This window comes from Sylvia atricapilla, chromosome 2 (assembly GCF_009819655.1).
Source record: "Sylvia atricapilla isolate bSylAtr1 chromosome 2, bSylAtr1.pri, whole genome shotgun sequence".
Classification (NCBI taxonomy): Eukaryota; Metazoa; Chordata; class Aves; order Passeriformes; family Sylviidae; genus Sylvia; species Sylvia atricapilla.
The window spans coordinates 27566005-27710183 of record NC_089141.1 but is presented as its reverse complement, the minus strand read 5'-3'; the positions used below and the strand labels follow the sequence as shown (position 1 = coordinate 27710183).

The 144179-nt window shown below is 43.6% G+C and overlaps 1 protein-coding gene across 1 annotated transcript; it reads right to left on the bottom strand.

The window, feature by feature from the left end:
- Positions 1 to 31608: 31608 nt before the first annotated feature.
- On the bottom strand, positions 31609 to 122087 carry TBX15 (T-box transcription factor 15). The gene is made up of 8 exons (XM_066341187.1): positions 121532 to 122087; positions 68021 to 68234; positions 60150 to 60251; positions 58199 to 58370; positions 57676 to 57843; positions 54169 to 54233; positions 47253 to 47350; positions 31609 to 33781 (listed from the first exon to the last, which is right to left on the bottom strand). Exons 1-8 carry the CDS (start codon positions 121731 to 121733, stop codon positions 32997 to 32999), a joined length of 1806 nt encoding a protein of 601 aa, XP_066197284.1. The 5' UTR covers positions 121734 to 122087; the 3' UTR covers positions 31609 to 32996.
- Between the last annotated feature and the right edge of the window lie 22092 nt (positions 122088 to 144179).

The window sequence follows — 144179 nt, the reverse complement described above, 5'->3', positions numbered from 1 at the left end:
AACTGACCATCATGAGAAGAATCTTGATCAAAGTGGTCACAACAATCATTGCAGACACCATAATGTGAAGACATCCAGAAACTAAAACCAATATCTTCCTCTAAAAGGGATCCAAGGGCCTGTGCAGTTCCTAGAGAACAAAACTTGGAAAGTAGCCCAAAAAAAGATCTATTGCATTGGTGTAGTGTACTGGTATATGGGGCAGAGTGCAATAGTAGCTTAGTCAAACAGTAACTATAAAAGTCTAAATATCTCAAAATTAAATTATCTGACTACTTTTCAGTCAAGGTTTTTTTGAAGCGAATCAGGGAGCTTTCTCAATACTGGATTAATTTCTCAAGTTTTGAAGAATTGGAAGGATTCCAAAGAAATATTAAGAAGCTAGTCTGCTGACATTTTAAAGAGATAAATGGCATAGCAGGGGAAGTTATAGGTCAGTTAGGGTGATATTGATGCTGGGAAAAAACAGCAGTGGGACACAATCAAAAAACAGTTGAAGTACAGGAATTCAATTATTGTTAGTCAGTGAGGTTGTATGGAAAAGAGATTCTACAAAAGTAAATTCACTTTGTTCATCGAAAAGATTGTGTTCCTGGCTGACAAAGCTAATTCTGTTAAGATAGGGCTCCGTTTCTTCCAAATTTGACTTTGAAATATTTTGAATTCTGATTAAAAACTAGTAACCTGCCAGTGTGCTATTCCACATATTAAGGAAATCAGAAATGAGTGAAGTGACTGAAAATTGTATTTACTAGTGGAAATTTTCAGTAAAGGTATGTGTTTCTAATGTGCTCCCACAGTGGTCTGTGTTTGGTCTATCACTGCTGAGTATTTTTGTTGATAGTCTCAAAGTAAGTATTAAAAGCATTTCTAAATAAGGTAGCTAATTGCACAAGATTTATGGCATAGTAAATAAGGATGAAAGCTTCTGATGGATGCAAAGGAAACTGGGTAACTTATTGGGCTGAAAACAGCTGAACATACATGAGTATATCCAAATGTATATACAGCAACAAAAGAAAAGTGTACATGATGACACAATTTGGGGTAGTGCCACTGTGAATCCCAAGAAGAAAACCCATGGTGGGGGCTGGGAAGTGCTCTCAGAGCAGCTGTAGTGGGACTATTTCAGGGAGTGTTTTGGAATTACACCTCTGGGGAAACTGCTAAGCTGGGAAAGTTCCTGTGTTGTACAAGGTCACACAGAAATCTCATGTCCCCAAAATCAGCTGTTCAGTTTGCCTGAGAGCCTCCTGGCAGGCAGGCAAAGGCTCTGCTTAGGTTAGTTGGAGAGGAAGCTGTGAGAATGTCTTCTTTGAAAGAACGCATGCAGTGCAGATAACACTGCTAGATAACTTCTAACTTTAGCAAAAAAGTGGCCTTTGGATGTAGATCACATTTTTAGGGAGTAAGACTGGAAATTCTGGAGGAAGGAAAAGCCAGCATGAGGTGAGCAGGGATAATGGTCAGGTAGAAAGTCTGGAAAGACTTAATTTGTGCCTCTTAGAGCATCAGCATGAAAATGATCTTTGTTGGACCTATACTATATACATACATACATATATATACATATATACATATATACATATATACATATATACATATATATGTATATATGTATATATACACACACACACATATATATATCATGTTCTTTAGAAAGCTGGGGAGTAGGGAGGTGAAAATTCATTGTCAGCCATAAGCCACCTTTCTCATCCTGGTGATAGCCGCTAAAAGGCCAAAAAGAAACAGGCGGGTAGAATATGGGGAAAAACATGTGAGCAATGGTTTTCCTGAGTGTGTGAAGCTGTTTCCTCATCTAGAACAAAGTTGTTGAAGACCCTTGGACCTGGCATTAGATTTGTGTCCCAGTAGGCACCAGATTCTTGAAACAGAAGGGTTCTGCACTGGCAAAGGCAAGGTGATTCCATTTCTGATGGGAGCCTATGTTGTCACGAGCTCTTAGGAAGAAAAATATTATCTTTGGCTGATAGTCTTACATGAAGGGCCATATTTTAAAAGTGACCTTGACCTGCCCTTGAAACTTGCACCTGCTGTTCTGCAAGCACAGAGTTGCTGGGCAGAGATTTACGCTCTTCCATTTATATAATTTGATTTTGCGGGCAGAAATATAGCAAGGCCTTTAATGCAAGCCATTTTAAAATTCACAAACACACAGACTATGCTGCTTGTCTGCACATGAGCTTACTGTGTTTGACTTTAATGGCACTTTGGCTTTTGATTTCAAGATAATGTGTACCCCATACCTGCCCATGGCCGACGTGGGCATTTGAAAATTCACAAGCTATTTTTGAAATATCTTCCAGGGTTTGCATTTCATTCTGTCAAATGAACATATGAGAATTTGCTGGTAAATCGAAATCTGGTCGGATGATTTGATTTGCTTACTGTTAGACTGGTATATGACCACATGGATGGAACTACCCAGGCAAAATTTACTCTGGTTAACTTCTGGCAAATGGTTTGTGTCAGATGACAAAAATGGTTGTAAGCAAGGCAGACTTCCAGATGAGTGAAGAAACCAAATCTGTTCAGTTTAGAAAGAAGAGATGGAGTTGGTGAAATGATAACAAGAGCAAAGGGTGCCCCTGAATTTGAACATCAGCTTCAGATTTGAAGATTAGCTTAAGGACATGTTTTTGTCATGTAGTTCTTAATAAATCTGTAGTGGTCACAAAAACCATCTGAGATTATGCAAATAGTGAAATTAAATTCAAAAGTAGGCGTGCTGAAGGACAACTCTCCCAGGCACATGCTGTGATTCTTGGGGATGGTTTGATGCAGGGCCAGGAGTTCAAATAGAGGATCCTTGTGGGTCCCTTCCAAATGAGCATATTCTGCGATTCTGTGAAGTTATGGCAGAAAATAATGGTTTAAAAAGCAATAGTATTAACTTCTGTTCTACTGGTAGCAATTAGGAAGAAGCTTTGCCCATTATTGCATTTCACAGGCTGGTTTACAGAAGGGACACCAGGGCAGTGTCATTCCCATTTGGTCAGGCGTGAAAATTGTAATGTGCCTCCAGAAGCAACTAGAAAAGCAAGAATTTTAACATTCAGTAGCTAAGCATCATTTTATGGGTCCCCAAGATACTTCTGTCTGAAATATCCATTTGCAAATAAGCAGAATTCTTGCTGCTTCTGCTTTAGTTGTATTGTCATATGGCAGTCTTATCCACAACTTTTAAAAATCAAATGTGATCAAAATAACGATTTTCTATCTTTCCATGTTAAACCTTATAACCTTCTTCCCTTTCAGAGCATTTTTGTGGCATAGCTGCAGATGTTAATACAGTTGCCTAAATTCTTCAGGCCTTCCCTTGGGATGGAGGTCTTGATTTTCCAAAACAGACACAGTGCACACAACACCTCATCAAATAGTCTGCTACGCCTTTAATCTTACAGCAAATAACAAAGCTTTTACTGAAAAACAATCTCATTATATAAACAGTAGCTAAAAGCATATGTAACTATCAAAATCCTTCAGAACTGTCTATTAAAGGAGACTTCTAGTTGCTGAAAGAGCAATACATAGAAATTCTGAGACCTCTAAACCTCTGGTGTGATTTAAACCCATTGCATGATACATACCAGTTCAATGTCTGCTTAATACTGTGGCCTTATCAAGTCTGTTGACCATTCACATTCTCTGGAAGCCTGGGATGATAGCAAAAACATATGTGGGCATCTTTTCTGAGTAGCCTGCCAGATTAAAATGTTGCCGGTACTGATACACACATGTGTCATATGGAAGTTCAGAAAAGATCTTTGAGCAAACTCTTAGAGGTGTCACATCAAGCCTGCAATGATGGGTGTCTCTAAAGGAGAAGGTCTGATAAGGTCTTACTGTAGACACACAGACCCTGGAGAGTGACATGTTTGAAAAGGGAGGAACCAACCTCATCAAGATTGCTAAAGAGCGGTGTAACAAAAATTACAAAAACAGCCCAACCATTCATGGGGTGACAGATCAGAGTGTTGCACAATTGGTTGTGACCAGCAAAGTTATTGCCACAGAGTTGAGCATCTTCATATTTGAAAAGTTAAAATAAATTATGACAAACTTATCACCGTTTAAAATGTAAATGCAAACATGTAGCAGGGACATTTTGCACAATGTATTTTATGTAGTACAGTGTATAACTAGATTTACACTACCTTGATATAAAATGGGGTTTGAAAAATTTCTTGTGTGTAATGCAATTGGATATCAAAAAGGGTTGGATATGTAAAGGGAAGAAAACATGGCAAAGAGTCTTTTACTATGAGATGGAGTAAGACAGAAAGTCACCTGAAAATACTCAGAACTTAAAGCAAGAGGCTGTGGAACAGAGAGGAAAACTAATGTAAAACAAGGAAGAAAATGGCTCACTACAAGGTAGAAAGGAAGCAATTTATTGTACATAACAGCAAAATGTGGAAACAATTTTGAAAAAGTTTCAGAAGAGAATGAAAGAAATTTATGACAAATATTTATCTAGAGTGCCTGTTGCTTGTCTCAAATCTGTTTAGGTATCATAGATTGATTGTAGGTGACATTCTGTGGATGTTAAAAATTGGAGTGGAAAATAAACAGGAAGAACTAGTACCTTCTGATGACCAAGAAAATGGAATATGTAGAATATGTCCACGTGAACCAAAAGGCAGGCATATGCATCTTTTTCTGAGAAGACCTGTATTTGCTGACTGCACAGTTAGTCACACCACGCACCATGAGGGACAGACGAGCTCCTCATGCTCAGTTTCACTCCTGTAAACTTTTTTTCAGGATTGGGTATGTGTGTTTGTGTGCATACCAATCTCTCTAGTTATCTTGTGGACCTGGATAGCATTTGCTGTTGTTGTTCCTGCAACGGCATCTTGGTGTCACTTGTAGTATTAGGCCACTTGTACCTGTAGGGTTAGTGAAACACACACGGCTTCTGGAGGAGAGGGGAAGAGAGTTATTCCTTGGTAATTAACCTAGAGCAGAAAAGAGATTTCTCCCAAGAAGGGAGAAGGAGTTACACAGCAGAGCTGCAGCAAGCCCTGAGATATCGGATTTTTTTCTCACAGACGTCTCTGTTTAAGCAGAGGCTTGGGCTGAAATTTTTGAGTTGTCAGGATTCTGTGATTATGGTCATGGGTCACATCTTTATCAAGGGACACTGATTTACAACTTTCAGGGTTCCAGCTCCTGGGCACACTCTGATTATGACCTGATTGCATGTCTAGATGGGAGCTGGTATTCACCAATCCATATCCAAGCTTGATTTCTTTAGAACAAGGGAGATGTGATGTGCATCAGGAGTTCTCCTCATCTGCATAATGCAGGGGATTTAGGGACACAGGAGCCTTTGGCAGGGCAGAAGCACCCAGGAGTGCTCAGCACCTCAAAAGCTGTTCAGAAAGGCCTCCCAAACACTCTTACTTCAACACTGACTCAAGTAAGGGTCAGTTAAGATTTGCTGAGGCTGAATTTGTCATCCTCACACTCACCAGTCTGCTGGCAGTTCTGCCTGCAAAGGCCCCAAGAAGAAACCTCTATTGGTTCACCAGAGGCATTGCTACTTCTGAGTGCTGGTGAAGATTAGGAAGCCAAGTGGGAACAGACAATGCTCTGTCTTTGGCTCCCAAGGACCCTCTAAGGCATCTGAATCTTATATCTAGCCCATTTTATTCCGCCCCTGAGCCCCCCACCCTGACTACCTCCCATCCTCTGGCTGCTGAGCTCCACTGCTCCCGTGCAAAGCTGCAGCCCATTTAAATCAATTCTGACACCTAACACCTCTCTGTTTTCTCAGCCTGCCTGCCCCAAATATTTCCCTCCAGCCTTGACAGAACGGGTATTCACAGGGCAGCTCCAGAATAACAAGTTTCCATTTTTTGAGAGGGTTGTATGGGGAGCTTTGTGGTGTGGCACCTGGCCAACGGGTGATCATTTAGCTGGGGCAGCTCACTATTGGGTAGTTAATTTGACATGCTGAACAGAGTGGCTGGGCTCTCTCTGAAGCCCAGTCAGACACTTCTGGGTTCCCAGTATTAAATTATGCCTGATGTGCAATGCCAAAATATCTTGCACTTGCGTGCAAACCTTGACTTCAGGGATGTTCATCATCCCAGCAGTGGCTCATTTGCTCCGACACAATTAATTTTCTCCAGCAGTCGCTGTGACCATTACCTGCTTTACAGAGAGATGTGAGTTGCATTAGGCTGTCCACAACCTCTGCATCACTAAGCTGGGAAGAGTAAAAAGGTGAAGACATAGTGGCAACAAAGAGTGGTGATAAACCCATAAATATAAGGCTGGGAAGAGCAGGTCCTTTCTCAGTGGTAACAGCCCAGGACTCTGAATTGACTCCTTTCCCAGGAAATCTATCAAGTGTAGAAATGAGAGCATGGTTGCAGAGATGGATTCCCACTTTACACATGCTTTTTCTCCATCTCGTTTAGGACTTGGACTGAATAATCGTTATCACCACATGGTAGCTATCAGGGACTAGCTGACACATTATAAAAACCTAATGTAGCCAATGCACATTGGAGTCTTTGCCAGCACCTGAATTGTTTGCCAGAACACTTTTGAGATAGACTGTTCTTGTGGTATTTGTATCACTGGCAAGAACCAGAAACAGAGGAAATCTGGAAAACATTTCTCAGGCAATGAAAAAAAGAAAAAAAAAAACAACAGTGGAGTCTAAGATGGTACCAAAACTCTGGTTCCTCATTCAAATGGCCGTAAAGCTTGGGAGTCTTTTGGGACCTCAGAAGAGTATTTCTCACTTTCTGATTGTGTCAGAAATTACAATTGCTTGGTCTTGGTAATTTATTTCCCCTGCAATTTTTGGACCACTCCTCTCCCAAAGCCTGTGCTTTGGCCTTGCTGTCCTTCAACTGAGGAAGCAGGAGAGTTGTGCCTACTGAACTCAGCTGCTTGGAAACCAGGGGAAAATACTGAGACTATTAATAAAAAATCTATTCTTCCATGTCATGTGGCACTGGTCTATCCTGTCTCAGTGCTGTCCCCAAACTGCATGCAACATTCTGAGGTCTCCAGGGAGCATTTGCTATCTGATTAGGCAGTTGCATATTAGGATGACAACTGGAATATAAACCAAAATAGCCACGAAGGAAACAGAACTATCTCTCTGGAATAGATTTCCACTGCCATTCATATCCATCTCTCACACAGAGCTAGTTGTGCAAAGTTCTGTAACAGGACTACTAGAGCCTTGTGATGGTAAACAGAGAAAAAACTGTATCTCAATAAACACAGTTGCGGTCTGTAGCACCCATTCATCAGAAAAGTCTGATATTTAAAAATATTTTTCATGCAATTGAATGGATGACAAAATACAGTTTGCCACTGCACCAGAGGTATTGAGACATCCTGAGTGACTTCTGCCTGATATTTCTTACTGAGATGAATGTTTTTCCTCAGATCAAAACTGTAGCTGTTTTAATAAAAAAAAAAAAAAAAAACTAAGCTGGTATGTTTCCACAGCAAGGGCCAGTTCGGGGGGTTTTTTTTTGTTTGTTTTTATTTTTTTGGTTTTTTGGGTTTTTTTTGCAAGGCCTCAAGAGTTGTGGCAGACCTCTTGGGACCCTCTGTGTCCCCTGCATCATTTGTGGGCGAGGATCTGAGCTGAATTTCCTCTTGCAGTTGCTCTACTCTGACTCTCCTAGGCACTTTCATTTTGGTGAAAAAGCGATTGATTTGAATTGCTTCTCTTACTTTTGGGAATATTTATATTTTCTCCCCTGCCTGGGCAAAGAATATTGTCAAACATCTCAAGCAAATTTTGTGGGAATGCTAATGTAAAATCCCTTCAATCAGTTGTGCAGAAATGGATGTATCTATCCTGTAAAACCCTGTGGTCAGATAACTTTCAATGAGAAATTTGAGCCTGGCATTCCTTTGAGTCGTTCTTGATAGAGTTAAATACATAACTTTTGTTTCTTTAGCTTTTACTCACTTCATTAAAAATTTACAGTAGAAAATTACATCTTTCATGGTAATCCAATGGACCATTGAAGAGTTAGTAAGATTCTTCCTTCAAAAACATCCAAAGAACTGGGAATGGAAGGAATGTCTACTTGGACTGCTACTTATGCCATGTGGGAGAATATAAGGAAGAAAGAGGGAGGAAAATGTTCAGGACTCAAGAGCAGGAGGGTTCCAAGCAAGAATGGTGGTGTATCCAAATAGAAAATACATATCTTTTGCTAGAAGAGTGTCAAATTCCATGCTGAGAATTCTTGTCTCTTGATTCCATGGAGCACATGAATTTTGGCCCCAGGGTACCCAGTGCTTTAGCATGTTTTGCTGTCATCTCCACAAAAAGTGAACCCTGAAGTTTCCATCCTCTGTCCCAGGGCTATGCAGCCACATTTACATCAGAGTTCATGAGAATTACTGGAGCAGACACTCATTCCTTTATGCGAGGATGTATCTGTAGCTCCTTGTACCTATTTTAGGACTTCATAATAATTCTGTGATCACAACTGCATTAGCCCGAGGCCAGTGTTTCTCACCCTTGCAGGGAGGCTGCTTCATAGCTAGTCTTTTCTTCTTGTTTCAGATATTTGAATGACCTCCTTCAGCTTTCTCTGTTCACTTCCACAAAGGATATCCCACCCTTTTGCATCTTCCTGCAGCTAGGAAGCCTCAATGGAACTGGGTTTTCCAGCAGGAAAAAGTCAATACCTCTGGCTGGCAACAGAGCTGTACCTGCAAGGTAAGCAATGAGTGAGAAGGTGATTTTTGGAGGAAGCAACCTTCCTTTGGGAGTGAGCTCAGAAAGTCATCAGAAAGGGCCTCCTTTGTTCTCCTTTTTCTATAACATCCTCCTTTAAGATGTGAATTACATGGTGATGGAGGTAAGAGTTGGGCTCTTGGTTTGCAGGAGAGCTGTTTGTGCTACTGTGTCTTACCAAGCCTGGGGAAAAAGAAAAAAAAAAAAAGTATCGTTCAGAAAACCCAGGAGGAAAACAGAAACTACCTGTGTCCTTAATGACTGACTGCAATTACCACGTGGGTCCCCTGCTGGGTGCTAAGTGACCATGGAAATGCACACCATGGTCACACTGAGTGGGAGCTGAGAAGCTGAGGAGTGCTGTGCTGACATGGCCCTTCCCCTGTGTGGCTGGAGGCATTTGACACCTAATCGTTTTTGATCCAAGCAGATCACCTTTCTGGGGAGTTGCTTTGTCACTGGCAAATATGAGGCCATGTGGTACCAAGGTGTCTGGCAGGCTGTGGGCTGGAGGTGAATGGAAGAGCTGCCGCTCCCATGGAGGTGGAAGAGCTGCCTCTTTCCAGCTGAAGTGCACTTAATGCGAGATTTTTGGAGCTCACTCTTCAGTGTCTCCTGTCACCTCCTGACCTACCACTTCCTTTTTCCTCAGGATTAATTTAATTTGATTATCAGGGTTTGCACCTTAACCTCCCAGTCTGCAGGGAGTGAGGAGAGGACCTGCATTTCAGTAAAATGCTAGCAGTGGCTGACACCATAAATCAGAGGGATTTTAGAATCTGATGACAAACCGAATTCTTGTCAGAAAAGAGCAGAGCTGACCCCTCCCAAACTGTCATTGAAGCCGGGTCATAAAAATCACAGCTGTCACCAAAGCATGCCGGGCCTCTGGGGGACATGCCATCCTGGGGACTCATCTGCTGCTTCCATGGCCAAATTCCAAGCCCTCAGGCACATTCCACTTGACATTTTGTCACATCTCTTGCTGGTGCATCTGTTCGGGGGTATTAACTCTTACTAAATCACTTTATCCCTTTTTTTTTTTTTTCTCAGAAAAAACAGGACTGTGGGAGATGCAGAGTTCTGAGCAGTGGTCTGTGGCACAAAACAGAGCCCAAATGTTTAAAACTTGGCAGCATCTGGAGTAACCAATTCTGTAGGCAATGTTACTACAGCAACAACATCAGAAATACAACCTGTATTCACGAAAACTTCAAAAAACAACTCTAGCTCACATTCGTATGTACAAAGTTACAAGAAATCTCTCCAGTTGTGTCACTTTGAGCTTTGTCCACAGACATCTCTCTCTCTCCAAAGGAATGGGTGAGCATTAAGTCAGACCATGGTGACTGAGGACAGCAGAGATGCCTCTGTGTGTATGAATCAAAGTTTCTCTATCCTGCATGTTCATGATAACCAAGCACAGTCAGTAAAATTCACAGCTACAACTTGTCCAGCAGCGATGGCAGCAGAGAGGCTGTGTCTCCAGGCATCAGAGGGGCTGTAATGTGCTCAAGAGTCACTGTCCCAGAACCACAAAATTTGAATGCGTGTGGGATAAAGGTCAGCTGGTTTCACTAAGGATGGGGAATGACAGCCATCTGGCCTAGGAGAACGTGGAGAGTATTTGCTGGACTTCTCATGTTACTAGTGACAAAACTTCTAAGAGTTTCTAAAAATAATGTATGCTAATTTCTTTACATGCAGGTCCTGCATCCGGGATGAGATAGTCCGGTACCAACTCTTGCGCTGGACTAGAGTTAATAAATAACCTAAAGGTCAATGTTAATAAATAAATACAGTAATAATAATGCCAGTAATAACAATAATAACAATAATTATAACAATAACAATTGAATAATAAAAGCTAATTAATAAACCAATACCCAATACTCCTCCCACAAAGCTTTCCTTGAATATGAGTTTCTTTAACAGCAAAACTGTAAAGTCCAAAGTGTTCAGTGCACATTGTATTCCTTCTAGACAAAATAAAGTATGATGTTATGGATGGAGTAAAAAGTTTGAAGTCTGTAGAAAAAGAAGACATGAGACACAAGGTACTCAAGTTAAACAACAAAGATTTTGGAACTTCCAGAATCATACCTTTTTCACAAAACTAGTTAATCTGGGAAAATTCAAAAGTTTTGGAGAATTCATTTGCTCATGGGGTTAAGAAAGGATAGAGCCATGGGAAAATTTTGAAACTTCCAAATGCCCATTTAGTTTCCAGGATGAGAGCCCACAGCTTGTAAATCAAGGGCTCAGAGAAGGTCACTTGCTTTGAACTTCTCAATAGAAACCTTACCTCCCTTTGCCCTCAGAATGCTGCAAATACCCTCAGTTCTGTATAACTCTCTAAATGAGCAAGAGCTGAAAGCAAATTCTGTTCATCTGGATTTCGCCTCTTTCCCTGCAGGTATCAGAAGGGTGTTTCCCTTTGGTGTTCTGATGACCAGACATGTTCCAATGTGCTTTCAGGCTTTTGGGGTTAAGAAGTAACATTTGTTTACTTGCTTTGTTTTTTCCTGGGGGCTGAGAAACAACAGAAAAACAAGGCAGCTCTTTGAGTGGGAGCTGGTCTGTGCTCCAAAGCACTTCTGCTGCAGGTGCCTGGGGGTGATACCCTGTGCCCCTTTGTTCAGGGTCACAGTCCCTGGCTTACTCGAGGTGCAAATGGGGCTTCCTCAGGCTCATACTGGCACAGTCTCACCTTCTGCAGCACAGGGCACACTTTGTTTGCAGGGCTGTGCTTGTGTTCAGGGAGGCTTCCCATCTGCTGTTGGGATGCAACAACAGGATCTTGTCAGAAGATTCTGCCATGCCCTGTCCTTGGCTTTGTTCAGGCTTTGGCCTTGGAACTGAATATGAAGTGACGTAGACAGCATGTGTACCACAGGTCAGTGATACACAGGAGGTCTCAGCAGACAGCCTGGTGGGCCCTTCTTCCCTGTCAATCTGTGAAAATACTCCCAAGAGTGACTTGAGAAGGTTCTGAACAATTACTAAAATTAAACATTTTAAGGTCCACAGTCTAGGTACATTTTACTACAGAACTTTAAAGTGCCTCCTGAAGAGGGCTCTGAGCTACTCCTCTTGCTATTTCATGGGTCCTGGAAGAGTGAGACAGTTCCAGATAACTGGGGAAAAAAGCTGATTGTTGTTCCTGAATTCAGGGGAATAAATGGGATTGCTCAGGCATAAACAGGCACATTAACGTGGTATCAATCCTAGGGAAAATTATACAAAGACACATAGGAGACATGGCTGGTAAGGAATTCAAGGATACTGATGCAATTAAATACCATTGGTATCATAATATGTACAGCAAATCTTGTTGGAAAAAATTAACATCTCTTTTTAGAGAATGATTATGAAGTGACTGATAGAAGTATGTTTGCTGGCCAGAGGACTTGATTTTGTGTGATAACTTTCAACTTGTACAAATGTGTCTACAGTTGTTGGTAAAGAATCTTCCTCTGAAACTGTGGAGGTTTCTCTCTCTCTGTCTTTGTCTCTTTCTTTAATGGGAGCTTGATTTGTACAGTATTTTCTCATCTGAAGTCTCAAAATCATATGTTTTAGTTTTGGTCTATATCGAAATATTTCAGTTTGCTAAACACAGGCAAAGCCTAACCATAGCTGTGTCTGAAATCCCATTATTTGTGAGGACTCTCAGTGCATACTTGAACAATTTTGAGCTTATCAGTCTGCAACTAAATCATTCAGACAGTGGATTTACTCAGCAGGCCTCTGGAGTTAGAACAGCTCATCTAAAGAAGAGATCAATAGCTTTGAAAGCTCCAGACCTCTGAAGCTGGAACCTAAACCAATCTATACCAAATGGAAAGGGGAAAGACAGAGCTTACCAGGCACTTTCCCCAGTAGCACCTTATCTGCTAAGCCTTGTACTGCAAAACTCTCCCTTGAAAACAGCTGTTTCAGGCAACCAATGCAAACACCAGAATAGTTACCGTAGTGCTCTGGCTTCTGAAAGGAGTGTGCAATGCTCTTGAGGATTAATAGAACTCTCTTTGCTGGCACCAGCGCTCGGTGCTGCCAGAGGCAGCCTCCACCCTGCATTGTCACAGAGGTCTCACCCCCGGCAGCACATGCTGTGTGCTGGGTGGGTTAGAGCACTACAGCCCAACACGGTACAGTGGAAGTGCATCAGTGCTGCTACTCATATCCTCATTAGCTTGAAGTTTGGTCTTTAGGTTCTATAAGTTGCTTTCAGGAGGGAAAATGAGAGCATAAGAGTCCTTGTTCCTCTTCATCCCTGTTCCTTCTCACCCCCACTATCTCCCCATTACCTCTGTGGCTTTTTCAGTCTTCTCCCTATCTTCAGAAACCCCAAATTCCCTAAGGTCCCTCCTTCCTAAACTGTCTTTACCCTTTTTTTCTCTCTCTTCCTTTGGTCCCTTTCATTTTCCTTCCTGACCACCCATTGTCCCCATCCTTTCTACCTCTGAGATTCCCAACTGTGGCAGGTTCCCACATTCCTCATCCTTGCTCCTGCTAGCTGCAGTTTTAACCTCTTGAAAACAATCTCTTACACCCCCCTATCCTTTAACCTGTTGCATCTGGAAGCTGGTGGTGACAAAGCTGCAGTGGCAGAAGGGACCTCCGGGCAACTGCCCACTCCAAGGGCTGCCACTGCAGCCCTACAAGCTCTCACTCTGCTCCTCAGCTGCCAGGTCAAAGGATGGGCTTTTTTTCTTTGTTGGGGATAGCTGTGAGGGTATTTTGAATATTGCATCAATTGCCATTCACTGGTTATTCCTCAACTGCTCTGATCCAAAAGGAAAGGAAATCAAATGCAACTGTGTTGATCCCGGGTTTGCTGCTTTTATCCTTCAAAAGGCATTTAAGAAGTCACGCGCATATGGCAGTGAAGAGCCATCACAGAAAAGGATCGCATGTTGCATAGTAAATATTGACAGATATGCAGCAGATTTCTGTCCCACTCCTTTCTTTTGCTCTCTCTCTCTCTTCCTCTCTTCATTCTTCTATCTCAACAGCCAGCCCTGTTTCTGCTTTCTTCCATCTGGCAGCTCTCACAATAATCTCACCCACCTGTTAAATGAGAGAACGTCAAGTTAAATTTACAACAGGGCCTGGAAACAGGATGCTACAGAAAAGTATTTTAATTAAAATCCTCTAATTGAATGCATGCTTCCTTGTGAAAAGGGAGCTGCCAAGAAGGGCTTGATGTCACCACCTCTACCCCCATTTGCCACAAAAGGAGAGCAATTGAAACCAGCTCTCAAGGTGGAAAGAGGAAAGGGCATTTCCAGGGAGTTTTCCAGGGTCACCCTTGCAAAACTGTCAGATGGTTCATGGGAGGCTTTTGCCCTTTCACCAGAATGAGAAGTGAAGATGGTACAACAGCTGCACTGCTTCTGTCAGGCACTTTGCAGAGTAAGAAGCTGTCACGTGCGTGTAAGGATGGGGGCAATATCTGTGTGAAACCTGAACTCTGGACAGAAATATGACAAATATAATTCCTGTCTGATGCAGAGATCACCATTGCACAAACAATGTTTATGTTCTCCTGGGAACACGGTGCTCTGCTTCGCTAGGCAGTCAGGTGGGATTTTTGCAAAACTGGTTTGCTTCAGTTGCTGGAATAGATGCAAGAATGGAGAGTAAAGGGTTGAGATGAAAAGCAAGATGGCAAGAAACATCAAGAGACAAATGTCTGGGGTTCCCAGCCAGAGAGTCTGGATGACCATACCTGGTGCAGCTGTTGGGTAACTCCAGACACAGCCCAGAGAGAGAGAAATAACAGAGTGGGTAGGTCCAAAGAGCCAAAGGTGGGAAGCAGGAGGAAGTATTTAGGGAGAAGAGGGAATTAGCAAGTGCTGTAGAACTGCGTCACTGCTATGTAACTCTAGCTCTTCTAAATACTATGCAAATCCATCAACACCATATACTTCCTGTAAGCATGAAACCTCTGACTTCTCTTTCCTTGTTAGACAGTGGTTAACTGTTTCAAAAAGCGAGTTACAGAGGATAAAATGCACAGCACATGCCTCTACCTAAAGGCACAGTGATACCAATAACAATTAGCGACATTCTGCAATGTTTACAGGTTTTTCCATTAAGCTGCCCATAACACGTGGAAGGGAAGTTTGGCACCACCTCATTCCTGTGCCTCCAGGCTGGTAAAGGTCATTTCCCGCAGGCCTCAGGTCACAGAGCAAAGAAGTTCCCGGCACCCTCAGGTGTTAGCCAGCCCTCCTTCCTTGACAACAGAGAATCCTTTCATAAAACACATTTATTTTACATTTTGATATTTTAATGCTTCATTGGCCTATTTAGAAATTGGAAAATCTTACATCCCCTCTTGAGAAATCTGGCAGGCACGTTTGGCTCATGCTGGGAAAGCAAAACCACTGGCAAACTCTCCAGCCTTTGCTAAAATTTAAAAAGGACAGTCCAAGCGTTAAAGGCATTTTGAAAAGGCATTCCTTTTGGGAGTGCTGGGGACTCAAAGAATGAAGACTTAGAGAAGAGTAAATTTTTTTTCACAGCAAACTCTGAGTTGCAAGGGTGACTTTCAAGACAAAAATGCAGCTCCACAAAATGTTACACAGGTCAGGGGTCTAGGGTAATGGAGAATAGAGAAGCCAAGACTTTTGCCCTAAGCTTTTTGAGTCTCACCTACGTACTTAACAGCAGCTCTGAGAAAGTGGTGCTGAGTGCAGTAACAATTTGCACACCAGGAGCAGCATTTGCCTATTCTTAATCAACTCACATTACCAAATGTGCTCTGGAACGTGCTCCAGCATTGCTTTGGTAATGAGGAGCAGAGCTGATGGAGCAGGAGGGCAGGGCCAGTACTGCAGATGTGGGCAGGCTAAGAGTAGGCGCAGTGGCTGGAGAGAAGCTCCTCAGGTGGATTGGAAAAGAACTCCTCGCAATAGAGATGACTCTGCCAGGCAGAGCTCAAAATGGATATTTTTATACACATAACGTCCTCTGCAACCCAAGATAATGGCAATGTCCCATAGATGCTTAGCATGTGTTTTAAAGGAACACCCAGTGAAAATGTTCACTGGCTGAAGAACAATTCTAGTCTTAAACTAGCACATGAAAATGGAGAAATGCCCTTGAGAACTAAACAATGCTTTTGTAAAAACATTGCTTTATATCTGTATGAACCACAGTGTGCTACAAAAGGTATTAAATGAGCTTGGAAGCAGGGTTCAGATCCTCAGCTGACAAAATATTTCTGAAGTTTGAAAAACTTTCATTTTGTTTCCTAGGAAATCTCAGGAATTTGCCGGCATAAAATGAAATATTAAAATTCTGCCTAAAATCCTTTGAGTAGCTTACAGCATCATGAGTGTTCAGCTGTTCACCTGATTTGGACCATGTGAACCTTGTAATTTTCAAGCAGTCAGAAGGAAACAGCTCAGGAGCAAGAGACAGCAAAACAGAGCTGGTGCCACACTACAGGCTTTGCACAGTATGGTCAGAGTGCCAGGAATATCCTCTCCTGCCCAGTTGTTATCAGGCTGTTAAGCTGATATATAAAAGAGTGAGTAGTGTTGTCACTTGCAGCTGGGATCAACAAGGCTGACTGAGCTCCAGAGCAGTGGCTAAAAGTAGGAGAGTCAGGGTCATTATAAAGGAAGTTTTAAAAGTGGAATAAAAAATAGAAATGAAAGAAATAAATGGGGGTTCAGAGAGAGCAAGACTTAAAGAAAATTCCCTGCAAACATTTAGGCATTCCCTGATGCTTGTGATGGAGAAAGGGTAAATGTGAGCAGTCTCAGAGACTGTGTAAGAGGTCTGTTGCTGTTCCGATGAAGGAAAAACTCACTTGGGTTTAAGCAGTGCCCAGCTGAAGGACTGACTGCAAGGGGAGGTGAGACAGGTCTGTGGGTGGTTGTTTTGGATCTCTTGGTAAAGCCCAGCCCTGTGCTGCAGCTGACCTAGAGAAGGAGGGCTTCTCTAGGTGCTCATAAGAGGCACCCCTGCCAGCATGCAGGGAGGGCATCTGGCTGCCTTCGTGTGGCTTTTGGCAGCCTCAGTAATTGCAGACAGCATCTGAGAAAGAAGTGGCAACTGAGCTTGCCCTTCACTTCTCGAAGCTGTCACTCTGAGTTGGATGTGACGCCAAGCTGTGTGGCCAGAGCCCTGCGTGGGTGTGAGAAGCTGGCCCTGTCTTTGTCAGCCTGCATCTGCTCTCGGGGGACCCAGCTCCAGTTTCTAATGCTGCCAGGCTGGTGTTCCTTGCTGCTCCACCGACTGCTTCTAAGGAAAATGTTAATCATGGGGATTAGTTACAAAGAAAAGACTGTGAAGCCCAAACCACTCAGGTTTGTAGCATTGCTACTGGCACATTCCCCAGCTTGAAGCATGTCTGAGTCACTACCATCAGATAAATGAGTGTAATGTTTCTGTTGAGGCAGCACTGAATTTTGCAAATATTAAGGTTTTAATGGAAGAACTCATCTAGTGTGAGTGCATCTCTAGGAATACCACATTGTCAAATATGGAGTGGAAGCCAGAGATAAGAGTGCTCTAGAAAACCCTGGAGAGGCCCAGGAAGTCACCCACATTGTGACACCCTCAAAGGGCTCATTTGAAGATACAAATCTCTGGGTTGCATACAGCTGCAGATGGATCTGTGCCCACTGGTAGAATGTATCAAAGTAGTTGAACACTTTGGGGTGCTTGAGGTCTGGAGAGGGCACAAGGACTTCCCGTTGCGTCTCCCAGGAAGTGGGTGCAAGCTCCAGAGGAATGGGCTGGACCCATCATTCCTAACCTGCAGCTCTAACCACTCATCCCTCTGCCTGCCGAGCATCATTTCCTGCAGGGATTAGTTTTGGAAACCTGATAATGCAAGGAAGAATCCCAGGTGCTGTTCAGAGGAAAGATTTGACTCTTCCCCTACCAAAAGAGAGAGAGAGTGTATTGGAACTTTTGTTCCATAGTGTAAGTTCACAGGTTAGTTTGGTGACCAGCTGTCTTGAGCCAATCTGTGTTGCTGGGTTCTGGGAACACCTTCAAATTTTCTCGTGCTTTTGAAAGGTGATGAAGAACTGGGTGCTCTCAATCCCACCAATGACCTCAGTGACTATTTTTCTGAGTTGGTTGTGTGCTCTGTCAAGTTCCTTGCTCTTTGACAATGGTGACAAATAACAGGGAAGCAGCCCCAACCCCTCCAAGGCTCTTCTCTCACCTCTCTCACAATTTTCTCTGATGATGTGCACCCCTCATCTCCTCTGTAGCCATTCACATCCTCATTCTGGACCATTCTCTTCTTGCATTATGCTTCTCTATGCTCCATCAAACTCACCCATGTCGCTGGACTGGTTTTGGCCTCTTCCCTCCTGCACTCTGGATCCTCCTGTGCGCCTCCAAGCTGTGACCTTCGGTAAATATAGCTTCCCATATTGCCCTCTCTCCCTGCCCCTACTCCTCAGGCTCCCCCTAATCCCCTCTCTGGATTTTTAAGAAGCTGCCCTTTCCCTCTGCCTTTTGAGGCTTACTCTCCTCTAGTTCTAAGTGACTGGCTGCCTCTGAGAGCCTTTAATTTCCATCAGTCAGCGGAAGACTATTGACATTTTGGCCAGGGACAGTCTCAGTCCAAAGTTACTGGGAAAATCTGCTCTGTTTGTCAGGAGTCTGATAGCAAATATTGGAAGATGGAGCTGCTTTAGTTACTGTCAATTTGTGTCAGCTGATCCTGAGGGAAAAACATCAAGATTGGATAATTCAAGACTTGTCAGACACAGTCCTCTCTCTTGTTCTTTGCTTGGGCTCCTGCTTTCTCCTGAAGGTGGCTCAGCCTTCCCTCTCTCCTCAATGACTTTTCTTTTTCCTTACCAGTATTTTCTCCCTGGTGTTCAGATTATAATGAGGAGTAAATTATCTAAATTGAAAACAAAAGAAAAATAATGAGTCTCAAAAAACACCCTGAAGAAAATGTCCATTTACAATTATAGGAAAAGCTGATCTTGAGCTGTACAAATCTTGGAGAAAGACTCAAAAACAAACTACATATGAAACTGCAAACAGGGTGGAGGGGGAAGAAAAAGGAAAATGCATGACAAATCCACATGAAGTGTCCCAGACAGCCTTTGTCTGCACAGAAATGGTTTTATGGGATTCTCTGCAGAAAAAGGAACAAAAAAATTAAGGAGTTGGGTTCAAAAGATCAAGTTGCATTTTCATTGATCTCAGACTTGTAAGAGCTGCCTCATCAATCACAGTTGCTTAAAAATTCCTATTAATGGCCTCAAGTGCTGGGGCTGCCCATATGGTTCATCTTTGTAGCATTTGAGCAACTCTCTGGGAGCAGTATGAGATCTGTCAGTGTCAGAGCCAGGCACTCTGTGCTCATCCCTGCATTCCTGCAAGTGGTGTAAGGAGAATAACTATCACTACAAGCCTGAGGAGCTCCATCTGATCCAGGACACAAGTAGCAACAGAAGATGAGAAAAGAATGAAACCCAAATTATGTGGCTTTCAGAGACACTGGGGAACTGCAGGCCTGGGTGAAAGTCCCAGTCTGTGGTCCAGAGGGCGTATGGGACAGCCTCAAGCCCAGGGGCTGCATGGCACTGCACACGAGTGAACACTGCTTGCTCTGAAGGAGCTGAGAAGAACATGGATTGTGGAGGCATTCAGACTGGACAGGAAAATTCAGGGGACGTTCCTCCAACATTGTTCTGAATAATGTGGATTAACCCTGGGGTAGGCTGGAAGATTTGTCAGGTACAGCTGGAGCTTGTGTTGTCGTGAGCAGCAAAGTGAGTGTGGTGTTCAAACAGAGCTCTGCAGGTGTCCAGGAAGGAGCTGGGCTCCTCCCTGCTGCCTCTTGGGCACCTCGTGTGCTTTGACATTGGCTGCCGCCCTTAGCATTGGACATCCATAATAGCATGGGTAGAATACGAGGAATGTTCTTGATGAGCACATTTCCCCTATTCCAGAGAACTATCCCATCCAGCCAAACTGACTTCATGCCCTTAATGCTGCCAGTTTTCCTTGGAGACAATTCAGATCCAAAATTCAACATATCTGTCTCTCTAGTGGGGACAATTTTTTTCTTTGTAGTAAGTTCTCCTTCTTTCTTACATAGGACAATTATCATGAGGATACATTTTTTATCTATACCTTCAACTCAAGTCCACATTGGATTTAAGCGACAACAAAATAACTCAGAAATGTACACTGAAAATAACTGTGCTTAGCTTTGGTAAAAGATAAAGTATTCGTTTTGCCATTGTTGTCCCAGAAGACGAGTTGTGTTTTCAGAGGCATGGAACAACTCTCCTGTGAGGAAAGGTTAAGAGAGCTGGAGCTGTTGATCCTAGAGAAGAGAAGGTTCTAGGAAGACCTTATAGCAGCTTTCCAGCACCTAAAGGGGGCCTACAAGAAAGGTGGGGACAGACATTTTAGTAGGGTCTGTAGCGATATGAAAAGGGGTAATGGTTTTAAACTAAAAGAGGGTAGATATGGACTAGATAAATGGCAGATCTGTTGTTTGGGTTTTTTTTACAGTGAAGGTGATGAAACACTAGAAGAGGTGGCCCAGAGAACTGGTGAATGCCCCATGCCTGGAAATATTCAAGGTTAGGTCTGACAGGTTTCTGAGCACGCTGGTCAAGTTGAAGATGTCCCTGCTTATTACAGAGGGTTGGACTAGATGAATTTTAAAGGTCCCTTCCAACTCAAACCACACTATGATTCTATGACAAGTATAGTTTAACAGTTTTTGGAATCTGATGTCAACACCAGGGACCATCAGATTGCTGCTTTCATATTTTTTAATGTGAGCCATGACTGTTGACATATTTGTTCACCACTCTACTCTTACTGGAATAGAATGAAGCTGCAGTGGGCAAAATTCAGCTTGGATGTCAGGAAAAAGTTCTTCATTGAGAAGATGGTCAGTCACAAGAAGAGGCTCTCCAGGGAAGTGGTCACAGCACCAGGCCTCTAGAAAGAGCATCTGGATAAAGGTCTCAGTAATATTGTTTAGTTTTAGGCATTTCTTAGAGGAGCTGGGTGTTGGAATTGATGATCTTTATGGGTCTCTTCCAAGCTGAGATATTCTACAGTTCTGAGTTGTGGCAGAGCAAGTAGGAGCCATCAATACTGCCAGGAGGTCCTTTGAATTTGCAGGGTCTTGCTGCAGGGAAATCTGCAAGGAGAGAAGAACATTCACAGTGTCTACTCCCCTCGTGCTCTTGGTTAATCCCCAAAGGCATCACAGTTTATTAAAAAAGGTAAATACTTGTAGCTGAATGAAGCCAGTAGAGTGTCAGAGAGTGATCACTTCTTTTTCATATGGGCTGAGAGTTAAACAGGATGCAAAGCTTAGCTCCTGCTCACGCCGTGCCAGGGCTGAGTGAAGGAGCACCTCCTCAGGTCTGAGCACAGATGCCGTAAGAAAAGTCATTTGCCCCAGAAGCAGCAGATCTGACAGGTCAGCAGCATCAACCTCTGCTCTTCAGAGAGCCAGCCTGCCACAGGGAAGTGCCTCCAAGCAGGATTAAACTTGTTGGACTGAGGTCTGCCACATCTCAGGGACATGCATACTCATTCTTTATATGCCCCCTGCACACATGGACACAACACAGCTCCTTTACAATCAAGCTGTTTGCAATGTTGAATTTCCATGCACACCCACTATTTCACACATTTTAACCTCATCTCAAATGCTTAGGCAACAAATTTTTGAGGGACAAAAGTGCCTGCCTTTTCTGGATATCTTTTTCTTGGTGGTTCTGTGAAGTTTCTCTCTTTGTAGCTTCAAATAAACCATTCTGATGATTTTCACTTGGCCAGTTTGATCCTGCATTGTGCTCACAGGAGCAAGAATATTTTTTCTGGTGGCTGCCTCAGGATCCCGGCAAGATGCCATAGTCTGTGAGATGAGAAATGGTGACCTCATGGATAGGGGAAGGGAAAAGAGGAGGCAAGACTGAATTCCTGGTTTTCTACATTTAAATCCCATCAGGCTTTGTGTTTTCATTTCAAATTCTTTCCAAAATACTGTATCTATTTTCTTCCAGGATACTATGACTGAAACGACTTTATGCTTTTCCTCCAATGATTACTTTTCAAACGAAAAGAAATTACTTATTTTCTGAAGGATTTAAAACTTATCTAATAAAAAGTACCTAGAAATAAAGTAGAAAAAAAGGGTAATAACCAAGTGCTGTAGAAATCAGCAAGTCACAAAAGAGTTAAAGTTCCTTCCACGTGGCCAAGTTAAATAAGACCTAGAGGGACACATGGTTCTCCCCCCAGCATCCCCTGAACTCTGGGGTGTGGGTGTGGGCTTGTGAAATGCCTGGGAGGCAAAGTTGGCCCCCAATGTGTCTTGTTTAATTTGGCTACTTGAACTTGAAGTACTTTTTTTTTTTTTTTTTTTTGTAATTTGGCTCTTCCTGCAGCTCTCACACCTTCCTTTAACAGAAATGTCCTTTACATTTTCAACGTGCTTTTCCCAAGCCCTCTGTTCCATATTGTTGGAGCAACTGCCTCTCTTCCTCTGTGCACCTACACGTGACTGCTGGCACAGGGCTCTGTTTATCCCCACACAGAGGGAGAATCAAAACCAAACTGCAGAGCACCATCAGCACAAGTGCTATGTTTTCCAGGGTGCACTTCTCAGCTCCACATTCTCGTCAGGAGCCAGGAGTTGTGTCCAGGAGATTTCTTCTGGCCAGCAGCAGGACTGCTCTGGAGCAGCGTGCAGTGATGAAATTTTCCTGCCTGTGCATTGCAGCCTCAGCTGGAAATTCTTCCCCCATCACCTTGCCATGGGTCGCTGATAAAATACTGAGCTTGGTCCCACTAAGCCTGCATGTCTGGGTTGTGTTGCAACAGCGACAGGAGAAATACTGCTCAGATTTGACACCTGTGCTTGGTGGTGTCAGCCATCACACAGCACACTCTTCCCCCCATCTGAATTAAATATCAAAGCATAAATCTAGCTAAGTTACCTTCATACAGTGCCAAACTGGCAAAGATGGGGACTTTGTCATCGCTTCTGCCAGTGATAACAGTTTTGCAATAATGCAGCAGCTATTGGCACACGTGGCCACAAGGGCAAGTCCTTTTTTCAGTTTACTATCTGTAAAATAAGGATACAATGTAGGGACCAGCGAGGGAGCTACAGGCATTTCACAGTTGTTCTCTAACTGCTCTGGCCATGAAAAGCTGAAGATAGATTTTAAGGTACTATCACAAAGAGGAGGTTACAGGGTTTTTTTCCCTGACTATACAGAGCAAAAAAAGAGGTGTTAAAAATTAAATCAACATAAAGTAGAATTTAATTAAAATTTTGAGATTTTATTTTATTGTTATATAAGTCTGTATTTAGGCATATATGCCCAACAAATTTGGTGAAAAGCAGCCAACTCATTCTCACACTAAAGGAGATGAGTTTCCACTTGCTGCATGAGAAAGGTGTTCACTCTAAAGTGTGTACATGTCTGAAATGGCAATGCCCCAGCTGGGTGAAGGAAATGCAGGAATAGGAGACATTCCAGCTGCTGAGACCTGACACCTTTGGGAGCACATCCACTCATGTCACTGCAGACTCTCTCTCAGGAGCTGCTGGGTCAAGGACACCTTATCCATGTCTCAGGACAATGTCGAGGACAGAATTTCCATTTTACTCTGTATGCTACCAAAATATTCCTGGGAAAAAGACTCCATCTTCAATGTCTCTTTGGGATTTAAAAACAGCAGCCAATAACATTTTTCTTTCCATTATTGCTGTGAAAATAATAATGAAAAAAAAAATGGTCCTGAAGGAAATTTGAAAAAGTGCAATGAGAAACCAGTGAAACCAGGAAAAGGAAATGGATGGCTGGACACTTTGGGATTGCTGCAAGCAGCTCTGGTTCAGTGAGATTTGCTGGGTTGCTGTTTTGCTGGCCTGGGAGATACATTAGAAGATGATATTTAGAAATCATAAATAATCTCATTATTATTGTAGCTGCCAGCATTCTATGAGACATGGGTAAAAGTAGAGGAGAAATGAGTTAAGGAACCTCCCAGTGGCACAATTGTGGCAACAGATGAAGGGAGAAAAAAAGTAGACATTATGCATGGATGAACATAGAGAATTTTAAAGTTTGGATTCAAGCTCAGTTGAATTTGAGCTTGCCTGTTTGCCTTGTAAGGGCAGATCATGGATGCCGTCACTCCTTCTGTTGTAGGACTGTTGGGCTTAGAAATGGAAAATAGCATTAGCACTGGGCATCCAATCCACCCAGGTCCACAGCACACCCAGGACTGCCTGACCCCAGAGACTTCTCCCAAGTCTACAGCTGCAACTCTGTTCCACAGCTAAATTCAGTTTTAAAAGCCACTTCATTCATTATTCCCATTCCCTTCTATTGTTCTATCTTCTCTTCACAACTTGTGTAAGGTGAAAAGTAAATCACTGCTGAAACAGAGTGTCAAGGGATGCCCTGAACATGGGTCACAAGGATTTGTTTGAGGCTGTGATTGTATTTCTTATTTCTTGGAGCCAATACAATGAACATGGAATAGCTGACCAGGTTAGACCTGAAAGAGATGGACATCAAAGGATCCCTTCACATCAGGTATCATGGCCCACTCAGACACTCACAGGGTGAATATGGCTCAGATACTAGAAAGGAGAAGCTAAATAACCAAGGCCATATGACAACTAAGCTGTGCTCCACCTCTCTGCCTCTTTCACTTTGTGCTATTTATAAGCCTGAGTTGACAGCCTGAACTGTGTCATGTTAGGCAGATATTTCCAGCCTTACATTTCTGTTATGGCATTACAAGACCTCTCCACCATGTCCTGTGGAGTGGAAAACACAGGTTCCAGAATTATTTAGCTCCCCAGTTTGGATTTTTGCATGAGTAGACCTGCAACAGGAGTCAGGGTCTTCATTTTTTGACAGAAACCAAGCATATAAATCAAGAATGACTATGAAATAGATTTTTATCTCCACAAGTTCTTTGGATCAGATTGTTTCCTTCCCTGATCGTGGCAGTGATGGAAAAAATCTTTCCAAGTTACAGGGGCTGACAGCTGAGATAACTCCTAACATTTCATGGTGTTTTTGTCACCCTAAATAAAAAAAAAGAACAATTAGGCTTTGCCTTAAAGGATTTATGTTGGTGTATAGGCAATGTAAGTAGTTTTATGTAGTTTCAATTGTGTTTAATGATAAATACTGCCTGAAAACTGTTGTGTAAACAACAAATTTAATACAGCAAATTTCATATTGAAGCAGTGATTATGTTCCCTTTCAAGAGTTCATTTTTCTGTAAATATGATTTTTTTCTGTGTGGTCAGAAGCTAGAGCATCTCAAGCTCCTTTAGATAAGTTCAAATTATCCATTCTAGAAGGAAAGCAGCTTATTATTCATTATCTAAAAGTAACTGAGCTATTCACAGACTATCTTTTCAGACTATGCTGTTCCTTTTGTTACATGACCATAGCCAATTCTCTCTTGTTTCGGATGCATGCATTTTATATTTCTCTTTTTTTATACAGGTTTCTTCATGTTAGATCAACCTTCTTTGATATAATTTTTAGCTTTTTTTTTCTTTTCTTTCCTCAGTTCACCAAATGTTTGTATTGGTTTCCTCTGTTTTTCTGTAATACTTAACTTTATAAAGTTTACAGAGTTAGGAGTTGGAGTATTTTATGGATAACACGACAGCTCTAGGAACTCACCTAAAAAAGTGCAGCACTGTATAGAAGTGGAAGTGATTTTTATTTAGTTTTCAAAAAAAAATATTACACTGCCAACTCACACATGGAACTCACAAGCTGCAAAATGTATGTCTCCAAGTATTCTGGAGTGATTGCCATTGAAATTTCTTCATCTTCTGTCTTTCTTTTCACTGGTGATACTGTATTGGCATTTGGACAGATCTTGTATCTATTTCAGGAGTCACAGGTGTTGAGCTTTAACCTTTGAATTTTGGTTAATTACCCACTGTAAATCTTGAGTGAATGCTGCACTTGTCCTCTCATTCCCCATTTTGGGTAGCTTGCTAGCAAGTCTAGACTTCTTGCTGGAGTTAGAGAAATGCCACAGCAGTGTACTGCAGCCTTGCTGCCACTCTCCTGTTGCTGCTTGCAGGGTTTCTGCTGGTAAATCACCCACGCTGTGATTTGGGTGAAAGCAACACCTTCCTCAGAGCTTTCCAGTTTCACTGCCATTGGTCATGTCCCTGGCTATCAGTGCAGGCCATTCTTTGCACCCTTGCTCTCTTGTTCCTCTAGCACTTTTACAAACCCCTCAGGATTCATGCTTTCTAACTAATTTTCATATTTCTGTGTGCAGATTTTTGTGTGGCAGTGTAATATAAACCACGGAGTACAGTGCTGGCCCTGGCTTGGACGGCTGGCAGGATAAATCCATTTTGTGCGGGGTTAATTGTACGGCAACTTGTTCCAGCTTTACTGAGAGAGACAGATGCAGGTGATTACATCATGTCTCCAATCATTAAACCACATCACCTATTTAATATAACTCAGCAACTGCAGTGTTCCTTTGTGCTTGTTCCTGGGTTGGTAGCACCAACTTAATGCAACTGTATTCACATGCAATTGCCTGAACTGAACTGCACATTAAGGGAAATGCTGTAAACCAGCTCAGGTACGGAAAGAACCCAAGACCATGGTCAACCTCCCTGCAAGTTACTGGGAACCCCTGATTCCTACAAAGGAAACACTGGGAAGACTGTGGGTGCTGCAGAATGTCTCCAGGGCTGCCATCAGTGTAGTTTGGAGAGAAAAGTTCCAGCCACATGCCCCTTCACTGAGAATAACTATGTGACTAAAGCTCCAAGTTTATTAACAGCTAATCAGCTTCTTGGCTGAAGCAGCACCACCCTCTCCATCATCCTGAGAAGGGCAATGGTCTCTGCTGCCACTTGGGCCAGCTTTGTGTCTCTGCAGTGTGGCTGCACCCAGTCAGCTGGAAAACAGTGCTCTGAGCTGAGCACAGTGCTGGATGCTCAAGGGCAGACCCAGCTAAACAGCCTAGGACTGCTCCTGGAAAAGTCTGAGGTTAGCCCACAAAAGTCACTCTATCTCAGCAGGGAAGGGCATTATCCAGCTCAGTGTCAGAGCTTCCAAAATGCTCAACAAATTCAGAACATTACTGGAATAAGAACAGCATCTGTAGAAACTTCAACCAGTGTAAAATTACATGCTCCTAATCCTTCTCCTCCACAGCGTGCAATGAGTTCCACATTGACTCAGAAAAGAAACAAGCTCAGTGCTCCAGAGATGGGTTATTGCACAACTATCCCCACTGGGGAGGTTTATCACTCCTCCCAAAATCAGCTGGTGTGACCACTATCCAGGACAGAAGCCACGCTCACCAATGTGCTGTCGGAAGACAACAGTGTGCAGCCATGGGAACTGCTCTTTTCCAGACTTATCCTCTATTCAGATAGGCCAGAATTGTTGGAGGTCTTTAGAGCAGAAAGGAACTGATATTTGAAGAGCCATACACATGTACTCCTATAATTTCTGGCCATGTTACACCTCTGGGGTGATAAGCAGCAGTGAATGATGTTGCAAGTAACCCTTGAAAGGAGTTACGTGCTTTTGGTTGTATTCTGTACAGTATCGTTGATAGCAATTACACACAAACTGTAAGACGCAGTCAGAAAACTGAGTGAGCCACTTTTCCAGAAGTTTTGTGCGTCAGCATCAGGCAACAGAAACCCCTCCCACTGCCCCACAGAGAAGCTTTCAGAAATTATCCCATCACTGGATTCAAAATGCTGGGCTACAGACTTGGCAAAAAAGTCTGCCCCTGCAGTCTGCCTCTCTATAGAAGAAAATGTGCTGAAGAAATCAGATGTTCCCTGGACAGGAATCGGTTTATTTATAGCAAACTGTCCCTTGGCCACGCTACCACCCTCCTCATGAAGTCCTGACATTGCTTTTATAGCTGTATTTCTACTACATCTAGATGGGCATGCTCAGGCATTCTCCTGCCCAGCCCTTGGCTGCATTTTCATGTTGTTGCTTCATTTAGAATGATGCCCAACAAGGAACATCCAGCAAAACCAATCTGCTAGTGTTGATCTCACATGGGATGTGTGCTCTAGGTCAATGCACCTATTTGAGCTGGGGAAAAAAATAATCTGAAGACTTTTTAATTTTTTAATAGCAGATGCCATCTGTCAGCCCTCACTCACCTCAGTAAAGCTTCACCCAGTATGCAATAAATGAGGCACTCTAGCAGATCATCTTCTGCAATTTTTGCTGTGGTGTGTTGTAAAGCCCCCAAAATATAAAACACTTCCCAAAGCATTAACTTGGCCCATTCAACTCAGCAAACTCTAAGGCCATTCGATTGTAAATAACTCAAAATGACTATAAGAGGCAATTAGAAGAAGAAAGAGAGAAAGACAGAAAAGACACAGAAGATACATACAGCCACCACTCCTGGTTCCTGCAGTTGATAGCAATTACAAGAGGAAGTAGGGTCAGGACATGTCCTTGCTGCATGTCCTGAGTTAAATACCCTTTGGCTTTCCTGGGCCCTTCCCCCATGTGGGATTTCAGGTTATTTTAGGAGCTGGATTAGGGGCTCCAGAGATGAATGCATTGCCTCTAGTGTGCCAGGGATTGGCAGCCACTGCCAGGCTGGGATACAGGCTCTAGGAATAGGGTGTGCAGGGCAGGGCATCCCATGCCAGGGCAAGGCCCGACCTGCCCTTACCCCTCACACAATGCAAACAAGATGTTTCAAACCAGCAATGCTTCCAGCCTCTCACGTACTTCAGAGAATGTCACAGCATGTGCAACTTAATTTGTATTTATATTTGTGCCCAGAATATTTTGCTTTTGCACATAGTGCTTACATTACCTCTGGGAACACTATGTTGCATTGGTTTGTGGTGTCCTGGTATTGCTGAGCTGCGCTGGCTGTGGTAATATTTATGTCCTGTGCCTGTCAGTGTGCTAAGGAATGAAGCTAAATAAATTCTGTAGAGCTTGCACACCCATCCTGATTATTTTTGCGCCATTCTTTTCATTTCTGTAACAAGCTGTGAGGTTTGCACTTGGAACAGCCTCTACTGTAAGATGAGGGATCTCCTATCATTGAGATTTCCACTACTCTTTCTATGATTTGGATTAGGCTTTTAGAAAGAGACTAATTTCTTCAAAGAGACACATGATATTTCACCTTTTAAATTTGCAGTATCGAACTGGGAGATGCTTCCCTTCCTCTCTCCTGGAATGGAAACCAGAAGCCTGCATGGGCTAAGGCCAAATGGGCCAGCCCAGGAGAAGTGGAGTTGAGACTCTCCGGCTTCTGCAGCTCTGGGTAGATCCTCTGGTGTTTAATAACATCCATATGCCAGATGAAACTTGTGGCTGGGGGCTTGCATGCAGAACATCTCTTCCTTGTGTGGCTTCTTTGAAAGAGATGTTACACTGTGTCCTTCCTTGCACTGGGAAAAGTAATAAGGTCCCTGCCCTCCTCCACTGTCTCTTCTAAAGAAACATGTGAGAACTTCCATCCCAAAGCCGCTTAAAGCTGGCCAAAGCATTCAAACATTCATGGTAAAGTAGGGAGGGAAGGAAGGAGACAGGAACCACAGCCCTGCTGCCTCTGCCACCCACACACACATGCTCTGCAAATGAGCAATCAAAGGGCTCCTGGATGCAAGCAGGACTGTGCCAGGAGGCCTCTCAAGCCCTGTGGTCAGGGCAGTCACCCAAGGAAAGGGAGCCTGCTGGGGGTGGCTCCTGTGTGTTCTGCAGCCCAGGCTGCCCACCAGACCAGCTGAGCCCTGGTTCCTCTCCCACTGATCCCAGTGCATCTCTCCCATTGTCCTTTGCTATCACCTTTCCCTGGGAAGCCCAAATAAAAAGTGACAAATGGCCCAGGGCCTTGTGTCTGTATGTGCCTGGCAGGGGGAGAAGAGCCACTGCTGTACAGGAGATTCCTGTCACACCTGGGTCCACTTTAAATACTGGGTCCACTTTAAAGTGCTCACCTCGTCTTTCTGGGGTGATGTCAAGGCCTTAAGCAGGTTATCTGCGCAGGGGAGATGTACACCTAAATGAGCACTAAATAAATAATTTTAAAGAATTTGTCTTGCTATTTCTGATACTGCCCTCCAAACACTGCTCTGCTTTCACTTTGCACAGTGACTGCCAAGGAAAAGTGTCATATTTTTTACCCATTTCACTTTTGGCTTGTTTTTAATCCTCATGAACTGTCAGTGTAACTTTCTCACCAAGTACTATCTGTGTATTTACAACTTTACATCTTGGAACAGAGAAGACTCTCTCATATTCTTTTTCTATTTTTTCAGTGTTGATGCTGACTATTCTGAGTCTGCAGCAACAAAACTCTAAGAAATAACTATTATCTAGCTAACTAAGCTCTCTCATTTTATAGATGTGTCCCATAAGAGTTAAACAAGTATGTCTATAAATATGGTCCATGAATGCTCACCCTGGGGACAACATGCTTCATACCAAAAGCAACTTCAATTCATACTGATGCAGTAAGATTATCTGAAGAATATGGTTGGATCAGGGAAAAAGTATTCAATTACAAGAAGGATCACACTGCTGAAGAGTCTAGGTGACCATTTCAAAGCTCTTACCCAAGGATTCCTACTGAAACGCATGGAAACCTAGATACCAGTTCTTCACACTAATATCCAAGATCTGCATACGTGTTTTGGTTTTTTTAGCTATTGTTTCCAGTGATAATTTTTTTTATTCTTTGTTGTTGTTGTTTGATCCAGATTAGACACATGTATTTTGATGCAGACAATAATTTTCATTTTGTCGAGTCTCTTCTTCTAGCTGAAGTACAGACCAACTCACAAAGAATTAAATTGGTTAAATAAGAAGGAGCAATCTAATACAAAGACCCAGCAGGAGGAAATACTGGTTCACACAACACACTATTAACCTCTAGAAATTCTTCCATAAAATGGAATTAAACCCCAAAGCAAACATCAAAGCACAGGTTGAAGGGCATTTCTGAAAGACTCTGAGAAGATTTTAGAAAGGCTTTAAAAATCCCTGGTCAAGATTAAACCAATAATTCATTATTAGGGGTAAACAAAAGACAACAAGGTGAAGGACAGATTGTCCACATCCATAATCCCTCCTACCCTTTTCAGCAGCATCCAAGGCCAGACTCAGTAAAAGCCAGAATACACCCAGAGAGACTAGGCACAGAACTGGGAATGGCATTGGTATATTTATCTTCCCTTGTAAAAACAAAAATAAAAAAAAATGCTTGCAGAATTGATCTTTAAAGGTCTTTCTACCTTTCTGGTGCTTTTTCAGTTCAGGGGAGAAAAGTTTATTAACACAAGGAAAGCTGTAAACTCTGTAGCCATAATTTACAGCCAGGTTTGAGGAGACTTCAGCTTCCTCGCAGCTTTCAGTGCTAATGTCTCAATCTCATATTAGAAATATAGTGCAAATAAAAAACTGGTACATAACCCCAAATTATATATTGAAATTATTTTTCAATGATAAATAAATTATATTGTTATCTTAAAGTACCATTGACTGTACTGACTGTGAAAAATTGTTCTGAAGAGCTTCTTCAATAATCAAAATAACAAATCTAGCTGTTTTTAAAATGCACTTCCTGTGAAGAAGGCAACTTACAAATTCCAAGGACTCAATTTTTAAAATTTCTTGAGAAGACAGGTTTGGCTTTTTTATTGCAATATTGCCCTGGACTTCACAATCTAGCCCCGTATCTTCACACCCTCTGTTGTGCATGTGCATCATACACATATGACAGTATTTTAAAAATGTCTGTCTCTAGAAAACCACTGAGAAAGCCTCACAGACAGAGAAGAAGACAGAGGGAACAATTGCAAAGATTTATTTAGCGCTTTCTGTGCTTGGCACTTAGAAACAGAGTTCCGTGCATAGGGCAAATCTTTATACAGCTTTTTCTTCATACATATTTTACATACCATTTTTATTGCCCTCTTTTATATTCATAATATTGAATACCCCACTAGGCATATAAATACATTTATCTACAACACCTCACAACAACTCTCAATAATATCTGTATTCTGTTACTTGGTATTTGCATTTTCACACAACTTAAATGCATAGCCTGCACCAAGCTACAATTGTTTTCTTATTTTTAGAGGATTTGAAGAGAGAAAAGAAAAAAAACAACAAGAAAAAAAACAGAAAAGAAAGATTTTAAAAGGCAATGATCTATTTGGTTAAACAGAGACCATGTGGCAGGTGGAAGGTTGGCAAATAGTCAACCTCACTCTTTCTGAAATGCTAATGGTTTTCTACGGCAACTCTAGCATGCAAGGTCAGCTGCACTCCTGTAGAGCTCTCTTTTCTCATCGGTCTTCCCCATGAGCTCAGTCTGGACAGTTTCTTCCCACTGGGATGAGTGCTGTGGGAGGAACACATTCCCCACAAAGGCTGTCATCCATTCGGTTTTGCTGCATTACTTCCAGTCAAGTCAACAGGAGCTGGGCCCCCTCCCCCCATTCATCTTTCCAAAGTTCCATCCCCACTTCAGTCTGAGGCTCATTTGTGAGCTAAGACTTTTCTCTCTCCTCTCACTCCCATCTCCATCTGCAGGTTGGGTGCTGGTGAGCTCGACCTTCATAAAGAAAGGGCCATTGGGCAGAGCCATGGTGAAAATGAGAAACCTCTTCAGAAGAAGCTCCAGCCCAGCAGTGCCATTCCTGTGCTACAGTGGAAGAAGGACCCATAGGCCTTGCTGGTCTCAGAAATGGGCTGAGGCACTCCGGCTGTGAGGAACTGTTTGGGAAGGGGGAGGTCTTTAGAGCCATAGGCAGTGCAGCCTCAGAGGATGAAGCCCTGGGAGACTGCCCTTCTTCAACACTCGGAGGAGACAGCACAGGGAATGGGTCCCTCCACGCCGAAAGCTCACACTGCTTAAAGCTAATCCATAAACAGCAAATTCAGCTGCTTCTCTCCAGCTTCTCGCTAAAGTCATGCCCTCTTCTCTGCAAAGTCCAGAAAAAGCAGATGCTCCGTGCCAATCTGGAGCCCCTGGGCTACAACAAGCTGTGATGGCTGTCAGTCGAGGCTCTCCAGAAGGTTCTAGACACACCTAGATGGCTTATGTTCTTGTTTATCATTACAATACTAGTTCCACTATAAGTTTGAAGGCAAAGGAGTACTGGGATGGGTTTACCCCTGGGAAGGATGAAGGTCCGGCTGCCTTCGATACCGAGGAGAGGTGTGGCTTGTTAGACCATGTGCACGGACATCTGTGAGGAGGAGCCCTGCACCGCTCCGTACTGCCTGTTGTCACAGGCGGCGGCCGTCTGCTGGTTGCTGGAGGGAGGGCTGATCATGTGCATCCCGTGATCCATTCCCGTGGAAAGGTATTGCCTCTCTCCAAAGGCCCCACTGGACGGGGAAGAGCAGAGTAAAGTGCTTTGGGAGGTGGTGAGTTTCTCTGGGCTCGCTGCCAGCCTGGGCGAAGCAGGGAAATTGTATCCATAGAGGTTGTAGGGATTGTGCAGGGAGAAGGCATTGTAGGAGCTCTGCTGCATGTGGCCACCACCGAACATGTGTGAAGAGGAGGAGGTGGAGGCAGGGTTGCCTGCTTGCATGACATACTGAAACTGGGAGCTGGGGAAAGATCCCAGCTGGCCACTGTACGCCTCCATCTTGCTGTTGCTGGGCAGGGAGGAAGGAGCTGGCATTCCTGAGATCAAGGAGGGAGTCCTCTGAGGCATGAAGGTTTCAGAGGGCTGCGAGGCAGAAGCAGTGCTGCTCTGCAGCCGGTTGTAGCCCCCGTCGCTCAGCCCTGGGTAGCTCTGCAGCGCTGCCATGTTGCTTCTGGCACACGGAGGGTAATCAGACAGGTTGAGGTTGCAAAGCTGGCTCTCCCGGCAGCCAACATTGAAAGTGTTGGGGGCCAGATGGAAGGCTGGAGGAGAGCAGGATGGAGACAGAAGGTGAGAAGAAGCAGATGGTGATGGGGTCCCCGTGCTGGAGGTGGTTGGAGATGTTCCTGTGCTGCCTCCTGCAAAACAAAACACATCGGAGGATGTTCAGCACCCAGAACCACATCTGCAAAGTGGGAGGGCCTCATTGAAAAAGAACTTAGTTCAATAAAGAAGCAAGGGTGGTAAAATGGCCACTGGAAAACTCTTGAAACACTTGAAAAACATGGGAAAACTTTCTTGGCAAGGGCCCTCACTTTATCAGTAGCATCCCTTGGTCTTTCTTTCTGCTTTTTTGTTATGACTTTGTTTTTCAATAGATGTTTTATTCCTCTTTAAAATGGAAGACACAAGCAAGCCTGCCACAGAGTAACCCAAGGCATTGGGAAAAGCTACAAGGAAAGATGGCTCCAAAAGTCAAGGGATCTGCCATTTCCAGGCATGTTTATCTAGTCCTTTTTATGGGGGGGAGGGAGAAAAAAAAAAGTTAATTTCTCCTCTCTCCTGGTCTCCAGGAAGACCACCAGTCAGCGAACTGCATGGTCCCACTGCAAACACCCTTTTTCATCTGCTCAGGGCTTGTGGCGGGAAGTGGCTGGAAGTGTATTGGACTTCTGCACCATTCAGCATTTTTGTCAGCTGGCTCACCGTGCAGCAGCGCTGATTCAAGCCAGAAGTAACACTAAAATGAAGGGACACAGTTTCAAGCTGTATCCTGCTCCACAGAGCCCAGAAAGGGGATGTGTCAGGATTTTCAATCATGCGCTTAAATTTTAAAAGGGATTCCATATGTTGTACCACTGATGTTAACCAAATATTGACAGATATGCATGTCAGTAGTACCAGCACATTATACAGTATTTATGCTGGGAATTATGGAATTGACCATTCTGCACAGCAGGGATGCTCACATGTTCTGACCTGGGAAAATAATACTGTGTAATACTACCAAGAATGGTAGCAAGCTGAAAGTGAGTGTTATGAAAAAGGTGATGGTACAATTTTGAGCTTAAGAAGAGATTATTTACAGGCACCATTCTGAACTTGAGGAAGTTTCCTTGAACTTCCATGAAAAACTGTGCTTTAAAAAATTCACTTTTCTGATGTGAAACCTTTTATTTTAATTTGATTACACTCTTTGTATGAGATTCCCTTTCTGCACTAGGGCAACCAACACTGGAGACTCTTGTAAAAGGACCAAAGAAGTGCTGGTGAAAAAATTTGACCGGGGAATAAACAGACCCAGAGGACTGGGAGGCAGCATTTCCAACAAGGTAGAAGATTACAGACGAGAGGCAAAGGGATTTGAAAAGATGGTGTTTAAATGGCCAGATGAAATTTCACTAAGGCAGAGATTGCACACTGAGGATCAAAAATAATGGACAATTTTTTCTTGTATCACCTTATGGAAAAAAAAATCCAGTAGGGTTTTGAGACCAGTCTAGGTCTGTTAAAAAAAAAAAAAAAGGAGGAACTGAAGTGTTGCTTGATGAAAAGAGAATAGGTGCTGCTAGTGACTAAGGGATGCACTAGAGAGACGTGTTCTGTGTCAGTATATGATGGGGAGAATGAAAGAGAAATGATATCTGACTCCTTCTGACACATATAGGGTGAAACAGAATGGAGAGTGAAAATGTGAAAATGTAACCTTGAGACATTAACATACTTGTGATTTTTTGATTTAATTTTTTTTAACCCAGATTCAGAAAAAGAGAAGAAAAACAGCACTGGGTAAGCGCAGCCCGGAATGATTACTGTTGACCCAGGCAACACTAACAAAAGGCAAATTTCTGTGTTGCTAAGTCAAAGCAGTCATTCCCATTACCAGCCCTGTGGGGGGGAATGCTTATCAGTTATTGCTGAGCCACTGACTCTTTTTGTTATTCATTCAGAAGCATAAAAGAGAAGCATTGCATCAAATCTCCATTAACACAAATGAGAGAAATAGAATTTTCAAATGCCACCATGGACTCTGCATTCACTTCTTGACAATACTGAAATGCTCAAACTTGCTCACATATTTTATTTAGCTCCAGAGTTCAAAAGCTTATTGTGTAAGTTTCTAATTTAGCATTTATTTTAAAGGCTACACTTCCCTGGTTCATTTAATGTCTCTGTCAGACAACCTCGGGCTATTTTGGCAGTGGTAAGTAAAGATGGTACCTCCTCCAGCCTTTCTCCCTGTCTCTCTGTTACAGGTTGTCAATACTGCAGTAGGGTCAGCAGAAGGGAAGGCTGGCCTCTACACAAGTAGTTCCATTGCAGTCTGTTTTAGTTGTAGCTGCTGATAAAGGTGAGATTGAACACAACTACAGACGTTGTTTTGTTAGCCTTGCTGAAAAAAGCACAGCCTCTAACAGAGAGAACAGGCAGACAGGTGAGTTAATGTATCATCTTCTAGTTATTCAAGCCTAAAGTACAGAGATAAAATAATGGCAAAACAAATACAGCAGAAAGTGAGATGTATTTAACCCATAGCAATCCTGCTTTTGACTCTTTACACCATTTATTTAATGAACAAACCGCAGAAAATGACTCCCTTGTTGATAGTGCCTGGAGAATGAGTAAAATTGCATATCTATGAGTATTTAATTATCTGTTTGAAATAAAATACATAGAATAAATTATTAAATACATCCTAGTTTCAGTCTTCCTTTGTCCTAGAGCTAAACCTTATCAACTCAGTAGGACAAAAGTGCACACACCAGTTACCTCAAGCATTAGACTTTATCCACCTGCTGAGAAGTTACAATTCAATCGTACCTATAACTGAGGGTTTGGCTATACAGGGTAAGTTTTGATTTTTAGCAGTTTCAAGGATTGCTTAATGGTTCCAAAAGTGAGAATTGCACATTTCAGGACACCTCCAAAGAGGGATTGAGTGTTTCTGCTTTGAATAATCCCTATTTGCAGGCCAACAGGAAAACTCTGAAGTGACAACACAACAGTTAGAAAACAGAGCAAATAAGATTTTTCTTTTTCTCTGTAACTTCAAAATGATGAGGAGGTACGACATCCATCGACAGGAGCAAATACCAAACCTGACAATTCTCTTTCAAGAATGCTTTGCTACCAGTGCCAACCACAAGCACAGGATGCACCACACTTCGCTGCAACAGAGCAAAATGCAGAAGCCAGAAGTTTCTGAGTTCCTGATCATTTGTAGAGTAATCTTTACACCTCTAAGTGGAACAGGAAATAATACAAAGCAAGGCCTGTCTCAGCTCATTCTCTTCAGACCAGATCCACTCTGCTCTGAAGGACATTTCTTAGCCATCCTTGCTGGCAGCCCTAAGTATAGGCCATACACAACCTGGACTTTTGTGAAGTTATAACTTGGTCTGTAGTTGTTACAAAGTCAGCCAAATCCCCCTAGAGATGGCAGCAAGCCCAGCAAATATATCCACACCATACCACAGTCTTGGATACACAGATGTGTGTGTCATTTTAATGGAAGGCATGGATACAAACCAATCCAGTTAAACTGACACACAGAACTACGTTAGGTCTGGCTTAAGTCAACTGAAACCACATTTAAGCGCGAATAAAATGAATCCCCTGGTAATTGTCCTCTGTTCCTTTTCTCTACCCATCATTTCCCCTGGAAACAGTTGCCAACACCACATTCATTTACCAGCCATGTCACAGTATCTCTCACCTCCACACTTACCATGATTCCAGAGTGATTAATTACTATTTTGAGCAGCCCCCAGAAGATAATTTTTTTGGCTCTGCAGACATTGGTACCACGTATGTGCAGTTATTGAGTCACATTTGTATAAAATAGAAGGTTCAGATTTTCAAAGGTGCCTCCTTTGTGTCTGAACCCTGCCTCACATGGCAGGTGAAAGTGTGTGTCCTCACAGTGTCCTGCTATTCTGTCCAGAGCTTAGCCAAGCAGTGCTGTCATCCTGAGAGACACTTGCTCTCTGGGCATACAAGTGATAACTAAGTTGACCTTATCAAAAGGACAGAAGCATTTTCAATGAGGGGAACTGGAGAACAATTAAGTGCAAGAGAAGCTAAAATCTGCCAATTGGGACCAAGAAGTAGGGAAAAAAAAAAATGAAGTCATGGTGGAAGACAGGGAGACCATGTGGAAAGGGTGGGATGTAAAGGCAAACCTTCCTCTTCTTGTCAGCATTTCCTCTTGTGACACCAAATAGAAATGCTGTCTGTTTACCAGTGTCAGATACATGCCCACGAGGCTTACAGGAGAAATTACAGCTTTTCCTCTGGGTATCAACAAGAAGTGTTATTAAATTATCATCTCAAGTAGCTTATGACAGGTATTTCCTTCCTGCCACGTGTGCATCTAAGCCTCAGTAATGGTGCTATCTTCCTGTGTGTTCCCAAAAAACCCTTGCTTCACTTTTACCTAGACTAAGCTTGTGTTAAGGACAATTTCAGGGCAAACTGCAGCCCAAACATACATAGTCCACAGGTATGATGTGCCTTAAAATGAGGGCTTGGAGTATTCTGGAGACATTCAGTGTACCAGGGCATCAGAAATGCTATAGGGACCTCTTCCACAGAAGGCAGGTCACGTAGAAAACTTCTAACACTGCAGTGTAGATGGAAAATGCATCTGCCAGCAGCCAGCATTAGCCAAAGGAGCTTTCTGGCAACAGCAAGACAGTGGGGAGAGCATCAGTGCCAAGGGAGTCTGAAGCAATTGTGCGTGGAAAATTTTCTGGGATCTCTCTTACAAATGACACCATACTACTCACTTGACCCACAATTTATCCCAATCTCCTTTATCTGAAAGGTGCACATAAATCAAACTTTGTACTCTACTTCAGCATATTTTCCTTGCTAAAGTTTCCAGGCATTGGATGCTACCATTACCTGTAGTGTCTCCATACTGACCTCTTGGTCCTTGAAGTCCTTGCTCAGAGCAGAGCTGCCATCAGCACAGCATACCCAAAAATGAATGCCACACCCTGGGCAAAGGCAGAGTCTTACCAGACAGACAAGAGCTTTAGAGAAATTTGGGCAACCTGGTCACAGCCTGCAGCACTCAGCATGGCTGGTCTCACACTGGTTTTCACCGTCACACTGCAAACAGATGTGTCCTCAGAGTTTGTGCCTCACTTTCTAACTATGATGGGAACAGCAAGTGGTTTGTCTTAGGATTTTATGTTTTGATGGGTCAGGCAGCACAAAGTTATTCTTTGAGTGCAAGTGCTTCTCAGAGAGCTTAGCCCACTCCCATCTACATGTTAGCTTAGCTGGTGGCCAGACACGAACTGCAGGGTCAGCATGGTCAGCCCACAGCCTGCAGGGCTGTGCAGAGCCCTTGGGACTATGTGCAGCCCACAGCCTCAGCCAGGCCGTCTCCTTCCACCTCCATGTGTGAACAGGCCCTGATGCTTGGATTGGTAGGTGCACAACCTCACCTATCCATCTCCTGGAGGAGCCCCAGCCCCTCTGCTGACACCTGCCCAAGGTGTTGGCATCTCCGCCACATGATAGGCACGTGTCCAAGCACCTGGGGGTGCAGGAAAAAGGGACTGTGGCCACTAGTCATTCTCTTGGCTCACAACTCTCCTCCTGGCACTTAACTTGAGTAAATAAGCCCTCCTGAGAGGGAGTTTATATTCGCTTAGGCACAGAGCCATGATAATGCAACTCTCCAGCTTTCCAAATGGAGCTGGCCAGGAGCTGGCATGTGTCTGGCCAGCAAGAAGCACAGAGGAGCCTGTCCATGCAGATGTACTCCAAGTAATTTCTGAAAGATCTGGTTTTTGTGAGGACTCTACAGTCTTGGACATATAGGTACAGGGTACTCTTTCTAAAGCACAGGAAAGAGCAGCTCTTACCAGTGTTTTGCAGTGTTCTATCCTCAGACACAACATTAAATAAATGTAATGGCATGCATGCAGGAAAATAAATTTGAACAAAAAGGTTAATCCTACTCCCATTCTGTGCACTTGTACACAGGTGCACACTAAGTATGGCATATAAAATTTACTCTCTGCCTTCCAAGTTACTTCACCTTGGTCACAGAAGAAAAAATTAAATTTGTTAATTGCCCAAGGATGGGAATCTGAGGGAGTAATGAGGTCAGGAGGGAGGGATTGTGCAGATTGCCAGGTGCTCTGACTGATAGATTATGAGGCCAGAGTGTGCCACTGTAACTATCTGATCTCATGTCCTTTTGGAGCCAGGCACAGCACAAACCTGGATCCATTTCTGCTTCAAGCAGCACATGCCTCAGTCCTGCTTAATGTGTCCAGACATCTAAATGCCACAATATCAGCTATCACTCCTGCTCTCACCCATCATGGCAACTTTTTCCTTGCAAGTATAACTGGCAGACCAAGGTCTCTGCTCCCATTCCTAGCTTTCCAAAATTCAAACCTAAAACACTGAGAAGGACTGAAAGATTCTTCATCACCATTACTAGCTCTCTGAGTTTCCTCTTCACTGCCTTGGAAAACTAAATGGCTTGTATGCTTGTTTCTTGTCTTCTTACTAAGAAAGAGCAGGGTCACCTGGTCAGTGACATGCTGGACACTCTCTCAACTCCTTCCCTATTTTTAGGAATGTGAACTTCCCACTTTCATGGGAATGAGAGCCATTTCTCTCTTGACAGAGTGTAGCTGCCTTTTTTCTCTCTAGAGCCCTTGGCCAATTATCAAATTATGAATCTGCTGGTAAAATCTTTAAAAGGCCCAAATGAGACTCAAAACCTATTGCGTGCCAAGTTGCTGGGTTGTAGAGGAAACATAAAGAGTACTTTGTAGTTCTTTCGGATACAGCACACAGAGCACATTAAAAAAAAAAAGAAAAAGAAAAAGATCATTACAGCAATAGATTTAAGGGGGAAAGTATGTACTGTGTAGCACAAAAGTGAGGAATGAAAGGAAATTTTGGTTAAGGTTAGCAAATTATAGAGAAGGACTTTTGTAATAAGTTTGCCTCAGATTACAAGAATCATTGGAATTAATGGTAGATCTAGAACAACTCAGAATAATACTTTACTTCCCTTTACATCTTACAGATTTCTGGAAAGGCAAACCGAGCACTCAGCAAGTTAGATACAAAACTTGTCTCGGTCATCCTCCAAGATACAATATTGTCAAGATCTAATGGTAAAAACTAACATTTTTTTCTACTGTGGACAAAAAGTATGATTCAGGACATGTGATTTCCATTCCCATCTGTACCCAGAGAATCAAGACAGTTGAGGAAAAACACTGAAGTACTGTGGCAAGTCCAAGCAACATATAATTTTCTATTCATAAGAAAAATTCGTGCTACTCTTAGGAAACTGTGTGAATTTTCAAAGTATCATTGCTCACCTCTAGTCATTCGTGTGAAATCTGATCAGCACTCATCAGATAACAGAGACTTAGGCTTCAGTCACTGGAACTCAGGGTAAACACCTCTCTGGAGTAACAGAGCACTTTAGGCTCCTTTTAGGACATCAGGAAGTGACACAGACTTTGACTTCCAGCTTCTTGTGCCACATCTGGGAGGGTATTTTAATTTTCCGGTGAAGCACCAAAAATGTCCCTTCTCTAAAGCAAAACTGTCAGCAGCCCAGCCTCGAAGAAGCTGGAAGAGTTTTGTCCCTGGTGCTTTGTTTGAATGAGGCCATCTATGAGCCATTTGAAGTATGTAGCAGAAACCAGCACTTGATCCCAGTAACTCTGGCAACAACCGCCCTGTTTCCAATCTCTCTTCAAGGTCGAAAGAATCAAGCAGATAATTGAGTCCACACCCAGCTCTCTGACCTCTGCCAATAGCCCAGACTGTTTACAATTGATTTCCAAAGGGAAGCAGCATCCAGATTATCCTGGTGGCATTGCTGACAGAACTGATGGCTGCCTTTGGGAAGCAAGGGGCCAATCAGATGAATTTGTAGGTGGTTCAGCCTTCCTTGGCATGAGCAGCTCCACTCTTGGGAGACACTATTTTTGGGATCTAGGATCTCAGATAAAGCCAAAAGGATCTTAAGAATTATTTACTTCTTTCTGCCTCCAGGCGCCTGTGATGCCTTCAGATGAAGTTCTGGAGGATTCAGTCTTTCTTCCACTTGACACCAGCACACACTTGTGTAGTCAGGATTTTGTTTTCATATGGGTGCAATCAGGGTGGCTCTCTGAGCACCACCCCCATGGGGGAAGAGTATTATACTGAATAAGTCACAGGCAGCACAGACAAACTTTGGCAAGACAGGGGTGGTGCCTGCCCAGAAAGGATAAAGTTTACAGACAGAGACACTGGAAAAGCAGCAACACCTCAGCTCCCGGTATCTGTCTTGTTTCTGCTGATAGCCAGTGCAGACTTAGGGTCAGTCTGGAAACATCATTACTACAAGAAAACATTGTTCCTTTCCAGCAGTAAATGAGACCTGTGAATCTCTTCCACATGGAGGAGAGGGAGCCTTTTGTGTGTATCCTTGCTGACACAAGACTGCAGGTATTTCCCTCTCCAAAGCCAACAGTAGGACCCCTACTCAATCAGTTCATACATGCATGCTGCTCTAGAGATAGCACCAGCTGTCTGACTAGTGAGAAACACACCCAGTACCCTTGTAGACGATTTTCAATGCTAATCTCAAGAACCATTAATGCCAATTTTGCAGACCTCCTAAAAGCAGGACTCTACTCTCTACCTCCAATCCAAGATCAATGCAGATGCTCAAGTTGATGGAGAAGGGGTTGAATCTATGGTGTCTACCCTTTGGTGGAGGTCCTGGCAAAAGCATTTATTCAAGAAAAGAGCCCATTTGAAAAGAAAAGCTGCCTTGAGAGCAGACCAGTCAAGTTTAAGATGTTTGATTCTTGTGGATTTGGTATGCATGTGTCAGGACAGCAATTTAATGACAAAGTGAATTTTTATGTGCTGCAAGGCTAGTGATAGATCATATCATGTGACTCTCCTATTGGTCCTGAAATTCTGCTTAGGAGGTACTTCTTCCTAACAGCTACCAGGGTACTTTTGATTTTATTTCTTGATAAGTCATCAGCTTTTGCAGGAAGGATTAGATACTGATCACTCTTCTAATGTTGCCCCAGTGCCTTTTTAGTCCCTGTGTCCTCGCAAAACGTACAGTCACTGATAGTGATCTGCTCATCACAATATCCTGTGGGAAACTGGATATCACAAATGAGCCAGCAATAGCTCTTTTTACTCTTAGTGACATAATGCAGAGTTACTGGAACTCTGATTTTCTTTTTCCCTCTCCCTCTTTTTTTTTTCTTTAATGTTCCCTTTTAAAATCAAGAAACTGAGCCACAAATTTTTAATAATGAGAACTTGGATGAGGTTCAATCTAAATTTTGAAAATATATTCCAATTAAAGACTTTAATAGATTCTTGGCTTTCCACACGTCTCACTGCCATATGCATTCAATAACCCCAAGCCCCCTTTCCCCCTAGCAGTAAGTAGACTGCAGTGTGGGTGATACCATTCCCCAGAAGGTCAGCTGCTGCTGGACTGCCATTTTTGGAGCATTTCGTGCAAGGTTTTTCTCTAGGGGAAGGAATTCTTTCTTTCAAAACTGGTTGCAGAGCTGCTGTGATTGTGTCCAACATGGTGCTCACTCTTGCGAAGCTGAGGATACTTTTGCATTATGCACTCCAAAAGAGAGGTTTTGCTCTCAAGCCAGGGGATTTCACTAATAGAAGCATCATGTTCTTTCCCTTGGTAGGACAACATGGTGACCACTCAGGTCACAGACCTGCAGGGACTTGCTGATGTGCTGCCCTTCAGTGGCAACACGTGCAACTAAAGCTCATGGACCACGAGATTCATCTGCACCAGGCGTCTGCGCCTGGGTGCGACATCAAACTCTCCAGTTTGCATGGCAGCTGAAATCTATCATTGTGCAGATTAGAAAGTTATTCAATCCCTGCATGAAACAGCTGCATCCAGCACACAAGTATCGATTTTGGTGTGTCAGTGTAGCCCTTGCTCTGCATAAAGCTTGGGCCAAACCAATGAGCAAAGCACTAGGATGTAGGTCGAATGGCAGAAAGGATAATGTGGAAAAAAATCATAATGCCTTTAGATAATTGTATCACATGAATGCGTCTGGAATACTCTGTGCAGACTTGTGTTTAAAGAAACGATTAAGAACTGGAAAAGTTCCCACTACACGAGAAATTAAACAATTGGTGCTATTCACTTTGAGGGGCACAGAAGGGGAAGATAAAAACCTGCAAATCAAATAAATGTATGGAGAAGGTGGATGAGGGGAAATATGTTCTTAGCTCTTAACACCCCACAAAAAGGGATGAACATTTATTTAGAGCATAAAAATTTAAGTCTCTTGAATGCAGCATGTTTGTGCGCTTGCAGGTTACCAAGCAATTCCATCACTATTGACCACTCCGCAGTATTCTGGGGGATTTGTACCTCTTAGGAATTGCACTACTTCATTTAGCTCTGGATAAGTTAGGGCTGGAACTAGACTCTGCAGAGTAATACTGGGATTGCCCCTACTGAAAGTCATATTTGTAGTTATCAGCGTTGAGATCAGTCAGTGTGTATACTGAAATGAGGAGCTAACTTTTCCAAACTGGCACGTGTGGCAGTAAATTAAACACTGTCAAAAAAAAAAATCATCACATCTGTATAGTTATTTTTTCAGTCAAATTTTTAACCTGGCCAAATAATTCAGTTGGATTTGTTTGACAAAAGCATCTTGGAAAAGTCAGGTGGCACTTTTATTTCATGAAAAAATTACTAAGTGACTAAAGAAATGCTAAAAATCTGTAGAAATTCATAGCACAGAAAAATTAAGCTTGAAAGCAAGGAAGACACCATATTTATACTGCTGATGCCCCAAGCTTTTGCCCCAGAAAATGTAATTTTTCCTACTGCAGTAGGATGGTTCTATTTCCAGAAAATCAAAACAGAATTCCACAGTGCCTACAGGGTAACTATTACAGCACATCCTTGAACTTCATATATTTATGGAACTTATTGTAATTTTTCCTATCACCACAGACATATTTTAGTACTATTATTTATTCTCTCTCTTCTCAAGGATGAACAACCATGGCTTGCTCCTCATCTGTCCTAGGCATATAGCCACTCTTGGGCCCTCATCTTGTCTTTCTGCAGTAAGAATTCACTTCTCTTTAGCTGCAGTGGACACATTTTCTCCCAAAAGTTTCCTGTAGCCCCCATGCAATTTCCCAATGAACATTTCAGGGGGTAAAAGGAAAGGTTGCATTTTCTCAAATGTTTATTCAGAAATGTCACATATTCACCCACTTTGATGAAACCAGCAGGACCTAGAATTAAAGTATCAGTTTTGTAAAAAAAAAAACCCTGAAAGTTTCTAATTCATAAATATACAAAAGTATGAGATGACACCATGCAGGTCAGAGCACTGAAGCTCCAGAAGGGGGAGAGAAGGAAACTCAGGCAAGTAACATCCATGTAAGTCTCGGAGGATCTGAGGTTCAATACCTTATGCTGATGTCAGCTCTTGAACTGCAGTGATTTACTCACCTGGCACCCAATTTGTGTGCTTGAAAGCAAAGAGACGAAGAGGTATGGGCACAATATATCCTGGTTGTCTTATCAAAGGGAGAAATCACATGTGGCTTAAAGCCACCTTGGCATTTTTTGCTCTTCCTGCCAGCAGTTCCTAGGACTCCACACCAGCATGTTTTACTTGCCTTTGGGGGCTATCCCAGCAGCCAGAAAGTAAAATAGAGTGTGTTTAGTGTGTACCTTAGCTTTCCACCTATTTTTGAAACCAAGGGTCAGTTTGTTACAGCAATTACTGGAGAGATGAGCACTATGAGGGTTGGAATATTTTTGATTTTTTATTTCACATGGCTGTATGCAGAGCTCAAAAACCTTTTTGTAATGAGTTGTTAGGTTTTGAGATCAACCTGTGAACACAGCTTCAGTTAAGGGCTGCCCTACGCTTTGTTGTCTCTGGTGCAGAGATGGTGGTCTGCACAGAGCCTGCTGGTTACAGGGTACTGGCTTGCTTCCTGGTTTTCCAGCTGCCAAACTATATTATAACAAGCTAAAAATACATTAAATATTTTCCTTTCCTAATATTACCTTACCACGTAAGCAATAGTTGACTTGCCACTAGGATGTTATCTGATAACTGAGGGGAGGGAGGCAGGCAAGCCCGAATAGGGGGTGAGACATTGGAGAGAGGCTGCTTCAGGGACTGTGACCAGGAGGAGAGGCTGTTATGTTTCTATTTAGGTGGGTGATGAAAACATTTCTAAATCCCTGCTTTAACCCATCTCTGACCACATGCCCCACCACAAGTGCTCCTCAACACAAGGCCCAGAGCTTGTGCAAAATCTCTCCTGCCCCATGCTGTGCTATTCAAGGAGAGTTGGGTGGCCAGGTGAAGACCATGCATGGGGAGTCTAACAGAGCTGACTGGAGTGTGCTCTGTCCTACTCCTGTGCTATGCCATCAGAAAAATTATTTAGTAGGTGACTTGGGCCCTAGAGTGTTGCATGTGGAACTGGCATGGGGGACAGTCAGCAAGCAAGAAGAGATTCCTCTGCTGGACACCCTTCTGATTCTGCCTTGGTGATGGGGAGCCCCAACAGCCACCACTGCTTCCCTGCATCTGGAGGAGAACACACCATCCCCAGGTGGACTCACAGTCTGGAGGGGGTGATGTCAAGCTTGAGTGTGAGAGGCAGAATCTGCTACACAGGGAAAAAATTTGGTTTTGATAGTTCAAGTTTGCTGGTGTCACATTTAAACACCTTTTTGAATTGTTTCTTTTTTTTGCATGTACATTGAATAAAAAAAAAAAAAAAAAAAAAAAAAAAAAAAAAAAAAAAAAAAAAAGCATCAGGCTGCTGCCTTGATCTCTCTCCATGATCACTGTTTTTAACTAGAAATAGCTGCACTAAGGTGAATGGGAAAGACTGACCCTGCAAAAAGCAAAATAGCAACATGGCCTGAAACTAGAGATGAAAGCCCTACTTAACAAATGAGATATGTAAAGGGCAGAAGCTATGAAAAGACACAGCATGAACGCTTGGCCTATCCAATAATTCCTCCCAGATTCTTACTAGCAGAAAGTGTCTCCAGCAAGGCCACTGTGATTTGAAATCAAGGTAGCATGACCCCAAAGGGAGACATATCCTTGATCTCTAAAAGCTTCCTGAGGGCAACCCTCCCCCCACATCCACCTTCCCCTTGTGTTTTCATACAAATGGCAAATATAAACTGTAAATGGAGAACAAGATGTCTGACATGGTTGAACATTTCCTCAATCTTTCTGTGCTCTCTTCACATATAACTCAGGCTGTGTTCTTGGGCTGGTATGCCCAACTCTAAAACCCTTCCTGCTCCTCCTTCTAGCTCTTAGGACTCTAGCTCTAGAGAGACCAGGGAATCCAAGTGGTTCCACCTCCTAAGGCATGGCCTGTCCAGTGTTTCCATCCCCCTCTCTGCTCTGTGTCCTCTCACTTCAGCCAAGAGCTCAACAATGTGTGTGACATCCTCATTCCAATTGCTGGACACACAGCAAAGTGCATTGTTACTTTGCTGTCCTCTTCTCCTGCTCTTTCTACAGGTCTTTGTTAGCTCACCTTGCTGCTTCTGCATGGTGGTGAAATCCTCAAAGGTGAGGGTGCGCACGGGGGGCCTCCAGAAGGCGTAAGTCTCCATGATGGCCTCCAGCCCTGTCCTGAGGAGAGGAAAGAAAACAAAGAGTGAACAAGACTGTCCATCAGCTCGGGATACAGGCACTGAGGAGAGAAGGCTCTGACCTTGCTTGGCAGGCTGTGAGTGGCCACTGAAAGGTCACCTTGGCATCTGTGAATTCCTCAAGTGAGTCTTCCTGTACAGGTGCTGACCATGAGATTAAAATGAAATCTCCTCAGCCCAGGATTTCAAAGGCTCCTAACAATCTCTCAATGCCTTTTTCCTTTCTAGCAAGAATCTCAAGCCTTCGGTCTGCTTTCCAGGAGACACACGACTGTCAGCTCCTCCAGGCATACTCAATTTATCATTGAGTGACTCTCCACACTTTTTGGATCTAAGCTGTCATGCAAATAAAGGAGGCCTGGGATTCAGACTATGGAATCAGAGAGAAATTTTGTGAATTGCCTTTCCCTGCCACTTCACAGTTTGGACACTGTTCTGAAGTGCTACGAGAAGCCATAAAAAAAGGAGTATTCAACTAAAAATGCAGAAGATGCTCTTTCTAAAAGATCAGTGCTGTATCTGCTTTGAGTCCCTGACTCGCCACCAAGACATATCAAAGAGAAAAAGCCAAAAACTGAGCAAGAATTTTTCTTCTCAAAGGGCTAGGGTGTTAGATTTGTTCTTCTTGTCACCACAAACTCCCAGATCTGCTGGAAGTCTCTTAGTGCCAGAGGCTCAGTGGGGACATAGGTGTATTATCAAACCCACTGGAGTTTCTTCCCAGGAAAAGTTCTCCTCAGTGGAAGCTGTACACCACTCTGTTCCCCACTCCTCACCTTCCCCTGTCTGTTTTCCCACAGTAGGTTACAGCCCTTGCACTGACTGAATACCAGTAAAGATTCTTCATCAAATGCGAGAACATATCCCCTTTCAATGCAAAAGGCTCAACATCCCCAGAGCCTCTCATCAGATGTTGAGCTGACACTGGAGCTGCCTTTTGCTTCTGAAAATGTCTTTCTGCACGTGCCTCTGCTCACTCAGTTAACTTTCCAAAGTCTCCCCGGAAGCTTGGATGCTTTAAATACATTGGAGTTGGCAAACCAAACTCTGTATTTTAAGAGGAGGTTTAGAAGAGAGGTTGTTGCATGGTGTTTATTAGCTGCTAAGCTGTTAGAAGTAGAAACAGAAGACATCTCTGCATAGCAGTCTCACACCAGCGCTGAGCACATTACGACAAAACTATTTGGTTAATACAGTGGCCTCTGCCAGCTCATGGAGCTCAGAGGCAACAAGGCAGGGCAGAATTTGAACCCGTCAGCTAAGCTGGGCTCTGTGTGCAAAAGCTGCCCTATGACTACCAGTACAACTCCCAGGATTTCCTCTGCTCCCTGTGTGTGAAAGTCACACATGTTCAGAATCCATCTGCTTCTCAACACGCACAGCCAGGAAGAGAATGGTACCTTTATTGCAGCCTCATGAAATGATCCCCAGCCCAACCACTGAGGGAAGGCTTTCTGGTACTGTATATCCAGGGGGCAAAAAAAATGCCCTGAGCAAGCTGCGATGCAACCAGACCTGTTGTTGAAAGGACCTGCCTTGATGATTAGAACCACGTAATACATTAGAAATGCAGGCTGAAAGTTCCAGCTGTGCTACTCCAGCTGCCCTGTGTCTGCCACAGGATCGTGTGGGGAAGCAGAGAGACCAACTTACTGAAAGCAGTGGACACAGTCTGGCTCAATCATTAGATTCCCAGGTACACAACCCCACTCTGCACCAGCACTGGGCTTCTAGTTCTGGTCTCACAACTCCCTTCCAATAAAATCCAGTCCCTAGTGGGAGGTGGCTCATGGAGACACTAAAAGCAGATTAAAGCTATTACCCCTGCCTCTCCCTAGAGCCTACATCATTATCAGCTCAGCAATTGACTCATAATTCAAAGTTTCCAGTTCTCCATCTAACTCTTTACCCTGCTTCAATACAGTTCTCACAGGCACCATGTAATTTCCACTTCTAAAAGAAAAGGAAAAAAAGAGAATAGCCAGGATATAATAAAAAGAAGAAATAAAACATTAAATTGGGAATAATATACTGCTTTTAAGGGTTGGACTTGACCGTGTGTGTGATCTGATAGAGGGTAAATGGCAGCACTGAGAGTGCCAGAGCAGCTTGTAAAGCAGCTCTATTCCTGCCCTGTATGTCAGGGAAAGGAAAGATGCCAACACCAACAGGGACTACCTTGTCCTGCTCCATGGAAGCAGTTCTACAACAGCCCCCTTCCTGTGAGCACAGCTCCTGTGACCCTTCCCTTTCCACACTGTGACTGCTGGCAGCATCAGTGCGGCCTTGCCCAGCAGTGCTGAGGGCAGCGTGGTGCCACAGGTACCTGAAGAATGAATGTCAAACTCCACAGCTGGCCCTTCCTGCCCCAAATGTGAGTCCTTTATTCCTCACAAGTTTGCATATGTTGAACATGTGTGTAAAACCTTCTCTCTGAGCACATGGGTGACAGAGCTCAAACTTATGTCCACTTCTCCTATGCACAAATTTAAGCCTCTGTATACTAGACCAATCTTTTTCCCCCATTAGTTTGTGGGTGTTTTGTTGTTGTTGTTGTTTTGGTTTGTTGGGGTTTTTTTAATCTTTAGTGTCTACCTTCAGGCTCTTTTTCTCCATGCAGAAAAAATGTTGTGGGTGTTTGCAAAATAGCTTCTAAGCAGAACACATCCCTACTGAATTTTCACATCCTTCCAGGCATCAGACAAGATCCATTAGACAGCAGCTTTGTGTGCTAACCTGCTAGGGATCTACCACACTGCATATGGAGTCTTGCAGAGAGAAAACATGCAGTTGTGCTAAAAACAGCTCTTGATGAGAAGGCACACCACCTTTGTGATGATTTCACTACCCTATCCCCACCCTTTCTTCTGTCTGCCATGTATTCCTATTTTTGAAAGAAAACGTTGAGGCAGAAATCAAGAAACCGAATCCCAGTCAACTCTAACAACTGTCTCTCTCATAGCAGTTTGACACTGGTGTGCTCTCCTAGTCAGCAGAAATGCTGGAATGCTATTCTGTGTGTGCTCCAGCCATTTCTAAGGAAAAGAATCTCCACCTGGCCAATGAAGAGACATTTTGGGACAATAATAAATGCTGACACAAAAAAAAAAAAAAAAAAAAAAAAAAAAAAAAAAAAAGTTTTCAGCATTTCTGAAATGTCAGAAAATTTGGAGGGCCCTTGCTGAGGGTTGCTGATACCAAGTGTGCTGAACATTATCCATGTGGCATCTACTTTCTCTTCCAAAGAACTTCACTGAAAAATTAACTTCAAACTATCTATCAGGCCATAAACCCTTCCCTCTCACACCAACTTTATGAAGGAAATAAAAAAAAAACCTATCAGAAGAGGTCTCACTGCCAGCATTTTTTAATAAGGTCAGTCCTTTAAAAGGTATCCAAAATTTGCTCTCTCTTTTTCATTCATTCTTTTATTTTTAGTGCTATAAAATTTTAATAATAGGCAATAAATGAAACAGTTCCATTGTCTGAAAAATGAAACGAGCTATCTGTGCACCTCCATAATCCATCCCATATGGCTGATCTTGCCATTCCCACTGCACGTAGGATTCAGGACATCATTTCATTTCATTGTTTGCTGAGGAAGCCAAACTATTGGCTCCAAGTGCCCTCCTGGCTCTCTTATCCCAGACAAAGCTCAAAGAGCATTTCCAACAAAAACAACTTTTATTCACCTCAGCTGCCCACATCTGAAAGGAAAGTGCTGGTTTTCCTTCAGCCCAGGGTTGTTTTTTTTTCCCATCACCCTGTTGAGTTTCCTGACTGTTTTCCCTTCTGGCTTCCTCCTGGATAAGGAGCTCCTGCAAGCATCCTACTGTCAGATGAACTTTACCCAGTCTCTAAATATAATCTCTGTGGCATTAAACCTGCACCCTCACTACCCAAACATTTGGCTAGCTGAGTTCCATATGTCAAAAACTGGTTTCTCATTCTCTTGAAGTTCAGAAAAGCAACCAAGTAATAACTTGCCTCGTTCATATATTATGTGGGTATCCTTTCACCACCAGGAAACTTCTCTTTCAACCTCAGGAACTTCTCTTGTTGCATTTCTACAGATATTTTATGTGCTTTTGCAAAAAGTGAGGAAGGCCTGAAAAATCAGGCAGAGAGAATCTCTAAAAAGTAGGAACTAAGACTTGGCCTTCAAACACAGGCTACCTCTGCAATCCAAGAAAAGCTGATGGTTAGATTGCTGAACACCATTACTTAACATGGTAAGCAAAACACTGTCCAACTCCTTCTCTCTGAGCCACCTCATTGCTCCTTCTCCCAGCTCAAAGACTGAGGCAGCAAGGTCTGGAGAGACACACTCATGAAAATAACTGAAAGAGATCCAAGAAAAAAAGATTGCTCCCCCATATGGATTCAGTCAGTCACATTGTGATGGGGTGTCCCCAGAGCAGCAGGCTTTTAGCAGTATCTTGCAATGATGAAGGGAGACCACAGTGATAAGGAAATAAAGGAGAAGGCTGCAAGCCGATGGAAGTGAAAGATCTAAAATGGAAGTTGGTTTTAAAAACATATTCACCTCCATAATTTCTGCAGCAGGAGACAACAGGGAAACAATAACAATAAATAAGTGGAGGAAAAATATCCATCTCCATTTAATGGAAGAGCCTCAACATAAAGCAGAAAGGAAATGTCCTAGGAAATAAGTGGCTTAAGAGTTCCTTTTCTTCCACCACACTCTGCTTTTTCACTGGGAGTTCTTTCCTCCATGATTTGCTGGCAAACTCTAACTGTGGCTCTGACTCAGTATCCAATGTCCTGGAGCTGTCTCAGAATTTTGTGTCTCTTGCTGCTGCTGCCACATCTTTTATTTTTTCTTTTAAGACTTTATACATAAAACCTCTTGAACATATACTACTCACTTGCCTGATTCCCAAATGGCTCTTCTTCAAATTACCCTATTTCTTTTGCAAAGGAGACCTCCATTTTCAGTGGGGCCTCCTCCAGCCACAGTCTGATGCACTGCAGTTGACTGTAGCTGTGGGAAGGACGTGGGAAGTTGTAGAGTATCACAATTGTTTTTTGACCAGTGATCCTCATGAGATCACAAATTACACAAGGGAGAGAAAAGCCATCTAGCACAGGAAAGCCCTTTCCACACACAGCTTGGACTTTAATGCTGTCCTCTCTGCTCTGGGGATATCTGTGTATGTGTCCCTGGGACAGAGGCAGCTGAGCTCTCGTGTCCTCCCCTAGCTGACAACAGCAGTGCAACTGCAGCCAGACCCCTGCTTGTGAGGCAGGCGCCTGACTGCTATATATGCTTGCAAATACCTTTGCCTGTTTTTTTCTTGCTAAAGCCTCAGGCTGCTCCCTTTGATGTGTAATACCTTAAAGATTTTAATTCCTCTTTACATCAGCAGAGAGCCTTACTGAGCCCTCCCCACAGCTGCAGCCGTGTAGCAATTTCCTGCCCTTTCTTAAATCAATGAGCTACAAAGATCAGTAATTCCCAACCTTTTCAGGAAACTGTCCAAATTCACTGAGCTAGGACCTTATTAATGCCTTCCACATTAATACAGCCCACCATGTACCTGGAACTGCATCAATCCCTCTCCCAAACCCAGCCCCCAGGGCAGCTGCATCTGTGTGCACAGGGAAGATTTTGTACCCAGGACACACACTGCTTTCCCCACACAGGAGAGGAGAGCAGGATAAAAGTCACATATGCCTCAAGGTGAACTGATGATCATAGTGGGGATTAAATGAGTGTGGCAAATCTTTATGCATAACTTCAGTAAGATGAGAGCAGAGGAGCTGAGCTAGGAGGTCTCTAAATCAATATAATGTCTTCTTTGTGATCATGGAGAGTGTAACACTAAAGGGAGTGGTGGAAAACAAAGGGCAGTTGCCCATTCATGAACATTGACCTTATCAAACCTCCTTGGGAAGGAGACAACAGTCCTGGTAAGCACACACAACAGGAGCATGCAAGTAAAACTGAATTACAGTGCCCATGGGGACAGCAAATCAGGGCTATGCACACAACTTTTACTCTGGTCTGCACACTCAGAGCTTTGCTTTACAACTCTAGGCTTCTTTTAATGTAGTCATATATGTCTAATTGTATAATCAAGGTTTAAAGCCTTTGTTGCACTGGTTTAAAGGATTCCTACATCGTTTAAATCTGGAATATTTAAATCTGCTGCACATTCTGCTGCAGCATTCATGAATGGCAGAAAAAGTTGAAACTTTTTTTTGGATTTTCTTACTTTTTTTTGATAACTCTGTAATGTCTTTTACTAATACAATGGGGGGATTGATTAAAGCTCCATTTCAACTACTGTACTGTTATAATAAAATTTCTTCTAAATAATATTTAAGGTGTTCTACTTAATTTTTGCATAAAAATAATGGCAAAACTAAGCAACTTAGTCGAAGTGAAACAATTAGACATTGCTGGGGGAAAACTAAAATTATTTTAAACTAGAACATTTTTGCACTTTTATCCTGCACACCTATCAGAAATTCATTTTCTTTCCAACATAAAGCAAGCATTTGCATTCCCAGTTTTGACATCTCCTGTGAAAATTTAAAAATTGCCTTCAGCCAACCCTACATGTAATAAAGAATAATTATTTTACACAACGTTGGACTGTTACCTATTTGTCTGTTTTACAATCTGCAATCCCCCATTTTTCTATCTCTGTTCTTCGTTTTAATAAAAAAAAAAATAAAATTGCCTTTCTCAACCTTAGACATATGCCCTGTGCACTCCTCAGGATAGGAAGGGAGGAGATCAGTGAGGAAATACAAATAAGCTTCTGTTACCTGTTTCTCCCAGAATCTCTGAAGCCTTTGGCAAAGGGGTTTCTGTCAATTTTTAATCTGGTGATCTAAAAGCAAGAAAAAGAGAATTAGTTGATATATTCAATTTTTTTCTTTCAACAAATGAAAATTATAGATGATTACCATTCTTGCCCAAGCTGCCTGTACAATGATCTTTCATACTTATTTCCCCAGACCACTGTTAAATTTGCCCTTCCATTATCCATGAACAGATAACCTGCTTATCAAAAAATGGCACTGGAGACAGAAATCGTGGTAGCATCAGGAAACCTGGCACAGTTGCTGGGGCTGAGAAGTTGCTCCTAAAGTAGAAGTACACCGGGTGCAAAACCCCAGGAGCTGTAAATTATCAGTGGCTTTGTAGTTTGGGAAGCAAGCACAATGCTCAAGTTTGGCTGCTATCTGAGTTATCTCAGCTTCAACACTCCAGGTATCCAGCAGTTGGGTGCAACACATGGAACTTCAAACAATGCTGAAGAGAAGAGGCCAACTAAAGCACAGGCTTTATTTTTATTTATCCTGCAGCTCCCAAAGATGTCAGGTGGCCACCCAGTCACATGTACAAGTTGCTGTTGTTCTGGTCAGTGTCTGGGTGGCCCTCAAGAGTTTTCTAGTCTGGATTTTTTTTTTTTTTTTTTTCCCTCTTCTAGATGAAGGAGGTAGTGGCCAGACTGAGTGCTTTGGGAGAATCTTCCTTCCTACTTTATTTTTAAGTGTGAATTCCATGTTGGTAAATGTGGAATATAACACTGGGATTTTGACCTTGCAGCCTGTGAAATTATACTCCATGTTGGCTATTCCACAATCTGGTGTAGCCAAAGAGCTTCCCTCTGTCAGCCTCAGCTTGTCCTAGAGATTCTGTCTTTGGAAAGAGTGTGAGATCTTCAGATCCTACCAAATTTGAGGTGGTTTTGCTGAAACTGCTCAGAAGGGACTAGCTTAATACAGTCTGATCTGAAGGGGATTTGCAGGTGTTTTGCTTCTGTCAGAACCAAGCCCTTACTCTGGATATTAACCTCAGATTTGGAATGCAGCTCCTATTTTTGCAGAAGCTTAATTTGTGAACTTAATTTCCGCTAGCCTGACTTTGCAGCTGTCCTGGGACTTGTGTGTACAGAGACAGATATGTTCTGTGGAGGATGGAATTACAGCAGAGGGAATCCCTGTGGTGGATTTGCTAACGTTTTACAATTGTTTCCAGAGACACTTCCCCCAGTAAGGCAAAGCTCTGCAGCCACTGGAGGGCATGCAGGCAAATTCAGGGGATTTAAATTTGGTTTAAATGAAAAGGTTTCTCCAACCCACCAGAATCTCCCTACTGGTATTATAAAAATGTGACTGTGTCTCCCAATTTTTTTAAGCAAATCCCCAAACATTTGGAATTCAGAGAGACAGAAATGTCAGTGTTTCTTTACAGTGAGGCAGCTTATGGTGCCAGTCCCTGACAGGGATCCCTCCCTTAGCATCTCCCTCCCTGTGTAATTATGTCTTATAAGTCTGGTCATTAAGGAAGAATGACAGGCTTATTTCCTGTCATTTCTTCTCCTTTCCCTATCCTCTTTCCTTGTCTGATCTCCAGTTAAGATTTGTGGAGTATCTGCATTTGGGCGAGGGGTGCAGGAAATTTCCCGTACTGCAATGATAGCAAACCCACCAGCGTGTTGCAATATTTTTAATCCATTCTGGACCCTTATTCAAGTCAATTCAAGGGGACTAGACTGAGAATAAAAAGTTGAGAGTCATGGGAAGAAAAAGCAGCAGTCATGGGAGCACTGTCTGCACATGTGCTCTCTTACACATCGCAAAATAAAAAACTCTGTAACATTGCAATAAACTGTTAGAATTCAAAATGGTTAAAAGTTGCAATCTGCCTTAAGGTGATTTAATATGGGTCTGTCTTTCAGTCCATAAATGCTAAATAAAGTCTAGTTTAAGAAAAGTGTAGACCACTAACAAAGGCAATGTTCCTAAAGAAAGAATCCTGCTGCAGCAACATCTTTTAATAGTATCTAAAGTCAATTCTAAGTTTCATCACTAGGAACTATGCAAGAGCCAAATCAAACATAAATTATGAAAAAAATCACAGAATAGTTTGGGTTGGAAGGGACCACAAAGATCACCTCGTTAAACATATCTGCCATGAGTAGGGACACCTTCTACTAGAGCAGGTTGCCCAAAGTCCCATGCAGCCTGGCCTTGAACACTTTCAGGGATGGGACATCCAGAGTTTTTCTGGGCAACCTGTGCCAGTGCTTCACCATTGTCACAGTAAATAATTTCTTCATAATATCTAGTCTGCACCTACTTTCTTCCAATTTGAAGTCATTCCTCTTTATCCTGTCCCTACATGCCCTTTTAAAAAGTCTCTCTGTCTTTCTTGTAGGCTCCCCTCTGGTATTGGAAGGCTACAATTAGGTCACCCCAAAACCTTCTCCTCTGATCCTTTCTAACAGTGGGGAGCATTTTGCTCACCCAGTCCCTGTCCTGCTGTCCATCCTCCGAAGAGATATGAGAGGAGATGACTCATTCATTTGAAGACTAAGGCAAAAAAATTGTTAAGGACCTCAGCTTTCTCATCAGTTGTTACTAGTTTTCCAGCATTGTTTATCGGGAGGAGGTACACCTTCTTCAACCTTCCTTTCCTGGTTAACATACCTGCAGAAGCCCTTCTTGTTGTTCTTTGCGTCCCTTAGCAGGTCTAGTTCCAGCTTTGCCATGGCCTTCCTCACCCAATCCCTACACGTTAGCTGTCTTTGTTTCCACTGCCTGTGCATTTGTTTCTTTCCATCTGGTGTTCCCAGCAGGTCCCTACTCAGCCATGCTGGTCTCTTGACTTCCTGGTCTGATTTCTGGCTCCTGGAGGCTGTTGGCTTGCATGGAAGACTTCCTTAAATATCTGCCAGCTCTGTTTCATGCCTTGTTCCTAAGGGTAGGCTCCCAGGAGATCCTATTGACCACCTCCTTGCAGAGCTGTAAGTTTACTTTCCTAAATTTCAGGTGCATTAGTGGACTCCTTAGGTGACCCCTATCCCTTGGGACATTAATACATGAGAATTTCAGTTTACATGCATTCAAAGACTTATTTTGTCAACAAACTGATGAGATTCGGCTTCTTCAAAACTTTTTCCTTCACTGCTACAAAAAACCCAACTGCTTTGTCTCTGAGATAACTGATGTGGAGTAGCTGTACAGTGAGGACAGGATACTCCATTTTTCTACCATGAGGTAGCAAGGAAATTTGAACACAACACACCCCTTCACAGCTGATCTTAGCTACTTATTTTACAGTAAAAGCTACAGCCATCTTATCTTCAAGAGGGTTTCCTGGCTAGATACTTTATGTCTACACAATAGCCCACAGCAAACATTTTCTTTTCTAGCCTTTAAAGAGTAAGTTTTCTGTTTCTCAGAGGAGTTAGTGTCTCAGTCACAAAGAGCACACCGATATTTTTATGAACACATAACTTAAAATGAGCATGAAGGATCTACCTGCTGATTTTGGTAGGCCGTCACTGTGGTGAAAACAGTCTCGGGGAAGTTGAAGGTTTTCACCCCATCCCCTGAGGGAACTGGCTTTGTAGGAGAAAGATCACTGCTGAAATCCTTGCGGATGACGTGAACACGAGGCTGATACTTGTGCATTGAATGCAAGATTATCTGAAAACAAAAGGAAAAGGACTTATTTTCCCCCAAAAAAATATTTTACACAACATCCAGATGTACAAGAAAGCAGTGATGGAGTAAGAGCTAATATGGAGAAAATTATCCTTTTTCTTACAAGTATGTATGAGACAAAGTTTGTGCTGTGAGCAAAGAGAAAGGTGCTTTATAGGGTCAGGCAACATTTTGAGGAAAAGCACTGAAATAGCAAAAAAAGCTCCATAAATCTGGAAGCAACCACAGACATGTGTGCCCAACAGGACACAGGAGCATCAAAGCAGCAGCAGGACCCTTTCAAGTCTGAGAGGAGCAAGGCTAGGACAATGGGCAGCAGGATGAACTTCTAACTTACATGGCCTTGATCATCAAGCTCGTTGTTGGTCAGCTTGAGCTTGTCAAAACTGACCACCTGCCTCATCCAGGTGTCTCCAGAGGCCAGGGAGTCAGGGTGGATGTAAACCCTCGGAGGCACTGGGGAGTCAGCATTGCCAGCCACCATCCACTTGGAGCTGTGATACACATACCTGAAAGAGGAAGGGTAGGTGGGCTAAGGGAGATTGTTACTCACTCACTGCAGGAACATGTCCAGGGCTCCCTCTTCCCTGCCACCCTCATGCACCCCAACCTCTCATTTGCAGTCAGGGGAGAATGTGCTTTATTGCAACCTCCTACCTTCTAAATGAAAGCCAGATTACCCCTGAGCCACTTGTTCAGACTTGATTCCTTATTAAAACCACCTTGCAGTTATTTTCCCTGTAAAACTCTGCCATATGTGCCTTCTCAACTTCTTAACCCTCTCTGAGCCAGAGCAAGAGGCTGGAAAATATGGGTAAACAAAGTCTTCTCTGAAAATATTAATAAAAACCCTGCAATTTCTGGAAATCTGTATTTTATCTCATACCAGACTTTGGAGAACACATGTGGCTTCACCCAGAAAGGGCAATATCCAATGGATACCAGTAAAACAATTGATAAAACAGAATTTCTGGTTTGAAATGTTGCAAAACAGGAAATTCCATATAGTATTACATACATTGGGATTAGAGGAAAAAAATATTTTTGTGTTCCTGGTCTTTCGTGATCTTTTGTGTTCCTGATATAGCCATCCTATATATGCCATAAATTTCTCTACAACATCTTTGCCTAGACACCCTTTTTTTCCTGCCCTGCAGCTCCTTCCCTCTGAAACATTTCAGAAACAGTTCCACTGACACCTCTGAGTTCTGTCCTGTGCTCCTCCTCACTGCATCTCTACTCAGCTCTGCTAAGATGTTCCAGTTTTTACCTACAAACAGTGCCTCATTTCCTGTGTTTGCACAAGAAACGAGAAAAAAAAGAAGAAAACAATGGAGTCTTTTCCTTTCCTGCTTGTTTGGTCTATGTGGCTGCACAAGCTAACAAGGACAGAAACAAAGGGTAAGAAAATAAATGTGTTTTTAATGTCAGTGTTGTTAGAACCACTCTCTTCAAAAGAGGAAAAACATCCAGCTGAGTATCAAACACTATCTTGATGGTTCCCAGAAAAAGCATTTACCTGATAAAACTCTGTACAAATTGGGAGCAAAATGAAGTATTTATAATTTGAAGTGGAGGTTCAATTCTGAATCCTTGAAAAATGGTTCAGTTAAGAGTATTTGGAGAAAAGAGTTGCTCTCAGGGGTCTTTTAATAAGAATACATAAATCACATCAGTCTGGAGAGTTTCCTGGGATGCAGAGGATCATGAGTTTTCCAGAGTATTTTTTAACATCAGAAGCCCATTAATATCAGAGAAATCTCTTCTTCCTGTCTTTAGTTCAGCAGTGGAAAGTTTCTCACTGACTCCATACTGTAGGTCAGGGACCAATATTCACTGAGGCTGCTCTGCTGGACAGTGAGCACTTTTGAAACAGAAATCCAGTTCAGGCCAGACCTGAAGGGCCTGGCTTAGTTCCGCTTCTCCTTGCCCATTCCTTTCTTGCAGAAGTTTTAGGGGCTGCAGACCCCCGCATTGGTAACTCCAGTTATTGGTTCCCTCAGACAGTCATTGCTAATCGTGTCAGTCAGGAAATGCATGACAGAGATATCCTCAATTAAAAGCTGCTACTTGAAAAGAGAAAGATTTCATTCCAGAATTGCAAGAGATTGTATTAAACCTCTGGGTTTGTGTCTAAGGATTCTGGTCAAATCGACTGTGCTGGAGTAAATCAACAGAGTGTCCTCCAGCACACCTTTGCAATGGTGTTTAGTGGCAGGTGTCTTTCCTAGGCTGTCATTGACAATAAGCTCTTACAAGATTCCTACTTCTGCCCCCAAAAAGCTTACCTGTATCTCTTGTTATCCACAGGGACAATGTCCATGGCAATATAATACTGCTGGTGGGGATCCAAGCCTGTAATTTTCACCCTCATGGCTGGAAACATTCTCCTAGGAAAATAGAGTAGAAATAAGGAAGAAAATGGTGAATAAAGAAACTGAAGAGGCTCCTTGTACCTCTCTCTGGTGCCAGAAGCATGCTACTTTACACAGCCCAGTCCTTGGCATGACTCTTCTGGGCTTGCTGTGGGTAGAAAAGACTGTGCTGGCAGTGGTTTGAATCTTCAATTTTTTCTCACTTAGAAAAAGGGGTAATAGGAAGACAACCTGTAAGTAATGATAAAATACTCACAATCAAGCACTCTATTCCCAGTTCCTAGCAGATAGACCTGCTATGCTTCACACAAATCATCCTCTCTAAGGTATTTCTAGGATGGGCAGTGTGCCTTTTACCTTGTGTTTTTCCCACTAACCATCCACCTGTAGTTCTTCTCTCGTATTCCATTAAATGCAGGATCATTTTAGTTCTTTTTTTTTTTTTTTTTTTTTAGAATGTCACATTTCAGTATAGAGTTTTACAGTACTGAGGTAACATGTAAAGCAAAGACATCATCCTGAAAGATCCTCTCACTCTCATGTTTATAGTTATCTAAGAAAAAAATCCCTCAAATTAATCTGGTTATTAGCAATATATTTCACATTCAACAGAAACACTGGCATTATTTTCATGGTTTCATTGAAGTCCTGGTACTGTTTTGTACAATCTTAATAGGTGTTGTCTTTTCCATGCCATATGATCCAGATCCATTTTAAGCATTTTCTCCCAATTGACAAGGTATGGAACTCTACACCAACAAGAAACAATTCACAGCCTTTTTCTTCTTGTCTGACCACAAGTTAAGCTCTTCTAAACACAGCCAGTCTTGTGGAAGTGTTTGTATCTAGGCAATTATTTCAGAAGAGAACAGATCAAAACAATTTTAACCTTAAAGCACTTAAGCATTAGTGTGGCTATGGCATAATTTCTCCTTCTTAAAAATTTTATGGTGGCCAGTAGACCAATTTCTATTCTACACCTCCCTCAAAGAGCCTGCTGAGGGAATTACTTATGCCACATTATATTTGCAACTAATGTGGTATTTTTACACCTTCATAAAATCTGAGGAGCTGAACGGAATGAGGTGCAGAAGGAACTGAGCAACAATGAAACCAGAGCAGGGCACTGAAAGAAATCCTGCATTGTTTCACTGACTGTTAACTGAGACCTGAGCTCTACCTGAGTGGCTTCTCAGCCTTGACCTGAGAAAAACTAAAGCTGAAGTCCTATAGGCTGGTGTTACTCAACTGAATGACTTCTGCCTGAAAATACAGAGCTTTGGTAAGAGAAAACCCAGAAGTACTAGATGCTTATACAAAATCATATTCTGCTTCTCTGATAATTAGACCTATCCTTGTGGGATGGAAGCATGTGGGTGGAGGAAAGATATTAAAGGGCAATTTAAAATCACAATGCCAAAATAGCGGGAAAGTGTACAAGAAATGTTTCTAAGAGCCATCCCTGCAAACCATCATGACACTTTCCCTTCTATTTAGTGAGAAGCAGTGAAATGTCAGAGAAGAAGATTTAGTTCTCCTTTCAACATTTCTGTTTCTCACAGTGTTGCTAGTGAACACAGCCTGGAGGAGGAAGAAATCAGGAAGGCTTGTGTCAACATCTCCAGACATGTCAAACTTTGCACAACAGAGATGTGATCATGAGAATCTATTTCATTCTTTCCCAGACAAGCCACATATAGCCACTTGCAAAAGAGGGTGGGAAGGAGGAGGAGGTTGATGCTCAGCCCTTGCCCTACCCATAGCTCTTTCATTTCAGGCCACACTGAGAAGATAAGATCTGACCTATTAGTAACTGCATCTGCTTTGGAAAAGGGCTTATTTATCGTGGGGGGTGGGGAGGGCACCACCCCACAGCTGCCACAGCATCCACAGCACAGCTAACCCAAGTTATGAGAGACGTAAAACTGTCAGAAAAATCGTCTGCAGAAACCCTTCAAGGAGAGCAATTTGTGCAACTGATGGTGTGAGTTTGCTAGTAGAATGACTGGGGGGAGGTGGAGAAGGAATAATGGATTAGTCTTCAGTGGCTTGAGGGCATTACCTTGTTTCTGCCACAATGGCTCATTAAATCTGCCAAGCCAAATGGGTACAGGATGTGGCATTTTACAGTCCAGCTCTCTTTAATTAGAGAGAGGTGGCTTGGGAGCAGCTAAAGAAGTAGGTCATGTTTCAGAGGGTTGAAGAGAAAGCCAGGATTAAATCAGAGTCTCTTTGGGTCTAAGTTTGTACACTATGTTGGGAAAATTGAATGTTCTGTGTGTCCCAAGAAACTCTCTCCAAATCTGCAACCCCGTGTAAAGTTGCAGTATAACTGTGGGGTTGTTTGTTTATGAAATACCTTGTAAAAGATTACCACAGGCCGTTCAGCAGGCTTAAAAGCTAATCTCTAAAATGATCCGAGAGAGGTCAGCCGATCCCACTACTTTCTCTAAGGTTTCAGTGTACTTTTGAAGTTTTGTAAATTATTACTGTTTATCTTTTTCTGTGGCTATAAAAGTAATTACGGTTTTTTTGCCATAAAGGTGTGGCCTGGAACTGTCACAGCACTGCTGTGTGGAAAGAGGGAAATGGAAAAGGCAGAGGCTAACAGTGGAGACTTAGGGCTGTGCACTTGTATTATCCTGGTAAAGTCCCTGTTTGTCTGCATTTCCTCCTGGCTGACTCTTGGTTGCCCAGAGGCACCAGCCTTATAGAAAACAAGAAGCTCAAAGATTTGGAAGGAATTCAGGCCATTTGGGTATGGCTGTATTAATAAACAGTCAAGAATCTTTCATCTAGAAAGGTATCAGCTTCATAGTCAACAGATACAGACACGAAGGCAGTCTGTTTTCATAGGGAACATGTGATGACATCTGATATATTTTAAGAGGAGGTTTTATATCAGCAGCAGTTTGGGATGATCAAGTTATTTATATGTTAGCTTTACCACTCAGCAGGAAAACACCCTTCCTAAACTTAGACTGTGAACTTACGCACAGTATCCTTTTAGGGGAAATATGATGTGATATGAAATAAGTTATTACAACTGCTTTATGACCACTTAGAAGTGTTCTTAAAAGCATTTTGCTAACAACTATGTGCCTCAGTCTACTCAGTTTCTGTTTTCCTCCATAATGAGGTGGAAGTTTATGAACTTCAATGATAGATAGAACTTCATTGATGGATAAATATCTCTAGAACTTGATTAAAATAGTATTTGCCACCACAGGAGTGTACTCATATTAAGAACCACGTTTGGGAACTTTCAACACAAAAGAAAGTAGTTGGGTTGTGGCAGCTAGCAGTATATTTTTTGGTGGTTGTGGTGGTTAAGATTTTCTTTTAAAATACAGCTTAATTTTACTTTGTGAAAACTGGTCAAAGGAGAAGCATCACAGGTATATCTCCAAACCGGAATTTTTTCCCCAACAGAATAAAGCTCCAGTTTCTTACCCTTAAGTTAGGAACTTAGATAAGAGTAGGGTTGCATAACAGTGATATCTAATAAATGCAAAGCCTAAAATGAAGGGATGTGCTCTTCAACTGTCACAAAAGAAATAGACAGAATAGTCATTTCCAAGACATAAAAATAATCCAATTGAGAAACTCTGCAAAATAATCTGATTTAAATCTTCAGATTAAGTATGCACAGCGTTTACAATGTGGTGAGTTAACAGGGCAACCTGAAGTTATCCTTGTTAGTTCATATCTCATATTTCCTTGCATTTAAGACAGATGCCAAATGTATTATTTCTTTAGAGAAACAAATGTGTAAGGAGTGAAGGAAAGGAAGGCAAGGCAAGGCAATGGAGGAATGCCCCTCTCTTTCCATCTGCAGTATGGGATCATGTAGAGATGAGTGTTTTGAGAGGAAAAGCTGAGGGCAGGGCTTGGTAGCAAATGGATTTATTGTTTATGAAGGAGAGGGAGACCAACAGATCCTCTCTGTTGCTCCCAAAGGAGACATTCTTCTGGAAGTTGGAGCAAGTTTATCTGGCCCATGGGGCCAGGAACTAAAAATCAATTCAGTAGCTGTGGCCTGCCAGCCCTTGCTCTGAGAAGTCCTCTCGATGGGCCCCTTCAGCACCAACAGAGCTTGATTACAAAATCTCTGCTGCTCTCTTTAACTGAGGAGCACTTTGGAACCCACCCTTCTTTCCACTGGAAAGAAAAAAATAACACCTGGTAACATAAACATCATGAGTCTGAGTTGTTTGCAGCATATACTCAGGTACATGTTGCAAACAACTCAGACTCATGATTTCAGAGAGGCAAAGAGACTTCAGGCAAAGTACTGCTTAACCTGTCAGGAGGCACAGAGATGTCAGGAGAGGACAAGGTCACCTGTTTCACTCACTGATGGCTTTTTCCAGTCTTATGACCTATCCTGGCCATCAGCATTTTGTTTTGAGCCATCCCACAGCACAGATACAACAACTGTGATACGACAGATGAGATAATTTCCCCCAAGGCTGAGATGAGATCCTGGCTCTGTTACAGGTACAACCTGTACTCCCAGAATGATACCTCTTGGATTTGCTGGTATGCATAGCAGCACTCATAAAAGCCCCTCCATAAACAGTAGGCAGCCCTTCCCTTCCAGAGGAGGACTCCAAGCACTCCTGGTAATGTATTCTTCCAGGAATAAGTGCACATTTTTTCCCACTTTGAGCAGCATTTCTATGCATCACTTAATGAACAGTTACCCCTGCAGCTCTGGTGATCATGGACATTGGACAGGCATTGTAGAGATGGGACAAAGGTTTCAAATTCCTCCACTGATGCTGCCTGTGTGTTTCTCTCCTCTCCTGGAAAAAGTGCTAAAAAATTATTTTAGGACTAGTTGTTCAAATCAGTATGATGTAGGGCTTAAGATGAATTTACTTTGTACAGAGTCCAAGGTTACCTCTCAGATAAAAAGGAGATAAAGATAAATTGCAGATTTGAATGACTGCAGCTGACAGCCATTTGCATCTTTTATGCAAGGAACAAAGAAGTCTTTTTATAAGCATCTGATTAAAATCTAAATAACAACGTCTTGATGGAAAGGAAAAAGGAAGAGTTACAAGAAGACTGGAGTAAGTTAATGGAAACAGGCAAAAAAAAAAGAGACATCTATAAATACAGCGTCAAGAAAAGAATAACAACAAAGCAGAATTAGAAGTGCATGAGAGTAGGAGGCTGAAAGTCAAAAAGTGTAGTGTGCCTGACATAGGCAGGATATAGCCCCAGAAATATGCTTGAAATGAGAATGTAGGTTAGAAATTAGCATTACACAGCAAGAGCAGAGAGACATTGTGGGGACAGGCAGGAACCAGGAAGTGCTTTACAAGTCATAGAAAATTAAGGAGCAGCTGTAGTTATAGGGAACTGAGTCTGTAATTATAATGGCTTTCAAAACAAGAAGGCCTTACGAGACTCCAGGTTTCCAAAGAGAAAGCAAGAAGAGCAAAACTTTCTGTGGGGAAGGAAGAAGATGTAAATTACACTGCGTGTCTCTAAGAATTTGAATAAGTAGTAGGAAATCTTCAGGTAATAACCAGATCTGTATTTACGCCAAAAATAATAAAATCTAATCTCTGGAATGCATCATATATCATGCATTCCATATGGAGAAACAGAACTGCTGGACCCAGCTCTCATCCATCACAGGCACACCTTATCTGAGAGAAAACTGTTTAACCTATTGAACTGTTTAACCATTTAATTTGCAAATTCTATCACACCTGTAAGGACCATCCTCAATAAAAAGGTGTATTACATCAAGAAACTGCACAGCTCTTCGTTATGCTTTGCAATTATTAACCTACAAATGCAGTCAACAGTTTAAAAAAAAAAAAAAAAAAAAAAAAAAAAAAAAACAACAACCAGCAGCCTCCCAATATTGTTCACATCACTTCTGGAGAAGAACTTCATCAAGCAGAAAAAAACACATCTATTTAGTAGTTACATAGATTTTCTGTGGGCAGTAATGTGACAGTTGGCCATCAGTACTCAAATATTTACAAGCATTTCAAGGAGAAAAAAATATCATTTCTGATTATAACAAAGATATCATTTGCACAGGAAGTTATGACTCCATTGTCATACATGGTCTTCTGTAAGTGAAAGAATTATCCACACGAGCTTGTAAGGTGTCAGAAGGGTCAGCTACTTTATTCAGAAATGTGTTAGCTGACAAGATCTTCTTCATACCACTAAGTTCCAGCCATTTTCCTTTGAACTGGTGGGCATACGGATATTTATACTGCTTTTAAGTCTATCTACTCCATGCATCATCAGAGAATTAGTTATAGTTTTTCTAACAGGTAATAATGTATTATTTTAATTTCCTGAAACAGTATGGCCCAAGGACCAGGACAACAAACCCAGAAAGAGGGAGTTTAGTTCTTTGAGTGCCACATTTAATGATGCTGGGCAGATCACTTGATCTGTTTAGGTCTCAATTGTCACCACCTATGAAAAGAGGATAATAATGATTTTCTCTGTGTCTGCTTTAACATCTCCAGAGAAGAGGTGGTGCACAATAGCAAGTGATACCATTCCTGTTACTCTGCCTCTTCCTTTTGAGGAAGAAGGTCAAAACCAGCAGCCCGCTCTGTACTGACGAAATATGCTTCCTTTGCCACTGAAGTCTAAAACTGGGAGCTAATCTGGCTCTGATAATCTTTTTCAGGGATCATCTCGGTTATTTGTCCAGTGTAACTTTCCTTGAATTATCTGGACTTTCTGGAGCTAGAGAGCAATAGCCCTCATTTCACAAAAATATAAAACAACAAGTCGAGCTGTTCTGCCAAATTTTGGGAGCACAGATATGAAACAACGCAGTAAACAACAGAACACCGTGGGTTTCCCCCAAAACTTGGGCTAAATTTCCCGGCTGTGTCTCTGCAGCGCAGTCGGGACAGCTCCCGGGTCACTCCCGGTGTTTGCTCGCCTTGGCGGGCTCTGTCCGTGGTGCTGACGTCCTCCAACTCCGCGACAATCGGAATTAAAACCTCAATTAGGTGTAGGTAAGAAACGGCCTTCAAACGCAAACGTGCCCAAAAATCCTAGTTCGGGACATCTAGAAATGTATAAATACCTCTAGGTCGTGTTTTGGCGAACAGACTCATAGCCATTTTTAAATGGTAGTCAGCAGTGAAGATCTTCCCCTTGGCTGACCTGTCATGGTGAAGTTTTTCTTTTTAAAAAATCTGGCTAATTAGTGGCTCTTTCTAACCTCAGCTGTTGTGGTATCACCGCAATAGCAAAGGAAAACATTAGGCTTGCACAGTTTTTTATACCAGAAGTCACTAACAATGCATCTGTTTAGGGCTGCTGGTGGACATTCGTTTAATGCAAAGGTGAGTTTGAATTTCACTACTTCTGAGATTAAATCAAAAAGCTCATTAAGTGCTATGGAAACTTGAAAGGAAACTCAAATGGCTCCCCCCAAAATTCATAGCTCATGTTAAATTCAGTACAGCCAACAGTACAATGATTGTTTCCTGATTTATTTGCTCAAAGGAACAACTATCCTCAATGCTTTCTTACAGCTGCCAGTTCTCCTTTGGAGCCACTTATTCAAACAGCCATATGAAACAACTTTACTTGTCTTAAGAAAGCTAATAGGAGATACAACTGAGAAACTCAGACAGCTGTTCAATTTTTCATGCGTTTTTATTCCTTGGGATTATCAAGAAGGAAAAAAAAATACTTCTTCCTTAAAAAAATGAAATAATAATTTTTTTGTTTGGTTATGATTTCTTTCTTAACTAGACAGAAAGCCAGAGATGTCTTACCTGCCTGCTTTTGTGATGATCATCTCTGTCCCAATGTCATGAAATCTTTTCCAGAGGTCTGCACACTGCAACTCTACCTGGATCTCTTCCATGGATGAAGGTGGAGGAGGCTGAGGGCCTGAGCCACCAGATGTAAGGTCAGAATGGGAGCCAAATGAGCAGGATGTCCTTTCTGCCAGCACCTCTGTGTCGGACCCAGTGCTCTGTTCTGAGTCTGCAAAGTAAAGAAGCCAGGTAAGACCCTTTGATTCTATCTGCTGTGAAGGGTAAGAGGAGGGAAGAGGAGGAAAGTCAACACAGAAAGTGCTAAATAACTGTACAGTGGCATTTTAAATGACATACATATCTATGGGAGTTTGGGATCTAGAGCCTGATTTGGGGCTTTGAGTTTCCAACATGATTTCTGGCTTCTTTTGTAAAAATTTAGAAACTGCTGAAAAAAAGACCCTCAACATAAAATATAAATAGTAGCAAGCAATGGCAAGAATACAAAATATAGATGAAAAACAGAAATGAAAAAAAAATTAATGCAACCTGTCATTTCAAACTAAGATAAAATGGGCTTACTGGAAAATTACTTTCCATTGAACTGAATATTCTCCTGCAGTACTATTAAAGAGTTGGTTATTTTTAAAAAGCACATTTTTTTATTCCCTTTAATATCTTCATCATCAAAAACAACCAACTTTTTTTGGTTTGCTATTTGGCAGCAGTATTCTGGAAATGTGTTTTATTTGCACCTATAAAACTTTTTTTGAACAATGGTATTTCCTGGAAAGATAACCATGAAGCTTTTGGTGATAAAAGTGCTCTAGGCTACTAAAGGACAAAAAAAGGTGATCGTAAACATATGGAATATGCTACCAAGGAAACAACTGAAGCAAATGGCAGAAAAGATCTCATGACACAACCACCTGTATGCGGGAGAAGAGGGAGGTTTGCTAAAAAACAAACAAACAAAAAAGTGAAGTTCAACCAGTTTAAAAGTCCGGACTGGCATGTTGAGTCAGGTGGTAATTTCTTTGCAAAAATATTTCATGCATTTATTGGGTAGATATGCTGTATATATTCAGTCCTCATTTTCATACAGAGAGCTAAGAAATTTTGCAAATAGCAGTGTTGCACACCCACATTGCATCAAAATAATTCACAATATATTCTGCAAAGCAATGTGCTTATGTTTCAAACCTTAATTTAATAAATTTGCCCAAGTATTACATAGATGATTAGGGAAAGAATAAAAGTATATTAAACTCTCCATCAAATGGCTCAGGAAGAGCAGTGTGGATTTCAAAGAACATACGAAAACATTATTTAAGAGTGTCCTCATTGATCACACCTGTAAAAGCATCACAGTGAATGAACAAAACAGCTATTTACATGTGTTCTCTACACTTGGAGAAAGAGAGATCTCTGTCTGCAAAGGAAACCCAAGGATACAAAAAGTATCAATCTGTCCTAAAAATGTGATTAAATCGTGGCATGTAAAATTCCTTACACACCAAGAAAATGCCGGAAACTCTTTAACAACCCTGAGGTGGTGGAGGCTGAGTCTGAAGTTTACAGCTTGCACATCAATGCAGAGGGCTATGGATAAGAAGGAGGCAGTGAAGATACCACCCACAGAACCACCTTCCTCACCTCCTGCCACATGTGTGGAAAATCATTTCCACATTTGTGGAAACATTTGTGGAAAATCCATTTTGCTGTGGTGTGGACATAAACTGTTTGACTGATGGTTTATGAGAAACTTCCAGTCCCAAGTGTCATCAGGAAGCATTTCTCTTTTATGAGAGCCCTAGGTGATGTCACTGGACAGTGGACATTTTGCTTGAGGGGTGTTCTAAGTAAGCTTTGTCAGTTATTTAAACAATCTGCCACTACAATGTAGAAATTTCGCAGGACATGAGAAAGGTTCAGTACTTATTGCTCCCAATCCATTTTGAAAATGGAGTTTTTTGTGTCTCCCATGGATTCCCAAGTTAGGCTGAAGCAATAGTAGGTCTGTCCCTCTAATGGAGTGGCACAATCTTGTGTATAGAGGATTGTTACACGGCGACCAGTCCTACATCCAAAACTAATATCCTACACACAAGGTGATTCAAGATAATATGGGATAATCTTCTGGGGTTCTGTGGCCACAGGACAGATAATCAGTGTGAGTACAGAGAGGCTGAGACATGTGTTCCCTGCTTCACTACCCCAGTGACACAGAAGTAAAATCTTCTTCCTCTAGCTCAAATTATTCCACCTCAAAGTATTGGAGAAATAAGCATGAGTAGGGGTCACTATGCTTAGGTCTCCCTAGGAATGGTTAATCAATTTGTCCCTCAACAAAAATAAAGAGGATACTTCAGAAATCACAATAAGATTTGTTTGTATACCTGCTCATGTCCTAAACCATTAACCAGGCGTCTAACATCTTCTCTGAGATCACAGAATCACAGAATCAATCAGGCTGGAAAAGACCTCTGAGATCATCAAGTCCAACCTATCACTGAACACCACAAGACATGGTGGCAACCAGATGGCAACCAGACCATGGGACTAAGTGCCACATCCAGTCTTCCCTTAAACAGGGACAGTGATTCCATCACCTCCGTGGACAGCCCATTCCAATGTCTAATCATCTTTTCTATGAAGAAATACTTCCCAATGTCCAACTTAAAGATAAACTACACTGGGAGCCTGAAGGGACTTGATCTAGGGAAAAGTGTAACCCTCCTTCTAAAATGAGATGCTAAACTGTAGGTCTGAATCTAAAGAGATGGGTTTAAGACCACATCATCAGTGCTTGGTTCAGGCACTCAGAAACTGTCCTGTGAGGCTGTATGGTAAACGGCCAACAGAGGGCACTTGGCTAGGTGCTGTCCCCACTTCATTCCAGCATTTCCTGGACAGCCTTTCAAACTGGGCATGTGGCTGGAGCTTCGGGAATCCTTGAGAATTAACTGGAATGTCATGCTGCAAAAAATTAAGTATCAAAGGCTTAAGTCCCCTCTCACTGATTTATACTGGTATCATCCCACTGACTTTCCAGATGTCTGGAGAGGCCTTTCTCTAATTATGGAAGTCAAAGGAGAGCCATAACCTTGGATACAATTTTCCATGCTAGCACAAATCAAAAATTGCAAAAGGAGTTCACTAATTACTTATAAGCCAATATCTACCCAAACATGTGGTACCACACAAAGGAAAATAGAACACTTCTTTCTCCAAGGATACTGCTTTGTGCCCTGAGTTATGAACTATTAAGACCCTCAAGTTAGTGCACAGAACAGTAACTAGCTCTCGTTCTTCTAATTTTGGAAATGGAGAGTCACTAGTGTTGTTGGTCTTAGTTCAGAATCAATAGCAACTGATACATGTTTTGTTTTTTTCTTCAGCCTTTCCTGAGCTAAGCTCTCCTGAATGTTGTCATCCAGTTGGAGACAGTTAGTCCAGACCCAGGGAATTCAGGAGACCTTAAGTGCATCTGACATACAAAATTCAACCTTAGTGACAGCCAGGTCTATAAGACTGTGAATTTTTTCTAGAGTTCTCTCCATGTGCTATGATTTTGAATTAATCAAGAGACAGGTGTGAACATCTGTAAGTGAGCAATCTTTAGAGGGATGCAGGGTGTAGTCTCCATGTGTAGTAATTAATTGTGTCAGCTGGCAGCTAGCACAGCTCAAGCTGCTCTGTGCACATACTTGCTGAAATGAAACAATCAGGAAGAAGATCTGAATATTCTTATGGCATTCAAACTGGGAACTTGATTTCTTCACACACCAGCTTCATTGGCATGCAATTTTGCTAAACTCAAAGAAATTACTTTTACTTTACATTGGTGTGAGCAGAGGGAAAGCAGGCAATAGCTCCTGAAGCACCATCATGGTTTATGAAACTTTGAGCACCCAGAGATGCAGATTGGGGCTGGTACTACAAATTGTGTATGACTCAAGGACAAACAGAAGGATTTCTGAGGAAGATAGGCTACCTCTAGTTTCTTCTATCTCTAAAGTGACAAGATAAGAGCATTTGTCTCTCCTTTAAGAGGTGCCTTATAAAAAAGCCCACATTCTGAACTCAGGGTCCAGTAAGGGGGAAATCCAGACTCCCCAGGACAAGGCTTCCTTTCAGTTAGGAGCACTTCTCAGAATACTGCCCCAGGAATGCTGACTCTTTTGCACTGTGTTAGGCTGCAATCCTACTGTGTCTGGATGTGGCACTTAGGGATATGTTTCAGGGGTGGTTATGGTGGTGCTAGTTTGACTGCTATAGATGATTTTGAAGTCTCCTTCAAGTCTGATGAATCTGTAATTTGTACCACTTTAGGCATAAGTTAAACAAGTAGCAATTAAAGTAGTTTCATGATTTTCTCTTGCTAGGTTACAGTCCTTGAGAACTAATACTTCACAACCAGCTCATCCATCACTGACCACTAAAAAAAGTGGGAGAAGATGCAACTGAGATTTCTAAACCTACTGTATTTCACTGGAGTTTCAGTTGGGACTGTCTCAGGTAAAAATGTTCCTGATCAATTTTACAAGAATGTATGAACTTGCACTTTCTGATCTTAACTGCTTTTCTTTACAAGGTTGTTCCTCTCACTTGTCTGATGGAACAAGGGCCCTTCCTGCTGCATCGTAGCTATGGAGGTGAACATCCCCAAAACTACTGCTGACTGCACAGTTAGTATCAATGTGCCTCCTTCATTTCCCCATTCTTTCAAGTCTCTTCCAAAACTATCCATTTCCACTCTTGCTCATTCTTTATGTTCTTTTTTTCTGATGTTTCCACCAATTATTTCTGCTGTTCTATGGAGTGGTGTGTAGAAGAAAACACAAACATTTTGGTCTTTTTGGAGACAGACATGGTGACCACCAGGAAAATGCCAATGCTTAACTCTTCCAGACTAACAGGCTTTTCCCTACAGATAATACAGAGGAAATACTAAAGCACTGTCCCTTGTTATAGGCAACTTGCTGGATAAACAGACTGACCAAGTGTTTTTGACCATGGAACCTGGACTGATCTGTCAAAGCCAGACAGCCTATTGCAAGAACTGCATTTCAAAGAGGTTGAAACTATCTAATGGGAAAATACTGTAAATTTAACGGAAAAGACTCCTGGGTTCAATGTGCAAAAAAACTCTCTAAGGCCTGAAGCACAAATCTTTCACTGACACTGTGCAAAAAGACAGTTCCCTTTTCTACTGCCCTGTTGGATGGCTTCCAAGTGTCCCTTCTTACCACATTGACCACACATCCAGCTGCTTACTGCTGTTGAACAGAACTGGAGGAGAGGAAGTTTCTCAGCACTTTTAGCAACCTTTGAGTCTAATCAGACCAGAGGGCCACTTCCAAAGCTTCCAGGGATACCTTTGGCCATTTCTGAGCTTGTAGAAGAAAATTAAAGTAGTTCAGATTTTTTCTTTCTTAATCCCTTTTACAGTTCTATTATCTCTGTATCACCCTGAAAATCCTCAACTTATAGTTTTTTCTGATCCACAAATCCCCAGGCTTCTCATTGGCAGATAGGAAGGTAAACACCATTCTGACAAGCATGGTGACCCTGAGGTCAGCATCTGCACTGAGTGCCCCAAGATGATGGACAATAACCCAAATCAGTTTCCAGCACCAGTGTCCTGGGATCAAAGCTGTCCCACACAAATCAGCAAGGTGCTACTGCCTGACTTCTTTCTACGACGCAACTGGCTGACATTCCTCATGTAAATTTCCTGGGTTTTCATCAATTTGATACAAGAGGTAAACTGGAATGTGAGATATTAAAGGACTATTTTCTATGCATCTTCACAGATGAATCTTCTGCAGAATTTTTTCTGCAGCTGGAGCACAGCAGGGATACTGCTCCCCTCACTTAACGAATAAAAGAAATAGAGTTCAATTTAGTCCTTGGCTATATTATGCAGCTCATGCACTCAACAAATGTTTTACTTCAAACTATCAAAAATGTAAACTACAGGAGTGGGAACAATGACAAAAGACTTACATACATAAAACATCACCTGCTCGTAGGAGCCCAACAGACTTATTCTCTTTGTCTTGTGACTTTTTCTTCTTCTTTTTTTTTCCCTTTTTTTTGTTTAGGGTTTTTTTTTTTTTCCCATATGTGTAGATACCTAATGTAGATCCTGTCAGATTCCATTAGCATAAAGATTTCTCTTGGGTGGAATGTGGCAGCTGTTACAAGCTGTTCAGGGTTTGGTCTTTTACTGTTTATTTTTGTTTGCAGGGTTTGTGAATATTTAGTGCAACAGGTGGTCTTTCCCTCTCCCCTGCAGTTGATTTGCTGGCCATTAGGACCTGCAGACTACAAAGAAGGTATAAAATCTGAGATATGCATGGACAAAGAAAATTTGGGGTACTTTATTTTTTTGGGTTTTACTTTTTTCCTATGACCTCAGCTGAAATTAGCAGAGTGGACACCTTGCTTTTCCTGCTGGTTGCAGACCTATCTCATGGTTCTCTTTAGATTTATGATTTTCAAACTGGCTACTGCCACCCCACAAAATCAGCAGCCTAAGAACCATACATAAAGCAGCGTGACATTACTGGAATTTTGAAACAAAATGTCACAACCCCATAAAAGTGAAAGAACAGAAACTCACCAAGTCCAAACAATTTGTAAGAGTGGAAATTTATCTGGCTATGGTGTGGCGGCTGCTGGTGCAACTGCTTCAGGTACTCAGCTGTTTTCCCTGATAAGAAATCAGGGAGAAGCTAGACCAAAGACCTCAGTAACTTCAAAAACACACAAGAAGTCTGGCTGTGGCAAAGGCAGCAGGAGCAGCAGAGGTGAGGCAGTCTGGAGTTCAACAGAGCAGTTCAAATTAGCACGGTGTGTTTTGCACAGCTGATGCAGCAATTGCTCTTGCTGTAGGCAAAGGCTTCTAAACACTTGGTGATTGTAACCATATGGACATACTGCACACAACAAATAACACGAAGATAGTTCTGCAGGTGTTCTTATAGATTATCTTATCCCCCTGAACTTTTCCATTCACTCACAGGCCCTACTACATTAATCATCCCTTCTTCCAGCATTAGCCCATTATTGACTACGTACAGCTAGAATTTATAACCTGTTTATTACTGATAATAGAGTCACAGAATGCTTTTTTGCTCAAAGGAAACTTTTAAAGTTCATCTAGTGTATCCCTCAATAATACTTACTATTACTCCATTCATGACTGCAGGTTGCAACCAACATCAGGATTTACTGATCTGGAGACAGTACAAACCTGTCCAAACCAAGAACTTTGTCTATTCTCATGCTGCATTGCAACCTCAGGAAGCCAAAGGAAGCATTCAAGTAATTAATTTCTAGCTTGAGACCATCAACCAAGGCAGGACAAAATGGCATTCGTATTAGCAAGGCTCAAAAAGACAAAACTGGAAGATGTTGTAGAGATGGAGAAATGTGGCATTAGACAAATGGAATGACCTGATGCTGTCACAAGTGGTACCAATAGAGACAAGTGAAGAATCCCACTGGCACTTTAACCTCAGAATCTTCTTCATCCACCTGATATTAGTGGTATAAGGTGTTTTTGTAGGATGACTTGAGCCAACAAAACATGCAAAACCCACTCGAAAAAATGCTGCACTTACCAAAGCTGAATTTAAGGCCAGTACAGTTATCACACATCTATATCCCCATGGCAAATACAACTGGTAGGAGAATATAAAAACAAACAGAAAGACACAAAAACCCCACGGTGGCTTTGGCTCTAAATGCAAGTCTTGCATCAGTTTGAGTGTGCACTGCCAAGAGCTGCCTGCCTCTGCCTTGTCTTATTCCATGTAAAACTGAACAAAGAGACACAAGACTCGGCAAAGAAAAAATCATCCTGATTGAGGGGTATGCTCCAGCTGCTCTGCTCCACTCCAGCAATGCAAAACAGCTGTAAACCTGGTTTAACCAGAAAGTTAAATTGGCTTTATGACTTCCCAGTATTGGCAAAGAAGTACAAAGCAGCTGGAGTTTACTAGTATACTCAGCCCTGGGGGTTTTCCCTTAAAAGTTAAGTTTTGCTCCAGCCAGAAGAAAGAATATCAGTCACAGTTAAACTTTAAAGTGGGATTTTATCTCACAACCTATTGTAATTTTTCAAAGAATGCTGAGAAAAAACCAACTTAAATGCTATGCCAACATTCAGTTTTGGACCAGACATCCAAGACACCAACCCCAGTTTTGAACGGCATCAGCTGAAAATGGAGATGCTGACTGCAGGGCTCTGAACTCATCCTTGGCAAGAACAAATTCTCATTACAGAAGCTTAATCTAGGTGACCAAGATTGTACTGAGAAGTATCACAGTGTAGGCTTTCTTTGTAGACTTCATTCCAAATCCCATTGTATTCTTTGAGTAAAACTGCCTGCAATTCTCAGTCCATGCTTTAGACTATCTATCACAACTAAAAATATCTCATCAAATAGATGTCAACCAGAAACCTGCTCTATAAACTCTCCCATCTGTAGATGGTGGTATCTTGTTTGTTTAAAAGAATTTTATAGGCATGATTTTTCCCAGCAGAGGCTTCTGGCAATCATATTTCAAAACAAAATCCTCTGAAGCGGCAGAAGTTGGACTCAGGGTTTAATGCTGTATTATTGTCTTCTGGAAAGCGAGAATAACCTGCACCTTCAGTGTGTCAGACTAGCTTTGAGGAAAATGCAATTTGAAATTTCAGTATAGAAAAAAACAAGAGATTCCTAAAATTCCCTGAGGAGACCCTCTGCAGCTGTCATTCAGATTGGACTTAGGAAAAGGAACCACCAATACAGCCTCACAAAAGGACTGCTGACTAGTGAATATTTATAAAGATCATATTTAAAATAATATGGGATTTGAAAAGAGCATGCAGAAAAGTAAGATTCAGTTAAACCAGAAGAAAAAAGAAACCCAGTACAATATTGAATAAAATACAGAAGAATTAAGAGAATGGCAACCTTTAAAAACATGAGAGGTACAAGGGAGAAAAGTGGGATGTTATTAAAAGAAGAGGGAGGTGAAATTGATGACAACTCTCATCTGGCCAAGATCCTGAACTGTACAGACTACATAGAATTTGTCTGGCCAATGTCCAAGCGTTTGTGTAAAATTAAAGAGTGGAAATGCACTTGAAAGTTAAAGCAAGCTTAAAAAAAAATAAGAGACTAGGCATTAGATACATTATATGCTGTAGCCTGCAAACATAGAGTCATTATTCTTATAAATAAAACCATACAACAAATATTTAGAGACCAACTCAAACCAATGTTGACTCTAAATAACCACAAATTGTGCAGGAGTTTGAAACTAGATCCCAGCTCTGTGGCAGACTTTTCTCTGGTGGAAAGGGGCACCAACTCTGGGGTAGTCTGTTTCTGGATTCTGCGGCTTGAACTACTCTCTGGCAGACAGGAAAAGAAAAATTCTTCATAATAAAAGGAAAACATGACACAAGATTAAGGCTGCAGAGGTATCCATTCTCCCTGAGACCATTGTGAAATCGCTGGGAAATTTAAGATGACTGTGAAGTGCAGAAAATATTAACCTTTTTTGTAGGCATAAACACAGCTCAAACAGAAGAAGCTTAACATTTTAAATATTTGCAAGCTGATATTTGGTGGCCGCCAAACCACGGGGAAAGAGACATTATATATGTTTCCCTATACCGTGGTGGTTATCATGACAGTAATATCAGGGAGTCAGATGGTATCTTAATAACAAGAAAAGTCCTATATTCCCCTTCCCTTTTGAACTCTTGGCACTGCTGCCACACAGCAGTGAGTCCCACCATGTAACGGCACACCCAAGAAGAGAAAGAGTACTTTTTATTTGCCTTTAAAGTATGACTGTCCATTTTCTGCTGTACTGTAACAAGATACATGCCACTCTATGTATTTCCTTTCTAAATGTGACTATTTCAGAAGGAAATCATTAGGAAATTTCCATGGGAATGGTTTCACAAGAAAAACGCAGCTCCATTAGGCTGAAGTTTCAAGTTTGAGTTGTTCATTTCATTTCATTCACAATCTACAGTTTTCTTTTGGGAAAACAGTAATTATCAGGCCAGTCCTGTTGAACTGATGTTTGGGTTTGTAATAGTTCAACAAATCATTAAAGTGCATTTTTTTTCATCTCCACGCTACATTAGCCAAGCTGTCTTTCAGACCTCCCACATCCCTTTCTGAGCCAGACTTTGGAAGACTATCTGCCCTTGTACAGTTTAGATTGCCCTCTATCTAAACTTCTTGACTGTAAACCAAATACTTTTAGATTTCATTCATGACATAGTTTCTTCTTGTCTCTAAACACTCCAATTGCTCACTTGCTCAATCTGTCCTATTTTTATTACATACATGGCTACACACACACAAAGACACATAAATATATGTATGGGATTGAGTTCCTAAAAATGTATTTGGGCTTTAAATCAGTGATCTGCCAGTGGCTCACACAGCCGAAATTACAGTATTTTCCATGGTACTGTCCATTGGGAAGTTTCTTGCAATCTAATGCTCTGTTTGCTGTTTTGATCACCTCAGCAGAGTCACCAGATGTTTTTCTTAAGCAATGATTACGGGGAGTTTTCACAAATGATAAACATATTCTTCCTTTTATTTCCTTCACATACCACTGACTTGCATGCAAACCAGCCAATTTTCCACCTCTGACTATGTAGCCACACAGGTAGGATTGAGAGAAAAATTCTCCAGAACCTGAGCAAAATTCTGGTTTTATTAGCTTCTAGCATTTCAAGACCAAGCTAGGAACAAACCAAATTATTTTTAAAAGTAACAGCATGGGGGATGGAGTTGGTGTGAGTTTATGGGAGACAGAACCACAAGTGACTGAAAAGGTCATAGGGCTGTATTACAACAGTGTGGTGCATGGACCTGGAAAAGATGTGTTAGAAACTTCAATTAAGCCAGTGCTATGAAAAGCAACTGTGTCATATAAACCCGACTTAATTTGAAATCTGAAATATCACATACACATGCCAAGGCATAAATTGAATTTCCCCTCAGAATTTTTCTAAAATCTCACAGCTCCCATGTACTTCCACAGAGGAAAAGCAGCACAAAACTGATGACTTAGCCTGAGGAATCAGCCTCAGTGAATGCATTCTCTCCTTTTCCCTTAACATTCATGCCCCTCAGATGCGTATTTGTGGCTTGGCTTTTTTCTCTTTTCTTTGAGCAACTGTCTTCAGCTGAAGCTCCCCAAGTCACATCCCGACACACTCTGCCAACCGCAATCCCACAAGTCCAAGTCCCCACATGCCATCACACACACTGGTTCCAGGAAGTGCACGCTGCTGGACTTTGTTTCTTCCACTGAGCCACCCTGATTTACGCCTGCTGAAGCTGTGGTCCCAAGTGACATAACACCTACAACTGCACAGTTGTCCCACATGTGTATATATCCTATTATCCAAACAACAGATGCACCAGCACGCATTCACACACATACTCCAACATCTGGTGATCACAAGCTCACTGTAAAAACTCCACGGACTTCATTCATCTTTGCAGAACTCACAAACACTTCATCTGTACAACTGAAGAGGTGCATAACCTTTTTCACTTCACTGAAAGAAGTATGGGCTTTTAACGTGGCATTTACAGGCACACACAGGGAAGTACAACCAATCACTTACACTTACTCTAAAAGCACTTACTTGGTCCTTCTGAAAACAGGGAATGAATGGCTCTGACATAAACACTTCACAGGTGTTGCACACAATGACTTTATATAAATACCTTTCTATTTCTTGGTCATACCTCTACCTGTGCCTACATGCCTTACCTACTGTGAGGCTCACTTTTCCACTTTCTGGTTAGAAGCTGTGCCAGAATAAAACTGATAAAAGGAAATGGAGAATCATATCCAGATAGCTGTTAAATTAAAAACATCCCACTGCTTAAGAATAAAACTGATGATTGCATAATGCAGCATTTCTGAGTGTTGGAAATTTCCAGTCTGTTTTCCTTTGTTTCTCTCATCCACATCTAATATAAAAGATATATTCATGGAGAATGTTGGCAAAACCTTCTGATAGTTTGGTATTTTATGAAAAATAATTCAGAATGCTCCTGCCTGGCTGATTCTCAGTTCAGCAAACTAGAAACAATAGGATGCCCCACTGTGATGTCCTCTGGGAAGTGCATGGTCTGGAAGCACTGAAGTCACAAAGGTCTCAGGTTTGCCTGATTCCCCCACCGGTGATGTCAAAGCATCAGTGGTGACCTCAGAAAGCAGTTGGTTTCTGTGACCTCAGATAGCACCCTTTAGGGATGTCAAAAAGAGGGCTAGTAATTTTCTGTGTATGAATACCCACACATTTTCAACCATGCAGAACTAAACTATTTCATAACCCATTCTTTTAAAACCTTTAAAAACATGTACTACACTTGGAAAATTATATGCATATTTTGAGCTTGCTGAGGGTTCTTTCCAACCATCTTTTCTCTAAAAAAGTTGGCCTTTTGAGTGGAAAGAATGGCTTGCTGTATCTTACTGCAGATGAGAACAACGGAATATGAAGCATTCTAATGAGTTACTTCATTTAGAAAACAAGGATGAACATTTTCATGTGGAAAGGAAACATAAAATATCTCAAAATTTTCAATCTCCACTACAACTAAAAATGCAAATACTACATATATTTTTGAAGAAGAAAACGAGAATTTACATCACCATTAACTTCTACTTCAGCCTTCATGATATGAGTTTAAAATAACATGAACAGATATAGAAATAGCACACTGAATTTGCAGTCTCTGCATGTCTCCCAAAAAGCCACTCTGCCATCCAGCTTTACAGCCTGCACACTGAGACAGTCCTCTTTCACTTAGGGGTTTCTATCACAAGCAACTGTGGCACAGAGAAAGCTGAAGGTGTGCTACTGCAGAAAATGCAGAGAATGGGAAGTCAAAATCACTCAGACTAAAGCCCAGAGATGGAAAGAGTCCCACAGACACCAACACACCAAGAATTCAGTGTCTGCCAGTCCTACCAGTACTCACTACCATTTAGCATATTCCCCACAAAAGGTCTTAATGAAAAAGTGTGTGACTTTTCTGACACTCAGATAATTCTTCACATCCTTCCCAGACACTGCTGCAGATTTATCTTACTGCTCAGTTCAAGAAGAACACAGAGGAAAAGCAGAGTTTAATTTGTCACTGGGGTTTCATTGGGAGTGAGGCACAATTGCACAACAGCCAGATAGCACATTCCTTATTGGGTTTTTAAACAAATTATTTCATCACTTAATTTATTATCTCTGGTGCTCTTGTGCATCCTCCCATGCCCTTCTTATTGCTGAAATGCTGCCATCTGTGGCTCAAAACTACCTTTCAGCCCTTCCCATACTGTGGCATGAAGTGGTTGGAGAGAAGCACTGAACTAGTAAGGGATCCACCAGTTCTCATGGAATAAGAGGAGAAGAAAAAGATTTTCTCAGAAGAACATACTTTCCCCTCTCTCCACCTTTCCTTCAATCATACTTCTGTCACCTTCTTCTTGTGTGGTATAATTTGATGTGAAAAGCAGCCTGGGCTTGTCTCTGATGCTGCTGAGTTTGACCATGTGGCTATGGGAGGAGGCAGCAATTTCCTCTTCCAGTACAGTTTGGAAACCTCCCAGGGATGCTTCAAAGTGAAATTCTGACCCACCCCTTCCAGCCTGGAGCCCAGCAGGGTCTGAGATGCAGCTGGGCTGCTCTTCAGTGAGATGTGCCATGGAAGATGGAGAGGGAGAAGGAGGGAAAGGACAAGCCTAAAACAGAAGTACAACAAATGTACAGGGTAGGAAGGAGAAAGAAGAAGCTGGGGATTAGAACAGTTTATTGGGTGGAATTGGGTTCTTGGCACCAAATGCTGTAAAGAGAGGACAGTCCAGGAGGCATTACAACTTCTCACAAAACTCCCCAGCAGAAGGAATGACAGTGAGCCAGGCTAATGTTTTCAAAGCCACAACATCCTTTCTCTCCCTTTCCGCAGCTCGTGTCAGTCTGTCTTTGTACTGCTGGCTGCAGGTCTGATCTGCTCGAGCAGATCAGCTCATTTCCCCCTGTGTGATCAGCTAAGGAGGGACCTCTTAACCCATCTCAGCAGCTTTCTTGCCCACATCCATTTCATGATGGAGAAAAACACTAACGCAATAGGGAAATGTGGAGTTGCTTCAACAGAATGCTCTTCGTTGCATAAAGCACCCAGAATCCTGACTGGCATTCTGGTTTGGACTCCTGAGAGTCTGGTTTTTACATAAATTTTATGGCCTTTAGGGGTAAAGGAACTAGTACTAAAATGCTATCACACATTTGCACAGAGCAGTTGCAGGCAAGTTCCACTGAGGAATAGAGATATTAAAAAAAAAAAAAAAAATAGAAGTAGCTGGCTGAAATTAAATGGCTATTTTCATGGCTGAATTTCAAGATGCCTTTGCAAAATGCCAGTTTTGCAGCCACAGTTACCTTTCTGCTGCTAAAACAGGTCAGGATATTTACAGAAAGGTAAACTAATGAAATTGAAAATAGGAGCAACGGGTTTTCCCCGGAAGGAGGCAAAGCAAATCTAACATTGCATCTATTATATCTCCTGCCTCTCTGTACCTTTCTCTGCAACCAGGATAAGACAAGCTCAGTAAATTAAATACTTCGCAGAAAAACAGCTAACTTACGAATTTTACTCTAAAAAGTGTGCCTTTCTTGAAAGGAAGACACAGCTAGAGAGCAACCAATTCCTCTCTTTACTGAGTGAGAGAGGAACCGAGAAGGTCACATCCATGGGATATGCTTTGTGTAAGAACTCTGCTGTTTGTAAATCCAGGAATCTGTGTCAGCTTATAGGGTTACTCAGCAAGCACAAATTTGTGTTTTTTCTTGAATAAAGAATTCCTTACACTGATTGCCAACCAAAAAAAAAAAAAAAAAAAAAAAAAAAAAAAGATCGTAAGAACAAAAGACTCCAGTAAGAACTTCCTGTGCAGAAAAGCCCTCAGGGCACAGGGCAAGTGTCCTGTGCTGGATATTTCTGGGATAACCTATAGTATCCCACTGCCTTCACCACACTCACCCAGCCTCACAGTCCCAGAACTTGTTTCTCTCGGGTCCCTTGTGTTTCAAGCAGCAAGAGGCCACACAGCCCTCTCTGAGGGACAGGTGGCAGAGCTTGTCCCATTCCGCAGCACGAGCAGAAGGCATGTGCTGTCCCCCGCATTGAAACCTGAGCCACAGCAGCCCCCTCCTCCTGGAAAGACTGTGACAAAGAGCTTCCCTCATCCCAGGAAGCACCACAGTTCTCTCCTGCATGTAACACAGGGTACTGCTACCCTTCACAAAACCCCTCATACAACAGCAAGAGTTCCCTGCTATACAGAGACACAGGGAGATGGGAATTGGGGTTATGGTCAGTTCACCACATTTTGTTTCTGCATCCTCCTCAGGGATTAAGCCCTTTCCCTGCTCTAACATGAAGTCTCTCCCACAGGCGACAGTTCCCCACAAGCTTCTCCAGCACGAGTCCTACAGGCTGCAGCTCTTCACAAACTGCTCCGATGTGGGTGCCCTTCCACAGGGACAGACTGCTCCTGCATGGGTCCCCTGCAGGGTCACAAGTCCTGCCAGCAAACCCGCTCCAGCATAGGCTCCAACCTCCATGGGTCCACAGGTCCTGCCAGGACTTCCTACAGGGTCACAGCCTTCTTCCAGGTATCCACTTGCTCTGACATGGGGTTCTGCATTTGCTGTAAGTGGGTCTCTTCTCCCTCCCCCACGTACCTCCAAATCTTATCTCTGGCACCTCTAGCACCACTTCCCATTCTTCTTCACCAACCTTAGTGTCTGCATAATTGTTTCTCTCACATGTTCTCACTCCTCTCTTCTCTGGCCACATTTACTGCTGCACAATAATTTTTTCTCCTTTTTAAATATGTCACACACAGTACTGATGGCTATTAGGCAAGAAGATAATTAAACAATTTCATGCAATGTGAGCAAATCCTGTGACGTATTTTTGTGATAGAGCTGTAAGATTTATCACCACCAGTCATTATAAGATTTGTCAATGTTGCTGTTGATCACTGCAAAATCTTTTTTTCCTAGAATCTAGCACGATCTTGCCACAGTTGCATTTGTGAACATTTGCAAGGATAAACTTGGGGTTCCCCTACTCTTGCTGTAAGCAGGACTGGGCAGAGCAGCTTGGGAGCTGACAGGGAACTAAGCAGGAACTCCAACTACAGAAATCTACACGCAGTGAGTACTGCATCTGTCCCATCCCCACACACTGACCCACTAAATGAGTTCTGCAGAGTGTCAGTGTAAGGGCTGTGTGCTGTTCTTTCACCCAGAGAAAGAGGGGCACAGCACACAGCTTCACAGGAGCTAAAGTGTGTGTAGTTCCAGCTAAAAAATGATTGCTTAGCTGCTATACTGAGCTGCTGGAGCAGAGCAAAGCAGCCTTCATGCTGCTTAATGCCTGACCCATTGTTTTTCTGATTTTATTTTATCTCTTTTACAGTATCATTACTATTTCACACTTTATTTCTTTCACAATCCTGAGACAGTCTATGCACTCCTGATGATTTACTGCATGTGATTTCCTCCCATTTACTTACTCCTCAGCTTTTTATTTCAAAGTTTTGAAAAGCGCTCAAAAGAATCTGCCAGAAATGTAGAGCTTTTGAGTAAAAAGTGTATTACAATTCATGCAAATCATTCACACAGGCCAGGACAGCCTCTCTAAGTGGAGCTTTTAAACTTTATAAGGCAGCATGGTTGCCTTGACAGTACAAAACATCAGAAAGCAAAAATCTGTGGTAGCACAGACTGGTTTAGTACAGATCTCAATATCCCAATAAATGCTTTGTTTTCCACATCAAATTTAAAGCAATTCTATCGATGATTTCTAACAGAAAACTGTTATATTCCAGCTTCTTCAATGAGCTCAAGCAATTTCCTACTTATTTTAGGTTGTTTTGAGGGGGTTTACATAAAGGTTACACATGTGCAAGAGCAAAGACACACAGATCTACTTACACACAATGTCCTCAACCTCCTGCCAGGAATATTTCCCTGTGTTTGTGCTCAGCTGTGCTAAAAGCATCCTGGGGAGGACCAAGCTGAATCATGCTTATGACAATTGCTCAAACCTGAGCCATTCCCTCATAGAGTCCATGATTAATTCATGGTCGCTGTCTCAAACCAGCAGCAGTGTGTGAATTAACATTCACCACTGGGCAGGCTGCCTTCCAGCACAAACACAGAACCCAGAACCTGGGCTCACTGACAGTGTCTGAGGACTGGAAGCTACAGACAAGAGGAGCTGGTCAGCAAATCCTGTACCCCTTAACAGTCTTCCATTATTTCTTGCCATTGGAAATGGCAAGTGGCAGCCACTGGTGCTCTCTAAGACTGGACTCCACCCGAGTGCTTAGCAAAGAAGAGGGGCACCTCAGGCAGTTTCCTTTCTCTGCTCCCAAAGTCAGGGCATCCAGCAGAGGACATTACAGGAGAAACACAGGTAAATTTTGGGTTCAATTCAGTTACTGTCTCAGGAAATGTAGTCTTCTAGCCTCCTAAGCCAAACACTCCAAGTTTCAATTTTTAGTATCATAAAAGCCTGTTTCTTTAGAGGCGTAGTGCTCTCTGCTCTCAGCAGATTAAGATGGAGCAGATAAAATCTGTTAGGGACAATAAAAGGAAGAAGAAAAGGAGAAAAAGAGTACAAGAACTGAGAAGAAAAGGACCTGGAAGGAGACAGAAATGGAAAGAGATGATGTGGTGAGGTTATGGGGGGGAAAATAATTTATGGAAGAGGAAAAGAAAATAAAAACAATGGGCCAAAGACTTAATGAAATAAAGGAATAGTGGAAAAATAAAGCACAAATAAAATCCGCCCACACATTCTCAAAATAATTCAGTGTCTGCAGACTTAGTAACCAAGAAATTAAATCACTGAAAACATTCTCAAGAACTTCCTATGTGGCTTGGTAGCTAATGCAAACATTCAGGAGGCGCCTCTCCAGTCACAGGGAAGGCTACAATACTTTTTATTTACTAAAATTAAGGCTTTGGCTGTAAGTTTCCCTAGAAGATCTGTTGACTCATATCCACCCATGAAACTGTTCAAACCATCCTGAGTTCAAATGTCTTCAGAGAAAACAGGTAGAAACTGTAGTAAGATGGGTGAGAAAGCACAGGAAAAGGAGAATGGGAAAAAGCTAAAGAAATCAGTGGGAGAAAAGATTAGGAGATGAAAAGACAGTAAATCTGTATAACAGCACAGCTTTAAAAAAGCATAGTGCAAGTAATAAAGCAAAATAAACATAAAGCCATTAAAAGGACATTAGAAAGGCACAAAAACTTGAAAGAAAAATATGAGGAGGAAAGAGATTATGGAAAATGCAAGTCAGGATGAAATTCAGAAATTATTTTTACATGCTGAAGAGTTTGAACATCTCACCTCAAAAGTGCTCCCCAGATATAACTTTTATTCCTCTGTGTGATGCCCACATTGCATGAAACACACAACCACATGCAGGTGGGCACAAAGCCATATAAACTGGATTACAGATGAGATCTATGAAACTCCTCTAATACTGAATCTTTACCCACTACTGTATTTCTCTGTGTGTTTTTAATTCAGTAAAAATGAATCCCAGTTCTCACCTCAATCACAACAGTGACATTATCTACTTCAGTGGTGTTTTTCCTCATTTCTCTACTGTGCTTTTTTTAATTGGTCTCTACTGTGCTCTTTTTAATTGTTCTCTACTGTGCTCTTTTTCTGCAAAGATCTAGCTCAGACAGCAAAATGAAGGAGAACAAGCTCTGCAGTGTAACATATCAGAGAAAACACTCCTGCACCTCCATCTCAAATTAGAGTGCTCTTGCCAAGGAGCTTGGAATGGACTTACAGACAGCCAAAGTCAGGACTTTCCATAACACCCTGTGGAAGCTCAGATAGAAGCAATTATGGATTGATTGGGAAAATATGCAAAGATTATGTGCAAGACAACAGAGGACATCCCATAACCACTATTATATCATTTGGCCCAAAACTGAGGTATGAATTCTCTTTTTTCTACCAAGAGAGGCCTCTGAAATCAGAAAGTACACACAGGAACCCAGGGATTAAAACTGCTGAGCTGGTCCAGTTTTTGCAGCTGTTAATCCAGCAGAGGAACAAGAGAAAACATTTTCCACAACCTTCAAAATCCCCCTGATAGTAGAGAGAGGACAGGTCCAGATGCCTTACACAAAATGAGTATTAACAACAGAATTTATGTCGTTTATATCCGTGTTGTTTTCCCATTTCCTCCTCCACCAATACCTCTTGATCAAAGGAGGTCGAATGGCTGCCAGCAGAAGGCTTGGCTGGGTCCCATGGTCCCGTAACATCAGTTTCTTGAGGAGAAGCTTATAACCATGGTGTCTTACCAGGATACAGGGCAACCATGACCCCTCCAATAATGCCGCCTTTTTGCACCATATGGGGACTCTCAGCAGCAGAAATATTAAGGAGCCTTTGTAAAACACAGATTGTGACTGAAACATCCAGGATGCCTAAATTGATCTTATCTAAATTGATCGTGCTGAGGAGCACGAGGACCCTGTTCATCCCGCATAGCCACCACAACCCACAGTACCAAAGTAACCTTGGAAGTCCTGCTCTGGCCCCAAGGGGAAAATGTGGGATGAATACCTGAAATGCAATATCTTCTTTGGTTTTTTGCTCCGCCTGGGGAGGAACTTTGCAAGGGTCAAGCAGCATTCCTCCTGCAGTGGTCCTCCACTTGCCTGGGAGTGCACAGAGCAGAAGGTGGATATGAGAGCACGTGGACCAAGCTCTTGGCATCAAGCAAGGCCTAGAGCAGGCTGGCTTTAGCCTCAGGGTTGATGTGTGGGTATGTGTGCATTTCTATCTGCAGCTTAAGGCCCCCCAAGAGGAGGGTAGCAAGGGGGCTGGACATTCATAAACATTAATTAAGTAACACAAGATACCAGCATTTTTTGACTCTTTGTTGTTCTGCTGTACTTGTGAAAAAAGACGGAAAAACGAAACTATGAAGCTGTTCAAAACCTGCTGATGAAATTGTTTGTCTTTAGAAAATGCTATTTTGTGAAGGTAGAAGTGTATCTAAGAGGTAGTAATACTGTTTCATATCTGAAACTATGCCTAATTCTCTGTTCCATTTTGATTAGAATCCTCTTTATACATTTCCAAAAATTTACATTTGCAAAAATGTCAATATTAAAATGTCCATATATAATTTTCTTAAATGTCTTGCATATTTCCACTTACTAAAATATTGTACCCTCTACTATGTGCAGTGATGCAGGAAACAGAAATAGAATGCAGATACCGGGCATCCGCAAGAACAGATGGTGGAATGATCCAGCCGATGGAAGGAAAGGTGAGCAGCTCTTGTTCTCTTTCCACAACTCAATTCTGCAGGTGCCCTGCTCTGCTGCAGGCCCCATGTGGTGTGGGAAGACTGTACAACCCCACACCTGTTACAGTGTAAAATGTCCAGACAAAGCACAACTGCTCTGAAGAACTAAAGGGTCAGCAAGGACACCTTGTCCTTCCCACTCTTCAATCATCTTCAGATCAAATCCATTCAATGTCTCAAACGTTTTTGGAGAAGTCTAACCTTGCAAACTGGCCTGGCATGTGAAGTCTAAGCTGAGTACTTCCAAGACATTCCCTTCCACTAAAAAAGACATTATTCTTTCAATTCCGGCCACTTTTCTTAATGGAAAGTAATCTCGCTTCCCTCTAAGAGAAGCCCCCCATAAAATAGAGGTATTTGCACACAAGGCCCCAAAGATTATAAGAGATTTTTAATTTTAGCACAGGTTTTTGTTTATTTGTGGAGGTGGATTTTATAAGTAGTAGTTTTGCTCTCTGACTAAGATTCACTCTTAAATGTCAGGACATAACCACAGAAGAAAACAATATTTTAGAAAGTACTACTCAATTCCTCTAAAGACCTGTGCAGCATTATCTTAAGACAAAGAGTAAGTATCCCCTAATGTAATCCAAAGTCTAAAAAAAACACTTTCTTTGCCATTAAGGGTGAAAAACAGCATTTCAGTGTCATTCACTGTTGTTTTTTCAAGATTCCCCAAGTGTTGAATCCAACTCCTTAAAACTCCTCCTATGGAGCAGGCAGGCATGAGCCAGCTGAAAGTCATCTGCAGCAATCTTCTGTCCTGCTGCCTTATTTTTGTTCAAGTTTCATGAGGCTGGGGTTTTTTTTAGCATGAGATTTCAACGGAACTGAAAATATCTCGTAGCACAAACTCTGCAGCATGCTGTGAGTAATTTACAGCTGCCAAAACCATCTAAATCAAATCCCATGAGGGATTCTTCTTTCTTCAACCCATGCACGTTAGAAAACAAAAATGGCCAGCAGCCATTCTCCTTCTCCTCCTCCTCTTTCACTGAGCAGATTCCTGCAGCTGGAGCAGTGTCATTAGAAGCTGCAGTCAGGGACTCCAGGGAAGAACAGAAACATGGTGCAGTTTACAGCAAGCAGTTCAGTTCAATTAATAACAACAGCTTCACCTTTTCTTCTTCTTCTTTTTTTTTTTTTTTTTTTTTTTTTGTTTTTGTTTTTGTTTTTTGTTTTTTGTTGTTGTTTGTTTGTTTGTCTGGGGTTTTTTTGTGAAGCAAAGTGGAGTGAGATAATTTCAGAGGCAAACACTGTGGCTGGGATTCTGAGCATTGCACAGTGTGCTGGGCATACAATTGTTTGTTCATCTAATTGCATCCAAAGGCAGTCAGACATAAATGAGGATTTAATATATAACCAGTGTTCTGCCTGTACAGCATCTGAGATTGCATTTTTTAAGGCAAACACTGAGAATTCTATAAAATACCATGCAAAGCAAATACACGCAGAGCAATTTAGTTTTTCCTCCAAAAACACCACATGACGTTTTGAAAATTTTATGTCTTGATTTATTCATTGAGGAAGTTGGTTTTGAAGAAGATTTTTTCTCTCATTTTTAGATTTTCAACCTCTAAAGAGAAGCTTCAGGGCTATGCATGAGGGCTAGAGCATACGAGGTGAGGCATTCACCTTTCACAAAATGGTGGTGAGCACCTGGATGAAAACTAAGAAAAGATACAAAGTACTGGATTAAGTCCCTGGACACACAGAAGACAGAGAAGGCAACTGTCAGCCAGGCTGACAGAACACTGCTTGAGGTATGTTACCAAATGGAAAGAGCAAATCAGAGTGGGAAATGAGTGAAAAGTAACAATACCACGAGAGGTATTCAGAAAGAAAAATCTGATTGCAAAGGCACTTGGTGAATTGTAAATGTCATGTTTCATTACTAGTGGCCAAAGATCTCCACCCAGTATCATCGCTGGCCTTGCTCAGTGCAAAGAAGCCAAAGGGAGACATACACGACCCAGAACTGTGTGGAGCCCTGTGGAAATGCAGATGGAGGTGGCAAGGAGGATAAACAGAGACATTGCTGCCCACAGGGCCTGCTCAGATGCTCTTTGGTACAAGACAGACTGTGGGCCCTGTGTGGAGAAGGCTCAGGGTAGTTCCCAGGGTTTCCTTCCCTTCACTCCTCCCAGTCCATTTCCCTGACTATTGCTTGACCTGACTGCTTGGACCAGGAACTGGAGTCTGGGTTTGACTGCACATTTAGTTATTATACATTAGTTATTCCAGATAGCTTTTGCTTCTGTTAAAAGCCAGTTATAGCTCTTGAATGAACACTGGAAAAAAGTGTTGTGTTCTGAAAATCTACATGAGCAATATGCTGCACAGGCTGACTACGAACTCCTAGTTTACTATTTTTCCCAGTGTCACAGTATTTTCCCTAGTTCTAATGCAGGTAGGCAGGCTCTCCTGTGATTTTTTTTTCCTCTTCTAGAAGACAGAAGGATTCTACTGTTTTACTTGTCTTGGAAAGCTGAAGGAGTGAAGCTGTCCTCCTCTTGTAGAGCAGTCTGTGATAGTCCATTCAGTTAATACTTCTTGTCCCCCACCAAAGCCTCGGAAAATATGGGCTCATCTTTTGCTGCACAATGCAAATCTGTTAACATGAGATGCTGGCTGGGTTTCTGTGTGGGATGATTCCCATAACCAGGTCATATGGTCTGCTCCACAACAAAATGCAAACTAGATTGGTTGGGGTTTTTTTTAAAGAAACTCCTCATTGTCTTCTGTGTCCCGCAGGCCAAAAGCAATTTTCTCCAACATTCTTTGTACCACCGCCTGCACAGTTTGTGGTAGAAGTTCATATATTTGTAAGGTCCTATTCAGAGATATTTTCAGCACACCAGAAAATGAAAAACATTTTAACAGATGAGGAAAAAATTAGCAACATATTAGCTAAAACTGACTTCCAATTTAGAGCCATCCCAATCCACTGCTATAGTTAGTTCAGAAAATGTTTCCAGTTCAGGTTTGGGTTTGCTCAGTAATTCACTCTACAAAGTCACTGTGACCTGAATTAGGCCTTCGTGATGCCTCCCTCAGGCAGAAGTAGTTCTGCTCTTCAATCTTCCCAACCCCCAGGTTTCCACTATTTTTATGATGACATCATTTTTCTTCCCCCAATGACCTTTTTTTCATTGTGAAAACTTCTGTACAGTGGTTTTCATGCCTCCTTTATCAGGACAGTTAATTGCCAAGTGCATTCTGCAGAATGTCTCAGTTACCCTCTTCCCTCCAGCTCCATGTACTCTGAATAGATTCCTATCTTGCCTATATTAGCCCCTATTTTACCACCAGAACCTCATCTGTGTATTGTCTATGTTAGAGGAACTCCTTCTTTGGCTTTAGATTCTATTAGAAAGAATTATTTAAGCAATGTTACTAAGCAAGCCAGCACTAAGCATTACTGTGACCTCTTTAAGCTAGGTAAAGAGCCAGTTGTTTCACTTTACCTTAAGTAATCTTATTTTTTAAGACAATCTTAAGAAAACTGAAAAAATACCCATGCTGCTTTAAAATTGCTACCTTTGCAGGAATTCTTCGAGCCACTATCTACACAGAGATATTCAGAAAAACTATACTAAACCAACAAAGCTGGTAATTTAAAGTGGATTTTCTAAAAGGCTATAACATACTTAAGAGAAAATCCCTACTGAGAGTTAAGATGCTGATTTCATTTACTTCCTTTCTAAAAAATGGATACCCAGGATTTTCATGTAAATCAGCTAATGCTTTTTCAGGAAATAATCTCAGAAAATCCACTTGTTTCCCTATATTTCACTGCTATGTGCACATGCAAGTGTATGTACATTCATATGCCCTGACACATATCCAGTTCAAACCAAAGAATTCAAAGGCAGCTCTGATACCACCCATTTTCTCCTTCTCCAGTTCTTGGCTTCTCCTAGAAAAAGGGAAATGCTGCTGCATCTTCCCAAGTGTCTTCCCATGCCACAGTAAAGGAATTGTAGGGCTGGAGTCTGCTCACCAAAGCAGGGAGTTCATGGGACAAGCCTAGAGAAACCTTAAATTAACACAAGTTGGTGTTAATCTGTACCAAATCCGAGTGGAATGGAAATACCTGTCTCCAAAATGCCCAGTTCTTGTTCTAACCTACAGGCTTCCAGGAAAAGATGGAGATTTCCGTTTTAGGATTAGAGATAAAGGTGCTACCTATTTATTTATGCAGGATATTTCACATAGTCACATGCCAACATTTTGAACCATAACTCTGTTCTGTGTTTTATACATGTTTTGATCTTTTTACAGCAGGCATACCTGTAACCCTCACTTCACTCACAATCTCTGCTACATGCACCAGCCATTTTGCTCTTTAATTTGTCTCCCTGGTATTGTATTGCAATAACCAAAAATTCATCTTTGGTCGCCTATTCATTTGTTCATATTTATCTTTTCTCTCTACACTGAGTAGTTGTAATTTGTCAGTCTCCCAGCCTCTGGAGCCTTGTATGTTAAAAATAATTGAGGATGACCAGGGTTTTTTTTCTGGGGAGGGGACTGAGCAGAAATTAACATGTATCCCTCAGGCGGTTGTTGGTTGTAAGTGAATGTTCCCCCTATTTCTTTTTTTCCCCTGTTATTTTCTTCCTACACTGACCTGAAGAAAAATTATTCCCTCCCATAGAAGTTTAAGTGTATGCAATTGCAGCAGGACCCTGATTCCCAGTTGTGGGTGGGAAGAGCAGGCTGAGGAAGAATTCAAACATATGGAAATGATATTTTGTTCATCAAAACACCAGGATCTTCTCCTGAGATTGAAGATGGAGGCAGCACCCTGAAATCTGACAGCAGTGGCCTGGTAGCCACCAACTCAGGTTGCTCCAACCCAGGAGCAAATAGTGAAAGCCCCGTGTCTGCATGAATGGCAGCAGGGCCGAGAACGCCCCGGCCCAAAGCAGCTGCAATTCTAATGTTACAGCAAACTGTCAGCACGCACCGAGGCTTCCTGAGAGCAGGTGGGAGTGCTTCCATCGACATAATCGCTTTCATAAAAATAGTTTGCTTGGTGGGGGCAGGAGATTAACACTTTTTGTGGTTAACGGTTTAAGGGTCAAATTGTGTTCTCAAGCCTGACCCGAAAGATGATTAAAAGTCCACGGGTATTTATATTCCGAAACAACCCATTTCAATGTCCCAACACGGTTTTGGAGGAAGGGTCCATAGGAATACAAATAGGCCAGAAGCAATGGGCAAAGGAGACAATTTTGACAGGGTTTTAAATTATCTGAATGAGTCAAGCCAAAACCAGCAAGAAAGTTTACATCAGTAAGTGCTAAAAGTATCAGGGATTTACGGGCGTAACACTCTTCATCAGAAAACAGCAATAAATATTTGCTTGTAGCCTATAAAATTAAGAATGCTGAATTATTAAGATCAATGCACTCAGATACATTAATATAAAAACAAAATAACCATTACTCATGTCTAGGTCTCAGAACTAAGACAGCAACATGTAAGAGAGCTGAAGAACATTTATATTTATTAGCAACAGAGGAGGATGCTACATAAATTCAGATCAGCCCCCTAGGAGTAAGCATATTCTACTTGGCAGGCTAAGGCCACTTGTGCATAACAATTCTGAGAGACTTGGCTGAAGAGATCTCTGACCTGCTGTGATGGCCTTGAACGTTTGCTGGAAGTGCAGGGGAGCACTGAAAGACTACAACAGTGTCAATGTTAAGTGAATGGGATGAACAGACAAGCCTTGATATTTCTTCTGGGCAAGAAAAACGCAAAAGTTGGGAAGGGATCCCATTCATAAAAAAGCCAAAGGATAAAGATATAAATAAATCCATACCATATATTTCAATGGAACATAAATCTTGTTAAACAGGGCATGCTAAAGCAGGCAAATGCAAAGTTGTGTGTTTAGGAACAAAGACTGGGAGCCAAACCAACAAACTGAGGCTTGTGTTTTGAACAGTGGTGGGCCTGAAAAGGGATAAGGTGTCACAGTGACAAGAACACCATGTGAACTTCCCATGTAACGCTCTGGAAATAACAAGTAACTGTGTTTAAACTGGAAAGTATTGAGAGGGACTTGAAGTAGTTTAAGTCTAGATTTTCAAAGCTTTTAAAGAAGAAGTACTACTACTGGACTACTGTACATAGTCCTGTGCATGTATTTTCCAAAGGCTAGTTAAAAGTTCAATAGGACAGAGAAAAGAAACAGCAAAATTACTTCTGATTTTGAGAAAAATGTGTTTCAGAGGAAGATGCAAGGAGCTGTGCCAGCTTCATATACCAAAGGAAAATAGGGTGAGTTTATTACAATGCAGGAATATGCTTACAGTATAAAACATAAAATATAAGACAATTCTTTAATTTCCTGGCAGAAGGCTTGACAAGAACCAACAGGAAACTGAATCTCCTTTCTGAGGGGAAGAAGACACATGTTCCTAGCAGTGGGATATCTCCTGCTACAGGTGGTGCTGAATTCTGCTTCCGAACCTTTCTCAGGAAGACTATGTGCTTTTCTAGAAGATAGTCTTTAGTCAAATAATAAGTTGGCTGAATAAGATGCCGCAGTCTCTGGTAGATGGAAAGGTAATGAGGCAATCTAAGAGTCTCTTCAGTCCTTAAACTCGATATATCTAAACTGCTGTTCCTTATCACAATTACAAGATGGGCAGGTCCCCATGGATTTTCATCAAAGTAAGCAAAAATGTTATTATGCCAAAGTCTATTCCATACCCCACAGCAGGATACATAAATCTGCAGGTATCCTAGGTGATCTCACCAAGAAGCAACCCTTTTAGTCCTTGTGTTGATTGAACTTCAAGGCTCTTGTATTAAAGCACTGAACAAGGAAAAAGCTTTGTCTTTGGATAATGACGATGCTGATGAAGACTTCAAGTTCACTTCACAGCCCCTTTTCTGTGTGACCCTCTTAATATTTAAGTAAATAAATAGAAGCTCAATATGTGTCTTTTCTCTATCATATGATAGCAAATATAAAAATAGTGAATACCACTTTACATCGTAAAGCAAAATACAAGTTGCTAATGTTATTTATTGGCAGAAAACTGTAAAACACTATAGCTAATCAGTGTAACAGGAAGAAAATCCTACAAAGGCCACTAAGACCCATCAGAAGGATATTCATGCTCCTTGTGGTTTACAGCATATCCCTATGCTAGTGGAAAAGGTGGTCTGCAGTGTTAAAGTACAGTTACTTCTATTTGTACTTGTAAAAAAAAGGCACTTTTGGGAATAATGTTATCAAACATAGAAAGCCAAAAGCACTCACTAATCTTCACTACAAAGAGGATGCAGATATCACAGGAGGGATCAGTTAGTTGCCCTACTCAGCTCCTCTGAGCTTCAAAAGCAGAGGCAATTTGAATCAGAAGTAAAGCTGGAAGGAAAAATAAAATAAAATAAAATAAAATAAATTAAAATAAAATAAATAAAAAGAAAAATAAAATATAATTTAAACAACTTCCTTTTTCTCCAGTGCAGATGGGCCAAATTCCATAATGACAAATTCCATAATGCCCTTTGCTTTCCCTGCAAGTGGCAGGAATCCAGAGGATCTCTGTTGAGGGGAGAGGCATTATCAGGAGTACCATCTGCATCCACTTCCACATTAAACAGCTCTCCAATAGCTGCATATGACAGTAAATTTGCAGCAAAGCCTGTGAGAGTAATCTAATCTTTGCATTAGGTTCTGAACTAGGTTTCTTTGCTTTTTCCTCTTGCATCCTGGATTGTTAACTGTTCTAGCCTATCCTATGCTCTCCTCTGTAGGCTCAAAAGAAAAGAACAGGCAGAGGTATTTCTGTTTGCACATTTGTCATGCTTTACATCTTGCAATGTTTATGACTTTGATGTGACTTTTTAAGGAAAAGCTTATACTGGGCTTTGTGGGGGCAAATTTGCCACATTCTCCCACTTCATGATTTCAACCAGACTTACTTCAGAAGTTCTGGTTTTAATATCCTAGTGCATTTTTTCAGTTCAGAATCACAGAAAAATCAATACACAGGAAAGCAACACCCTCTGACTATACAGAGTTCCCCTGTTAAATTACCGTTTTCAAGCTCTCTTGATCAGGTCTGATTTCCTCTTTAAAGCCCTTTAAAATCTCTTATGATCCCTGGATATCACTGTATAGCATATCCTGCTTTCAAACATGCTTTCACAAGTGCTCCCAGTTTCAAGAGACTTAATAACAAGCAGCACTTCCCCCGTCTGGGCAGCAGAAATCTCTCCGGCAAGGCAGGGTGCCTTCCTTGCCTTGACTTTCAAAGAGAGCAAAAGCTTCGGGGACACCCAAAGACTTTTGTGCTGCTGAGTTACCCTGGATGGTGAGGCCCCCTCCATATGTAAGAAATAAAACCCCTCGTGGACTCCATTGTCTTGGCAGTGGGTGCACAACGTGCACAACACCATCTTGAACAGAACCATCTTGAACATTGCCACTCGGGTCCAGTCAGTGTTTTGAACCTTGGCCTTCATTTGATTTGAATGGCTTGCACAGATTGGCAGGCAAACAGATGCTTTTTGTGTAGGCTGTCAGGGATTATAGTAATTAACCCCCCTGGCCACGCCAGCAGAGTTTTTTAAAATAAGGATGTCCTCCCTTCCCTGCTCTCCCAGCATTTCTCTGATCCAAATGCCTCGCACTTTGGTGGTCACTACCTTTCGTTAACAAGTAATTTCTGGTCATTTGAAATTGCATTTGTGTTCCAAAGGGCACAGGACACAGCAGTCCTTGGAGACCCAGATGGCCAGCAGTAAGTTATTTAAGACAGGAGAAATTCTGAATGGCTAAAGCTAATGAATGTTAGGGCAGTGGTATAGTATAAAGCACATAGCAAGAAAGTAAAGTGAGGCTATCATGAGGCCTGAAAAGTTATGTGGAATTTTGTCATCTCCTCTATTAATAAAAGGGGATACTGGCTATTGCAAGAGGCAGCACTGAACTGTTTATGAAAATATTAGCTAAAAGGACTAGAATTTTACTGCTGGAAAAGCAACAGCTGGAAAGCCAACAGAACAGAAGAAAAAAATTCAAATTATGTCTTTAACTGCTAAATGATTGACCAACTTAGGTCAACAAGTTTTAAAAGTAATTTAAAAAATTAATAAGGCAACCTGCAATTAGAAGAAGCTCCTTTGCAGACCAAAAATGAAAGCTTCTTGAGCTGCAAACTGAGAATATACCATACTGCTTGTCAAGCCATCAGAAGAAGGGGTGGCAGTTTTATTAGTCAAATACCTTCTTTTCATCCTAAAAGGTTGGTGTTTGAAGATGGCAGATATATTCTGATCAAAGACTTCTAAAATGGTAACTTGAAAGAGTACATACTCCATACTGTTCCATACAGGAACAAGCTTCTTCCATATCACTTCCCTTAAAAAAAAAAAATTAAATAAAGTTTAGGACAGAAGAAAAAATTGTAGTCTATTCATGAATCCAGCCCTTGGTAGAGGAAAATGATCAGGATTTGCAGATGATCAATAGGTAATTTAAAGCTAATCAGCCTGTTAGATGCTGGTGATATTCAAGAGGTGGTAAGGTGTTAATTTGGGGGATGCTCTTACTGTTGTCAACCGTGTGATGCAAATTCAAGGACTGATGTGTCTCCTATCAGAGTTATCTAAAAAAAAACCCAGTAAACTCATTAGGATAAGAAACCTCTGCAGGTTTCTTGAAAGGTGAGGATAAATGGCAAAGGTGCTGGCAAAGCTTTCTACCTTAAAAAAAAATCAAGAATCAGTGAATAAAAGGCCTGGTGAATCCCTTTCAGTCTGAGATAAACAGAAAGTAACTTAAAGGTTTTGTTAAAATATGTTTAAATCCACAGGGATTGGAGAACTGGATTTCCTGCAAGTCTCTAAAACAGAACCAACCCAAAAATGCATAAACCAAAGCATCATGTAAGGGAAAGATGGTGGGCAGGCTTTTGAAAAAGCAGATAATGTGGCAGTTTCTTCAAAACGGACAGCAGAGGACATGTGGTAACATGCTGTGAAGAGAGGTTGAGTGATTTGAGACCTAAAGGTTTTACTTATTGCTCAACTCTCCAAAAGCCAACAACTTTTAAACCCCTTTTGAAGCTTCTTTCCCACAGAACCACAAAATAAAAATAAAAATAAAAATAAAAATAAAAAATTTATATATATATACGTATACACTGAGAATTCTTGGATAACACATTTCAAAGGAGGAGGTGAGTACTATCACAGAAAGTCTGAATGTAAATAAGGCAGCAGGAACAGATGGGTTTGTGGCCAAATATGGTGTCCTTAGACTTATTTATCAAGATCATGCTCAATAAAATGGTATTTTCTCTTTGAGAAGTGAAATTAGTAAAAAATTCAAAACCCAGGAAATTTCAGATCTTGACAGTTATATGGGTTGGACTTCTTGTCTCTGGATATAGAAATAATTAAGCAACAGGACTTCATAGTCATGGCAGAAACAATATAATTTTGAAGAAATGTCGAGGACTGGCACTAATGCTCTATAAAGGTTCTAGAGCTTGTCTGTCTGTGGATTGTTGGATTGAATGTCTTCAAGGGGAAGACAGTTGATGAGGCCCTGCTGACAGCTGACAGCTGTTCATTTTGGCCATGAGAAATTAGGGAGGATTCTCAAAACTGAGCAAGTGAGGGGCAGATCAGAGGCAGGACGTGCAATAACTCTCTGGGAAACATGGAACACAGGATGCCTCATAATGCTCAGCTTCCACACCAAAAGTTGTTAGATAAGAGAAAAGGAAGGTGTTGGATTTCCATATTAAAAAAAAAAAAAAAAAACCAAAAAAAAAAAAAAAAAAAAAACACTACTGTGGATTAAAGATTCAATGAAATACCTGCATGTTTCAAGTCCTCAGAAACTTCAAGAAATGAAGTAAAAACAGAGCTTTCTCAGATGAGCTAAAAAAAAAATTGTGAAAAAGAAAATACTCCCTCACATTCTTTTCCCGTTTCACCACGTACTTGTGTGTGTACCAGACAGCACTTTAAAGACTTGAAAAGCTGTTGTCATTAATTTCATCTGGCAATAGGCAGAGCCAAAACCAAACAGTTCCATACTCTTAAGGCCTCCCACAATGGGAAATCTTACAGGGTTGAAAGGGTAGCACATTGTCACAGAGCTCAGCTGAAACAAAAAGCTCAGCTGAAGGATGCTTTATACTTGAGGACAAAGCCATATTTGTAGAGTAATAGAGAATGAGAATGGTGTGAGAAAATTTCTGAGATGAGTACTGCATAAGAAAGGGATTAAGAAAGAAAAAAAAAAAATTAAAGCCACTTCTTTATTTGGCCTTCCTTGAGTAAATAGGAAAATACTCTTTTCCCTTCATCTTTCTCTCTTTACCATCTGGGTTAAAAATAAAGAATTCTTTGCTCAATCCAATGAATATTTTTCTTTGCATTATGACAGCTGTCATCCATTTAGATTAACCCTTTTGGAGCTGGATATCAAATACTATTTAAAAATTTGTGATAATAAATCAAGAAGTCCTCTGTTCTGTCAGCAACAGCAATCCACAGTAATCATATACAAGCTCTCATCTGACCTTTTTGCACTTTGGAGCAACTGATGTGGATGAACTCAAGCAAAAATGGAATAATTGCTAAAACATATGTAATTTTAATGAGAAATGGACACCTCAGCATGGGAATGAAAGAACTCAGATGCTACTCATCTTCCAGGTGTGATTTGGTCTAAACCAACTTCAATAAAATAATATTTCTGCCTACGTATCTGCCTCTGTAGCAATTCAGTGTATATTCTGTGTGGTGACTTTTCTTCCTGGAGAGCCTTTTGAGATGCAAGCTGCTTTCCTGTCATCCTGCTTGCACCAGGGACCTGGAATGACAGACATGCTCTAAGTGGACTTGACCACAGATCCGCTTGGATGTGCTGGGCTGCCCACTGCCTGCCCCTCTGGTGCAGTTCACTTGGGGCAGAAGAAAGAGAGGAAACTCCTCTTGCTGTGAGATCCTATGTGTGGAATGATTAAATCTGGAAGATATCAAGCCTCATCCTTGAACCACCCTCTCCTTTCCTCCTTAAAGCTTGCTAATTCTGGGACACCTTGGCACCAGATGGACAAACCCATCAGTTCACATTTCTAAAAATTAGTCAGAAGATGAGAAAGTGTCTTTAAATCCAAGCTCTACTCTTTACTCACAAAGGAGGAAGAAATTCAGCAGGGACTAAGCTCAGACTCCTAGTCATGATATTTTTTATCAGTAATATTGATTGTTTACATATTGCACATACATTATTCACATCCAACTTTTCTTTAAATTTGTTAACAGGCATAATACTTCCATTAAGTTAAATGTATCATGTTAATGCTCTTGTGAATCTTGAATATCTTGTTTTGCAATTTCTACATGTTCTAGCTTTGTTTGAACTGGAGGCTTTTAGTTGTCTAAACAGAAAATCGTCTTTCCTTTTGGTTTGGAGTTTTTTTCCTCATTTATTTAATGGAAGGTAAATAGCTTAGGAAGTGCCTGGCCTCATGATCATGTGCCAGACAACATCTGGGGAGAATTATCAGCAGTAATGATGCTGTAGACAAGATAGTCTAAGAAAATGAGCATGATGAGTTTTCTAGGGAAAAGCAAAGAAACAGGATTCTGAAACAAAAGCAAGAAGCTGGAGACTTGGATAAAAGATAATAAAATATCAACTGAATGGAAATTAGCTGAAAACAGCCAGGAATAAGCAAGAAGGAGCATGGTTGATGTACCCAAATAAACTGTTATTTCTTCCTACTCAAGCAGATACATCCCTGACAGAAAAGGTGTCTCTAGCCAGAGACTTTCCTTTACACTTTCCATCCCAGTTTGCTTCCCTGCAAAACCCAGAGTGACCAGGGGAAACCCTACAGTGTCTTAAAAGACCAAGGAAATAAAAGGCTGGATGTGTGAGATCAAATTCAAGCCTTGAGCCCATGCCTCAGGCTCTTGTAGATTACTGACTTGCAGTCACTGGCACATAGCAAAGGCAGACCAATCTGACCTCTGCATGGTTTGCACTTCACAGCTCTTACCTTTATTGAACAAAAATAAAATGAATTTATCTCAGATTGCACAGATAACACTTATCTCATTGGAGCTCTCTCCAGTTGGCTACTGTATTCATCCTTCTGACTAGCTGGGTTGGCCTCACATAGTATCAACAAGGGAAAATTCACTCAGGCCACTGGAACTGATTTATACCCACAAGAATGTGGATTTTGACTTTTTTTTCCCCTTTATGCTTTTTTAAAGGTTTTGTCCTGTAACGTTCCAGGGCTTCATGTGCCTAATACTGCAAAGGCAGATACAGCTAACTTCAAAGGCCAGTCCAACTGCAGTCGTGGCTCGCATGGTGTGGGTTTGGCCTGCTGAGCTCATGAAAGCAAAGTTTCATCTGTTTTGTGGATTGGGCTCTTGACCTGCCATAAAAATAAATGCTATCTTCTCCTGTTATTAAATGGTAGGCTGTTTCTTGTTACTACTGTGGTATACGTGTCTCTTCCATATGCCTGTCATTAAAAATAATAAATTGGGTTCCCTTATCTCATGGAGATCTCTTATTTTGCCCTCCTGTTTTGGTCTCCTGTTCATTTCCACAGTCTTGCCAACAGACTCACACAGTTTAGATTAAAACAAAATGCAGCAATCTTCTCCCCCTGACACAGAGACCTCAGAGACACAGGCACTTTACACCTTCATCTTCCGTTCCACTTAACCAACAGCACTCTCTGAATGCACAAGGGAAGCAAGACAAAAAAATCCTACACTGTATAAGAGGAAATTAATTTGTGTACAAAGAATGTATTCCCACTACACTTCAACATTGTTGAAACATTAACTGATTGTTTATCATGCTGTCATTTTGTGTTAGTTGTTAATTACTTCTATGTATATTTTTCCTGGGCCATGAAACTGCAAGTGTCTATTTGTACCCTGCAATAGCTGACCAGGATCTTGAGTATTTTAGAGATCAAACACTTTACTTTTAACAATGTTGCTGTTCTGATGAGTTATCAATTCTCACTAATATATTGAGCACAGTCATTTCATTGACCTTCTGCTGATACTTGTAGCGGTGACGGTCCTCCAGACTGCTTCCCTCATGCTTCCTCCAGTGAGTGATACATTTCTCAGTGATTGCACCACAAAACACAGAATTATTTTTCTGTCTAGCTCTTCAGCAGGTAATTGCATCAAAATCAGCAAACCTCCTTCTATATGTCAATTAACTACTGTAATTTTGTTTAGTGAAGGATGAGAATTCAGAGGTTTTGTTGCACTTTGTCCTATCTCACTCCAAGCACCTAAAACACCCCACTGATTTTTTACACTGTTAACATTCATTAAAAATGCTCCTCACATTCTTTTTTTGTGGATAAGAAATCATCCAAAGGCAATTTCTGTCTTGAAGATTTGTCCTTTTTTTTTATCCTTTTGTTATGGTTAGCTTTACTCATTAGTCCTAAATTATTCTTCTGTTGAAAAAGTTAATTTTTAAAGCCTTAGTTTCTCTCTTAGGACAAGCTCATTATGTTATATTTCAGACTACTTTTTTATCAAAGCAGCATCAAAATCTGGAAAGTAAAGCCTCTCAAGATATACTACTGATCACTGCAATCATCTTTTTCTTTTGTACTAGCCACCACAATACTATTTTCCTGTCAGGAATTACACTGTGTCTGAAGTTCTGCTGGTATATAACACATGAAGATGGGCTGAGAAGTTGTGCTGATGAACATGATGTGAATTCATTAGACGTGTGTGTCTTCTGAGATGCACTCCAGGAATATGTCTCAACCATACCATGGCCACTTACACTCCTTGAAGAAAAAGAAACAACTCATGGGCCAAACCAGATGATGCTGCTCAGTGGTTTTCCCTTACAATCAACTAAAAATTTGCCAGACAGAAAAGCTAACATTTATTCATTATTTTAATTTTCACATGTTATTTTCTTGCTCACAGCTCTACTTGTGTGTGTTTTCAGGGTGTTTCATACACAACTCCTATGTTCTGTCCCACTACAATCCAGTATAAGCACTGTTTCTATTAATTTTAATCCTGCTGCCATTAACTGTAATATGATTAGAAGCTGGCCTAGACACAATTACATGGAGAGTCATTTGGAAAATGTATAAATTAACTTTATCAGTGGTTTTAGCTATGTTTATATTGAATTCATCTGCTGAGCATCTCTTTACATTCCCTCCATGACATTTCCATGCATTGTTCCAATCTCTCCCCAGTGTTCAGCTCAAAGGACAATGGGAGAAAGTAGTTCCACATTTCCATCTATCTGTACACAAACGGACTCAGCCTGTGCATTCTTTCTTTTCTTATTTTTACCCCCCAAAAAGAGCTCCCTGGGCAGGAAAGGAATGCTGGATCAGGCCTGCCCATAGTTGTGTGTTCCCCAGCATCCCACAGAGGGATGTTGTTGCTATTATTTTAACAGCAGATCTCTGCTGTTGTTTCTATTTTAATGGCAGATTTTAAAGCTTCCGCTGACATTGGTACAGGCCCTGAAGCTCAGCTAGAGAATCAGAGGTGGTGAGCAGATGGTGATACAAAGAAGGAATGTTGTATCTATAAATATTCTGATGAAATTCATATCCAGTGTTCCACACAAGAGCCAACCAACTATACTGAACTCTTAATATGGGGTTTTAGTTAGTCTTATGTGGTAAATGAGTTCTTAATCTGGGTTCCCTAACAGGCAAATCTTTACTTAGAGGGTGTAACTATTTATGTCAAACCATTTTAAAAAATTACGAAAGGTTAATTGTGTTATAATTATAATTGAAAGATGTTACCATTTACCAATTAAGGAGTAACATTTCATTCTGAGTTGTCAAGGCTTCTAAACCAGCCCAAGAAAAGGGGCAGTAGCTGAGGCACAGCAATTAAATGCTCCTGGATAGTTTGCCATAGTCAGAATTAAAGTAATGTTAAAGTACATGAGTTAAATGTGCAGCAACTCAAATCTCCTGCAAAAATGAAGTGCAACATCCTTTAAACCAAGATGCCAAACACCACAAACCACCCTATGGATGTCTGTGTGAATCTGCAATCTCTAAACCAGCAGTTTTTGATGTTCCATTTATACCTTCAGGTTGTAATTTGTTTGCTAATGGTGACATGCTGATTTTTATTAGCTACCTCCTTATACGTATTTTGAGAAAGAAGACGAAATGTTATTTAAAAGACCTATGTGAGGAGCAAAGGGACACAGAGAATCAGCACCTCTTAACAGCACGTGCATGAGCTTTATGCAGTTGGGTTTGTTTCCTGAAGTGGCACTCAGATCTGAAAGTTGAAGAATGAAGCTATACAAATGACAAAAATTGTGTAAAAGTATGGAAATCTTTTTTCATCATCTTTTCATAAGTACATAAAATAACTCTAGCCTAAAACATCACTTTTGAACATTGAGTTGTAAAATAAGGAGACAGATTACCTGTCTACATATTAAACATTTTAGCTGTATTTCTTAGGAATTTAGGCTCACAGAAGGCCACCAGTTGGTAAATTTTCCTTTTCCCCTTAAGATTCTCAGCCACTGATCCAAACTGACTCACTAGTCAGCTTCTAACAACTTTGACAGAAGGACAGCAGAGAGGACAATTCAATTGTAAAATGAATTACAATTCTACACATTTTGTGAAAATCAAAAACAAATTAGCACCTTCACTGAAGAGGCTTCTTGACTACTTGCTCTGTGTGCTGAGCCCAGGAGAACAGACAGGAGGAGCCAGATGGAGAAAATGTTTGCCTGCACCTGGGATGCTGTGAGATATTCAGGGAAATGTATGGGGAGCTGAAAATGTTGGTAAACAACAGGATACAGTCATTGGGGAAGGGACAGGAAGAACTAACATTTCTGATGACATCAGAACATGATGCAAATCATCTCTCCAGCTGCTTGCAAGAGGCTTGCTCCTTTCAGAGAAATACCATCTAAAAGTCTTCAGGAGCCCAGAGGAAGAGCAAAACTAGGCTTTTGGGGTGGAAAATGCTTTTAAAATCATCCTGAAGTGCTGGTATGTGTTTGTTCATATTTTGTTTTACAAGATCTAAATAATGCCATCTTGCCTGTGCTCTGCAAACAACTTTCAGTAAAATTGCTGCACCAGTGTGCAAGAAGACAGAAGAAGAAATAAAGATTACCTCTCTTCTACATAACTTTCCTGCATCTGAAGTCCAAAAACTGAGTAATACCAAAACACCTTCGCCCCACTTTTTCCACAGGTTGTCAGCCAGAAAAAAAGAAAGAGAGAAAGATAATTTCTCACCTAACAGCTCAGTGCTCTATGATTCCCATTCTTCTTGTTGGGTGTGACAGATATTTGTGCAGCAGCTTTACCAAGCTCTGTTAGAGGCCAGCAGGTTTGTAGTCAGCACAGCCACCTCGAGCACAAGGTAAAGGTACCCTGTTATGGCCAGGCTGGATTTTTCAATCATGGTCATGCATGCCAACACCATGCTTTAAAACTTGATATACCTTTGAAGACATGTAAATAATTTAAGCACACTTTTCTTTCCCCACCACTCCCCACACATTTTCTTGTGCAGTTTAGGCTCTTAGGTTCAAGTAAATGCCTAAATTGACGTATTTTGCAGCTGCCAGTGGCTTCAGTGAGACTATTTTTCTGAATAAGGGCTTATAAGGAGCCACAATTTAATTTTGTTCAACATTCTGTCTTCTGTTGACACCATACAAGGTGATTTGATAAATACTGCAATTTCTGAATGGATTTACCTAAAGTTCCAACATCAGAACTGCTAAATGTGCAAAACAAGATCATACATGAGGGAAATAAAATCAAAGTCCCACTGGAGTTCCATGGCAAGCAACAAAAGGACTTGACAGTTTTACATTGAAATGAAAATATAAGATGAAAATAAAGAACTTGATTCCTCACCTCACAACTGAAATAATTTCAATATACACTATTTTCATAGATTTTTCTGTTTAAATCCATATACTTGTAAGATGAAATATTACATCTCTCTCTGAAAGGACTGTCCCTTACTAAAGTTACACATCACATCTAGCACGTCTATAATTGAAGACTTAAAGAAATACACTTACTCCATAGTCTCTATTGTTTATTTTGTGCCACAGACAAAACTTTGTGCAGTTTCCATTTCCCCTACAATTAGGCGCTGCTCCTACAAACACATAAGTGTGAGCTCACCTTTCCTGCTGGGAGGGATTTGGATGGGAGACCAACTGCAATAAAGGACATGAATACATTTTGGCAGGATCGGGGCCTCAGATAGCGAGGAGGAAACAGCCTAACAGAAACCACCTTTGCAAACATAAAAAAGGGAAAGATCCTATGAACAGAAATTAAAGTTTTATACACTTTCAAGTGACAGACAGAATACTTAAAAGCAGAAAAAACTGGAGGACATCAGAACTGATCTTTTTTCTAAATCCAAGAAGAGAGTGTCCCTTTAAGGATTTATGACATGGCACAGCCCAGGGTTTGCTGTTTGGCATTGGCTAAACTAATGTTTTCTTTTGCCAAGACATTCAGTGACTGAAAGTGCAGCTTTCTCTTCCTCACAGCTGTTTGCTTGCCCATTATCAAATATTTTCCCTCCAGCTTTTGCCTTTTGCCTTGCTCATGGGATGTAAATGATGCAGGAATTTCGGCTGCTCTGCTTCAGTTTTGCAGAGTGATAATCGTAGGCAAACGCTTGCAATCTGTCTTTCATTAGAAGAGTTTTTTGCACTTCTGTTTAACACAGGGAATTTTTTGAATTGCCCTTTAAAAGAAGATTTCACATCCACTTCTGCCTGGAGGGAAATCCATGCTGCCACAAATATATCTGCTGGAAAAAGGGGAATGCTCTTGTTGAGTGATTATCACCAAAGACAGCAGCCAGTTCTACCTTCAGGTTCTGAACATTACCTACTTGCTGCAAACTTAATTGAACAAATCTATATTTAAAACAACGCTTGTCCCACTAAAAAAGCAAGGCCTTTTTTTGCTGCTCTATGCAAAAATGTGTGGGAAAATTCCATTGCAAAATTAAAGTGATTTTCACTACCAAATGCATGAAACCTCTTTTGCAAATCAGAGATTTATAATTAATGCATATATTATCTTGCAAATTATCTGGCACAATTCTCTGATTTTTAGCCCTCAAATGTAACACTACGATCTAACACTTGTTGCCATAAAAAAAAGTAAGTGCAAAATGGGAATGGAGAAGGATGGTATTTCCAAAATACCTAAGATATGTTAAATGTTTAAATACAGCATTTTAATGTCCCTGGAAAAAGATTATACTACAGATTATTCCTATATCATATCAAAACACCACAGATTATTCCTATACCATATTAAAAAAATCAAAAATATTAGTGTTATATAGAATACATCATTTATATCTATATAAAACAATAATTTAGATTATATATTATATATATGTGTACATATTATAGATCTATCTGGAGATGAAGAGACTTATGCATGCACATGATGTGGAGAAAGTATAAAGCAAGTAAAATGGGACTCAAACTCTGTCCAACGTTAAATAGTCACTTTTTCTGAGTTGGTAATAGTAGCAAGAATATCTTCAGTGAAGAAAAAAAAAATCTTCAGTTCTTAAAAAAAAATCCTAGAACAAAAGAGAGGAAGAATGACATTCACTAAAAATGGGGAATATGAAAGTATAAGTCATCATCACTGTTATGCTTTCGTTTAAATGCAGGAAATGGATGGGCTCGAGTTCTCAGTTGCTTGCTGAATTTGGCCCCAAATAAGTATCTAAAGACTCTTCTGAAGAAAAGCAAACAAATTAACAAATATTTTATAATAACTTCTGAAATTCATGTCCTCATTTTTAAAAAGTGACCTTTTTATCAGGGTAGACAAAATGTAATTGAAGAAAATGAAAACGAAAGATCTCCAGTTTGGTAAATCCCTTGTGCAAGGAACCTATTCCTCTTCTTTCCTTTTTAAGTCAGGATGCATTTTGAGCCAACAATTTGAACTGGAAATCCTGATATGTTTAATTGCTCTACAAACTGCAAACTAGGCCTCCAGCTTCAGATTCCTCTGCCTTCACAAAGGAGAAATCACTGCTTTCTATTCCCTTGTTTATTGTTAAGATTACAAGAGTAAAGGGAGTTTTTCACAATATCTTAGACAAAGAGGAAGCATAGTTAAGGAATTACTGAGGTTTTTTTCCACATAACATCCCTTTATAAATGGATATCTCACCTGTAACTCATTGTGCACTAAAAAAAAATTGAAATCTCAAGACCTCTGTTCTATTTCACAAAATTTTTCTTTTATTATTTGTTCATTCTTCATTTAGGTTTTACCCTGCACTGAGATTTGATTTCCTACTCAAATCTCACTGACCGTCCTTTCAAATTTATTATTAAATTACATTAAAATCAGACCACAAGTAAAATAATGATAAATCCTGATTGAAGTGCCCTTATGACAGAGATATCAGGGAAGAGTTAAGAGCATTTGACCTGCTGTGCTCAAAGAGGCAATTCTGGCGTATGCAAAGAAGATCACATCTTAGTGAATACATGGGGAAAATTTGAGCCAACCACAGTGTAAAGAGTTGGTGTGACTCTTATTAAAGGAGAGTGACTGACCAGCAACACCTTCAAAATATTACTCTTAGTGCAGCTGCAATGTCCTGAGGCCCTGGATGTGAACTGGTGCTCTGCTGAGCTGTTACATGTGAGCAAGGGACAGCACTGGGCTGTCACCAGGAGTCACCAGTCAAAGTACGTGCAGCAGCTCAAGTGCTAACAATGAATCACCTCCTGCTTTAGAAACAGAGCTGGACAAACACCCTGACTTACAGGAGAAAAGCCACGACTCAGACAGGTCAAAAATAATACAGCTGTGAATGTGGAATAAAGAAAGAGAAGGAAGCATAAATTGGGAGGTGGAGGGGGTTAGAAGACTAAAAAGGAAATGCTTAATTTTCAGGTAAAAAATGCAAAATAAATAGTATTCACTTCATTAGCTGACCATAATAATGAGCTTTTCTTTCCCATTTGTCTGCACAGCAAACATCATTGCAAATGGTGCAGCAAATAGCAACTACCTGACACATAATTATTTATATTTTAATTAATAACTGTTCAAGCATCCTCATGAATACTCAGTAATTCTTTGAATATTCACAAATAAAATGGTTGAGAGTCAGTTCACAAACACATATTCTCATTCAACTGCAAGTAATTGCAACAAGAAACCACTGCTACTATTTATAATTCTTCATTTAAGTTCGGGGGTCCTAGCCAGAACGGCATTTCAAAAAACTTCCATTGGGGCGCAGAAAAGCTGGTGCCACTTCCTTCCAGCCATGCCCCCAGGAAAAACACACAAATAAACAATATAACAAGTACAAATTTTAAGTAGAAGGGGAAGACTAAATTATCTGAAGTACTTGATTAGTATAAATTTGGTTTAATTATCATCTGTCATAATTAACAACCAGAAATGTGCTATAAGTAATTTAATTAGCAATTAGAAATTGCCTCTAGGTATACTATAGAATAAATAACTTCACTCACTGCAATGATGTCTAACATAACCTTTCTGGCACATAAAAAACTTCTCTATACTGATAATTTAAATGTTAATACTATGAACCACTGAAATATATGATGTCTATATTCAATGAAAATCCAAAGACTGAGCTCCATGTATAACAGCTATTGATCATTAAAAGGCCAAAGACCTGAACAAAGTAGCAAAAGTTTCAAACAGGATTTTAAATATTATTTGAAAAAACCCTGTGGAGCTGGCTATAAGAGAAAACATTCCTCCTAGAAGAGTCTTTTTAATTTTTCCTGAAATTCCTAACTTTTTTTGCATTAAACCATGGAGAACAAAGACCATGGGAAGAAACCCTGCTCTTTTTCATGAAAGCTTCTGCTTAATAGAGAGATCTTCCCTTTCCTGTCCCTTACATATCTGAACTACACCAAATTATTACATTTACTCATATAGCGTTCTAAGTTGTCTTCAGAAACCATCTTGAATAATATATTTCATGTATAGGAACCATGCTATTCATTATTCTGGAAAAAAAATAAAAACAACACAGGAAGGTACCCAGATGCAGGGAGAAAGTCTGAAAATAGTTTCTAATTTCTTCTCATGCTGAGAGCAGCTGGTGGGTAGGAAATGGAGCCCTGAACTGCTCCCTTTCCCACCTCATTCTCCTCTTCCTTCCCAACAGTGATCCCTTGCTCTGGTTTTCTATCAGTTTTCTGGTTTTCTACTCCTTTGTCACTATTTACTCATCTCTTCCTGATTTCACCATCATTTCATTCAAAGAGGATAATGTTCACCTGTGACTCAATATGGACACAACGGTGACTCGGGTCATTCCCTGGTGTATCGTGTCCCTTGTCCCAGCCAAGTGTCCCAGCCCCTCAGACACCCAGTTCTCATCCGGCTAAGCTACAGTACTATTATTTTTGATTTGCTATTTTGCTACCATTTCTCAGCCCAAGGACAAGTCAGCACCTACAGAAGCCTGTGGATTCTCCAGTCCCTGTGGGTGTCTGAGAGCTCAACCAGGAGCAGGGCATCTGACACTGCAACAGAACAGGGACAAAAAATGCCCCAGACATTTTTCATTCCGCTTTGGGGCAGAACTGCTTTTCTGTGGAAGGCTGTAACCATAATAGATTACTTTCTTATATGCCCTATATGTACTCAATCCAACCTCTTTTCATTTTTTTCTAAATCAATTATTCCAGCATTAGCCTGGATAAATGATGCTCAGCACCTTAATGTAACTTGAGCAAACAGTCCTGAAATGCTCTTAATAACCAGACAATTCACAATCGAATCTTTCATTCTGAGAAGCAGACTGAGGTGGCTTTTTTTTATTCCTGAAGTTGCATTATACGGCTATATTTTCACAAAAGCTATTAATTATTGTCCATTTCTGTAACGGCACACTGCTAGGCATTTCCACAGCTGCCCTCCCTTTCCCCAGCTCAGGCACAATTTCCTGAGTTATAGAGTAAACAGAATTACACTGTACAGAATAATCCAAGGAATCTCTAATGGGGCAGTGTGGGACCTGCACAGCAGCACTGTGATGTTCCAGTTTATGTGGCTAACACTCCCAAGCACTGAGGTGAATAATGTGCCTGCCTTGCCACTAGGCACATGGAGACTTTGCTAGGCTTGTTTGATGGTAAATGAGGACTTTTTTTTTTTTAATTTGCTCCAAGGAGCCTGGCACAGGAAACTCCCAAATCCTACGATAATAAATCTTCTATTTATCTTTTTAAATCCAGAGCAAAATAAAAACCATTAAGCACCCAGAATCATGGGCTGAATTCTGTATTTTCATAGCTTGCTACAATCTTCTGGCATAAAAAGATTAAGTTTTATGAGGAAAAAAAAAACCACTTCTCAGTGTAAAAATAACAGCCTCATTGCCTTCTATGGAGCACTGTATTATTGTATGACACAATTAAATGGCAGGAGCACTTAGAAATTGCAAAGACAGGCACAATCCAGAAACCTGCATCTGATCTAGCTTGGTTGCTTTCATACATATCAGGCACTTGCACTAAATCTGAAGAGGAAATATGGTCCAGCTATAGCATAACATGATCACCCAGGTATTAACGCCACTGTCATGATCATTCGACTTCTACAGACTGACATGGTATTGAAGCAGAAGAAAAAGAAAGCCCCCCAAAATTATTCCAGTCCTGACTGTTGTGCTGAGGAGGAGTCGCTTTCTAGTTCTCGCAGCCTGTTTAGGGTATCTCAGAGCAGAAATCAAGGGAGAGGTTAAGATCTCCATGGCGATTACACATTCTTAACACCGCTGAAAATAAGGTCACAGAAGTTGCACCCGTGAAAATCAGCACCGTATAGTGCTTTGAAGGGCAGATACTTGGCATATCAAAGAATCAGGCCCTCCTTTAGCAGTGCTTCCACACAGCCTTCACGCTAGGATACATCAACTAAAAATTTAGCATTGCCAGTCCCAATTCCTGCATGGTATTTAACTACAAGTTTAGGCAGCAGCAGAGTCCAGCACAACTGGAAGGCTGAAGATTGCTTTTTAAAAAGTCATTAAGTCTGAGAGGGTATAAGGAAATACTCAACAGGTCTTCCACAGTTTTTTCACCCTGGTGAGAAGGGCTGCTTAAAGCACAATTAAAATTCATTTGCATTTTTTCTGTGCGAAGCCGAAAGAGGGTGCTGACAGGGCAGAACGGGGATAATTACCTCATCAAGGAAAGTGATTCTTGTAAAAGTCATTAAGTGTGTTTACAATAACACCTATGAACATTTAATAATTGACCTTTCAATAGGATCCTCAGAGCAGGATTGAGGAAAATCCAGCGTGGTGATTAGGTTAAAAAAAAAAAAAAAAAAAAAAAAAAAAGTGAATCTCCATCTATTCCCAAGCTTCCTCCTTCCTCCCTAAACTCAGACTTACAGAACTGATCTACAAGCATTTCAGGGGTAAACCACGAAGAACCTATTTTTAAAGCCTCCCTAACCCTACACATCATATGTACCATACATTTCTAAATGTTATAACATGCTCTCATTGGAATTACTTTCTCTGCATAGGCATCCACAGAGATGCTGATATCATGAGCAAGCAGCACTTCTGATAGCTTATTTAGGGATATCGTTATTATTAATGTAGCTTCTTAAGAAGTCTATGATGCACAGTTCTTCGCTCTTACTAAAAGCAAAGACACTTAAATATCTTCAATTTTCTCCTTGGTTTTGGGGGAGATTTCTGATCAGGGAGTTCTCTATTTCCTGAAGCTCCTAAAAGCTGAAGCTCGGGTTTGTTAATTCATTGGTCATGGAAAAATGTCAGTGCTAACCAAGAGTGCGTCCAGCCCCCGCGTGAAGTCAAAGAACTGTAAGTCATTCATAACTATTCTGTGTGCCCTGGCCCACTGATTTTAAAACAATTTTTGCTGTGGCTGCATTTATATAAATGTGCTGATTATTAATATGATTTGTGTCAGCCTTTAACCAGTTGGTTAAGTACTCTTTAGAAACTCTAAATTGGTTCTTTCGAAGGTGGTTTGCTATAATTTCTTCCCAAGCTCCTTTCCAAGAGCTACACATGTGGACATAGTTGGAAATGTCCATTTAACAATACTGGAAGATTTCTTTCCCAAAAAGCAAAAGCCTTGAGAAGAATGAACAGGTGCAGTGGCAGTGAAGTGAAGCCATCCACTATGACAGGGACTATCATGCAGGAGTTTAGCTGAACTTATTTTCTAATTATATATATATATTTATAAAATTACCCAAGAAAATCCAGCTTAGAAGAAAGGAAAACTTTGTTAAACCCTGCAGTGTTTTCCAAGTAGCTTTAACTTTAGAAAAAGAAAAAATGAGAAGCAGTTTTTAGTGTCCAAATTCTTGACTTGAGTAGTATATAAATAAAAATGCCTTATTCTTAATTTGCTAATTCATTCTATGATCTATTTTAAAACCACTTTTAAATTAATTGAAACAAGGAGGCTTGAGATCTATTTCTAAAATGGTTGCACAACTTAAAAGCATTAGGTAGTTTGATGATACAAAAATAAATACTTAAAGACTTAAAAATTAGGAAAACCCTAAGTTCTCCTAATTCTCCATAAAATAATTTTTAAGCATTTACTAAGTTAAATCTAAGTGAATCCTCGTTACCTTCACTATTTTTTTTTTTTTTCTGCTGGATCCCAAAATTAACCTCCTCCTCTGACTTCCTCCGTTGCTGTGAATCAGTATGTGCTGGCCTAAGCCACTCGCTAGGTGAATCCTTCCCCCCAACAGCTGAGAGGCTGCATTTGCAAACACACAGCAAACAGTGGCCAGCCCACTGTCACAGGGCTCTGACTCAGAACTCCCTTTCACCATCCACACAATACTCTGAGATCAATAGCTCTGTTTAGAAAATGGTATATGAAAATATTATTGTAAATATTATTGTAACAAGTGCTTTTAATCACTTCTGGGGTTGATTTACTGATTCATTGTTTTCAGACCTTGAAGAATATGCAATTAAAAGATGCCCCCAGGATGCAAATTGCTACTAGAATTTCAGTTGGCACTCATTTCTACTCAGTTTCAAAAATCCTCAACCTTCTTTCAAAGACATTTCAATTTAATTTTACCATACTGCTATGTTATCTCACCCTAGAACTTCTCATGTGAGCACACTACAGCTTTTAACACAGGAAATGCAATGGGGTTGTATTTTGAGACAGCAGATGTTTCACAGGTGTAAATGTTGCAATTGTAGCCTGTTTTCAACAATATTGGAAATAAGCAGCAGAAAGCTACAGCTTTGGGGTTTTTCCCCTCTGAAAAAATACCGTCTCAGCATTGCTGCACAGTACTGTTTATCTGAGGAAACTGTAGTTTGAATAAAAAGCTATAGAAGCAAAATCTTCAAATGTCCTGCTATGCAAGGGTGCCCTGGACAGGTTTAGGAACTGAAAAACTGTGAAGACACCACTTGGCTGCGTTTTCCCTACAGCCAGGTGCCCACTTCTCCTCTTCCCAAAGGAGCCACACAGCTCCCAGGCTGACAGGCACTGCCCATACCTGTGAATACCCACGATGCCTGTTCTGGCAGGATTTAAACAGAAGGCGCCATCCCTTTACTGCCAAGTAATTGCACTATTTAAGAGGATGTCAGAGAACTAAGAGTTAGCACAAAACCCTGTAACTCCATCAATGGGCATGCTCAGGCTCTCTGGGAAACCCTGTCGATCTCTGAAACATAGTCAAGTTTAGAAAATTTAAGTTCTCTTCGCTGAATTTGATTTTATGTCACCAATATAAGCTATAGGTCTCAAAATGAACACTTGAGGTGATTTAAATCACATGTGAACAGATTTTACTACTTTTACAAAAAAGACCATGTAAATGCCATCTGATGCTCAATATATTCAGAAAATTTCTCAATACTCTCAGACTGGTTTTGGTGCATTATTTAAACTATTGTAACCTTATTAATCTAGATCAGAAGTCAGGAAAAAGAAACCTTGGGGGGAAAAAAAAAAATTTTGGTCTTTGAAGACCTGAGACTGCAAGCAAAGGTTCATTCCAGAATCCAACGGATTACAATAGGAACAGTGATCTGTGAGAATAGAAGTGACTCAAATGGCACTGACTGTGTTGTAAAACAATGTAAATGCTCTTTTTTTTTTTTTTTTTTTTTTTTTTTTGCAGCACTCTCGGAAGGCATCTTTCAACTTTTCCATCTGAAAAAAACATCAGTTTTGCTTAAAGACAGATACGGTTAAAGCGGGACACTTCTGCCTGAGGAGAGGCTAGCTGGGCTGATATTTGATATAAGTGTTCAGTCCCAACTGGGAGAAGGGAGAAGTGATTGATGCTTCGTAAGGAATTACTTGACTTTTGCTTGTAACAGAAGCTTTTTGGATTCTCCCAAAGTTCTTGTCGAAGACAAGAAACATCTTTTGAAACAGCAGCTTTCCCCTTACCAGCAGATGGAATAAACCTGTGTAAAAAATGTGGCAGATTTAAAATACATATAAAAGAAAGGAAGATATTGATTGACACACTGCCCTTTTTCTTATGCTCTGCTGTTCTTCAAGGTTTGCCTCTATTTTTCTATTATCTGCCTTCCTAATACAGTGTGAGTAATTCACCTCTCTGCAGGAGGAGTTTCACAAAGCCAGCATCAGGAGTTCCCCAATTCAGTAAGATGCACATTACCACAGGAACAACTCCTTCTCGCTCTGTGTCTCCTGGGGCTCCAAGGTCAGAGCTGCATGAACTTGACTAAGACAACCCTTTCCCGAGCCCCCACAGGGCTCGGACACTCTTGGCTCTCATCTGGACAACTCCATCTGCCTCCTGCAATTGTCTCCTCTGGGAAAGATGAGAGCATTAGCTCTGCTGCTGGACTATGGGGGGAACAGAGTTATTAGGAGGGGCAGATTTTCGTGTTTCCTTCCATCATGTACACAAGGGACCGATGGACCTGAGCTCCATATCCCGTCTTAAAGAGGCAATCTGATGATCCAACAGGTGGAATTAATTTATACAATCTCAGTCACACACAAATTCGTTAGGAAGACTTCTCGTCAATAACGCCCAGTCCCAAGGCAAAGGCAAAGCTGACACTCTGTCTTACATCTGGTTGTCACAGAGCACTGCTCACCTAAGAGCCTCATACAGAGGACGATGCAAAGGATGGTGTACTACCTCCGGAGAGAGACGAGAAAAATTGCTCTGCCAGCGCTTGAAATCCTAGCCCCATCCGCCGAGCGCTCAAACAAAAGCTGAAGTGAGAAATCGAATTAAGTCACTCCCTTTTCCCGGGTTTAACAGCCAAAGAATGGACTCCATCAATATAAGTATTCAGAAGTAAGGGTATTTAAAAAAAAATTAAAAAATAAAAGGAAGTAGATGGGTCAATCGCATTTTCTCCTGCTCTTAAAATCTCTTTACCTCTCCGGAGGGTGGGCGGGCTGCGTGGATCCCGCATCCCCGCCGGCGGAGGCGGGTTGCCCGTGGGCAAGGAGGAGCAGGAGGAGCCCAGCAGCGGAGAGGGGTTGGGAAGGACATCGATGCGACCTCCCGGGAGACACAGGAGAACAACATGTCGCTCTAAAAGAGCTGAAGATTTTACTCTTGTAAGCCACCGAAGGCTTTGTCAAACTCTCGGGTCTTAGTCTCACGGTTAAGCATTTGTAATAAACACATTGAGCGTCTTAAAATGTGTGCCATGGATTTTTCTGTCTTTCCAGATGTTCGCCAGAGTAGATTCAGATAAACACAAGGAATGAATAATTAAACTCTGAAAAATGCCTTGTTTTCTTTTGTTTAATTTGTTGTTTGGGAGTTCTGTGTTTGTTTCGGGTGGTTTCGGAGTTTTTTTAACCGGTAGGTGCACTCTTAATATATGCAACCAAAAAAACCGACGGGACGGACGTGTGATACAAAGACTGCACTGACAGTAAAACTGGTTTACGAAATCGCTTGTGTGTTTCTTCACGAGAAAAAAGATGGTCCCAAAGCCGAAAAACGTCTGTCTATTTAGCGGCCGCACCGTTTTGTTCTGCCTCTGAAGCGCCTGTGCTCGTCTCGCCGTGAAGAGACCCCGACCGCCTGCAGGAGCAGCCGTATTTTTGTGAAGGCAAACGTGTCCACGGAGACACGTTCCACTCACCTTCTCCAAATATTCAAAGAAGTCTTAAACTTTCGACGAGGAAAGGATCGCGCTCGGCTCTGCCTCGGTCTGTCCCTCCTACCTTGGGGTGGCGAAGGGACGGGCGGACGAATGCCACCGCCGTAAGCGACGGTAAACAATATATACATCAAGGGAGGCAACGCCTGGGGCCCCCGTGACCTTTCCGCTGCTCAGGTTAAATCTATAAATACCCAGAAGACATCCGAGCCCATTGTTTTGCTGCCCTCTGAAACCGAACCTGCCAAGGGGACGGAGGGCCGTCCCGCCACCCTCCTCCTCCTCCTTTGGCCTGTCGGCGGCGAGAACTGAGTGCCGGGGGAGGACACGGGAGCGCGGCCGTGGGCGGCGGGACAGGCTCCCCGGAGCCCCCGGGCCAGCTCAGCCTCCCCCGGCCCGGCCGCGGCCCCACGCACGGCGCTCCCGAGCCCACGGGGTGCGGGAGAGAATGTGAGAGCCGCCGTAACCCCGAAATTGCTTTTCACAACTTCGTAGTTGAACCCGCACATGATTAAAATCCAGATTTATCCGCCTTTTAAATGAGTCTCGTAAAAAAAAGCAAAAAAAAAAAAGCAAAAAAAAAAAAAAGCACATGAACTCTGGAGACAAAATTCATGGCTGAGACATAACTCGGATTTATCCGCTTGCTTTTCTCACCTTTGCCCACTCCACAGCCCGACCCGGCACCTCCCAGCCTGCCACCTCGCTTCTCCCGGGAAGATGCGGCCCCTGAGGGAGGGGAGGTCTCTCGGGGAGACTCCGTCTCGCCAATATCGTCACCGAAGAGTTTGGGCACGGCTGTAAGATGGCACGTAAGGGGTCAGGGATTCCGCCAAAACGGGGAAACATGTAGCTCTGCCTCCCAGGCACTCCCGAAGGCTGCAGTTTGTACACGTCCAGCACAGATCCGCACAGACGCGGGGACGGAAGCGGGGCCGCTCAGCCGCCTCCTCCGCTCACCGCCGCCGGAGGACGTGTCCCGTGCCTGGGAGACAAATCCCCATCTCCATACCCGCCTGCCCGCAAAAAGGCTGGGGAAAGAAGAGCCAAGCCTTACTCTACTCGTGGCGGCGTTTAGCTCCCCGCACTGAATGGTTCTCAGACCCTCCCGCGCTGAAATGCAGGCAATTTAGGGGAAAAGATCGATAAATGGGGGCTAGACCTATTTAGGTTACCCCACGAAAATCAAGATATAATTTCCCAGCGCGTACTGTACGACTTGCGGCCTCTCCGCAAGCACCCGCGTACCAGCAATACCGCCAGCACAAGGAACAGCCCGTCCTACTCGGGGGCAGCGGCTTTGAGCCTTCAACCTTTGGGACGCTATAAAAATTCCCTTGTCTAATTTTTTTTTTTCCTATATCGCTGGAGATTTGGCAAGTTTAAAATACGTTAGGTGTAAAGTTTGTTCTTAATTAGGTCTTGTAAAGATGGAATTTGGTGGTCATTATAGAGCCGCTAATCAATTTTCACCCAGCAGCAAAAGTACACCGCGGAGGAATTAGGTTTAATGAAGTGACTGTGCAAATTACAGTCGCGGACTTTATTTAAAGTCTATCAACCTACTAAAAATGATTTCTCAAACTGTTCTTGATTTCCTTTGCTTTATGAAAAACATCACGTTTACTTTCTGAGGTTTCAGGCATAAGCGGCCGTTTTCTCCCTCTCTCCAATCGGCTCCACAGAGAGTTTTCCAATTTTCCAATTCGAATTCACAAGAGAAATAGGCAAATTAAACTTTTAGACCGTACAAAAAATATATCCAATTGCGGCTAAAAAATTATGAGATACTGTTCTTTAAAAAAACCCAAAACAAACAAATAAAAACTCACCAAACAAACAAACAAAAACACCCTGATGCACAGATACACTCTGTTACTAGAAAGTGGATTTTTGTATTTATTCTTTTGAACGGAGAAGCCTCTGGAACCGTAGGCTATTTTTTGACTGGTTGATCGCTGCTGTCCCCTCACCTTTATGCCCATCCCTCCGCTGAGAGAGACGACCCCGGCAGCAGATTTTACCTATTTCTCCTTAGGATCCGCACCGGGGGGGGGGGGGGGGGGGGGAATTGCTGCTGTTAAAAGTAAATTGAAATGCGGTTCCTTGAGGGCGTAGAGGGACGAGGTATTCATGGTCTTTAGCTCCCTTCAAAAACATTTTAAATATTTTTACCGCAAATATTTTTGATATTTCGATCTAAAATTCTTTATATTTTCCCCTCTTCTTTTGTTTATGTATTGTTTTGTTGGTTTGAGGGGTTTTTTTACTCTGAGTTTTGGGCAGCTTACGCTAATCGATAGCTCAGGGAATGCCACCCAAAATAAATAAAAACAAATTTTAAAAGGTGTTTGCTGTTCCAAGTGCAGCGTAATGGACTTGGCAGGAGTGGAGGATATTTCTGCCCTTTTTCTTAGGGGCTGCGCAGAGAAATCGTTTGACCTTTTTGCCCCATCCGAACATTAAAAGCAGAGAGAAATCACCTAAAAATCGCTTTCTCCCCACACTCTAACCGAGAGCGGGGCCGCTCCCTCGGTCCCTTGTTAAGGGACCCCGTGGGGACGGCGAGAAGGGCGCGGGGACAGCTCGGGGAGCGAGGCCCAGCGCGTTTTCACCCTCGGGATCGTCGCGGATCCGCGGCTGCGGAACCCTCCTTTTAGGCCGGAGAGAAAGGGCCCAGGGGGACAAGAGGAGACCGAGGGTTTGGCTTGAGCCAAAAGATAGCTGCGAGCTACTGGATCCCTTTTAAATAAAAATAAACAAATGAGAGATTAAAATTAAAAGTACAGGCACCGCGAGGGAAGGGTTGCGCTCCCTCTCCCCTGAGCCCGTCCCGCCGGCCTTGAGGCCGCGGGCCCGGCGCCGCTCCACACGCCGCGGCTCCGGGAGGAGCCAGGCTCGGGAGCGGGGCTGGACTCTTCGCAGTGCCCCTTACCCGCTGAGATCCTTTTCCCTGCCGGGAGCGTTTTCCCTCCGGAGAGAGCAGGTTCCCCTCCGGGCCCCCCGCCTCCGCCGCCGCTTGTGCGCTCCGTCCCGGCAGCGGAGCGAGGCCGCGCCGCCCGGAGCCCGGTCCGATCCCGGGAGAAAGATCCCGAGCTGCGGGGGGATACAGAGAGTTCCCCATGGCTCCCAGGAGCCGGCGACCCTCGCCCCGGAGCAGCGGTGATCCTGGATGCCCATATCCTCCTCTTACACCAAAACCTCCGCTTAGGGAGGCACTGTCTCCGCGGGCGGCGGCCGGTGACTCGGAAACGAGGAAGAGGGGTGCATCTCGCACCCCACTCCTTTGCCCCCGACCCGCCAGGCAACTCCACGATCGGGGCTTGGGAAACTCTGGGGGGAAACGAAACGCGTGTCCCGAGACACCCGGCAAACGACTATCGCGATCGACAGGCGCCGAGGAGTGGAAGGAGGGAGGAATGAAAAGGAAGCAGAGAGGGCACGCCGTCCCTTGCGGGAGACCATGAAGCTATGTGGGGCGGGAAGAGTAAGTAAGAGAAGGTCCCCGTAAAATGAAAAGAAAAAAAATAAAAAAAGAAAAAAAAAAAAAGAGAAGAAAAAAAAAGGAAAGACAAGAAATAATAATAAATAAATAATAGTAATAATTAAAAACAAACAAAAACACAAAGCAAAAAAACAACAAAAAGAAATCTCCGCAAAATTCCCGCTACTTTTTTTCCGTACTCCCAGTCTCAGATGTTTTCCGGGACGCGCTGCCCGGCGGGCAGCTCCCGGCAGGACTCAGGGGGAGAGGCTGGAGGGAGCGGGGCAGGGGTGGGGGGGTCCCGGAGAGAAAGGAGTCGCACTAACCGGGGTTGAGGTCCAGGCACTGAGTCGGGTCTTCATTGTCCCCCAGCTGGCCATTGGGGCTGAGGCTTTCCATGGACAAATCCAGCCCCTTGTCCTCCCAGTCTCGCAGTTTCCTTTTTTTATTTGTCCCGATCAAGGCTTCTACTGAGAAAGCGTGTGCTCGGGAGCTGAGGGCCACCGCCGATCTTCGCCTCTCACTCATCTTATCCCCCAGCCCGGACCCTTGGGCAGAGGAGCGACCAGTGGCTGGGAGCACACAGCTCGGGGACCAGAGACAGAGCCTCTTGCCTCTTTCTCCCCCCCCACCCCTCCCCAGCTGCACCCCCAGAAGAACCAGCCCTCAGTCTCCTGAAGGCTCTACATGAGGCTGCAGATACTCCGCAGGCAGAGCCAGGAGGGTGTGCTCAGCCCAGGTCCCAGCACTTGCTCAGAGGGGCTGCAGGCTGGATTTTTTTTTTTTTTTTCTTCTCCCCTTTCCTTCTGTCTCTCCCTGATTGATCCAAACTTCTGGGATTTTTTTTTTTTCTCCAGGAGTTAGGCAGGCTGCGTGCGCCTGTCAAGAAAAAAAAAAAAAAAAAAAAAAAAAAGGGAGAAAAAAAATGTCCCCGGCCAATAGGAGGGAGAGCTCGGGAGAGACCCAAAAGCTGCGACCCAATAGGGAGGAGAGGGAGACTCGGGCTTGAGGCAGAGGAATTTTGGCCATCTGAGTCCTGGAACACCGGCCGGGAGAATTAACTGTTTGAAGAACGGCGAGCAAGTGGGAAACCCATAACTCTAAACACCGAGAGGTAACAACTCCCGCACTTCTCTCCGCCGCACCCAGGTTTCCCAAAAGCTGCTGCCGCCTAATCCCCACGCAAAGTACCCGACAGAGAGGTGCTTTACCACCCAGCGGTGCCGGATGAGGGGATGTTTTTAAAACTTCATTTATGCCATGCATTACTTGCCCTTGCCGGCGGAATCGGTGTTTGGTGGAAGCAGAAGCAACGTCTCGAGGGGCTAGAAATTTCACTTCAAAACGATGCGTGTCCGTGGAGCGGCGGGGCTGAGCGGGCGGCGTGGGCTGGCTGGGAGACCCAGATCCCCCCGGGCACGGGCAGTGCCTTCTCTTTGGGAAGGGTTTTTGTCTAAATAAATACTTTTCCCCCCCTTTTCCCGCTTCTTTCTGTCATTCTAGCTACAGCGAAAACAAAGCGGCTAGGTACATATCCCGGCTGGTAGCTGGATAATATTCAGCATTTTATTTCTGCTCTCTTGTTCGCTCTGACCTGACATCCTCCCGGCTGAGGCGGGTCTGCAGCTGCTCCCACGCCCCTCGGTCACGCGTGGCGCTGGGGGGCCCGCAGTGAAAAGCAGCAAGGGCTGCTTTAGAGAAGGTGACAGGAGCGTGTGTTCTCATTAGCTGGTGGGACCCCGGAAAAATAGATGAAGCCAAGCGAAACACTGTACACGGAAGATACAGCGGGGAATGCCGCGGGGGGTTAATTCGATACAAGTTGAAAATAAAATATAAATAATTAAAAAGTACGAGAGCTGATTAGCCTGGACCGAGCGGAGGTGGAAAAGCGGGCAAGGAGACACACAAATTTTCAGGAAGGGATTTTTTGTCCGCTGTTTCTCATCTGCTCCCCGAAGGTGCAGAGCTGCTTAGGGCAGGTTTTTTATAGATTTTTTTTCTGTGGGGCTGGAAACACGTGAAAGGGGCACGTGTGGGAGTGCAGGGGGGAAAGACACTTCCTTTTGCTCCCAGAGTGGTTCCATGGTGCCCATGTCAGCGTGGTACCGCGGAGCCCTTCAGCCCTCTCTCCCTGGCCTAAAGCGCCGACTGACAACAGCCCGGGGCTCACACGCACCGAAACGGATTTCAGACGAAAAAGGGGAAAGAAGCCATTTCTTCGGCAAATCTCGGAAAAGCTAAACCCTGTTATCTAGGCCGAGGAGCAGGTTTTGTACGTCTCCATCACCCGCCCTACACCCCTCATCCTCCTCCCCGTCGCTCCTTTCCCCTCCCCTCCAGTACACCTCTTTGACAGGTCACTCTCCGCGGGCTCAGCCACGGGCACGGCGGCGCTGCCACACGGGATGTCGTGTTCCCCACCCTGGCACTGCCCCGGCTCCCCGGGGAGCACTGCCGGGCAGGAGTAGCAACAAGGAGGGAGCGACCGAGGCAGGGGCTTGGAGGAAGCTGACAGCGGGAGCGGGGACTCGGAGGAAGGCACATGTGTCTCCAGCGGGTCCCCCGGCTGTGTGTCTTCTCCTAGGCGAAGGAATGTCTCAAACAACAACAACAAAAAAAACAGTCCCCCCCAACCAAAACCCCACCAAACAATTCTTTTCTCTCTTTCCGAAAGCCTCAGAAACACTTATGTGGGAGGCAGACATCGCGGAAGGCTTTTAAAGAATCTGGAGAGAGATTTTAGCAGAAGAGCCCAAGAAAACAGTGGATTATTTTTATAGCGTTTTAGTGAAAAGAAACGGTGCTGGAAAGGCAGGGAGATTTTAGCGACTTTTGGGAACTGATGTAAGAACCCAGAAATACGTTTTCCAGAGCACTAAGTGCGGTTTTACTGGTGGACAGTTTAAAGCAGCCCCGACCCCTTTCGGGTCCCTTACCTCGGGGCTCTCTCCTGTGCCACCCGAGCTCTGCGAGCTGCGTCCGAGCACTCCGCGCCCGGCTCTGGCAGCCGAGCACAGCCTCTGCAGCCACGACAAGAAACACAGCGCACTTTCCAAGCCAATACGGCCCCTAATTTTCAAACCCCAGAGAGCAGACCCTTTTGCCAGGGGCGGGAAAGCATCTCCCCGAAGTCCTGGACACCGCTCCCGGGGCCGCGGGGATTCACGGCCCCGGCGACTTCTCTTCTCCCTCCTCCCTGGCCCTATCCTGGTGCCCGGGAGGTTTAGGAAGGGCTCGCCCTCCCTGCGGCCGTCCGCGCCGGGCGGTGCAAAAGCGGTAAACACAAAGGCACGGCTGCTCCGCGGTGCGAGCCGAGAGAGAGGGCAGACCCTGCAGCGACCTTGCGGCCCCACTGGATGTGCCGGGGGAAAGGGGAGGGATGAGAGGGGCGGGGGGGACAGAGAGCCAACGCTGCCCCTCGCAGGGCTCGCTGCCCCCTGCGCTGAGAAAGTTCACCCGGAGAAAACCCCCTCTCCCCGAGCCGGGGCATGAGATTTCGGCTGAGTCTTTGCACCAAAATCTGACTGAGCAAAACACATCCGCGCTGCGCCGCCGACAGCCGGACCCCGGGGCTCTTCTCCCCGCGGCGAGAGGTGTAAACCTCGACTCTACCACAGGCCTGGCCTTAATCTGGATTCAGATCCGACTCCGACCTCCGGCCGCCAGAGATGAATGCGTCCCTTTGCCTGCTCTTTATTCCAGACTCTTACTCGCAGGGGTAGCTCCCATTAAATCCAGGAAACTGCTCCCTGGAATAAAGTGGCAGGAGCAAGGGTCGCAGGGCCAGGCCTCGGGGTTTATAAAGAAATCATTCACCTCTGCTTTCCAGTTGTCGCAGAGCGAGCCTGAAAAGTATTTGTTTATGTATGGAAATATTTGGGGGGAAAAAGAGAAATAAGGGGAGCCGGCTGCTGGGCGGGAGTGCTGTCCAGATGTGCTGTTTGCAGGGGCTGGGCCAGTTTCAAACCCTGCTCCACCGCAAGAAAACCTTTCCGAAGGTCCTTCATCCAGATCTAGCCCGTGGATTTATTACTAGTTCTCTCTCTCTCTCTTTTTTTTTTTTTTTTTTTTTTAAATTTTATTTTATTTTTCGTTAAAACCGGTCAGCGGGTGCGGGCTGAAGGCTGTCTGATAACGCGAGCGAGTGATTGACTGGGCTTTAATAGAGCGCCGATTATCTTTTACCGGATCGGAGGATTTCCAGGCTTGCTCTCTAGTAAGAGGCAAGTTTAAAGCAAGCACAAGTTCGCCGCTTGAAAACACGAGCGAGGTGATGTTCCCGTGCTGCGAGGGGTCAGTTATTGTGACTGGGGAAAAAAAAAATACGCCTGCAATTTATTTTTATGGTCTGCACAAACGATATTGTTGCGTATATTAACTAATTCATAATTATACCCCTATTATGCTGTTGATTCGTTCCCCCTCCCCTTCCCCCGGTTTTCTCAGGCTTTGAGAATTGAACTACCGCAAAATATTTACAGTCTCAAGTGTTTTTAAATGGGCTTTGTTTGTGTTTTACAGAATAAAAATCTCTATTAGTGTTTAAACAAACACCATGCCAGTCTCTTAAGCCTTCCAGATGTTTGCAATAAAATGTCAGGTTTTGCCTTTGGGACTCGAAATAAAATTTAACTACCTTCACCCTGTAATTATTCTCTTAGCTCTCCCTTCCTAAATTTATCTGCTTTCTATCAGGACAGAAAAAAAATCCGATTATACACTTGGACAATAAAAAACAGCCACTACTTTCCCTCCATTTTACCAGGACTTCTCCCTTGTTTGTTTCGGCGCGTATACTATTTTTTTTTTTTTCTCTCCTGTTTTCAGGGCGGCAGAAGGAGGTCAGGCAGAGCAGAAACGCATCGGCACGATTCCCTGGGCTTAAGGCAACAAAATGCCCCTCGTCCCCGGACCTCTCCCCCCATTCAGCGCCATCCCGACCCCAGTGTGCCCGGTGGGGAGGAGAATCGGGAATTTAAAATTGTCCCTGAACTTCCACCAGCTCCGGGCGTCACTTTTCTCCAGGCACGAGTCAGACCTGACTGCATTTCGGAGCCTCCCCGCGGAGTTGTTTGGAAGCAGGCAATTATGATGAATAATTCACACAAAGCAGGTTCCCCTCGCAAACAAAGACCAAAGTCCCGGCTAGAGACCCTTCTGCCTTCTCAGCTACTGACTTGGAACAACACAGGCAGGATTAAAAGCCATGCATTTTGTATTTACCACGCCAAACTTCAGAACAACCCGGAACGATAAGCAGGGGACTAGATGCTCTCTCTCTTCATTTGCAGACTACAGACCTGCTTTGCCTGCTTGTCAGCAGGCTCGCGGAGTTTCTGCAGCTTTCAGGTCTCGCTGCTTGCGTGAAACCCGCGGGTACACACGGGCTGTTCTGCTCCGCGCTGCCTGTGCGCTGCAGCCCTCGGGCACAGCCTGGGGGCGCGCCCGCCCGGGACACTCGGCTTCACACCCACGGGCGCCCCGAACCTAATGCCGGCTGCTCCTGCCTCTTTTTTATAAGATATTTATTTTTCCTCCCTCTTCTGCAGATTTTCTCCCTGCCTTGCGCTGAGGTCTCTGCTGACAGGTGAATCCTCGTGGCTGCAGCTCTCGAATGACGAGAAGCAGGAGGCAGCTCGAGGAGGGCAGGGGCTGGCAAAGACCACCGGAGACGGGACTGAGCGCTCACCCCCCCATCCCACCCCCCCAAAAAAATCCCAAACCAAACAAAAAACAACCAAACCAACCCCAAAACAACAACAACCAAAACTGTGCACCGCTCGCCTCCGAGAGTGAGGGACAGAGGTGTCCAATCAGCCACGTCACCCTCCACATTACCTTCCTGACAACCTGGTTTGCACACACGCGCTCACACCCCTGAGAAGAGGTGGCAAAGCCAGCCAAAGTCGCTCACTCAGGGTGGTGGTGCCGAGGAGAAGGTGCAGGGCTCCTGGGCTCTGCTGCCCCCCTGCTCCCCGCTCTCCCGGCCTCATCTGCAGTGGGTCTCTGAGGCTTCCTCGGGGCCTCCTCCTTCCTGCCCGTTTGCAGGTGAACTCTCCAGTGGTGTTAGCCAGCAAGACGGGACCGAGAGAGATTTCAAAGCGGTTCATAGGCCTGGGTTGGGTTTTTGTTTGTTTGTTGGCTGCTTTGGGTTAGTTTTTTGTTTGTGGGTTGTTTTGCTGGTTTTTTTTTTTTTGTTGTTGTTGTTGTTGTTTGTTTGTTTTTCCAATACATAAACCATTCTTAAGGAATTTCTGAGTTCTAGAGGGTTAGGAGACCTCGGAAGGAGCAGGGGGAAAGCCGGCAGCGAAGCTGTATCTAGACGAACTCCAGGACAAGAACCTTAACCAGATCCCCTGTCAGAGTCAGGGCACAAGAGCTGGTCCGAGAAGGTCGCAGGCCAAGCATGTCCCGGAGGCCAAGGAGCTCAGCTCTGCCGTGGCTCAGCACTCCTATGATTCCGACCCCAGATCGGGAGGATTATGCATGCCTCCTTTTCCACCGCACGGGGAGCACCGGGAAAGCCGGGCCAGGATCAGGCGTGGGGCAGCCCACGCGCGAGTCCTGGCAGGGAGATTTTAGTCTGAAAGGTGACTCTTCTCTGCAGGGAGCCTGACTACTTTTCCATCGGGAAAATAAAAGAAATCAGTTTAAAGCTGCTGGTAGCAAACAGCATTCACACAGCGGCGCGTTGAAGAGCTGCTCCTTCTCAGATAATTGCTGCTATTATAATTTGAGATAGTTTGAGGGAGTTGACGTTTGGGGATTTGTTTCCTTTTTCGTTGGATTATTTTTCCTGCCCAAATGCAACTCTCGGCTCCCATACCCACAGGACTGAGTGCGGTCAGTGGAGGGATCTGGAGACACGGGGCCTATGGTACCTGGCAGCCGTCTCAGTCCGAGCTGCCGCCGGGAAGGAGGAGAGGGAGAAGCCAAGCGTGCTTTAACCTCCCCCGGGTCTGGGCAGGACCCACCCGGCAGCCACGCCGCCCCTTGTCCCGCTCTTGTCCCCAAGCCTCACACGCGTCGGAAAAGTGGCGTTCCCCAGCAAACGCTGTGGGTCTTGCGCACAATGGTTCTCATACGGGGCGCTGCAGGCGGACAACCGGCCCCTTGTTACCGAGACGGGATCCAAAGCCCGCTTTTCCAGGGAGGAAAGCAGGAATGCGAAAAGCATTTCAATGTGTGTTAGGTAAAAAAAAAAAAAAAATACATCTATGGGGAGGTTTTTTTTTCTCTTCAAGGCACGGCTCTTTGAACCGAGAGATGTCTCTGCGCTCCCCTACCTCATACATGATGTGTTATACTGTAAACAATCCCGTTTAGGGCCGAACCTAAAACGAAGCAGACTTTAATGGGACTATTCAAAAGATCTGTGGCCGTCGGATGTAATCCTCCCACTGTGTAAAACAGAAGTTTATCCCCCCCCGTGCTATCAAGGCTAGGCACAACTACAGAAGCAGGAGAGTGGTCCCCGGGCCTCTTCACGAGATATGTTAGTGGCACAACCCGGGAACTTCAAACACGGCTTATTTTGACCCACGTGAAACACGGCTGCTGTGTAAGGCAGGCACACCAGACACGCAGCTCCAAGCCCCTCGAAAATGGACATGACCCACCGGACCCTCTCTTTCTGCGTCTCAAACCTCGCCCGCTTTTGCTCCGCGCCCGGAATTTACCCAAATTTATTATTAGGCAAGCTTTTATTAGCTTCTAATAGCGTTTTTATTAGTTTATAGTAACCAGAAAGCTGCCGGGGACCGGGCTGTCTCAGGACGAAATTTTGAGCTCGCGGGAGGAATTTCTCCTGGTATCTGTGGTCCCTTTTTTTGCCGTGCGACCCGCAGTCCTCTTAGGAATTTCTCTTGCCTGGAAGATAGAAACCTTAGAATCGAACGGAGGGCGACGAGCGATTACGCCGTGGGATACCCTCTGATCCAGCTGAACCTTTATCCCTCCCTCAGCGCAGCTTTCTCGGCTCCCCACAGCCCATCCCGCTAATTCCCCTCAAAGCCGCAGAAACCTACAGATATCCCCCCGCTCCCGTCTCGGCGCGGTCGCATTCCTGTCGGGGTCACGTTCTATCCTGATTCTCTAAGTGTCATTATCTCCTCTCTCCATCCCTTGGGGAGACACGACCAGGCAGCCGAGAGCCCGGCTGCGTGTGCGGCGCTTTCCCCGCCGCAGGGCCTCTCGCCCTGCCCTGTGCTCGGCCCCGGCGCGCCCCTGCCGCCGTGGGCACGGAGTCGCCCCGGGTCAAGGAGCGGCGTGTGGCATGCTCGGAGGAGGAGCCCGAAGGCCGCAATGCCGCTTTTCAGGCTCCCGCAGAACAGTGTTTCGAGGCGGGCGGTGAGCAGCAGCCAGCTCCTGTCCGCAGCGGCTGAACCGCAGGGGCATCTCGGCAGCAGGGAAGAGCGGAGCCCCCGGCCAGCCGGACTTAGGACAGGCAGCCCCTGCAGCGCTTCCCGAGGCTGCCCGGCGTGGGCGCAGCAACCGGGAGGTTCCGTGTGAAACCAGCACGGGAAGCTCAGCTGCGACGGGCTCCAGCTTAGGGAAAGACAGTGCCGGCAGCAGGCGCTGGCTCTCGCCTGGCGCGGCCGGGCAGCGGGTGAGGTGGGAGAGCCAAACTCAGAGGGGACAGCAGATCGCCCAGGGGGAAGATAACGACGCAAATTGAGAGCGGGGTCTGACAGCTCAGCACAGATCGAGGCTTCATCTCCTCGGGAACGAGCAGTGAGCGAGGGAGGGAGATTTGCTGCAGGGCAGAGGAGTGCTCCATCGCCTGCATCCAGCCGTTCTCCCGTGCGTGGGTGGCGGGAGGCTAAATAGGTACTCCTGGCTTTGGGCTGCTGTCAGGCGGGGCCAGCATGACGAGAGCGGCCGCACAACAACCAGACAAAGCCAGCCTGTGCCACACTGCAGCCGCGCTCGGGGAATAGGAGTTCTGCCTTTGGAAAACAAAAACACAATAGCAATTAAGCGCTCATCTGAGTGTGACTGCTTGTTTGGCAGAACCCGGAGGCTTTCCCCTTGCCAGCACACACATTCGCCCCCGTTTTCCTTCTTCACCAGCCGTGCGAGAGACGTCCCGCCCAGAAAAGCTCTCCACCTATCGGGACAAAACTCAGGTTGTGTGTGCCCCCATATCGTCCGGGGAATGAGGGCGCAGGGGGGACAAGTACGGCCTCTTCTAAAATAGCAGGGCCGAGCAATAGCCTCTGAGTCAAAAGTGCCTCCGCAGCAATCCTGACTGGAAGTTTTCCTCTTTACAGATGTTTTGTGGCATATTGGTCTATTTTTAAGATCCCCCTGTGCCTTGGTAATCCTGCCCTGCCGCATTTTACTCACTTTGCGTTGATGTGGTTTCTCCTCTTGCCTTTCAGGATTATAAAAATCTCTCCCTCTCCCTTCCTCTCTTTTCCCTCTATAGTCGGGTTTCAGAGAAATGTTGGTTAAACCTCATCTGCTGCTTTCTTTCTCTTGTGATGGCAAATTCGGCGTCATCTGTGGACTTGCCCAATGCAAACATTGCATTAAGAAGTATTTCAAGGCATTTTATTGTTGCTCTGCAGCGCTTTGATGTGGTCTATAGGCACCGATTGTTGATGTCTCCCTGCGACTCTTCAGTGTCAGCATCTCATTTCTGTCGCTTCTTCCTCCTCCCCCCGCATCTCTTCCCTTTTAAAAATAAGGGTTTTGAACGGCCGCGACAGATCCCACCACCTCATCCTTGAGTCACGTCGGTCCCATTTCCCAGGAGGGGCCACTTCTGGCAGCAGGGGGCTGCCCCTGGCCTGGAGAGCAGAGATTTCCCTGCCCGCAGGCTGCAGCGGGGGCGGCCGTGTGCCTGGCGGCCAGCGGGCAGCTCTCCTGTCCTCCACGGGCACCTCGCCTTCCCGCTGCCGTGCGCTGCTCTCCCCGCACCCGCCCCGCAGCGGGGGAGGCAGCGAGCAGCGCTCAGCAGGCAGGGGAGCGGGGACTGCGGCAGCGCCGGAGCCTCCACTCCCGGGGCAGCCGGGGCGGTGACACGCAGCCCGTGAGGGGTGTCGCCCTGCGGGACGTGTCCCCGCAGCCGCCCGGGCCCTCTCGCCGGCGACCGGCGGCTGGCGCCGTCCCGGCCCTTGGCAGCAGCGGGATCAGAGCCAGTCTTCTGTTGCCAGCGGCTCGCGTGGGTCCCGGCGGCCTTACAGCGAAATCCTGCTGGCATGCGGCTGCTGCGGGGCCGTTTCCACCCGCGCTGAGGGAGAAGGGCGCAGCCTCGGCGCAATCCGACCCCGGCTCCGCCAGGCGCGGCAGACGCAGAGCCCGGGTCGAGCTCTGAGCTCTTTGCAGCGCGGGCACCCGAGGAGCTTTGCAAACATCCCCACTGGGTACGACGGGCTGCCGAGAGCGCCGATTCACACTTTGTGTGGCCTGCGGGGTCAGCAGCCTGATCCCGGTCGGTATCTTTGGAATGGAAAAGCCAGGCAGCAGCGTCAGTGATTGTCCAGCAAGACAATCATCACAGCCAACGCCGCTGATTCAACACGGGCCTGTGTTTTCAGTGGGAGAGTGATGGGGTCAGTGTCTCCCGGGTCCATCACACAAACACACGCCCCTTACCCTTCCTCCCATTTGATTTTCCTTAGCAAAATAAACTCCTGACCTCGGCACGGGTGGGTCTCTCCCGGGAGTCAAGCCATTAGGCAGGTGGCTGTGCTCGGTCAGGGAGGGGGAAGCCCGAGGGAGGCAGCTGTCAGCCTGCTGCTTCCCTCCGGCCGATCTCAGCGCTGTCCCTGCCATCACCACGGGCCGCTGGCGGCCGTGACCCTGGGGACAGGGATGCCGGTCCAGGCATCTCCAGGCAAGGAGGGAGCAGACGAGAGAGAGCAGCCCCGGTGGGCTCAGGCAACGGGTCGGGTTGGCTTTGGTAAATCCAGCCTGTCCATCGTATCCCTGAGCTGGGAGCGTTGCAATAGACGCGAGGCTCCTGGGTTTATATGGGGCAACTAATTTTTGAAGAACGCTCAAAGAGGGTTGGCCATGCACCAGTGGCAGCAGAGAGCTCTCACACGTCGGAGAGGCAGACACTGATCTCTTCTCTGAGGTGACCAGTGACAGGACCCGAGGGAACGGCCTGAAGCTGTGTCAGGGTATGTTTAGGTTGTATATCAGGAAAAGATTCTTCACCCAGAGGGTGGTTGGGCACTGACTACCCAGGTTTACCCAGGGAAATGGTCACAGCACCAAGCCTGACAGAGTTCAAGATGCGTTTGGACAACTTTCTCTGGCACATGGTGTGATTCATGGGGCTGCCGTGTGCAGGGCCAGGAATTGGACTTCGCTGACCCTTGTGGGTCCCTTCCAACTCAGTATATTATATGGTTCCGTGATTCCTCTCCTGCTCTGATGAAAGGGTCGGGACCATTTGCCAAGCCGTGTCCTGGCCCTCGCCACGGCTCCAGCCGCGGTTTTTAATAGCTCCTGGGCTCTTTGCAACTCAACGTATGCGCGCCTCTCTCCGCCAGCCCCGGGCAGGCGCATAAAAGGGAGGGTCCCACCGCAAGCTCAGTCAGCCCCTTGTGCACTGGCAGACTTCTCCCTTGTGAACGGGCGGGGATGTAAGATTAGCCCTGAGCAGATGTTCCGGCAACCAGGCCCGTCCGGAGAGAAAGCCCCGTCTTTCCCCGCCGCCTCATTCCTGCGCTCTGGGCGCTCGCTCGCTCCCGCCTCCCGGGCCTCCCCGCGCGGCCCGATGACCTCATCCCCGGCATGTTTGCCATTACGCTTTCAGTTACCCAACCATTTTTTTAAAAATTAAAAAATATAAATTGCTGCTTTGCGAGATCAAAGTAACGATTTCTGGTGCATCTGGAAACTGGAGAAAAAAATTGGAGCAGCCACAGTTGCACAACTTCAAAGTGTTTTTTTAACAATGATTTTTCTTCTTCCTCTCCTCCCCAATCTTTCAAGCATCAGATAAAGACAATGGGGTCCATGGCTGTTTTCCAAAGAAATAACCTGCCTAAAGTGCCGCACAAAATCTCAAGTATACAGGAAACACCTTACACGCCTTTATTCTTTCGATCAAATGGAAATAGTGGGAGACTCGTCTTTCTACAAGCCCAAATCTCGTCGCTTCTAAAAACGGCGTCTGCGGACTGTGTTATAACGTGTAGGTAAACGAGTTTCAGGCGCGGGCTGCCACTAGGTCTTTTTTCTTTTATAGAGGTTTCTAACAGCCCAGCACATGCCCCGTATAACGCAGCAGCCGAGTGTAACCCAATAACTTTCAGGGAAGGAGTAGAGGGAAGATTTCACCAGCAGACATCCTCGGGCTGACAGGGGATGTAGTGGACGGAGAGAAACAAGTCCTGGGAGCAGCAGAGAAATTCTAATTCCGTTTAGTAGTAGGACATGCCTGCCTCGGTACTCCAGTGAGCGTGGATCCCAAGAAGGCAGCAGAGCGGGTGGGAAAACCACGCTCCCCTTAAGCCTCATTCTCCGCCAGGGTCACTCCTTTGGGCTCGGTGACCCTCAGTGCCATCTCTTTAGTGCTCCCAAAGAGAAGCACCAGCATATTTCCCTTCCTCAGCCGGTATCCCTCAAGCTCCTCGGTCCTATGCGTGGGGACGGTGCCCGCAGCGAAATGCTGAGGCCGTAAAGGGCAAGCCCGCAGAGGCGGAGGTTCTAATGGCTTCGACCCTGCGCTCCTGACCCGCTGCCTCCCCCACACTTGCCCCTTTTGCCCCCTTAACGACTTCAGGACTGTGCCTTTGAACTTGGAGCAGAGAAGAAACTCCCTTTGGCAGGGCGGTTTCCTGCGAAAGGGAAAAAGCCGACCTCGACTCTTGGGTGTCAGGAGACGTATCTGGAGCCCCAGGAACAGAAACCTTCGTCAAGTTTTTAAAGTTAATGGACAAGCGTAAGAAAGCAAAGAGGGAGAAGGAATCACCCAAAGAGCCGCGGAAGAGAAATCGCAACTCTTTGTCGTCTGCTCGGAGAAGCAAGAGAAACCAGGCGCCTCCCGTCCGCCAGCTAAAAAGGCCGAGCTGGGTCAGCAGAAGCCAAAAAGCAGAGCACGGCCGGGGCAGGGGCTCTGGGCCTTTAGCTGCAGGTCTGCAGGCGATCCTTCTCCTCGCAGTGCCTGCTGCACCCGCGGTGGAGCTCAGCGAGTCTCAGCTCCGCTTCGTGGCCGCGGCCTCGCCCGCCGCCTCCCCTGCCCGGGGACCCCGGCGAAGGCCCCGCCGACAGATGTGACACCTCGGGGTCACACCTTCCCCCTCCGCCCTGACACCGGGCATGCGGGTCGGCCTGCGCACTGTAGGCTTTCTGACCCGTTTTTATTGTAGCTGCATCTTCTCTGGTTTTCGCATCGGGTTTTTTACTCCCTCTTTTGATTTTAAAACTCGCGACTTGGGCGGACGCCGTCTAGCCGGTGTTATGCTATTAATTCTCTTTGCGGCTGCAAAGATTTGCAGGCTCCCCATTCCCTCTTTGGGTTTCACGACTGATCCCCGGCGAATTGGTTTCCAGGTATGCACGGCGCGGCTTAAAAGCGACCCTTCAAAGGCCGCTTTTTCTATTTAACGTCGGCATTGGAAAACAAATTTAGCGAACACTTCCCTCTCCCCGAGAGACCGTCACGGCGCACAAGCCCCAAAACCTCGCTGGAGAGAAGACACCTCGGCGGCACCGCACGAAGCGTGAAAATCTCGTGTGTCACCAGCTCTTGGGAGCTTTACAGCACCGTCCCTTACGGTCTGCGGCCGTAAACCCCTGAGGAACTGCAATAAGAGCTCGACCTCTCCAGTCTTCTCGCACTCCCTATAAATAACCATTGTAAAGAGCCACAGAGCAAACTTTTCGGGGTCGGGATCTCCGCAGCTGCAGTTTCCCTCCTACACTGTTTCCCGATTAAGAAAGGAGCCGAGAGGCTCGTCCTTTCGGAGAGCACCTTTTCGTCAGCGTCTCGCCATATTCCAAAACATGTGTGTCTAGAAACAGAACTAGGTTGGCGGCATTAACTCTTCTGGTCCTCTAATCCTGATTCCAGATTTAGAAATTGCTCATCTCTCGTTTGCAATGGCAGATAAATCACAGAATAGAGGGAAACCCCAGGGGGGAAAACGATTTCAGAAATCAGTTCATGTTTATTTCCGGAGAAAAAGATCCCAAACAACAAGCCAACCAACAAAACCCCAGTAACCTATTTCAAACATGCCTAGGAGATCAATGTTACCTCTTTTCACATAATCAGGGTTGACACCTCGTTTACACGCTGGCGCAGCTCGAAAGCTGTTTATGGGCGTGCTCGTGTATATAAATACAAATATATTTTCTTGAGAGAAACCCTCTGAATTCTGAGTACTGTGACTGGGTTTTGGTTTGGGGGCCCTAGGTGCTCAGGAGGGTACTGAGACTTTCCTTGTCTAACTATTCAAATAAGAACGAATTCGAGGGAGACGGAGGGTTGAGGGCAAACTCACCCTAAACAAACTGGACAGGACTGGACACATACTTGCCAATCCGACCTGGGTTGCCTCTCCCAGAAAGGTCGACCCCAAAGGAAGATAGGCGGACAGACAGCTGGACAGACTGTCAGGCAGGGACACGAACAGATTTTGCAAGTTTAAAAAGGAGCTTTAGTTCAGCCTGGAAAGGGGTGGCACACTTCTGAGACTGGGGTTCACTGGGATTTATTTGTTTGGATGGAAGTATACATCTCCCTTGCAGGCATTGCTTTGATCGAAACAAAACTGCACCTACATTTTCCCGTCAAGTTCAGAGGAAGAAGCAGAACGCGGAGTAAACTGTTCTTTCTCAGCTGAAGATAAAGATTACACTCCAGACTGGACGGCCTGGCAGCTCAGACACAGCAGAAAGAGGGGTCACAACCAGGGGCTCATACTCACCCCCTCTGCTTTGCCAGCGGGTCCTGTGGACACCAGAGACAACACTTCTAGATGCCTTCAAACAGAAAGCAGTGACCGACACGACAGCCCAGCGCTTCCACACACACACAGAGGACGCTCCCGCACACCCAGACACACACCCATCCACCCACCCACCCCCACACACAGAGCGATACACGCGGCGTGAGAAGCAGGCGAGCCCTGGGCGCAGGCTCCAAGCTGGGATAAGTTTTTCGGGAGCGGAGCGGGCAACCCAGGCGGCCCCGCTGCTTTCCCGGGTCAGGAAAGAGGGGGAGGTTGCAGGGACCCGGAGACGCCAATTTGTTTCGACCGCAGGGTTCCCTAAAACGCCTCCCCAGGCGGCTTCACCAGGGCTCCGAGGAGGCCGTACCTGGGGGTGGCTGCGGGCAGGCTGCCAGACAATCCCCCCCTCGCTTGCCCTCTGCCTTCACCCCTGCAGGGTACGCGCTGCACACCAGACCCACGCCCACAGCGCTGCCGGCTCTGCACGCATCCTCCCGTATAAGAGGCTCTACATGTACCTTCCCTCTATATTTTTTCTACCTTTATATATATATATATATATATGTACGTATGTATGTATGTATATATGTATGTATGTATATATGTGTTTTCCCCCGCACACGTGATCTTAATTCTTATTCTTGGTCCGTTTGCCATGGCAATTGATCGCTCCGCGTTATCCTATTTTCAGCAACAGCAATAAAAATGTCCAGGGCATTTTTAGCTTTGTCTTAAGGACAGACTTCTTCGGAATCGGCTTTAACAGTGCATTTGCCTAGACTTAGTTTAATCTCTCTGCCCAAACATATTTCCCAAACCATCCTGTACCGTTTCAGTCTATTAGAATGTGCAAGGAGTCAAATATGTGTACATACGCCTTTCCCGGCAGAAAGCTGCCCAGCTAGCAAGAATCAGGGGGAAAAAACTAAACCATATGTGTACAACCCCACATTCTACATTGCACTATAAGATAAAGAGCTTTGCCGCACCGATTTAATGGAAGTCATTAAAAAGAAAGCCAGTGAAGATTATCCATATTTGGGAGGCAAATGCTTGTTTCGAAAATTTATTTGGGATACAACAACGCCAGGTGAGAGTTTGCGAGGCACTAGCAGAATCGGTGATGTATGAACCTCAGTCGCCTGGAATAAAAGAGGTTGAAAAGATACTCGGCGGGGCTGATCCCTGGGACCTCGGGAGAAGACGGGAGCGGAGACTCCCCGCTCGGGGTGAGCACCGTGGGGACAGCGAGAGAGACCCGGTGCTCCGAGACGCAGGAGTGACGAGTTACCCCTCCACGGGCTGCAGCACACGGAGCCTCCGACGAAAACGGGAGGGATCGGCCGGACTCGTCAGCCTCGGACTCGATCGGCCGAGACAAGAATGAAAACGAGCAGCGGGATTTATCTACGGCAGCCAACGCTGCGCCCTTCACGGAACGGTGCCGAACACGCAAGGCTTCGTTTCTCGAAACGTACCAACTCACTCACTAATTGTTTCTATTCTCTTTTCCCTCCTAACGTGGTTTTCGTTATATGGAAATTGCTGCAATTTTCCCCGCGGAGACGCTTGAAAAGAGCGAGCATTGCAGCCCGCCACTGTTGCTTCCCCCGCTCGCCCCACGCACGTTGTCTCCGGGGCGTTTCCACGTGAACTTGGAGTTTTGCCTCTAACTAATCCCAAAGTGCTCAAACTGTGGGCAATAATACATGACGGGATGCTCGGGAACTCACAGGCTTGTTATTCCCTGCCTCAGCAAAACACGCTCGCTTTGCCCGTAACAGGATGAAGGCAATCATTGCCTTGCTTTAAGCCCTCCCCGAAAGCCCGTGGATGGGAACAGAGGCGTGTAATTCTGCCCAGCCAAGGGCTCGGAGCCCAAGGGAGGACAGCAGATGAGAGGCTCCGGACTCGCCCCTCTCATCCATCACCTCTCTCGCCTCGCCGGGGTTTTGAGACTTGCGGAGGCGAGGGGATGCAGGGCCAACGAGAGCTTTAACACCGCACCGCAAGTCTGAGAGAGGCTCAAGGTTGGGGTACACGGCCAGGATCAGACGTGGTTTGTCAAAACCCGCTTTTATTTCGGAGGTAGCCGGAAACGAATAAAGGAAAAAAAGAGGAAAAGGTCGGGTATCGGAGCTCGTACTGCAACAAAAGACGGCGGGCAGACCTTTTTATCTGCCGGTGCGTTCGTTCTGTTCTCTCTCCAGCTCGCAGCATCAGGTGTATTTTGCCCTGCGGCTCCTATTGCTGACTCTCGAAAATAAAATAATGAAAGTTTTCCCGGGCGCCATTAGCACGCTTCTCCCTCTTTCCCCACGTTACGGAGGTGACGGCTCGAGCCAGCCATCGGCTCGGCTCGTACTTCCCGCCTTAAGGGAAGCGGGGAGCATTTAGCAAGTAACCCCCGATGAGCAGATCTGATCTCCCCTGCACAGTCCCCTCAAGTATCCTTTTAAACCACTCGGCCGCTGAAATCATCCCCAGCTTACAGCTCGCCTGAGGGTAAGCGCTGGGGAATTATCCTCGAGAAAGGCATAGACCGAGTCAGCCTCCTCTTCCCTGCAGGGCTTCACTACTCCGAAAGTGGAGCAGAGACTGCCTCTGTTTTTGCTCTAAAATGTGCTTGAGAGAAAGAACCCTCCGGGATGCGGAGATGTCAGGATAGCCTTCAGTGCTGGGTCTGCTTTCCGTGCAGTAAGCAAGCACCGTTCCAGAGCGAGAGAGAGGTTAAGGGGCTCAGAAAGGCCCTTGACGCGCCTCCTGCTCGCTTTTAACTTTTGAGAGGATGCTGTGAGTGCTCCGAATCTTATGAGGGGACACAGCCCAGGCCCTGTACAGAGCCGCGCAGTGTCGCGGCACAGGGCTCATGCGATACTCCCGCACCCACCCCGCAACACGGGCTGAGCCGGTTCCCTTCCCGGGAGGGCTGGTTTGAAAGTCTCCTTGAACCCGCGGAGCTCCGAGTCCGCTCTCTCGTCCCGGTCAGGGCAACGGGATACAGGCAAAAGCAGTTTCCGGCCCCGTGCCATGAGGAAGCAGGACGCTGTGCGGGGCCGGGGAGAGCAGACACCGGGCCGGGATGGGAGCGCAGACACCGGGCCGGGATGGGGAGGGCAGACACCGGGCCGGGATGGGAGCGCAGACACCGGGCCGGGATGGAGAAGGCAGACACCGGGCCGGGATGGGAGCGCAGACACCGGGCCGGGATGGAGAAGGCAGACACCGGGCCGGGATGGGGAGCGCAGACACCGGGCCGGGATGGGGAGGGCAGACACCGGGTCGGGATGGAGAGGGCAGACACCGGGCCGGGATGGAGAAGGCAGACACCGGGCCGGGATGGAGAAGGCAGACACCGGGCCGGGATGGAAGCGCAGACACCGGGCCGGGATGGGGAGGGCAGACACCGGGCCGGGATGGAGAAGGCAGACACCGGGCCGGGATGGAAGCGCAGACACCGGGCCGGGATGGGGAGCGCAGACACCGGGCCGGGATGGAGAAGGCAGACACCGGGCCGGGATGGGGAGGGCAGACACCGGGCCGGGATGGAGAAGGCAGACACCGGGCCAGGATGGGAGCGCGGACACCGGGCCGGGATGGGGAGCGCAGACACCGGGCCGGGATGGAGAAGGCAGACACCGGGCGGGGATGGAGAAGGCAGACACCGGGCCGGGCCCCGGAGCAGGTTTGGTGCCGGAGCCCCCCGGCCCGCCGCTGCCCCCTGGCGCCGCCGCCGCGCACTGCGGCCCCGCGCTGGGGACGCTCCTTCCCGCACACGGAGCCCGAGCCGCGCTCCCCCACCGCCGCTTGACTCCTGCGGCGCCTTCCCAGCTCTCTCCACTGGCCGCGAAGTTTCGAGGTGGGGAGCGGGACAGGCCCGCAACAACAGCAGGCAGGGCTGTGCTATGCCCGAGATACCCACCAGCAGTGAGACGGCCGAGAACGGAGGGACAGCTCCCTAAAAAACCCAAATGCCAACCCAAACTGTTTCCTATTCAGGAAATTTAGTAATTATTTTCCCCCTCCCTGAAGTAGAATTACCTTTTTTTTTTTGATATTAGGTCATTGGAAAGGCCCTTGCGTTCCTGGTGCAAAGAGGAGACAAAGATTAAGAGATATTTTCAAGTCTTTTGCAGCACAACAAAGAGTATCAAGGTAGAAATCCACAGCCTACAGGTTTCTTCGAAGCACACAACTTGGATGCTTTCACTAAATGCATTATTTATCACTCTATACTGAGCTGTCTGCCCTTCAGCACTTTTCACTGTTTACTTACACCTCAAGCATCACCAAAAGAGCACTTCAGGAAGAAATACTATAACTCAGTGCCAAGTGAGAGCATCTTGAACTAGAAGGCTCAAAATGCTTGGTAAATATTAGTTTAGCCTCCCAATATATGTGTAATGAAGTCTCCTATGCCTCATTTATAGTGAGAAAACTGAGGCAAAGCATCTTGCTCAAAGTTAAACATCCTGTTCAAATGCAAAAAAGGAATAAAAAAACCATGTTTTTCGATTTTCTTTGCTTAACTAAAAAGCAAAACTCATTTTGCAGAGAAAGTATTAAAGGAACAGAAAACCACAAGGCAGAAAACAAAGGCTCAAATCAGATTAAAAACAATACACCAAAATGCCAAAATGGCCTTGATGATGCATATTTTGCTGTTTTCTATGAAGCTGTAGCAAAACATTCAATGACACAAATTAATTTTTTTTTTTTTTTTTTTTTTAGCTTAAAGGAAGTAAAATATTCTCCCCAAAACCTTGCAGCATCCATTAAATCTTCTCAGGTGACCCAGAGATCTCCCTTCACAAACCACTCATCATCTATCAAAATATCCTCATAAGCCATAAAGACAACATTCACATCCAAGCTAATCCACCTCCTCAGCCTCCTCACAGGAAAGCAGAAAGTAGAGCGAAGCCCTTTGGGTCAGAACTTGGTTGACTTGAAGGAGAAAAAAAGTGGACTTTCTACTCCTGCCAGTGTGTGATGCTAGTAAGCAAAGTGAATTAAAACAGCAGCAGAGCTCATCACTTCAATTTTGTTGTTATGCTACACAGATATTTTGGAACTCTGAAGTTTATTTTAAAAGTATCTCTCTAGGAATTAGGCCCATTAGATACAAGTCACCTAAAAAAAGCACATTTTATCTTCAGGAGAGCCAAAACAACCCACATACAGATAGCAACACATCTGAATTTACAGAATCACAGAATGGGTCACGTTGGTAGGGACCAGAGTGCATCAGCTCCTCCAACCTCCCTACTCAAGCAGGGTCCTCCCAGAGCACATGGCACAGGACTGTGTCCAGATGGCTCTGGAATATCTCCAGTGACAGAGATTCTACAACATCTCTGGTGATCTGTTCTGGTGCACCTGCACAGTGAAGCTCTTTCTTGTGTTCAGGTGGAACTTCTGTGCATCAGTTTCTGTTCCTTGCCTCTTGTGCCAGTGCTTGGCACCACCAAGAATGGTGTGACTGGATGTCTGGCTCCATCCTCTTGACAGCCTCCCTGCAGATACTTATGGACACTGATGAACCCCTCTCAGACATCTCTTCTCAAGGCTGAACAGGCCCAGCTCTCTCAGAGTTTGAAGATCTCTCAGATTGTGAAGATCTTCATAATTCCAGCACACCCTTGGGCCATTTTGAGTTATTAAACACCAAAATTATACTCTCCCAGCAGGTCATACCAACACTACAGAACCTGCTGCACTCATTCAGTGTACACAGTAAATTCATCCACTTCACAGCTTCCTTCCTAGGGGGGTTCATGTTGGTGAACTTAAGGTGGGAATGACACAGTTTGGAACAGTTGTCTCAATGGTGACAGCAGAAATCCTCTCCCAAACAGCAAGGCTCTTCTTCCTCGTGTGCCAATGTGCATGCATAGCAAAGACACTAGCTCTGAGACAGAAATGGGTTTAGTCATTCACATCCAGTGCTTTTTTGCCCTGAACATCCACACTATTTCAGCTTTGGGGGTGTGCAAACAGTTATATCACTATAATAAAGTCAACGACGACTGTCTAAAAATAATGGATGCCACACTGTCACTTACAGTTTACATTTGGCCTATAACCCTAAGGAAAGAAATTTTTTTTTCCGTTTTTGCTGTAGAAACATCTGCCAGAAAGGCCATGAAGGAGTAAGTGTGGGCAAAGCAAACCCCACACACAGATATTTCTTGGCTTAAATATTCAAGAGGCACTTACTGAAATCCTTGTTATTCATTGAGCAAACACCATGAAGACACTCCTCAAATACATCTGATGAACTGTTTCCAGTCACAATAAAAAGTCATTCTTATAACATTCAGCATACAGATTTTACTTTACCCAGAGAGGGATGTAGCTTAGGGGAGGAAGCATGAAGGTAAACAGGGTGAATGAAGCCAGAAACCACCTACACCAGAAACTCTGGATAATGCCAGAGTAGTCTTGCTTTGGTAAGTTTCTTCTTATTTGGCTTAATGGTTTCTTTCTATAAATCCTGGGGCATCAGGAAAGAACTTTTCACTAAAGATAGTAGAGAACATACATCCAGTGTTTCAAAACAAAGTTCAACCAATTTTATCAGCATGTGACCATCATTTCACATTGATGGATGACAATAAAGTCATGCCGAACCGAAATTGGAGGAATTGCAGTCACAGATACAACAGCATGTGGGACAAGTGACACTCTTCATGCAGCATCTTCTCTGTGCTTTGCATCCCCACCTGAACTGTGAGCATGTGTTTTCCAAATGGTTTAGGACACAAGAGAGATGTGGTACTACCTTGCTCAGCCATAAGCTATCATTTCCCACCTGTGAGGGTTAATCCAGTAACCCCTCAAACTAGACTCACACTGTCTTTACGTTATTGTACTGAGGAAGCAGATGGCTTACCTTATGCCACTATCACACTCAGCTGTGTGACTGCTCCTGTCAGCTGGATGAGTGAGGCTAAGATCATGCTATCACAGGCTTTATAAGCCCAGCTTTACAAGCATGCTGTTAATTCCAAACGTTTAATAACTTTTAAGGATTTTTGTTCTGCAACTCCTGACTTGACATTTCATCTTGCAGATACAGCAAATGCAGCACATCTGGAACCAATTGAGCCTTCTGTTGTGGCACAGATTTGCTCTGTTCCCCTCTCACAGCCATTTGGAATGCTGAGAGCACGACAGCACAACAGACACTAAGCTCAGTGCTTAACTTTATGTCCACAGGCAGCACGAGAGTACTCCCGTGGGGGATAATCTCATCTTCAGTCATGGTGTTCTGTGACAGCAATTTACAACAGTGGTAGAAAATCTTCCCAGGTGTTAAACTGTTTACTTTATCTGTGCAAGAGGTTGGCCTTTGGTTTTATATAAAATAATTGTGACACCAAGGCTGCTGCCTACAAGTGAAATGATTAGTAAATCTTCCATTTCCGTAATAATATGGGACTGTTGCAGGCAAAATGATTTCTTATTGACACAGAATAAATACTTACCTGTCAAACCTTCCACAATATGGCCATTAGCACAACCAATAGAACAACAGAAAAGACAGTGAGAATCAGAGTAGAATCTTCTTTGATAATAAAGAGAATTTTTCATTACTTCAGATGTCATCTGGACAGGACTATGTTATAAAAACCTTAGTTAGGAATTCAATATTTAACAAGTCTTCTTTCACAGCCAAGTGAGTAAAAAAAAAAAATTATCCAAACCAAAACACAAAAGCTTTAAGCAGATAAATTAGTCACATATGACTACAGGTTTGCTGCAGCATTTTTCCCAAAACTGACTGATGCTAACAGTAAAGTCCCACTATGTAAGAGATTTTAGAAAAAAATGAGAGATGTTTGGGTCCTTCCAAGGCTTTTGACTACACAATATATTGACATTCTTCCTGCAGCTACTGTCAAAATTACCTAGAAAGAATGAACAGGTCAAATAATTTAAAGGAAATTAGACAGTCCAATACAGCAGAAAGAGGGGTTTTGTTTTCCTGTCAAGAACAGACAATATATTTCCTGAACAAAACCCCTTTTCCACCAGACTTTCTACACCA

Bases quoted from the DNA above. Each gene is read 5' to 3' on its own strand.
- TBX15 (XM_066341187.1), bottom strand. From the start codon at position 121,733: ATGAGTGAGAGGCGAAGATCGGCGGTGGCCCTCAGCTCCCGAGCACAC. The intron at 68,235-121,531 runs GTTAGTGCGACT...TTTACTTTGCAG, and splicing joins GTGCCTGGACCTCAACCCCG to ACTCAGAACAGAGCACTGGG. The intron at 33,782-47,252 runs GTGAGCTAACAA...TTTGTTTTGCAG, and splicing joins CACCATGCAGAAGCAGCAAG to GAGGCAGCACAGGAACATCT.